Source organism: Cyrtonyx montezumae, unplaced genomic scaffold, assembly GCF_038088225.1.
Source record: "Cyrtonyx montezumae isolate F1298 unplaced genomic scaffold, pur_monq_1.0 scaffold_30, whole genome shotgun sequence".
Lineage (NCBI taxonomy): Eukaryota > Metazoa > Chordata > Aves > Galliformes > Odontophoridae > Cyrtonyx > Cyrtonyx montezumae.
The window spans coordinates 10,819,675-10,963,853 of record NW_027072035.1 but is presented as its reverse complement, the minus strand read 5'-3'; the positions used below and the strand labels follow the sequence as shown (position 1 = coordinate 10,963,853).

General features: G+C 38.5%; 1 protein-coding gene across 1 annotated transcript; it reads left to right on the top strand.

Moving 5' to 3' along the window:
- The first annotated feature begins 49,246 nt into the window (after positions 1–49,246).
- APC (APC regulator of WNT signaling pathway) lies at positions 49,247–143,270 on the top strand. The gene is made up of 16 exons (XM_065744257.1): positions 49,247–49,602; positions 81,694–81,846; positions 100,461–100,545; positions 102,298–102,499; positions 108,347–108,455; positions 111,189–111,302; positions 118,404–118,487; positions 123,848–123,952; positions 126,884–126,982; positions 129,597–129,975; positions 130,967–131,062; positions 131,873–132,012; positions 132,768–132,845; positions 133,927–134,043; positions 135,015–135,229; positions 135,784–143,270. The coding sequence occupies exons 2-16, from the start codon at positions 81,712–81,714 to the stop codon at positions 142,349–142,351; spliced, it is 8,526 nt and encodes a 2,841-aa protein (XP_065600329.1). The 5' UTR covers positions 49,247–49,602; positions 81,694–81,711; the 3' UTR covers positions 142,352–143,270.
- Positions 143,271–144,179: the final 909 nt, after the last annotated feature.

Sequence of the window (144,179 nt, the reverse complement as noted above, 5' to 3'; positions counted from 1 at the left end):
GGGTTATTCTTGTGTCTCTACAAATCAGAATGGACCAATTTGGATTCCTACTCGCTGTGTTCGCCCTTGGCGATGAAAACATGAGTATCTTACATGGATTCCAGCATGATACATTTGGCCTTATCTCAAGGCAGAAAATAGCATCCAACCCTCATAAGGACTGGGATTGTGTGTTTCTTTCTTATTATCTTTTTTTTTTTTTTGCAAATTGTTGTACTTTTTGATAACTTATGTATGCCGTAGTATGTGATGAGAAACAGCTGGATTAGCCACTGAATGGTATCTCAATAATAACACTGATCGTGGTATGGTAAATATGGGTGATTTTTCTGTGTTACCAAAGTAGCCTTTAAAATTAGAATTATTAGGCATTATCTAGGTTCCTGGGTGCTTTTTCTATTTTAGTAGTAAATCGAGTGTGAATTAGATAGGATTTGATGTTACTAATGTTGGAGACTATGGAAATAGCACTTTTAATGTATTTAGAATGCACAGTTATGTTGTTAGCCTATCAATTAGCTCTTTTCTAATTTGTTAAAACAAACCTGAAAAAGAACCTTAGGCAAAGGAATGATCTTGTTTTAGAATGATCACTTCTCCTTCAATTCATTAATCAAAATAGTTCTTCATAACTATTCATCACATGAGATAAAAGCACACTATCTTACTTCAATTTGGCATATGATTCTAACAGAGAAATATTACCCAACAGATATTTAAGTTCACTGATTCCTTTAATTAGCACTTATATTAGTAACCAAAAAGCCTCTGACAGAGGAATGATCTTGGGAAGGAACAAAGTATTCTGATAGCTTTAAGGCAATTTATATTTATGACTGTAAATATTTTTAGATAGAGCTAATCTTGGTAGTTTACTCTGTTTTGCAAGCAGTTGTTCCTTTTGGATTCTGCATCATGCACTGGCCACGCATATGCAGTGTACAAATGGAAAAAACTTTGCAAACTCTGAGAAGAATTAAAGTTGGAGGAAATCTGAGATGGGTGAGAGCAGGGGACGCCTTGCCAGCACTGCCTTTCGCATCCACCACTGGTATGTTCCGTTTCTCTATTCTTTCTGGTGATTTGCCATTTCTCAAGGGTTAATAGCTAATAATGCACTTGTTTAAGGAGTTTCTGCTTCGTGCTTACTCCTATCTGAAAATAGATGTCTGCGTGTGTCTGAGTGTATGTTTACTTAAACTTTAATCCTTTGTGCTACTCTGAATGTGCAGTTTGCTTGCTCCTGTTCTTGAGATGTCCTGTTTCTCAGATCCAGCATATCCTGAAACAGCACCACTCAGTTTTAATCACAGTCACCAAGTTAGGATGTTAGCTAGCAAAGGAAAATTATACCACCAGTGATGCTCTAGCAGGTTTACCCACTGATATTGATTCTATCTGACAGGCAACTTCACAAAGTTGTGCCACCACTGATCTTCCATTATTAACCAAAGGTATGATGGTGAAGATTTTAAGGGCATGTGTTATATGAATCTTAGGGAACATTAGAAAACCATTATATCAAAGTATATAAAATTTAAAAGATTCTTCCTAATCAGTTACTGAGTCACATAGAATGATACCCTCAGGGACTCTTTTTCAGGTTGCAGGAACTTAAGCTGTAGGTAGAATATATGTTTGTTCTTTTGTTAATAAGTTTAATAGTATTTCTTATCATTATGATATGATTGCCTTGTGTCTTTTCTTACATTCAGCGTGTTAACTATTGAAACCTTGACTAAGTTGTGATAACCTAAATGAACCTTTCAATGCTGTTACAAAGTTTTACACAAAATGAAGGAAGCCGTAAATCAGGTGGTTGGAATGCTGTGTACAAGGTGCAGTTATGTTACTAATGCAATGTGTGTTACGATTTTGCAGTAAATTTATACTCGGCATTGTAAAACGCTTACTGTCCAAACTACCTTCTGCTGTTTCGTTAGCGCAAAAAGAAAAAGGGGGAATTGTGGAGAACTGGCTTAGGAAAGGAGGTTGTGTGTGCTTATCTTTGTAGCAGTGTGAACAAAACAGCACGTTTGGATCACTGGATTTTGAGAAGTGGTGCACCATTGACCGGGCAATGGTGTGGGAGTAAGTTTGCGGTGGAACCAGATGGCCCTGGTATGTGTGGGAAAAGAAGAACTAATTGGACACTACTTATTTCGCAAGGACAGAACAAGAACCACTGCTTAACAATTATTCTAAAAATAGCATATGTTCAAGGGGTATAAAAGTATGTAACCTGCACAATAAAGTTGGCTCAGCTGCATAGTCATATTGATGTCTCTCTGAGTCCTTGCATCAGCATCTTAAGATCGTTCCGATGCGGCCATGGTTCATCCTCCTGGGGTCACCGCAACAACAAAGTATTTGAGTTTACAATAGGCACAATAGTTTACAAAAGAGAAAGCTGAAAAGGAAGCAGTTGCTAAGTGTTTCTCACAGTTCAGGAACATGGGGCATGTCATGAGTTTATCAGGCAGTGAGCTTAAAGCAAGGAAAAATAGTATAACATAGTTAAATCAGGGAATAAATGATTGAATTAATGATTCTCAGACAGCAAGTAGTCGGAACAGGAATGGGATTAGAAAATTTCACAGCAGACACATTCAAGGGTAGCCATTAAACACAATGAATAGGATTCAGTCCCAGTTCAGGAAATTCCTCATTCACCAACTTCCAGATGCTCCTTACTTCATAAGTTCATAAGTTCATAAGGTTGGAAAGGACCTATAAGATCATCTAGTCCAACCATCCTCCTATCACTATCTCTACCCAACTACTAAATTAAATCCTTTAGCACCTCATCTAAACGCTTCTTGAACAGCGCTAGGGATGGTGCCTCAACCACCTCCCTAGGCAGGCCATTCCAGTGCCTGACCACTCTTTCAGAAAAGAAATGCTTCCTCAGGTCTAATCTAAATCTTCCCCGGCGTAACTTGTGGCCATTCCCTCTCGTCCTGTCGTTATTTATCAGGGAGAAGAGGCCCACCCCCTCCTCACCACAACCCCCCTTCAGGAAGTGGTAGAGTGCCATAAGGTCTCCTCTGAGCCTCCTCTTCTCCAGACTAAACAATCCCAGCTCCCTCAGCCGCTCCTCATAAGACTTGTGCTCCAGACCCCTCACCAGTTTTGTTGCCCTTCTCTGAACACGCTCCAGGGCCTCAATGTCCTTCTTGTAGTGAGGGGCCCAAAACTGAACACAGTACTCGAGGTGCGGCCGTACCAGAGCTGAGTACAGGGGGATGATCACCTCCCTGCTCCTGCTGGCTACACTATTTCTAATACAGGCCAGGATGCTGTTGGCCTTCTTGGACACCTGGGCACACTGCTGGCTCATGTTGAGCCGAGCATCAACCAACACCCCCAGGTCCTTTTCCTCTCTACATTCTTCAAGCCATTCTGCCCCAAGCCTATAGCATTGCATGTGGTTATTGTGGCCAAAGTGCAGGACCCGGCACTTGGTCTTATTGAACCTCATCCCATTGAGCTCAGCCCAGCTGTTCAGCCTATCCAAATCCCTCTGAAGGGCCTCCCTACCCTCAGGCAGTTTGACACATCCTCCCAACTTGGTGTCATCTGCAAACTTACTGAGGGTACACTCAATTCCCTCGTCTAGGTCATCAATAAAGATATTAAACAAGATGGGCCCCAAAACTGACCCTTGGGGGACACCACTCGTAACAGGACGCCAGCTGGACTTAACTCCATTAACCACTACCCTCTGGGCACAGCCCTCTAGCCAGTTCTCCACCCAGAGAAGAGTGAACCTGTCCACACCACGGGCTGCCAGTTTCCTTAGGAGAATACTGTGGGAGACCGTGTCAAAGGCCTTGCTGAAGTCCAGGTAGACTACATCAACAGCCTTTCCCTCATCTACCTGTCTGGTCACCCAGTCATAGAAGGAGATGAGGTTGGACAAGCACGACCTGCCCTTTGTGAACCCATGCTGGCTGGGTCTGATCCCCTGGTTGCCATGCACGTGTCGTGTGATTTCCCTCAAGATCATCTGTTCCATAACTTTCCCTGGTACCGAGGTCAGGCTGACAGGCCTGTAGTTCCCCGGGTCTTCCTTACGGCCTTTCTTGTAGATGGGAGTCACATCGGCAAGCCTCCAATCTTGTGGGACCTCTCCAGATAACCAGGAACGCTGATAGATGGCAGAAAGTGGCTCGGCAATCACCTCTGCTAGCTCCCTCAGCACCCTTGGGTGGATCCCATCTGGCCCCATGGACTTGTGGCAGTTCAGATGGAGGAATAGATCTCTGACCATCTCTGCTTGGATCACAGGGGGTGCATTATGCACCCCGTCCCGGACTTCCAGGTCAGGGCAAGTACCATGTGGACAACTGTCCTGTCTATTAAAGACAGATGTGAAGAAGGCATTGAGAACCTCAGCCTTTTCCTTATCATCTGTGGTTATATTGCCTGCCTTGTTGAGTAAAGGAGGGAAATTTTCCTTAGTTTTTCTCCTGCTGTTAATATATTTGTAAAAGGGTTTCCTGTTCTCCTTTACAGCAGTAGCCAGCCTAATTTCAAGCTGGGCTTTAGCATTTCTAATTTTCTGCCTGCAGATCTTGGCCAGTTCTCTGTAGTCACCCCAAGTAGCCTGACCCATCTTCCAGAGGACATAGACTCTCTTTTTCTCTCGGAGTCTCAACAAAAGATCCCGGTTCATCCACACTGGTCTTTTGCTCCTCCGGCTTGACTTACAGGACTCCGGGACTGCCTGCTCCTGTGCCTTTAAGATTTCCATCTTGAGGAGCATCCAGGCTTCCTGGACCCCTTTACCCCTCAGGAGCAAGTCCCAAGGGACCCTTGCAACAAGCATCCTGAACAGGTCAAAGTCTGCCCTCCGGAAGTCCAAGGTAATAGTTTTGCTAGTCACCCTCTTGACGTCACCCAGAATAGCAAACTCCACCATTTCATGGTCACTCTGGCCAAGACAATCTCCAACCTTCACATCCCCTACTAGTCCTTCCCTGTTAGTGAAAAGTAGGTCAAGCGAGGCATCTCCCCTGGTAGGCTCTTGCACCAGCTGTGTCAGGAAGCAATCATCCACACATTCTAGAAATCTCATGGACTGCTTTCTCTGTGCAGTATTGTATTTCCAGCATATATCAGGGAAGTTGAAGTCCCCCATGAGAACGAGTGCTGGCCATCGTGCAACATCTACGAGTTGTTTATAGAACACCTCGTCTATTTCTTCATCCTGACTAGGTGGTCTATAACAGACCCCCACCACGATGTCACTCCTAAAGACTATCCCCCTGATCCTTATCCATAGGGACTCTACTTTGTCATTTCCAACCACTAGCTCTTCAACATCAAAACACTCTTTGATATAGAGAGCTATGCCACCACCCTTTCTTCCCTGTCTATCCCTTCTGAAGAGCTTGTAGCCATCAATCCCAGTATTCCAGTCATGGGAGAGGTCCCACCATGTTTCTGTAATAGCCACAAGGTCATAGTTAGCCTGCCTCACAATGGCTTCAAGCTCTTCTTGTTTATTGCCCATGCTGCGTGCATTGGTGTAGATGCACTTCAGCTGAGATATCCGCCTCGCCCCTTTTTCCAGCACAGCCTCCTTAGGCTCTTTACTGGGGAGCCCTGTTTTATCCCCTTCCCCCGTCACAGCTAGTTTAAAGCTCTCTCAATGAGTCCAGCTAGTTCCTGTGCTAGGATTCGTTTCCCCCTTTGGGATAGGTGCGTCCCATCAACAGATAACAGGCCAGGAGCCGAGTAAATTGCCCCATGGTCAAAAAACCCAAAGTGTCTATCTCTACACCAACCTCTCAGCCAGTTTTTCATCACCTGTGTTTTCCTAGCCCATTCTGTGTCCTTCACCGCCCCAGAAGGTATGGAAGCAAACACTACTTGTGCTCCCACCCCTTGAACTAATCGCCCTAATCCCCTGAAATCTCTTTTCATAGTTCGCAGACTTCTCTGAGATATTTCATTGCAGTCTGCCTGAACTACGAGTAACGGGTAGTAGTCGGTGGGGCGTATCAAGTCCGGGAGTCTTCTAGTAATGTCCCTGATCCGAGCCCCAGGGAGACAGCACACTTCCCTGCGGTTTGGATCTGGTCTGCAAATGGGGCCCTCAGTTCCCTTTAGAAGGGAGCCACCCACTACGATCACCTTCCTGTCTTTCTTAGTAGCAGCAGTCTCAATGCACGGAGGTGACTGCCTTGCCATTGGTGACCTCCTGCGGGAATCTTCCTGCACTTCACCCCTTATCACCTCTTCAACTTCCAATGCTGCAAATCTATTGCTTAGGGGTATCTGGGGACACTGGGGAGGCAGAGGGGGAGATCGCCCACGGTACCGAGCAGGGACTCTCTGCCAGCCCTCCCTATCCCTCAGATATCCCCCTTCTGCCCTACGGGGACAAGTCAGGGAGTCCACCACCAACTGTGGGGGATCTCCCTGGTACCTTTCTCTCTGGCAATCTAGGGAGTTACTCCACCAGTCAATCTCCCGCTCACAGTCCCTGATGGCCCTCAGTCTCTCAACCTCCTCCTTCAATTCAACCACCATGTTAAGCAGATCTTCCTCCTGCTCACACCTTGCACAGGAGAACTGCTTAGCACCCTCATCTAGTAGTAGCAGGCTCTGGCACTCCTTGCAACCAGAGACCTGTGTAGCCACGCTTCTAGGCAGACCTTCTGTCTGGGTCGCCACAGCCTTCTTAAGGCAAGCCCTCTGTCTTGTAGAGACCATGGCATAAAAAAATAAAAACAAAGAAATGAAAAAAAAAATTGAGAGTAAATAAATAAATAATAGTTTATAATAATATATATATATATATGAATTGTAATGTGATAATTTGCTGCCCTCCCTGAGCCCTTCAGGGATATACCCCTTCAGCCCTAATCAGCTGAGGGGTGTGGGCGAGGGAGCTGAAACCCTGGCAACGCCTATGCCTCGTTAACACCTACCTCGTTAACACCTGTGCCTCGTTAACGCTTTGTTAACCTCTCGCGAGAACAGCCGTTGGGACTGCCTGCTCTCACTCGGTTCCCGAGAGACTGGAACCTCCCGAAAACCCACCCTGTACCTCAATCAGCCACTGCAGCTCCGGCTGTGCCGACTTCAAAGCCTTCATACTCCACACTGTCAGTATTGCCATATCATTTTCTAAATTGCCCACTAATGGACACAGTCTGAGTTACTGCACGATCTCTATGTTGAGTCAGTTTTGACCACGTCTCTGTAATTCTGTGAAATAAAATCCAGCATAGACTGAGCCCAGGGCTGGAACTGACACAGAATCAGCTACAGTATCAGCAAGGTATAAGCCATTTCAAGCAACAGGAGATTCGTGGCAGCAGCAAGGAGTCTCTTCCTGTATTTCTAGGGCTTTCTGGACCACAGCTTCTGGACTCAGACTGTCAGCCCCACAATAGTACCAGTTTTAAGAATGTTTATACGCTAAGGTAAAACACTGGAAGCTGAAGCCTAGTGTGTAACTGAGACTGTCCAACTGATTTCCCAAAGACATCATGCAGTTATCAGATATGTAGCAGATACCCAGCCAGGATTAAACTCTAAGCAGTATTCCTGTGGTAAAAACTTTGTACCCATTTGCAACTTCCCTGACTCAACCAATGCCTTTGTTTTCATATTCTTGCAACAGTAGCAAGCATTACACTGATTTTGGATGCAACCACACACCCAAACATGCTGTTCTTAGCATTAGGAATCATTTATCACTGGTTAGATAAGCAAATAGAGGAAGTCTTGTCAATGGGTTCAAATTAAAATACAACCGGAAAAAATGAGAATTCTTAGGCAACTAACGTAAGGCTATCCTTGGAGAAGACTCATTTTTAGGAAGAAACAGATACATACATTGAGATTGATTTGACAGACTATTCAGATTAAAAATAAAAGGTCACCATACTTCTTATTAATATATAATCTCTTAAGGTGTTCACAGCAGTAATATCTGCCTTATCAACATCAGTGATATTAAGGTGCTACAGCTTGTGTCATATTTTGTGTTTCTGTCAAATTCATCTGATTAGGAAACAATGTACTTTAATTTTTTAACAATTAAAACTTAAAAATTCTTATGAGCAACATGAGCCAGTAAAAGAAAAGATAAAATGGTCATGATTAGAGAAAGATGAAGTAATACAGAAAGATTAAGTAAATTAATGTATTTAATAAGAGTTAGGGGTTTTTGTTTGTTTGTTTTTAGTGTGTTGGTTTTTTTTTTTTTTCATTAGAATGAGAGAGTACTATAGGTAATCTCTTGTGATAAGAAAAATCACAAGGAATTTCATAAAGAAAAGGTGCTTTGTTGAACATCTGCCAATTCCTTGCTGTTACCTCCTGACCCAGCCTTTTGTACTTTGGATGAATCAGCCAGAGCAACAGCTGATAGAAACAAGAAAGGGAGCTGAAAGAGTGTATTTCACAGGTAATGCAAAAATAGCATTTATTAGCTAATCAGTTACTTCAAAATTAGATTACCAATTATTTCTAAAGTCAGTGTGTTTTCAGTGGATGCCATTTCTCAGCAGAAAACAATGACCTACCAACATCCCAAAATATGCTCACAATTGTAAAATGAAAAGTCATAAGTAAAATGAACAAAACAAAAATATTGTGTTTAGCTTAAAACAAAACATTCTGGTTTATTTTGTTTAGATTTGTTTATATGTTTGTGTGTTTGCTTCTTTTGAAGGGATTGTATAAAAATTAGTTGTTAATAAAAAGATAAAAGGTTGGATTTCAATCAGTTGAGATGAAACTGAATTTTCAAACTGAAATTCCCACAGAATAAATGCTATAGTTTGAAAATAGTCTTTAAGTAAAAGTCTTCAATTTCCGTTGAAAATTTCTACATCAAAAAGGCCTTTGACAACCTGCTTATCTGAGCTTGGAGTGACGTGACTGCAATTAAACTCTAACAACAGAAGAGTATTCTCCATTAGACAAAAATACACTTAGGAGTCATTCCTCCAGTCACTTCTGCTCTCTTTACTTTCTCCTGTGGTATGTTTTGCCACTTGTTTTCCATAGATATAGGAAATATATCTATAAAAACCGTTTAATCATTAGTATTGTGGATGGTCAGCATTCTCCTTTGAGGTATTCTACTGAGGTTTCATGACAGCTTAATGTCAAATCAGGGTACCAGGAAATCTTCTTGCTGGTAGAATAATTATTTCACTGTGACCTAGATCCCTTCTAATACAGTGTTTCATTTAAAAGCCTTTTCATGCTATTACTGATGAATAGATTGTGGGTTTTTTTTTTCTTCTATACCATACAGATTTCTAGGGTAAAATTAATTCAGGTTTTTTTCTCTTTGAGAGAAATATTTCTTTATTCACTTAAACAAAAAAAAAATAAGTTTAGATATACCCTTTCTCTTGTAAGAATCATTTCTCTCCTGTGTTGGATACAAACTCTTTATAAGATGAATTACTCCATCTCTGTCATAATCCATACTGGTGCACATTATTGGATAGCCTTGCAGAGTATCCTTTAATTGAACTTCTAATCTCAGGACAGTCTTATGTGCAGCCTCAAAATTGTATATTTTTCCCCTTCATCCATTCTATAGTTGGATTCCAACTGCACAGAAACAGAGCCAAAGAGTCATTGCATTCTGTACTAAACACAGGTAACTTTTTATTAGCAGAGAGCCTTGACAGCTTAAAAGCCTCAAACTACTCCTAAAATGGCTCCCACCCGTCATTAACAGTACTACAGTAACCTTCTGTTTCTCAAACTGTATCTGTACAAAGAAAAAATATTTCATTTTAGTTGATGGCAGCTTTTCTTAGAGGCAACAAGTCAAGGCAGTAATTCATAAGCAGTTCATATACCTTATCTCCCATGAAGCACTGGTTTGTGGCATTTATACACACAGTTTTAAGGAATCTGCACATCAGTAGCTTTCAGTTGAACCGTTTTTACTATTTAAATCAGTGGTTCATGTGTTTTTTTCATAGGAGAATGTATTCAGTGACACAGCAAGAATTCACAGATTTGCATAATACTGTACAATGCAACCAAATCTTGCAGGGTAGGAAGCTTGTCTCAATATAGGCAGGGCAGCAGTCAGTAATCTACGTATGGGCTGAAAATCTCATATTTCACTTAACTTCAGAAAATGGCCAATAATATGAACTATGAGAATGAGAAGATATGAATGATACTGTAAAAAACAACTGGGTGAAGAATTCCAAATTCCATCCAGTTAGAAAATGTGATACTGAATTTTGCTTTCTGCTTTTACAGACTGCTGCCAAGCTTGCCTTGCTCAAACATACTTGAGGATTGGCCTAAGCACATTTCTTGAAGGTCCTTAGACCACAGCAAAAATCTAATTTACACAAGTTAAAGAAAAAAAGAGCTCTAAAATGAAGCCCCACTTTGACGTGCAATGTCTACTGAAAAAAAAAGGGAAATCGGTAGACTACAGACATGCTTTCTGTCTTTACTTCTCAATTTTCCTTTTAATCTTCTTCCTTATTTCCTTTACTTCTGTTAGCTAAAAGCTAATTGCAGCACATGCTGACCTGACTTTACATTTAAATTTAACATGTAGGAGGTTCAAGAAATTTAAAGCTTCTGCTTTCACAGCAATTATTATTTAAAACTCCAGGTGTTTATTTAGAATGCAGTAGTGGAAAAATGGTATTTGTTTGCAGAGGTTGTTAAAAAAGAGCTTTTCATTAACACTTCAAATTACACAAAATCAAATAAAATTATATTTGTGAAGTAGGCAAATACAGATAAATCTATTGTTGAGGAGTCACAGTAAAAAGTCCTCCTTTGTGCAGGGTTTTAGCTGCAGGATAAACAGTTACCAGCAGTATCTCATCAGAAAGACCTATTTGCTGATCACAAGCTGGAGGGTACTACACTGTTACGTAGCAACTAGTTAGTTTTTTTATGATAAATTAACCCCTTTTTGAGTGTCAAATGCATAACTTCTCCATGGGACTTGCAGCTACATGAATGGCCGAGCAGGAATGTTTCCAACTGCATTCAAACAAAAGCCTTTTATTTTTCCTCCTTTTCCATTTCAAATGGCCTTCACTTGGCTTCTGAAGACACAAAATTATTACACATCTCCCTTCACAGCCAACATTTCCCATAAAAAATGAATCTGTCACACTGCATTGTGTCATGTTGCAAGAAGTCTCAGTCTGAACAAACCACTGCATGACTGTTTCTACACAGCTCAGTGCTGGTTCAGGAGATACGGGTTCCCATGCAAGAAAACCACTGTATGTCATCTATATCATCTACACTTCTGTCTGCATTCACCAGTGAAAATTTTGAATGTTGTGACAAAGTAATGTTGCCATGGGGTATCCTCAACACTGTGTATATGACATACCTTTCAAATTGTTATCAAGAGCAGTCTGAAGTTGTTATTTGTCAGCTATGAGTTCAGCAGAAAAAAAATAGATATACATTTCTGATAATAAAAGGCAAATATTTGGAAAGCCACAAGTGAGTCATGAACATCAGATAGGCCCTAGAAACTAAAAAGCTCCTGACAATTTATTTCTTACTGAAATAAATGAATGCTCATATTGTTTTAAATGAATGCTCATATTGCACCTACTACTCAGATGCCAGTAAGGTAACAGCAAATCCAACATATTAAATCTGTTTCCTAGAACTGAGTTTACAGCAGGGGGAATTTCAAGGACCAGTGCTGATGACAGACATAAAAATGTATTAATCTCTTACTGGAACAAGTTCACAGAAATTAATTGATCTGCGATACATGAAATCAGAATAAGATCCCACAGGACACAAACAGTTGAGGAAGGACAGGAAACACCACCATTTTCAAGGGCTGTACCTAAAGGATTTTTAGTGTATAAACACAGAAGCAACACTCCCTATGGGCAAACAAAAGTCCTGACCTCTGCAACTTTCCTTATGAGAGCATAAATTCATATGAACAAGTTAGTGGATGTTGCAGTTCTGCTCAAAGGAAACTAAATACATGGAATTGTAGAGTGACCAAGATTGGAAAAGACCTACAAGATCAGCCAGTCCAATTGTCCTCCTATCATCACTATTTCCCACTACACCATGTCCCTCAGTACAACATCTAAAAGTTTCTTGAACATCTCCAGGGATGGTGGTTGTACCACCTCCCTACGCAGCCCATTCCAGCACCTGACCACTCTCACAGAGAAGTTTTTCTTAAAATGCAATCCCAATCTCCCTGATGCAACTTGAGGCCACTCCCTCTAGTCCTACTGCTAGTTACATGGCAGAAGAGCCTGACCCCCACTTTACTCACTACAGCCTCCCCAGAAGTAGTTGTGGTGAGCAATAAGGTCTCCCTGAGCCTCCTGTTCTGCAGACTGAACAGTCTCAGCTCCCTCAGTCACTCCTCATAAGACCTGTGCTCCAGACCCCTCACAGCAAAGCTGCCCTTCTCTGAACACGCTCTAGGACCAACTCAGCAGAATCAGTTGCAGGGCATAAAGGGTACTCAGAAAGTGGTGAGCAGCATAAGTAGCATCTCAAAAGGCTGTCAGGCAGATGTTGACAGTTGTGTAAGGGTAAGCAACACTGCAGCATTTCAAAAGTTCAAATCTCTTCCACTATACATAGGGAAAGGCCGGACTGCAGGTGGTACCCTGTTTTCACAGACTCTATCTACACAAGAAACTATGTACAACATAACTTATGTACAACGTAACTTACGTACAACATAATTCCTCTTTATGCCACAATTCTGATTTATCACGGAGCCAGGAGATTTTATTTGCAGCCTTTGTTGTCCTTCACAAAGTCCTTCAGACAGATGAGTCTGGTTCTGCAGGATGAGCATCAAACTGGTTGCAATATTAAGAGCAGGCACCTCAGCAGGAAAATCTGGCATTGCCCCAGAATAGAGGGAACTATCTTATGAAATTGTAAAATACACAGGTAAAAGAAATTATATTAAATGTAAATGAAAACTCAATTAAAAAAAAAAAGGTAATTTGTTGGACAAATCAGTTAGAAGAAAACTACGTGTTAAAAATTGTAACCGCTAACATTTTGCAGAAAAATATTCTGAAGTGCTTAGTGACTAATGAAAAACAGAGATCAGAGGCATTCTGCTTGCATTAAGTGGAGAAGAGAATAACCACTTGAGAATCATTCATCTCTCTCATTTAACTGTGCTTTAATATTTCCAAATCTTCATATATTCACACTTATTGATTTTCTCTTATGACGTCTTTTTAGACAACAATTGGCTCCATTGCCTGAACACTTTGCCAAACAATCATTGCATGGTTTGACAGCTTGACTTTCAAATATATAATCCCTGACCTTATTCAGCTATTCTCTGTGTGTATTTATTAACCTCATTTTAATCTGCTGGAAATGTGCTAGCACAGCATAGTTTCTGGTTACAGCTCGTTACTTGAGTCCTCTTAATGTCATGAAGAAAATCTAATGTGGCTGTCTCTGCAGCCTGAGTCCTCAAACTTTGGGATAATGCAGCAACCTGTGAAGATCAAATATTCCTATAGGCAGAGTTCAAGAAAGATGTGATACGTAATTAAGCTTCATGATTTATTTGTCTGTTTCTTCTAGATCCTACTTGCTTCAGAAGTACGAATGTTTGATTAATGTGGTCTTCCTTTTGATAGCTGAAAATGCAGTGTCCTGGGTGAACAGATGGCAAATTAAATTGAATGATTAGAAGGAAGAAGTTAAAGCACTTTGAACACAGAACAGACAGGCACAGAACGGAAACCACATTTTCATTCCTTAAAGGGGAAGTTTACAATACATCTTACTGACCAAGGGAGGATCCTCTTAAATATTCCATTTCTTCCTCTATGGGTGAATTAGTGGGTAATTAACTCTGAAAGTTCCACTTCTTTCTCAGAGAATCACTACCATCTTAGTGCTAAAAAACAGCACAGCTCTTGTGGGTTTCCAGATGAGGACAGGAAGGCCAGTTGCCTGCAGTACAGCCCTGCAGCCCACCTTGACTACCTTGCAGGTGGAAACTCCTAGGGGCAGGTGGAGAGGTGGAGGACAGGACACCTTTGTCCTCTCAGTAGAAGAGGTGATACCTCTCTTGAGGTCTTCCATGGTAGCTTGACACAGTTCCCCAAGAGGAGGTATGTCCAATCCACAGACTGCATGCAGCCCAGCCCAGCTTTCAATGCAGCCACCCACTGCCCCTCACCATCAAGGTGGCACTGCTGCCACCAAGTGGCCTGGTCCAGCCCTGGGCACGCACCCATTACACACAACAACCAAACCGAGGTGCGCAGTCGTCACCATCTTGGCTGGATCCAGGACATAGGGAACATGTTGGGCAGTGCCAGCTCAAGTGATGGCAAATCATTGTATTCATTGTGATACATGGGCTAAATGCTGTCCTGGGCACAGCAACATAAATAAATAAATAAATAAATAATACACAGCTGTACTTTCTGTTTTGGTAAAGAAAATTGAGAACAGGTATCAAGACTGCTGAAAAATCATGGCTTTTTGTACGTTAGCAATTCAATTTTCAGCTGACATAAATAAATCACCTGGGAATTTTCAATTGCAATCATATATACTTAACTCAAAAGTCTGATGTCTCTCCACCAGATTTCTATATGAGAAAAAAAATATCCCATTTCACCATCACACCTCGTTCATGTCTTCAGTTTTCGGCAGTACACACCTTTGTGAACAACTGTTTTCAAGGATGAAGCATAGGAAGAGGAAAATTTCATCACAAATCTTTGACAAACACCCTATAACCAGTGCAAGAATATGACTGAAAATACAAGATAATTTTAAAACACGCACTACTCTCTATGTCTTTCTGTTACTTGTGGCATGAATATCTGTTTTGAAAGCTGATTATTAGACTATCATATTTCTATTTTATGACATATTGTATCTATCATGCAGTGTGCTACATTTTACTGATGCATCAGGAAGCCTAGCAGCACATGTTTGTGCGTGCCTCATCTGTGCTATCATAGCCAGGCAGAACTACATTTCAATACACTGTGTTTCCTACTGCCAATCCACTTGTGCAGACTTGGTTGTTTCTTTCCTCCTACTAATTTTGCTTACTCAACTCCCATTGCTTAAAATAAAATCTTTCAAAGGGAAGCTTAGACAGTTTTACACACATAAAAAGCAAACAGATATACAGAACATTTTGAAATTCCTCCCTGTACCTTTCTGGGTTAGTCCTAGAACATTAAAGAAAACTATCAAGCATATACAGATGTGTTCATTTTGTTTTTGCACATCTGCTTTTTCAAAGTGGAACTTCAGTGGAGAAGCTGCCAAGATTACAGTTCACATCAAATAAAGCAGGAGTACCACAACACAAGTGGATCTGTAAACAGCTACAACTGCTCAGCTCCAGAGGTTAGCCTGAAAAATAATGGAAGGGTGGGAACATTTTAATATGAAAATTGGTATTCCTACAGTGAGTGCTTGAAAGATCTAGTTTGATCCAGACATCCACCTCCACAACACTTGAAGCGAGATATAATGTATCTGTGATCAAAAGATTACTGTCACCACGTTGTTGCTATCGCAATTTGTGGGTCAAAATACTGCTTATGGTTCTCTACTTAGTTCTCACTGGCTCTCATTGACCAGCCTGCAAGGCAGCTGTCCTCTAAGAAAGAACAATTCCTGGCATACTTGTGGAATTGAGGCTGTCTGAGTATAGTTTTCTTCACAAATCAAATGAGGCCTAGATCCTCACCCAATCTAGCTTCAGTTATGTGAGGCATCTGCATGTGTCCCACCCTTGTTATGACTCTACTCATAGCCTTAGGATAAACAGGTTAGGTAACGTGGCTTGGAGTGCCTGCAAGAAAATGCATCAGTAGTCAGACATCTCAGAATGTGCTGACTTTCAGTGTTTCTGAGCTTTAGAGCTAAAGCTGCTCAGTACGTGTCCCTTTCACCTCTTTCTGAGGTGTGTACTTCATCACTATTCCCTGCACAGAGCTAAAAATAAAGTGTGTTCTTTGGCTTGCTGGATCACAATGTCAGTCATAGAAAGAAGTGGAAATTCATTACTAATGCCTGCTAAAGCTAGATATTGCTCTGGTTTCTCTATTTGTCTGTGACATATAGAGGCTGCATATTCTGCAGATATATAAAATAACTCTGCTTCTTGAAAGCATGCATGTGCTCTAGTTGATCAGACACTGACAGAAGTGAAAACCAGGTCACAATACACATGAAGATTAAAGGAGAATAAAAATGCTTATGAATACATACAGGTTAAAAAGATGGGTGAGCCTTCTGCACTAAATGGAAAAGATGTGAAGAGAGGTAGGCATCTAAAGAAACCATTACAACTATTAAATGTTCAGTTCCACTGGTGCTAGCTTGGGTCTACCATGCAAACAATTAAGCAAGCAGCTGCTTAAGCTATTTTAAAGTTGCTTCACACTTGCTGGAGATTAAGTTCCACGCTTTAGTCTTCACCATTGCTAGGCCCCTCCACAGCCTGAGCTGCTCACATAGCCAGACCACAGCATAATCTGGTGCAGGTCAGGAAAGAGACAGAGGATATCAACTTTTATACAGTAGCCTAATCGCTAAAGCAGCTATCCAAAAGGCAGGAGATTCAGCTATGTTTCCCTCCATAATGCAAGTGAAATCAAAACCATTCTTTTTTTTTTTTTTTTTTTTGACTTGTGGTTTGTAAAAGTTCTGATGCCACCTGCAGGTGAGATTTCCTCCAACACCCATCTCACTTTTCCTGTCCCAGTACGTGGCACATTTTATCTGCGTTGGACATCTCTCACAGAGATGAACGTTCTGAATGATGCAGTAACACCAACCATTTAAGCAAACAAAAAAAATCCTTGCCTTCTCCTTTGGCTGCCTTTGCAACATCAGTGAATTCAATCAGATTATGGAGGTCCAGTTTAGTGTCAAGTGCAGGTGTCACAGGCATAGGAGAAAGGAGCGTGTTCTTCTTTTGGTGTCAACAAGATGCAACATTAGTTATATCCATATCATGTACGTGTATTTTACACTATTGTCTGGTCACCAGGCTGAAGGCAGGGCTGAAAAGTGTAGCGACTTGAGAAAGTCGCCTTCCAAATCTCCTTGCTGGAAGTATTTCATATCATAGCGAGGAATACAAGCCTGGGAAATCAAAATCTTATAAATTCATGATAGAATCAGCTTGCTGATCAAGGCTGTTCAAAGCAAGTCATTGCTGCTCATCGTAGGAAAAATGAGAAACTGAACTGTTTGCCCTTAAAAATCACTTTTTTTCTTTCATGACAGCTTTAATATCCATTTCACTTCTCCACACAGGAACCTAAGCAGTAACAAAAGCATAATATCCTCCTAATGGGAAAAGAAGGTTGTTCATGGCAATGCAGTGATATTTCTGACCTTCTGCCCTGTTTTTACTTTCAAAACAAAAATGTTAATTTAAGCGAATATCCATGTAACTAATCTCTTCTCAGGGGAGCGCTTTTCCCATGTACTTTACATTTAATCTGAATGATTTGTTAAATGATCCCTTTTCCTTAAAAGTCATCATCAGTTTTCACCTTCAAAACCAAAATATTTTGCAAAATGAATGGCCATTTATAAAAATAGACAATGCTACTTCAAAACTGACTGATTTAATATGTAATCTAACAAATGCTTCCTGTGCTTATTTCAATTTTGCAATTAAACTGAAGAAAAGCATTCATTTCATACTGATACTGAACAGATGATAGGACCATATCCACTATATACATGTTTAACTCATCCACTATTGCATTACTTAATTAGGAAAAAGGAAATGAAGAAAAGTTTCCTTCTTCCTGGATGATCAATTAGACTTCTCTATTCTTTTCTCCCTCCACCCCTCACTGCTAAGATTAAAATGAAATTACATGCTTACTTCACATTTCTCATATGGAAATGGGGAGCTCTGTGATAACGGATTGTTGAGCTAAAAAGCAAACTTAAGAATAAAAACTAAATCCATAGTATAATAACTATCTGGTTTAGAGGGCATATTTCAAGAGAAATATTACTAAAATTATTTAAGTACTGATGAGCTGATAGTTAAACAGCAGGAGGGCAGCAGGTCACAGTGAAAAATCTCAGTTATTATTCAATTTTCCTTTCCTGATTATTCAACAGAATGGTTACCTGACCTCATCTAAGTATAAAGTTTATTCTGTTTGTTATACTTTGAACTGAAATCTATGAAGATTAATGAATGAAAGAGCTGATGGTAAAGAAAGTCAATAATTTAAAAGCCTAATTGTTATCTACTGCTTATCTAATCAGGAAAGGTATAATTACTCTTTTTTCATAAGGAAGTATTATGTGTCTAAAGCAACCAGCTGGACATCAGCAACTAGTATTCATAGAAAAAAAATTGAAGATAATGGCAAGAAGTTGCCTGGCAACAGTTCTTTCCCTTTATTTTGAATGGCATTTTAGGGGCAAAGAGCAAGAGAAGAGCTGTAAAGGAAGCCAGATTTGAGGGGCTACCTCTGATCTAGTTTCCCACATTACAGTATCACAGTGAATCTGTTCAGTATGGATATGGGTCCTACACAGGAACATGTCTGCATATAAGATTGCAAATGACTCCACTATCTCTTTGCATCTAAAGCCAAACAAGCCTCATTCAGGTACACCAATAAACTGAGTTTGGTGAGGGAGTGCTATCATTCAACAGATTCCTCTACATTCCAGTAGATTCTGATTGTAAAACAGAGTCGTTTAAAATGAGTATTGCTCAGCTTTAAACTTCTGACTCAGCTTGTCCTGAAAAATCACTATCTATCTTTCTACTGACGTTCTAGTTCATTTTTGTGGGTTTTTTGTTTGTTCTTTTAAGTTTAGTATAGCTTTTTAAGATTAACTCAACATTTATGAAAAGTTCTGAGAAGACGAGCCTGACTGGTTAGCTTCCATATTAAAGTGCCCTACTTAATTTTGTGAGCTTTTTTTAATACCTTAGGAAACAGATTACTGGGGAAAAATGCCAAGTAATTTTTTTCATACTTCTCAGTTCTTGGATGCTGTATGCAAATTGGAAGATTCTGATTCATTTTCCTGTTTTCTCTCTGAGACAAAACAGTAATAACAATAATAACAACAATAACATGAGTCAAAATCAAAGAGATCAATGCTGAGACTGAGAGAACAACATTGATATGAACTATGTCCTTTAGGTTCCATTGGAAGCTTACACTGCATTCAGCACTGGAGCCTTGCAGGACAAGAAAGACACAAGTGGAACTATTGAACCATTCTGTAATTCTATGTCTCCCAGAATGAGAAAGCATTTTAGAATCTGTGCTTTCAAAATAAGGAGCTGATCAAATAAGAGTAGCTATTTATTTATTTAAACTTCAACCTTCAGAACAACAGCCCAACTTCTGTAAGAGACACTGTGTTTTTCAACCTAATTTTTGAACTAAGTAAGAACTAATGGCATGAAAAACTTGTGCAAAAGTATGTTTCTGATTTTGCCCCTCTTTCCTATCTTTCCTATCACAGTGCTGTGTGGAAAAGGCTCAAGTATAGTGTGTGATCAACCACAAATGCAAATACTGTGTAGCAAAGGATTCAGGACAGTAACCTATTGACACAGCCTGAAATCTTTCCTCACTATAACAGTAGATCATTGGTACCTGATTTCTGAGAGCAGCCTTTTAATCAGAGACATATGAATGTACTAGAGTATGGCAAAAGAAGGTGATGACAGTACCTTCTAATGTAATACAAGCACTACAGAGCAATAGCAAGTAATAAAGAAAAATCGTACCAGCCTTACTTGCTGCCTTTATCTTCCTCCAGGTCAAACCATCTCCCCCAGTCATTGAATCAAGACATACGGCACACCTGGTCCTCTCAGACCAAGGAAGGGGATAGATATAATCAACTTTCCATTGCTGTAATGGGTTGTGACTTCTAGCAAGATGGGTTGTTGTTTCCAGCAGAGTTCTGGTCTTATTCACATGCAAGTTTCACATTCCCGACATGTTTTGGACAATATACGGTAACTGTATGGGCAGCCCCCATGCTTTGGACACTGCCCACGTAGTCTTCTGTCCAGCATGTTGTAGTTCCCAATGTAGCCAGTGAGTGATGTCTTCTGCTGATGTATTTTGCAGCCATCTAACTCAAGTGTGTCAGCTTCAACATTGCCTGGCAACTGCAAGGGTTATTGTCCAGAGATGTAGTATGCTCGTACAGTACTGTGCCTAATTACTTTTCATGTATTGACCCATGTAATTTTGCCTCAGATAGGTCAGGCATGGATTGTCCAATCCTGAGTGGCCCACTGTGCTATCCAGAGAGTGAGCCTTCAGCAGAACACCCAACAACTATCTGTGCAAATGTTCAATGCACTGTTGCCCAACTCTTGAGCTATAACCATCCAGATGGTTTTTAGCTCAGCTCATTAGCTACTTCATCCATGCCCCTCTTCAAACCACATTGTTTCAGTCAAGGGGTAGTTATAGGTTCATAGGTACATAAGGTTGGAAAGGACCTACAAGATCATCTAGTCCAATCATCCTCCTATCACCATCCCTACCCACTGAACTACTAAATCAAATCCCTTAGCTCCTCATCTAAACGCTTCTTGAACAGTGCTAGGGATGGTGCCTCAACCACCTCGCTAGGCAGGCCATTCCAGTGCCTGACCACTCTTTCAGAGAAAAAATGTTTCCTCGAATCTAATCTAAATCTTCCCCGGAAGAAATGAAGGTAACTGCTCACAACATACTTGGGTTCCCTCTGCTGGATCCATGTGTGTACCTGGCATCTTCTGGAATAGGATCTTCCCCCTCATGTACAGGACTCTCCTCCAGGCAAGTGGCCATCATTTCCTCTGGTATCTCACTGTGATACATTACTGGGCCGAATATCTTCTGCAATTCTTCCTTTAATGGAAATTGTTACAGGTGGCTTCTCTGATTAAGGTAGGCAACCCAGCACACCACTGTGTTATTAGGCCACCTCTACCTTAAGAATATGGGTTAGATATTTTACCCACCCCTGAGCTGGCAAAGTTGTTTTAAGAATAACCTCTGCAATTTGAGTTATTGGTTCTACCACTTGCAGTGCAGAATAAGTAGCCAATAACTGCTTCTCAACCACGCTCTATCTTTCTTCTGCTCCATGCCAAACCTGTGACCAAAACGCAACTAAAGTTCAAACAGCACACTGATGCTGCCACAACCCTCAGCTGAATCCTTGTTGAGTTACACGCATACCTAGTTCAGCTGGAAGGGCTGGATTGAATAAACCCAGTGCCTGCCTGGGCCTGTTTAACAGCTATTTTTGCCTGCTGGAAGGCCTCTTGTTCCATTCTACCCCAATACCATATCTGGCCTTTTTTTCTTTCAGTCAATACAGAAGTGTTAGCAGTTGTGCTAAGTAGGTTTAAAGGATCACCAGTTTCCTAATACACCCAAAAACTCCCGCAACTGCTTCACTGTCATGAGAGCTTCACTGTCATGGACCTTATCTATGATCATTCTGGGTAAGACCTTGGTCTTACCTGAACAGAAAACACCTAGAAATGTAACTGATAGCACTGGTACTTGTACTTTCCATGGATTTATAGCCTAACCTTTTTCCTGTAAATAGGCAGTTAGTGACATTTCTGCCTTCTCTAATGCCTCCATTAAGCCAGGTGATAACATTAGAGAATTGATGTAGAGGTACATTTTGATGGTAGACACTTTGTTCCAGTTTACCAACTCACATACCATTTAAGGCAGGACTTGAACAGTCCAACTCCTGCCTTCCCATGTGAATGCAAAAGGACCTTGGGATTCCTTCCTGCACTCTACCACTTCCTGAATGGAGGTTGTGGTGAGGAGGGGGTGGGCCTCTTCTCCCTGATAAATAATGACAAGACGAGAGGGAATGGCCACAAGTTGCACCGGGGAAGATTTAGATTAGACCTGAGGAAACATTTTTTTTCTGAAAGAGTGGTCAGGCACTGGAATGGCCTGCCTAGGGAGGTGGTTGAGGCACCATCCCTAGCGCTGTTCAAGAAGCGTTTAGATGAGGTGCTAAGGGATTTGGTTTAGTAGTTGGGTAGGGGTGGTGATAGGAGGATGATTGGACTAGATGATCTTGTAGGTCCTTTCCAACCTTATGAACCTATGAACCTATGAACCTTAGCAATTGGAATGCTGAAAAACGCATCTGCTAGATCCAGAACACAATGATATGTTTCTACTTCTCAATATATCCATGAGAGAGGAAATATTGGGTATAGCTGCATGGATTGGCAGTGTGACTTTAGTTCTCAGTAATCTACTATCATTCACCACATACCAACATACTGGTGTAGTGTGGTTTGTTGCAGGATGAGATCTCTCATTCCTGCTGAAAATTTCATCAGATTCAGTCTTTCAAAAGCATCTTCATAGACTGCCTTTTTCATACTTAACTCACTAATATAGTTTTGTAAGTCTCCCAGCAATGACCACAAACCTGTGTTAAAAGCTATATCATTTTTATTTGTCCATGTTACTTGGCCTGCAGCCATCACCCGTTGTATTAATGAATGATTTTCCTCATTATGTTGTAATGTTGCTGCTAATCTTTGACTGAGCACAAGGTGTGTAGTAATAGATGCCAGTTTTGAAATTTCTGGTTTGTTTACTACAACGCTCTCTGTCCCTTTGTCCCATAACAGGAGCAGCCATGGTGGTACACTTTCACTTGTTTTTGTCTAGACCACTGCACTAGATTCACGAGTTTGGCTGCCATATATGAGCACACCATTATATGTAATGTAGTCTGGATGGGGAGCCACTGGTCAGGAGGCCCCTCCACTGGTCTATCTTGTGTCATTTTTATTTTTTTGTGTATGATATGTCAGATTTCAAAAAGATCCAGGTCAAGTGAAGCCTCAAAATCACATCTTTCAGTTTTCTCACCTGACAAATCTAGGTGGTATAGACTTTCTGGTTTAGGGGCCTTGATAGTTTCTAATGATACATTTCTGACTTTTCTCAGGGGGATGATCAGATTTTTATTTTTTTTTTCCAAGTTTGTATAGCATTCAAGTATTTTGACATGGTCACATAGTAATTGACTGTCCTTTTCCAGAATGTTATTTGATATGTCTAATTGATTAAAAGCCATTACCAGTAGCCATGCTGCAGTGGATACAGCCAGCTGTTCTTTTGTAATTAGCATATCTTCACTGAAGCCAGGAAGGTAGCCTGCTATGCAGGCCAGGGACTCGTAAATACTGTCCCTGTTCCACAAGGGGCCCCATTTTTCAGTCACCATGGCAACCTGATAACATGGAGATCCTAGAAACACTGGGATATACCCTGGCAAGGTTTTTTCTAGAGGAGCATCTTTCTCTCAACCAAACCACCAGATTACATTCTTTAGGAATGCCACTTTTAGGATTTCCTTTTTCAGGAGTGTTAAAATGAGAAACACTTGCAGGAGGTTGACTCCTGTCTGGCTCCTCAGTAATGTATTGCAAAAGAGGGCAATGATGATGCCTTCTAATGGGATACAAGCACTACAGAGCAACAGCAGGTAATAAGGAAAAAAAATTAGCTCACCCCTTCTGACAACCAGTGACAGCACAAGAGAATCACAGACCCCATGCAGAAAGATGCTACTCCCTCAGGTTCCACCCCTTCTGGTCTCTCAGATGCATTGCTTACACCTGTACTCCCTGGGTTAGTTATGCCTTCCCACATGGCGCTGAATCATTGGTTCAGGTCATGACCTGGCAATTCCACTGTAACTGGTAACTTAATCTGGAACGTATTTTGATTAATTTTCTTGAAAAAAATGTAAAATGCAGCACCAGTAAAACTTTTCATACAAGCAATGGGTATAGTAGCTGTTTCTTACTTTGTCTGCTTTAACTGTCATCCTTTCAAGAATGAAATTGAATATATTTGATATAATTTGTTCCTAATGTTATGGTTTTATGATTTTTTGTTGTATTACTGATATTCCACATCATAACATTGTGTGGTGTATTGGGAGTTAAGGAGTTGGTGCTCCAGCTCTGTGGATCATCGATAGTTCTGGGTGTACCTGTCTCAGAAGAGAAGAAGAACTACATTCCCCAGAGGACTGTGCGATGCTTTGCATTTTTACATACTTCCACCCAGAGGGAAAGATAAAAACTGTCTGTGGTCATGGGACTCTCTCTTCCCTTCAGGACCGAGCTCGGCAGTGGGTGTTTGTTGCAGCCATCCGCCTTCAGCAATAGCGTAAGGCCTTCGGTTTATCGGACACTCTCTCTCTCTCTCGTTCATTTTGTTTGATTCATTTGCCTCAATTCCAATTATATTATATTATATTGTGTTATTTTCCTTTCTGATATCTTATTTAGTAAATTAGCTTTCCTCCTCAGATCGTTGCCGCTGTTTTGTTCTTAGGCCCATCTCCCTTCTTTTTCCCTTCTCCCCTTTCCCGGGGTGTCGGCCCGTGGGTCCCCTGCCTCAACTGTCACAGTACCAGGTCAAACTGTCCCGCAAACCGGTGACACCTGATAAATCTACATTGGCTGTATCTTACTGTTATATTATCCAAATGCTTAGAAAGAGTCACAAACAATTTATTCCTATATCTTCCCAAGAATCAGTATCAAGTGAGACTGCTCTGTAGTTCTTCATGTTGTCCCTTTCCATTGTCTTTTCTACAGATAACTATCATAGTTGTCTTTCCTTTGCCCTTCCTTTTCCTTTGAAGATGTCTTGAAAACAATTGCTGATGTTACAGAGTGCTGTCTGGAATGCATGTTGCTTATGCCTATATTCTTTCAAGATTCTTTCTTCCATTCTCACAGCAATTCATTTAATCCCTAGTTAAAACTATGTTTTGTTCAAGCAGGGATCATAAATAAGCTGTAATTGACTTTTTGTGGAGAGAGAAGAAAAAGAGAAAGCTGAACACTTAGTAGTCTTTGCTTCCCCCATTGTTTCCTTTCCTCTTTGTTGCATAAATTATATTTCCCTTAGACACCCATTCATATGAGTTCACATAACTTTTCACATATTTTTCATCCCCAACAGCTCATTGAAACCTGCTTTATGCTTCAGTCTTCTTAATTTACTGTTACACACTCATTCCTTTACATTCACGTGCCAGATTGCTTTTACTAGTTTAGTACATACTTAACACTATAATTCAAGCATATCATCTTTTTAGAAAGTCTATGCCACTTCCATGTTGAAGTACAAGTTTGAACAGTAGAAGCTTATGCATGTTGGTTAACATTGTTCCTATTTGGAGCTGTATAGTCTGTTGTTTTTTTTTTTCAGAACTCACATACTGCCTTGCCCTCAGCAGTGTGTCACCTCTGTGACTCAGCTCTACTTGTGGGATTTCTTACATGATCTTTACCAGTCTAATTCTCTATGCCTCAGTCAGATTAGGAAACACAGCACTTCTAACAGATGGAAATAATAGATTGGGAGTGGCTGATAGCAATCTTCTTCACCAGAACAACTCTTTGTAATCACAGGGTACCTATTCCCCATTTTATATACGAAAACACTCGTCTAGCAAAAATTTATTATCAGTATAAAACAAAGATGTAAATTGATCTGTGATAAATTGATCCTGATGATTAAAAAATGTCCCTAGAAAACTTTTGTTTGTTTTATGTTTTCCTTTCTGTAGAAACTACCATTAAATGCCTAATGTTCTTCATAAACATAACTTGACTATGATTGCAAATAAAAATAGTCATGTTTTCCAAAGTGAAGTTCTGTATCCTGGCAGAAACAAAAATCTATTGAAGTATCATCATCAATACATTTGTTCCTTTTCAGTTGATAAAACAACCAGTGACTTGGCCAGAAACAGCATATTTTTATGTAACAGCTGATTATTTGAACTATGGAAACAATAAATTGTAAAGAGGAAACAGACCTGGGGTACTGGTCGATGTTCACCTAAACACAAGTCAGCAGTGTGCCCACCTGGGCAATGGCATCCTGGCTTGTATCAGAAACAGTGCTGCCAGCAGGAGCAGGGAAGTAATTGTTACCCTGTACTCAGCACTGGTGAGGCTGCACCCTGGTGGACAGGGGAAGGGCAATGGATGTCATCTACCTGGATTTCTGCAAAGTCTTTGACATGGTTCCTCACCGCATCCTTCTCTCTAAATTGGAAAAGTATTGGTTTGAGAGACAGACTGTTCAGTGGATTAAGAACTGGATAGCTGGTCACAGCCAAAGGGTTGTGATCAACAGTTCCATGTCTGAGTGAAAGGCAGTCACAAGTGATGTCCCCCAAGGGTCAGTTGTGGGACCAGTGCTCTTCAACATTTTTACTGATGGCATAGATGATGGAATTGAGTGTACCCTTAGCAGGTTTGCAGACAACACCAAGCTGAGTGATGCAGTTGACAAATCAGAGGGAGAGGAAGCCATCCAGAGGGTCCTGGACACACTGGAGAAGTGAGTCCATGTGAACCTAATGAAACCTAATGAGGTTCAACAAGGCCAAGTGCAAAGGTTGTACTTGGGCCGGGGCAATTCCAGGTATTTATACAGACTGGGGGAAGAACTCCTTAGGAGTAGCCCTGTGGAGAAGGACCTGGGAGGTCTGGTGGACAAGAAGCTGAACATGAGACAGCTCTGTGCACTTGCAGACTGGAGAGCCAAAGATATTCTGGGCTGCATTAAAAATGGACTGGCCACCATGGAGGTGGTTGTCCCCCTCTACTCAGCTCTTGTGAAGCCCCTTATGGAGTCCTGTGTCCAGGCCTGGGGCCCCCGGTAACAGAAAGACACAAAGTTCTTGGAACAGGTCCAGCGAAGGGCCACTAAGATGATCAGAGGGCTGGAGCACCTTTCCTATGAGGGCTTGTTTAGCAGAAGAGAAAGCTCCAAGGAAACCTCACTGTGGCCTTCCAGGACTTGAAGGGAGCATATAAACAGGAGGGGGAATGGTTGTTTACACAGGTTGATAGTGATAGAGGAGAATGGTTTCAAACTAAGATGGAAGATTTAGGGTAATGTTAGGAGGAAGTTTTACACTCAGAGGGTGGTAAGGCACTGGAACAGGTTGCCCAGAGGGGTTGTAGATGCCCCATCCCCAGAGGCATTCAAAGCAAGGCTGGATGTGGCTCTTGGGGGTTGAAACTTGATGATCTTAGAGGTCCAAGTATTGAACACTGCCTGTGCTTGATTCCAGTCACTGATACAGGTGGTGTAAAAAGCAAATGGGTCTCCATTCCAGGGAGCATCACGGCACTTCTGTATCCCTTCTTATACATTGCTGTACCCTTCTAGATTATGAGACCTTCATATAAGCCCGTAATGTCTTGAAGGCTGTCAAAAACTTCATAAATAATATAGTATAAGAAGTATTCAATATACATACATTTAATTAACTCCTGGCTTTCTGTTTAGTTTTCTTGAGAGCCCATAAACATACAGCATACAAATACATAATAAAGGTCATATACACATTTCTCTTTCCTCTTTCCAACAGTTTAAAGCTCCTACAGTCGCACAAAATGTGATGGTCTCCGATAACAGGATAAGAGATTATACTATTCTGTTTCCACTACTGAACAACCATTGTATAAAACTCTCACCTGGAACACTTAGTTTTTTCCTGACAATCCAATATCAACATTTCTTCCACCTAGAAATCATTTTGGCCAAACTTCGGGTGTCATCTCTAGGAGTGAAAAAAGAGTTTATTATACTGAAAGGATCTAAGAGTCTAAGGATCTGCATTTCAGCCCTGCAAAATTTTGGAGTGCAGCAGCATTGCAGCTCGGAGAGTCTTGCTGAGCTACTAAATGCTGCAGACAGAGTAAGCAATCAGGAGCTCTGTAGGATTGAAGCTCATGTGCAACTCTGCTGATTTGCTGAACACTGTAGAATCAGAGAAGCAGAATCAGCAGCCTGTTATTTAACTTGTCATCTCCTTATAATTCATAAAGCTAACCCAGCAGGCCTTGAACTCATCAAAAGTCAGACTTGTGCACTTGAAGCAGACCTTGTAAGATAGATCCTATTTTTTTTCTGAGAGCTGTGAGTTTTCTAATCTAAGATGTTCCTCTGATGGCCAATCTTTGCATAGCAGAACAGTTCCGTTATAAGCTTGACTTTTTGTTCGTGAAAGACATTTGGATCAAATAGTCTTTACAAGAAACATTAAAGATTCATTTGCAATGAAGAAAAAATATTTTCCCTTGACAGAGCTGGAAAGCTCTGAAAAACATGAGTTCTGACACTCCAAGTTTATCTGTCTCTTCATAATACCATAAAAAATATTGCCAAGATCCTCTGTACACATATTTAAACCTTCCTTGGACATGTCTTCTCTCTTAATGACTAGTCAGTCACTATTCAGGCATTTACTGTTCCTACATGGAAAGCTCAACTTCTTCAAACACTTAACTGCATGCTATTTTCTCAAGGATAACCAACCACCCTTAGCACTATATTTTGTTGTTGTTGTTGTTTTGTTTTGTTTTTTGCTTATATTCTGGTAGAATTTTAATCCCTTTTGCTTCTGTATATTAAGTAACTTCCTTTTGGAAACAATTATCATAGTTATCATAAGGTAAATGAATTTTAAAATTTTAAGCCACATGTTTGGTTTTACCTTTGTACATTTAGAACCAAATGCACACTGCTGAAATTCCAGAACAGCCTGGAAGTCAAAGACTACCAAGAGTGGCATATAGATGAAGATTTTAGTCCTCTGAAGAAAGGTGACATGCAGATTTACAAAGTTAAAATTGGTTAAACTTTCTGAACCCATACTACAGCAAATTTCATTAACTTTGAACAGCTGTTCCTTTCATAAAGTTACTTGTTTGTATTGAACATGGTATTATTTCAGCCTCATTTGGAATAATTATATGTATGTCATCTCATAACAGTTTCACCACATGATTGTTATCCACATAGCTTGACAAAGCCAAAGTATTTTGTTAGTATGGGATTTCTAAACAGCAACACATTGCAAAATTGTGCCTGTACTTCCCTCATCTACCTCTAGACTTAAAATATTTCTCTAAACCATAAAATGCTGTACAGGGCTAGTATATAGTGTTTCCAGCTTATCTGGTTTTAGAATCTTCTGACTCATGGAGTTGATGTATGCTGCCCAAGAGCTCCCATGCACTGCTCCTGCTACCCCTCTCCTGGTAAGAGACATTTGGAAAAGTCCTCCTTACTTTCCCAGTTCTCCAGAAAATGTCTTTTTGCTGCCCACTATAGCTGTATACAGGGCTGACCAGGTTCCCAGTTTATCTCTTCATCACCATCTTCTGTCCAGAAAAGCATTTATCTTTAAGACCTGCTGACTATGCTGGATGTCTTGCACCAGGGTGTGCTGGTCAGCTATGGTACCACTAACGAAGCCACTCTGACTCTACATAGCATTGTTTAAAGTGTTGTTGGTTGGAGCTAGCACTTTAAAGAAAGAAAGCACAGTACAGACAGTTTTACATCCCTGTGGATGCTGGAACCCTGAGCTCTGCAACATAGAACAGGCTCCAAAGCACACTCTGTACTTCATGTGGACCCCAACCTTGGACAAGGTGACCTCATTTCAGTCATTTGAGCCAGTGTATGTTTTCCTTAGAAGTCCACAACTATTCATCATTCCTACTGCCAGACAGGAAGGACATTTGCACGATCTCGGTGCTGGCTTTTAGGTAGAGCAGGGGCAGGCCAGCAGTGCCATTGCTGGTGTCAGGCAGAAGCTGCTTGCAGGCTCTGTTGCTGTTGTACCAGCTGAGATTATATCATGGTCAGGGAATAAGCAGAGAATAGCGTAGAGGCTGAATACCAGTGTAGCACAGCCCTGAGCATGGTCCAGTTCCCCTCTACATGCACCGTGATGTACAGTAGGTATTATGGTCAGGATTATATATTATATTTATATCTGGTTACTGTTTTCAAGCCTTCGTGACAAAGCAATGATCACATCTAAAGTTTCCCAGAGCAGGAACTGCTCAGCAGTTTACACAGCTGTTTCATTCTCTCAACATTATTTTTCTATTAGAAAATTAAAGAAAAAGACCATCTTCTTTAAAGCACTAATAATGATCAGTCATACGTTTGATCTGTGCATTACTGAGTAGTTTATTAATCTACTTATTCACAAAGAACATTGTTCATTACATGAACATTTTGTTGCTTCTAGTTGTTCATAGGAAAACAGTAAATATCGTTTCTAATTTCTCCTGTATTAGTCACTTCTCCAGAAGCTTTATCACCAGCCCTTGTACATGATTAGTAATGAAGAATACCAGTCAGCAGATGTTGATTAGATTTAAGAGTAGATGAGTTTCTAGGAATGGAAAGAGAGCCTCAGAGAATGGATGATGATATATGAATACATTTATAAGCTGAAGGCATCAGATCATTTTTTCTGTAAAATTGTTATCACAGACATGACAGTTTTATTGTTTCCTTAGAAGAAGAGGTGTTTGTTGGTTGCAATTTCCAGAGTGACAGCTTGCACATGAAATATGGAGTTTCAAGTGCAGAAGCTTCAAACACAGGGCTTACCTGCAGACTCTTGCTGGTGGTGTGACCTCCATAGGTCAGTTATAGGAGAAGCAAAAAAATACTGGTCTCTGTCTATTCTTCTTCAGATTCTTACAGCAGTACTTGTTACATGTATGACCTATACTCTCATTCCAATTTTTGGTAGGTCATTTAACATCTTTTCTTGATTTCTGGCTACTATTTTACTAAATTTGTGCTATAATGAGAAACAAATAGCACAAACAACATCCATTATTGGATCAGCAACTTTATTTGTGGATTGATGGCAGACAGTTCACTTAGTAAAGTGTTTCAAACTGCCAAAAAACTGTAGCAGAATGAATGTATAGATAGAATAAAAGTGCTGAAAACACTAAACTATATAAGTATCTCATATAATTGACCTTTGTGTTGTTAGACAATAATATACCATGGTATAGACAATTTTGAGAATTCAAAAGCCAGCACCAAAAATACATAAAAATGACTTCAATACACAATATATTTTACCTTTTCTCTATTTCATTTTTCACTTTCAGAGTACACTCAGAAAACAGACTTCAGCAAATTCAGAGAACTCATTTCTGTGAGAATAAATAGTAAACAGGGAAAAAATGGTCCAACAAAGTATCAGTTAAAAGAGATAACACAAAACCAGTAGTGAATTATTCCAACAAGGAAGAGAAATAGAAAGGATACTGTAAGACCGAATGGTTATGTCAGATGCTTGTTAATGCTTTGCAAATCAAAGAGGAGCCACACAAAATAGAAAAGAATGACATATTACTGGGCAAGAGTACCAGGTAATTGTTGAAATAAGTAGGGAAAAACTAGAAATTTGGAGTACTCAATGGTTCTTTTCAGTCTATTATTAAAAGCAAAATTATTCTGACCCATTTTTTTACACAGATACAGATCAGTAACAAGTCATCAGGAACATGTCTTTCAGAACAGGAAAAGTATGCTAATGAACAATATGTGATTTCAAAATCATTTTTTATGTGTAATAATTGAAATCAGCAGGACTTGATGAAGGTTATTATAAGGTGGCAGTTTTCTTGTAACGCTTAAGCCCCCATATCTGTTCACATTTTCTTTCTTGAGAAAAAAAAGAAGTCATTTAAGAAGATTTCCATTTAATATTCTCAAGAGGAAAAAAAATGGTGATTAAGGAATGGTTATGAAATATGTAATATATACAGGAAATATTGTTATTTTAATATGCTCAAAGTAGCCTCACATCTATTTTCCAGGCAGCCTACAGTATTAAAAAGTTTGAACAGTGTTTTAACAAATGCTATCTTGGCAATTCTCTCAAATAACTGCTAAGCTAAGAATTACTTATCCTTTAACATTTTTGTGACTGTTTTCATAGGTTCATAAGGTTGGAAAGGACCTACAAGATCATCTAGTCCAACCATCCTCCTATCACCATCCCTACCCACCGAACTACTAAATCAAATCACTTAGCACCTCATCTAAACGCCTCTTGAACAGCACTAGGAATGGTGCCTCAACCACCTCCCTAGGCAGGCCATTCCAGTGCCTGACCACTCTTTCAGAGAAAAAATCTTTCCTCAGGTCTAATCTAAATCTTCCCCGGTGCAACTTGTGGCCATTCCCTCTCATCCTGTCATTATCTATCAGGGATAAGAGGCCCACCCCCTCCTCACCACAACCCCCCTTCAGGAAGTGGTAGAGTGCCATAAGGTCTCCTCTGAGCCTCCTCTTCTCCAGACTGAACAATCCCAGCTCCCTCAGCCGCTCCTCATAAGACTTGTGCTCCAGACCCCTCACCAGTTTTGTTGCCCTTCTCTGAACACGCTCCAGGGCCTCAATGTCCTTCTTGTAGTGAGGGGCCCAAAACTGAACACAGTACTCGACGTGCGGCCGTACCAGAGCTGAGTACAGGGGGATGATCACCTCCCTGCTCCTGCTGGCTACACTATTTCTAATACAGGCCAGGATGCTGTTGGCCTTCTTGGCCACCTGGGCACACTGCCGGCTCATGTTAAGCCGAGCATCAACCAACACCCCCAGGTCCTTTTCCTCTCTACATTCTTCAAGCCATTCTGCCCCAAGCCTATAGCATTGCATGGGGTTATTGTGGCCAAAGTGCAGGACCCGGCACTTGGTCTTATTGAACCTCATCCCATTGAGCTCAGCCCAGCTATTCAGCCTATCCAAATCCCTCTGAAGGGCCTCCCTACCCTCAGGCAGTTTGACACATCCTCCCAACTTGGTGTCATCTGCAAACTTACTGAGGGTACACTCAATTCCCTCGTCTAGGTCATCAATAAAGATATTAATCAAGATGGGCCCCAAAACTGACCCTTGGGGGACACCACTCATAACAGGACACCAGCTGGACATAACTCCATTAACCACTACCCTCTGGGCACGGCCCTCCAGCCAGTTCTCCACCCAGAGAAGAGTGAACCTGTCCACACCACGGGCTGCCAGTTTCCTCAGGAGAATTCTGTTGGAGACCATGAAGTCCAGGTAGACTACATCAACAGCCTTTCCCTCATCTACCTGTCTGGTCACCCAGTCATAGAAGGAGATGAGGTTGGACAAGCACGACCTGCCCCTGGTGAACCCGTGCTGGCTGGGTCTGATCCCCTGGTTGCCATGCACGTGTTGTGTGATTTCCTTCAAGATCATTTGTTCCATAACTTTCCCTGATACAGAGGTCAGGCTGACAGGCCTGTAGTTCCCCGGGTCTTCCTTACGGCCTTTCTTGTAGATGGGAGTCACATCGGCAAGCCTCCAATCTTGTGGGACCTCTCCAGATAACCAGGAATGCTGATAGATGGCAGAAAGTGGCTCGGCAATCACCTCTGCCAGCTCCCTCAGCACCCTTGGGTGGATCCCATCTGGCCCCATGGACTTGTGGCAGTTCAGATGGAGGAGCAGATCTCTGACCGTCTCTGCTTGGATCACAGGGGGTGCATTATGCACTCCGTCCCGGACTTCCAGGTCAGAACAAGTACCCTGTGGACAACTGCTCTGTCTATTAAAGACAGATGTGAAGAAGGCATTGAGAACCTCAGCCTTTTCTTTATCCTCTGTGGTTACATTCCCTGCCTCATCAAGTAAAGGAGAGAAATTTTCCTTCGTTTTTGTCTTGCTGTTAATATATTTGTAAAAGGGTTTCCTGTTCTCCTTTCAGCAGTAGCCAGTCTAAGTTCAAGCTGGGCTTTAGCATTTCTAACTTTCTGCCTGCAAATCTTGGCCAGTTCTCTGTAGTCACCCCAAGTAGCCTGTCCCATCTTCCAGAGGACATAGACTCTCTTTTTCTCTCGGAGTCTCAACAAAAGTTCCCGGTTCATCCACACTGGTCTTTTTCTCCTCTGGCTCGACTTACGGGACTCCGGGACAGCCTGCTCCTGTGCCTTTAAGATTTCCATCTTGAGGAGCATCCAGGCTTCCTTGACCCCTTTACCCCTCAGGAGCGAGTCCCATGGGAGACTCCTACAAAATATTAGGACTTTTCTCCACTTTTTCTCCTACAAAATCTTCTTTTAGTATTTTAAACCATGTTACCACTCAAAGAGTTTAAGGAAAATGATAGGAAGTTACATTTATAACTATAGGTATTTAAAGTTTAGATTTTTTAAACAGAGCCTGCTATGGATATCCAAAACAAATGCATAAGCATGGGACAAATTCATGGAAGAAAAGCGCTAAGTTAGCTCCAAGGTTCAGGAGGATCTTAAGGTCACAGCAGCACAAGTTTGAAACAGGACAACAGAGAATACACCCCTGTGTATTTAATTCAGACTTAGAAATTTGTGGTTATATATTTGCAGTTTGTATTCATTTTGTTCTCCAGTTGGAAGTAATCAAGTAAAATGAAGAGCACTCTTTTGTAATCTGACACAGGCAAGAAGCAGACATTATACTTAATTATTTTTGAGTCTGTATTCAAACTCAGAGTTTTTTAATACAGAGATAGAGTTTTCTTTTTTTTTTATGTAGACTTAGATCTACAGTTACAGTAAACTTCATAACACTGACAAAATAAAACAAAACAAAAAAAATTAATATAATGATTTCTTGCTCAAATCGCTTAGGTAGAGCAAAGAATTATCTGTCAAAACAGCAACTTATATTAATACCATGTATCTGACATATTTAAAGCATAGTGTGTGGCTGTACAAAGAGAATGTGTCTATAGCACTCTAAAGATTAGAGGCCTATCAATCGGTAGTAGTCTGTGAGGGAAAATACTTCTATCTGAAACAAGCAAGCAAAGAAGAAAAAAAAAACAAAACAGAACACAGCATGGAGTAGAATGAGTGATTAATAGACAGAACTCCAAAACTAAGAGCCTTTAAAACAAAAATTTAAAGCAAATAAAAATCAAAGCCCAATAACAACAGCAAAGAAGAAAATACAAGCAGGTGAAAATTGAAAGATTTGTTTTAAAGATTATGTTTTTTGTGTTGTGGGTTTCTTTGCTTTATTGCTGTTAATCACATCTGTGTAACAGTGAAATGAACGAATTTTGAGATAATCAGCATATAATGTTAGGATGTTGTCTGGAATCCTGGATTCCCTCGAGGGAGTGGAGGTATTGTTTAATTCTACATTCACCACATTATTTCCAGTCAACCCACTTCAGATACCTAGACGTACTCTGTGCCCTTTAGCATTACCCTTATTACATTAACCTCAAACCTGCAATGTGTGCCTTCTTGGTCAAACAGAAAAAAAATCTTTTGTTTATACTAGATATCGCTTATGTATATTCTTCATAGCTCTATGGTTAATACTCTTGCCTTATTCTCCCAGCACTGTTTTATGATGATCACTCATTCAGCATAAACCAGAAACTATCCCACAGAGGTTCAACCCTTCTGGCCTGTCAAACTATTAAGTTGGACACCTAAAGCAAAGCACTGAAAATTTCTCTAACGGGGATATTCACACAAATAACTGAATCTTTGACCAGTGCTCTCACAAAATTGCAAATAAACAACCTTGTGTTTCTTCAGTATTGGTTTGTTGTGTTTTTTTTGTTTTTTGTTTTTTTTTTGCTGTGATCATTCCAGACATCCAAGAATTATGGCTAGGTGTATGCCAGAATCCTTTTGGCTGTTAATGAATAAATTTGGGATTTTTTAAATTTTTTTTTAATTAAAAATATTTCAAATGCCATAAGCTGCAAACAGACTAGCTTCATACCTAATATTCTTCCATTTAGCAGTCATCTTGCCAAAAGACCAACCCAGCTAAAAACTGTGACTAAAATATTGCTTTTAACAAAAAATGTATTAATCTTCAAGACCAAAAAAATTAACACAAATCTTCCTTTCCCACAGTAGCTCAAATAGTAAACAAAACTTGAATGTTTTTTTTCTCAAGATTTCTTTAACTGTACAGCTTTGATTTAAAATCACAGAAATACCTGAGGTTGATTTAAACAAGTGAAAACCAAGTATTAATGACAACAGATTACAAGAAGTTAGATTCTGAAATATATATAAAAGATAATGTTTCTAGCAGGATTTATAAAGATGAATTTCAATATCCCATCAGAAGAAATAGATCTACAATTTCTAGACTATGTAGGGTACTATCACTTCTATTCTGGTCACTCTGAATCTACTTCTATTGAAGAAAAATCTCCCAGATGGATGTAGCTCAAAAGGCATAGATTGAAGTGATGAAGCCCTTGCATTGTTTCCCTTCTTTCACTTGCTGAATGAAATCATTCCCTTCATAAAGCAGCACCGTTAGTCTCTTGCTTTACTTTACTTTTCTCATGTAAAATTACTAAATTCATTTTAATATTTTTGGGAGCTGCAGAATATAAATGGCACAGGGACATACAGTGACTATACCGATGTACAGGGACTGACAGAAAAATGCAAAATAATATAATGCTCCCTTAGTGCCTTTCCCATCCTTGTTTGCTTGCTTCTTTTTAGATACAGACTTTGTGACTTTTGTTTCTTCTTTCCCCCCCATTTTCCCTTTCCTTAATCCATCCTTCCTCCTTTTCATTTACCTAACCTCCCTCTTATTGTTTCTTCTGTTGAAAATAACATTCAAGCCTCTGTTTTTCTTCATCAGTTCCAGTAAGAGGATATACCAAAAGAAATCTGGCTTCCTCTGGGAAATGGCTAATCGCAAGAGTGATTACAAAGAGTGGGAAAAACTGCCTTTTTGTCCTAGCAGTGCATTCATGCTACTCAAACAACAAAAGTTGGCTCTGAAATTGGTTCAGTCCACACCTTGCCACACCATGTGCAAGCATGTGGATATGGGTGGAAGCATTCACTTGGTAGAGTTGTGGTCCTTTTCCTTCACCAGTCCTCTACCTCAGTTCACAGAGGAAGATGGTTGCAGGGGCAGCAACAAACTGAAAGTCCCTTAGACAAGAGGAAGGAAGCATCTGGGCTTTGACACTGATGCCACCTGTTGTGGACACCTATATCACACTGGTACTGATAGAGCCAATAGGGTGACTCTGAACAAGGAGGGTGTGTGAAAAACAGTGGATCTGAATAAACCCATCACTCAGTCATCAAGAGCAGCTGCTTTGGACCCAGCCCAGCCAGATCCAAAGAAACCAACATCCAGGTGCAAGGGGGTTCCAGAGGTTTCCTTTGCCTGAGAAGCCCTGAGACAGCAGAGTGACCCTCCAGCAACAGACAGTTCTGCCAAGAGAGGCTGATGTGGCGTGGGCATTCCCAGGGCAATGGAGGCCATGCCTGTGTCCCTACAAGAAGCCTCAGGGTGAGCAATGACTAGTCACTGCACAGCACACACAGAGTGGGCAAGCAGTGTGGTTGCCACCTGTACACTCACTGTGTGCTGTAACAGCTGCAGCAGTAGCTCACCCAGCAGGACACTGAAGTTTTGCCAGCTTCGGAAGTGAAGGGTACTCATTCAAAGCAGAATGATGATCTCTTCAGCCTGGAGAAGAAAAAGACCGCAGATCTGGCAGGAGTGAATGCACCACCTACCCCAGTCACAACCAGTGCCTTCACTCAGGCAGAGCTTTTAAAGAAAGATGCAGACCATCAAGAGTGGGAAGCATCCAGATCTTTCTCTCAGAGCAGAGGTGAGTGACAAACTTGCCTGTGTAAGATGTAGCCAAGTGGAGGACTTCCTGTGACAGCTGACTGACCTGCAGGAGACAGTCAAATAGCTGCATGCTATCAGTGAGGCAGAGATAGAGTCAGCCATATTCACGCACAGTCTGCATTGAATCTGCAGTCCAGGGCCAAGAAGCCCCCAACTCCCACACTGGTGCATCCAGTTGGAGGGGAAAAAAACAGTAATGAGAAATGGCAAATTGCTACATGGAAAACTAACAAGAGGAAAGAAGCCCACCTCAAAGCCTGAAGTGTTTCTTCACAACCACTTCATGGTTCTCCAGGATGGTAAGTAAAAAAGAAACAGTAACAGGTAAGTCATCTGAACTGAATAAGGCAGCCAGAACCGCTTCCCATGTTGTATGGGAACTGTTCAATCATGTCCTGTACCACTGACCTATCACCTAAGGCGAGCACTGAGTCAGCTGCGAGAGCATAGGTGATGACAGTTCACCTGTGTGACCAGAAGGGGTGGAACTGGACTCCCCCTCTCCTAGACCCCGTTTAAAGGATGACCACCAATGGTGATCTATTATTGGAGATCCCTCCCTTGTGGAGTTTTCCCCTGCAAGCCTCAATACTCAGAGATCTGTGAGCATTTCTCTTTATATTGATTGCCTTTTTTCCATCCCAATAATCTTTCTAATTACACCGTCTATGAAACATGCTGGCTAACAATGCCATTTGGTATTATTCATTTTGTTAACTTCACCTCTTACATGCACGTAGCAACTGCTGCAACTAAGAAAAAGCAACAGGTGATAGTGGTGGGTGATTCTCTTCTGAGGGGTACTGAGGCACTCATTTGTCACCTTGACCTGCTATTTAGATAGTTTTGCTGCTGGACATGACTAACAGGCTGCTGCTGTGTCACATAGGCACCAGTGAATCAGCTGTCAGCAACCTGAAGGATACCAAGAGGGACTACAAGGAACTGGGAGCAGCAGTGAAGAATTCTGGAGCACAAGTTATCTTCTCATCCATTCTCTAGGTTAGGGGAATGAGGAGGGAAAGGACTGACAGAATTAAGAAAATAAATGGTTTGGGGAGTGGTATTGTGAACAGAGCTTTGGCTACTTACGTCATGGAACTAATTTTGAAAAATCTTGTCTTCTGGGGGAGGATGGGGTTCATCCACCAGACAAAGGGAAGACTGTCTTTGGCAGCAAGCTTTTTGATTTAATAAGGAGGGCTTTAAACTAGAGTTGCCAGGGGTAGGGATCCTCAAATTACTGTACTTAGAGGCTGACAATAGTAATGGACGCCCAGGACCTGGTGTAGGATCACAGGCAGGAGAGAATGGGAAAGGTGTTGCCCTCTATGTCAATGACCACCTTGACTCCATGGAGCTCCACCTGGGGGTAGATGAGGAGGTGACAGAGAGCTTGTTGATTAGGGTTAAATGGAAGATGGGGAAGTAGACATTGTAGTGGGGGTCTGCTACAAACCAGCTGATCAGGAAGACCAACCGGATGAGGCCCTCTATAAACAAATATGAGCAGCTTCACATTCACAAAACATGATCTTTGTGAGGGACAAAACATTAGTGCACCAAAAATTGAAGAGGTTCCTGGAATGTGTTAATGATAACTTCCTCTTCCAAGTAGTACAGGAACCCATGAGAGAAGATGCTATGCTAGTCCTTGTCCTCACCAACAAGGAGAGGCTGGTGAGTAATGTGAAGCTCAAGGGCATCCTTGGCTGTAGTGACCACGTAGTGGTGGAGTTCAAAATCCTTAAGGTGTCACAGAGGGTGCACAGCAAGCTTGCTACTCTGGACCTCAGGACAGAAGATTTTAAACTCTTCAGGGAGTTGCTTAGTGGAATGATACAGAAGAAAGCCCAGGAGGGAAAAGGGACTCAAGAAAGTTGGTCAGTACTCAAAGGCCATCTCCTCCAAGTGTAGAAGTAGTGCACCCTGAGAAAAAGAAAGGCAGGCAAGAATGCCAGAAGGCCTCCATGGATCAACAAGGAGCTCCTGGACTTACTTAAGCTCAAAAAGAAATAGGGGTGGAAGCAAGAACAGGTTACCTTCGAAGACTACAGAGAAATTGCCCAAGCAGCCAGGGATCAGGTTAGAAAAGTTATAACCCAGACAGGATTAAATCTAGTCAGGAACATAAAGGTGAACAAGAAGAAATTCTGCAGGTATATCAGTGATAAAAAGAAGATCAGGGAATAAATGGGCCCTTTCCAGAAGGAAACTGGACAAATGGTCATGAGGAATGCAGAAAAAGCTGAGGTGCTCAGTGACTTCTTCATCCTAGCCTTCACCAGCAAGGGCTCTAGCTGCAACATGCAAGCTGCAGAAAGCAATGGTAGGAACTTGGAGAAGGTAGATCTGCCTGCTGTAAGTAAAGATTAGGTTCAAGACTATCTAAAGAAGCTGAAGGTGCGCAAGTACATGGGACCCAAGGAGATCCATCCATGGGTTCTAGGGAACAGGTGGATGAAAGTGCCAAGCCACTATCCATCATATTTGAAAGGTTTGTGGCAATCTGGTAAAGTTCCCACTTCTGGGAAAAGGGGCAACATAAACCCTATTTTCAAAAAGGTTGAAAAAAAAGAAGATCCAGGGAACTACAAGCCTGTTGGTCTCATCCCAGTGCCTGGCAAGATAATGGATCAGATCCTCCTCAAGGCCCTACTAAGGCATTAGGAAATTAAAACCAGGGTGATTGGTGGTAACAGACATGGCTTCAACAAGGGCAAGTCAAGCCTGACAAACATGGATGCCTTTTATGATGGAGATACAGCATCAGTGGATAAAGGAAGAAAAACTGATATCATCTACCTGGACTTGTAGAAAGTGTTTGACACTATCCCTCATGACATCCTCATCACCAAATTGGAGAAAAATGGATTTGATGGATGGACCATTTGCTGGATAAGGAATTAGCTGGATGGTCGCACTCAGTTGTAGTCAACAACTCCAAGTGCAGATCAGTGACAAGTGGGATTGGTGTTGGGGCTGGAGTTATTTAACCTCTTTGTAGGCAACATGACAGTGGGATCGAGTGCAGCCTCAGAAAGTTTGCAGACAACATACTAGAGGGAAGGGGTGCAGAGGAACCTGGACAGGCTTGAGAGGTAGGCTTATGCCAACCTCATGAAGTTCAATATGTCCAACAGCAAGGTCCTGCATCTGCATTGAGCAATCCCAAGCACAGATACAGGTTGGATTGAGAATGGCTTGGCAGCAGCCCTGAGAAGAAGAATTTGGGGCTGTCAACTGAAAGACTCAACATGAGCCAGCAATGTCCACTTGCAGACCAGACAGCTAACTGTATCCTGAGTTTCATCACAAGAAGCGTGATCAGCAGGTCAAAGGAGGAGATTCTGCCCTTCTACATTGCTCTCTTGAGACTCTACCTGGAGTACTGTATCCAGTTCTGGGGCTTGCACTGTAAGAAGGACATTATTGGGGTTCTAGAGGAGGGCCACAAAAATGATCAGAGGGATTGAGCATATTTTCTACAGGGAAGCACTAAGAAAGCTGGGACTCTACAGCCTGGAGAACAAAAAGCTCAAGGGGGACATTATAGAGACCTTCCAGCACCTGAAGGGAGTCTACAGGAAAAAGCTGGAAAGGGACATTTTATAAGGACAGGAAGAGGCAGGATGAGGAGAAATGACTTTGAACACATATAATCTAAACCTACTCTCTTTATTAGGAAGAAATTGTTTACTGTGAGGGTGGTGAGACACAGAAACGGGTTGGTCAGAGTGGCTGACAGTGCCCTTTCCTTGAAAGCATTCCAGGCCAGGCTGGATGGGGTTTTGAGCAACCTGGTCTGGAGAGAAGCATCCCTCTCCCCTATAGAGGGGGTTGGAACTAGATAAGCTTAAAGGACCCTTCCAACCCATACCATTCTTGATTCTGTGATTGAATTATTTTCAAGTGTTCCTTCTTTGGAAGAGTAAGGCTGCAAATAAAGCCAAACCAGAAGACTCCAGTTCGCTTTCACATATTTTTCATTTCTATCTCTTTTGCTAATAAAAGTGCTCAACTCTATTCACTTGACATCACTGAGAGGTGAATAGAATCCTTATGTTTCATTAACACTTAAAATTGTTATTTACAAAGCTTCCAGTATGGAGAATTAATGACAGGTAGTTCAATTCTCTGATGCATGAGGTTGATGTTGGAACCTCTCCCTAAGAGAGGTTCATGTTGGGTATCAGGAAAAATTTCTTCCCTGAAAAAGTGATAATGGACTGGAGCAGACTGTCCAGGGAAGTGGTGGAACCATCATCCCTGAAGGCATTCAAGAAACATACAGATGTGGCACTTAATTACATCTATAAGTAAACTTAGGTACATTTAGGTGGGCATGATGGTAATGGATGGTCTTTTCCAACCTTAATGATTCTATGATTCAAAGGAGAAAGACAAAATAATATTCAACAAAAGGCTCTAAGGAGACAGATGAACACTGTTGAGTGATTAGTTGTACAACCTCTTTTCAATGAGTCTTAATTATCAGAAGACTGCAAAATGGTCACTGTGAGGTTCACTTTCAAAAAGTTTACAAAGAAGATGCAGAAGAGGAACTGCAGAGCAGCCTGACTGCTGATTTGAGTAGTCACTGGAAGATATCCTAAGAAGCGAAATTAACAGGAGAATGGATAAAAGCTGTAAACAAGGGAAAAATCAGACTTCTCTTTACACATTAATCCATTGTTACTTTTCAAATGAATTAGAAACCTGTGTGCACTAGAGAGGTCCTGCTGACTTAGTTTATCTTGACATCTACAGTACCTCTATGGTTGTTGTACCTCCGTCTCAAGAGTTAAACTTGAAGAGGTATCAAACATTTGGTACATCTATATTAGGACTGACTAGCTCAATGAGAACAGTTCATCCTGGAAAGAAATATGCCGCACTATTTCTTCCTTAGCTGAGTTAAAATATTTTGTCTTCAGATTATAAAAATAGCTGGTAACCCTGAAAGCTATGGATGCCTATCATTGCCCTTTGTGAAGACTTTCCCATGTTGATGAATTGAAAAATAGAGCTATCTACTGTCTATCTCTTTTACTTATTCTTCTTTAGGAAACTGCTAAATCAGACGGCTTCTATTGCACAAATTTTATGATGAAAATGTGTCCCATCCCATAAGTGCTGGCGCAATTTTTTGGGTGTGGCCTACTGTAATTTTTTTTTTTTTTTAATTCCCACTGTTACTCTGTTTCTAATGTGCCTGCAAGATCTATCAGAGCAATCACCCTCTCTTGGCTGGGGTTCAGGCCCATATCTTAAGTCAGTGCATCTAAGGACCCGTTTCAGTCCCTGGGCTGGTGCTGAATACCCCACAGTAGGAGCTACCCCCTGCATGTCCCGTTCCCTGCTGTGGGTGGTGGGTGCCTCCCCTGGCAGCAGGCAGCAGCCCACCCAGAGCACCTTAGTGCACTATTGCACCAATGGTATTGCTGCTATGAGAACTGCAGTAGGTTAGAGTTTTCTTTGCGTTTCAAAAATGCAACGATCAAATCAAAGATAAAGCAGATACTCTGCTTCCAAATACTCACCTCCCAGATAAATGTTCACTGTAGATTACTGATTATTATATGAACTTTAGCAAATAAATCATGTAAATGAAGGAAGTTCTACTGCACAGAACCAAGCTTTCACCAAGCTTACAAGGAAACATCCTGATTATTGTGTTGCATATTTTTACTCTCAAAATTAACTACTTGTGTCAATCATGTAGCTATATTCATGGGGTTTTAAGGCAGCTTTCTTTTTTTTTTTTTTTCAGAATATTTCAAGGATATAAAGACCATGATTCTCTTGAAATTTATATGAGAAAATACTAACACCAGTGATAAACTCCTAGGAAGAAGGAATACCTAGAGAAGAGGCTGTCATGAATGTAGCCATTTGATCTGGCTGATATTGGCACATTAGTTTAACAGAGATATATCACTTCTATCTGGTAACTTAGGCTACAGAGATGCAGGATATTCACAGAAAAAAAATCAGACGTCCAAATGTATGTCCTTTACATCAAATCATCTATTTGTTTAAACACTTACATAGCTGCTAAAATTTCTTTTACTTATTTTTTAAACTATTTGCATTAATGCTTTTGCATGATTACATCATATTTTATCATGTACTTATATATGGGATAACATTCATGCCTTTTTATTTAAGAATATAAAAGCTAGACATTTAAATAGGTACCTCTATATTGCACTTATAATCAGTGGAGAGAAACAGTAACTCTAGAGGACAATTTATTTCAAGTATTTAAAATAAGTTAGAAGAAGTTAGAGAGGAGATTGCCAGGTTTTTTTTCTCCTCAGATGAAAAATGATGGGACATGAGAATGCAGTCTCAAGTTGCATCAGGGAAGGTTTAGAATGAATATGAGGAAGAATTTCTTCACTGAGGGAGTACTGAGAGTCAAGTACAGGAATGGGCTACCCAAGGAAATGGTGAAGTTGCCACCACTGTAAGCATTCAAGAGACATGTGGACAAAGCATTAAAGGATATGTCTTAGTGATGCAATTCAGCAGGTCAGGTTGATGGTTGGATGTGACAATCATTAAGATCCTTTCCAACCTAAATGGCTCTATCACTCTATGATTCTACGAACTACTCCAACCAGAGTCTTCAGTGCAACTTCAGATGCCTGAGATGAATGTTACACAGGGCATCCAAAACCATTTCCAATCCAAACAGAACACTGTCTTTCTGCTACACACACTCAAATGTCATGGCAATTAAGGCTTAAAATTGAATTGTTATAGTATGTAATGAAGAATAAACATGATGAAAGGAAATATGAAGATTTCAACATACATTTTCCAGAATGTGACACCATTGTAGGGTAAATAACTCCCAAGGATGGTACTTCACAAAGAAATAGTATAGATGATGGTATATTTTGAGTAGTTCTATATACATAGTATACAAATCATACAAAAGAGAAGATGGCTCATCTTCAGGATGTCAAGGCTTGCAGCAGACTCCATATGGGAAGGATCAACAAGAAGAGAACCATCCCTGGTGGTGGTCAGCCCTTAAATGGGGTTTGGGAGAAGTGGAGCCAGGCTCCACCCCTTCCAATCACACAGGTATATCACCTTCACCTGTGGCCCCATGGCTGACTTGGTGCTTACCTCAGGACACCAATCAGTGGTTTAGACCGTGATTCAGCATTTCCCATACACACCATATGTGATGTTTCATTTCCCTCCTAGAATTTCTAAATTTTTTCCTTTATGAAAACAACATAAATGCAGATATTGTCAGTGTTATTTCATTTTTTCTGGATGACAACCAAGAGGAGAAAAGTTTGAGTACAGTTGCTCCTATATAGTTTTTTCAAGTCATATCTGAAAACAAGAATAATCAGGGAAATATACAAAAAAATTTCCTTTGTTTTAAAAAATCCATAAGAATTTGTTTTCTAACTGTGCTATTTCCATTGGGCTTAGGGCTCATTTTAAATTCATGCTATTATTCCTACTTGCAGCAATAAGCCCCTCCTGTACTTTGAACAATAGAGGAGGATTTTAACGTGGCTATATTTTTTTCTAGTTTTAGAAATAAGCACCTCAGCAGATTTATATGCCTCTATTTTATTAATTTTGTACTAGTATTGACTGTGCAAACTAGTCAACACTACTATTTGTTCTGTGCTGAAATGTCAGGATGCTGATGGCTGCCAGTCTTGAATTTTTGTTAATAATTGCTTTAATAATTAATTTGCTTATAATTGCTTGGGGCACCATGTGTAATTCTTCTATTAATCACATTCAAGATGTGAAGATCAGTCATGGTCCTCATTTCTCTCAAAATTCTGTCATTTTTGCCCTGAACTTTGGTAGCTATGACAGTTTCGTTAAACTAAAACTCTCCTGCAGAGCTTCCTTTGCCTATTATAGTTGCTTCCTCCTCTTATAGTAAAACAAGAGCCATTTCAAAATTTTCTAGGCTTTTAGACTATAGTAGGTCAAGCACATGAACTGAATTTGGTCTTTATTTAGTCTTTTTTTGCCCTTTCTACCTCATCAGGTTCATAATAATTTTAAGTATGCAAACAGCTGGCTTAAAAATGATTCAAAAAGATGATTTATTTCTTTATTAAGGTGAAGATTTAGTGTGCAAGCCCAGACCTCTTTTGCTGTCTGGACAAGCATAACTCTGTGACTCATCTTCTGGAGTAAACTCAAAGCCATTTTTCATAAATATTCAAATACCCTCATCTTTCATATTCTTTACCGCTTCACTTCGAATACAGGAAGCTATCTTCTGCTATCACTTTCCTTTATACTGACAGGATAAAATTAATTCTCTGATACTAAAATATTATTTGGCTTTAAATGGATGCTTCTATTTTTAATCCTGTAATCTTAATATGGGATTTCATTTCTGACACTAGAGTCTAGCCTGTACTTTTTTCCAGCAATTTAAATGTATGAACTTCTGGTCAACCAGAAAAAATACCAGCAGTTCTTAGAACACCTCATTGCTCCAGGTGATGGATCAATATTTAACCAAAAGAATTATATTAATAAATGAATAAAACCCTAAGCTTTGAAGTTCTAAATACACCTTTAGCATTCTGAGGTTACAGAATGTTCAGGTTTATTTTCCTGGAAATCAACTTTTTGTTGTTGTTTGTTTGTTCGTTTTTTATACTTTGGAATCCTAGGCATATAAAACTGAGAGTTTTTGCTTTCCCATTTATGCCATATCTTCCTGAAGATGCCAGCTGAATCCATGGGACAGCAAAATGTGAACTGTGAGAAATTATTCCTTTTCAGAGTGGGAAGTGCATTTTACTTATTGATATAGTTATCATAAAGAACAATTTGTTTTTCATGCATTTATTTCAAATTTGCACCAACAGAACTTTTCATAATAAGCTGTAGAGACAAGCCTGGAAAAGCAAATGTGATTATGTTCCTTCTTTCAAAAAAAATCTGAAGATATGTAGCAACAGAGAGAGTCCTTTACTTAGTGCACAAATTGCCCTTAGAAGAGGCTGTAACATTTCAGAATGCTATTTCCTGCATAATTTCTTGTTAATTCATCAACTTACCTAACTAGCACTGCTGTACTTTTCTGTCTTCACTACGCTTTTAACGTCTTTCTCAGATACTGACTCAGAAAGAGACAATTTGCTGATTTGGGGCAGAAGTTAACCTATGTACATTATAAACAATGCAGTGGAATACTCATCTGATCATTAAATAAAAATGTTCTAAAAGAAGAAAACCACAAGTAATAATAGTCCTTAGAAGAGTGACTGGCTGGTAAGCTGAAAAGATGAGAAAGCAGATTATTTCAAAAGCTATGTTAAGAAACACGTTTTAGTTTGTTATTCTGGTGTTACTATAGTATACAATTCACTTATTTATTTATTTATTTTTTTAAATTTCAGTCCCCAACAGCAAGCACACAGACAAACCCCATGTTTACTTCTAGAAAGGGCAGAGGCTGCAGCACAGGGAGGGATGGGAGGGAAATGCGAGGTCATAGCTAGGGCAAATTCCTGATGATTTCTGACAGCATATGCTTCCTTATGGAACCATTTAGAGCAGTTACAGCCACGTCTCTTAAGAATCATTACTAGTCATTGTTTTTCCACTTCTCTTGCATTTCTTTATCCTGTATTAGGTAGATTAGCTCTGGAGTTTGATACTGTCATTTGTTCTCCCTCTCATGGAGGCAGATGGTGTACAAGGCAAAGTTTATTTCTTTACTACCAATCCAGCAGGTGCTCAGCCACAGGGGCCAGGGTGGAGCTGCAAGTGCAAAAGCACTGCAGCTGGTGCTTGGAATGCTGTCAGTGGATCTGAGCTAATCAGGCTTGTGCTGCTAGGACAGAAACTCCTAGTTGTTCTTTTTTTTTTTTTTTTCCTGGAGGATCAGGAACATCAGCACGCTGATTTCAGCATTTCACAAAAATAATCTCAAGGAGTAGTTCATAGTAAAATACATACTGCCAACTTTTTTACCTGTGGGATCTCAAGGAACCAAGGGATTGCAAAAGACATGTTTCTACTGCTGTTGCCTTATTTTCTTAAACTTTCTTTTCTTCAGCTTCTTTGTGATTTCTTCTTTATGAGTTCTTCAATGGAGGCACTTTAAGAAATATTGAATAAGAAAATAAATAATAAAAGTAACCTCATATCTTTCTTGTGTTTTCAGTATCCTTGAATGAGATGCACTCATTAATTTAATTTCAGTATTAGTTTCAGCATTGTTAGAACTCTCTACCTAACACAAAAACTTAATTTATTGGAAGGCAGCCTCATACATTAGATTCAAAAGTTTAACTATTATTATGAAAAGAAAGGATACTGTGTTATTTACAGAGGGATTCAAAACAGTCTATATTCAGATTATCACATAGCTGAACATTCATTTATTGATTCCAAACTCCTTAGAATATTAACTTATTATGAGTCTCATTCCTCAACTTCTAAGCAATATATCAGGGAAAGTAAAGGGATCAGAAACAAAAAGTTACAGAAACATTTAGCAAGAAATATTGCCTTTCAAAAAGGCATAGGTAGCATAACACATCACATGATTATGGAGAACAAAACATTTAGAGCAGATAATATTAGTTCATCAAGCTAATTTTCATTCTACTGGTCAAGATTACATCAGATCATATTTAGCTATTCACAGTCATGCTTTGTAGGATACAATTTTGTAGCTTTTGAAATGGAAGACAGATAATCAGGACACAGTGGAGACAAACTACTAAAACTGATGCTGAAATTGCAGGAAGTTTTCATTACTAAAGTAAGTAATACAAACAATATTTAAACATAAATCATGCAGGTTCATCTGTTAATCAGAATGTATTAGATTTTGGAATTATCTGATTAATGTTTATAGTGACTTCCAGTTTGACAGTGTGTTTGGCAGACTGTGAAGGAGGAATGTGAGAATGCTTGGCAAGGAAATTGCTTTGATCCTAACGAAACGGCAGAGCTTGTCCAGGCCTAACGAGAACAGAAAGCTATAAAACATTCCAGATCCAATCTAAGCAGGAATGAGGAAGGCTTAAGAAAAAAAAAGTTGAGGACTGCCTTGCAAAGGATGCTCAAACTGTGTAAAAAAAGGTCCCTATAACCTGATGAGATTGCTTCATAACAAGTCTCAGTGAGGAGCTCCGGGATGGCAATGCTAGCGTAAAGATTTCTTTGGGACTGAGGTTGGGGAGGACGGCTCAGAGATTAACTATTCTTTGCTGCCAAGTAGCAGTGCTTATGGCAGTGATCACTGAGCACAACGAGTACATGCTGATAGAGAAGCACGTGCTCCAAGAGGAAACCGCCTCGCTGGCCTTCCAGACTGCCTGCAGGGGAAGGTGATGGCACAGATGCGGGCTAAGGGCACACATATCCCGTTCTACCATCAACTTCTGCACCCCTGCACCCGAGGAAACGGCATGGAGCAGCAGGTGGGCAGGGCAAGGCTCTCCATCAGACGGCGGAGGCACACGGTACGGCCCCGTTCCCGCGCCAGGCCCCGCCCCGCTGATGGCCGCGCCCCCCCGGCAGGTGCGCGCCGTCCGGCGGGGGCGGATGCCCTCCCGCCTCCGCGCATGCGCCTCGCCGCCGCAGCTGGGGTTTCTTCGTCTGAGCCTGCGCGCTCCCTTCTACCCTCGGGCGAGATGGCGGCGAGGAGAGTGGTCCGGGGTAGCGAGTGAGGGGGGCGGCTGGGAGCCGGGGCGGCGGGCGGAGGGCCCCAGCGCGCCCGAGGGGAGACGGCTGTCCTGCGGGGGCTGGGTCCGTGCAGAGCTTGGGAAGGAGGCTGGGGCCGCCCGTAGGTCGCCGCGGGAATGGGGATCTGGGGAGACGGGGCAGGGTCCGGCCCTCGCCGGTGAGGAGGGGAGCAGTCACCGCGCCGCGTATGCGCGCCCTTCGGCCGCCGCTTGAGGCCGCCCCGGGGGTCCGCTTCGTGGGTCCGCGGCGGGACGCGTCGAGGAGCCGCGGCGGCGCTGCCGGGCGGGCGGAGCGAGGCGGACAGGTGAGTATCCTGCCCGCTTCCCCGGGCCGCAGCTCTTCCTACCCTTCTCCCCTAAAGCGCGCGGTCCTGCTCCCCGCTTGCTGTTTGCCTGCGGCGCACGCTCCGGGTGGGGACTGCCTCCTTTAGATGTTGGCCCCCCTCTCCCCTAAGCCTGGTCGTGGGTTGTTGCAGAGCCGTTAGTAGCAGTAGTGTTGTGTGGTGTGACTTTACTTCACGGCGTTGAACTTAAAAATCTGCCCCAAAGTATTCAGAGACTTGGTGACTGAAATGCTGCCAGAATAGGAAGGCAGGGGTAGCAAGGCCCACTGACTGGTTCTGGGAAAGAGCTCATCAGCTCTCTTCCTTTAAAAGGTTTGAAGTCCTTAACCTGCAAAAACCTTTCTGTAGCTGTTAGGTTAGCCTTTCTCATCAAAGAGAAGGCTCCAGGGAGACATAATTGTGGCCTTCCAGTACTTGAGGGAAGCTTACAACCAGGATGAAGACTGGCTTTCTAGATAGGCAGATAGGACAAGAAATTAAGGCTTTAAACTAAAAGGGGGAGTGTTTATTAGATTTTAGGAGGAAATTCTTTAAAGAGTGGTAAAGCACTGGAACAGGTTGCCTAGAGAAGCTGGGGATGCCCCATCCCCAGTGACTTTCAAAGCTAGGTTGGATGAGGCCCTGCGCAGTCTGATCTAGTGAGTGGCAGCCCTGCCCATGGCATGGATGGACTTTGATATCTCTTCCGTCCCAAGCCAGTCTAATATTCAGTCTGCAGGGGCTTTTTCAATTGCTTCCTTTCATACCAAGAAGTTAAGAGACTTGAGGTGAGGGGTAGATATGTACAGGTGTGACTAAACAGTAGTTGTCGAAGTCATTCTAGCTTCTACTGGTGTTTGTAGTTTCAGAAGTGTTTTAATTTAGGGAGAAAATGTCCAGATTTGAGTAAATGATGACTTCACAGTGTAACCACAGAGTAATAGAGGAGCAGAGATGCAGATTTACTCAACTGTGTAATGACTTGTTTGCTGTTGCCCTGCCTCCCTTAATAATTATGAACAATGTGATAGTAGTGGCCTGTAAAACTAGGAAGACAAGCATTTTGTAGAGCTGTCCTGGAAACTCAACTTCTCAAAAACTAAAGCTTTATGAAAGCTGATTTCACATAAATACTTCTTCCAACTACCAAGTGAACAGGGGATTTTTTTTTTTCTGTGCACTAGTGAAAAAGCACTAGTTTGGAAGTGGTTGTAACTTAAGTTTTGGTGAGAGCTGAGTAAGATTAGATCACTAATTGAAAGAAGAGCAGAACTTTTTCTTTTCAGGTGCTGTAATCTTATCTGAAGGAATTTGTATGAATGCCAAATGGTTTTATCCAGTCCTGAACACAGAAAAATCATTACTCATCTTACAGAGAATGTCACAAGATTGAGGAATCATTGAATGTCTTTGACTGGAAAGGACCTTCAAGACTGCCCAGTTTCATTCCCCTGCCTTGGGCAGGGTTGGTGCCCGCTAGATGGTGCTGCCCAGGGCCCCATCCAGCCTGCTCTTGACCACTTGAAGGGATGGGGCATCCATAGCTTCTCTGGTCAGCCTGTGCCAGTGTCTCACCACCCTCTGAGTGAAGATTTTTCTACTAACATCTAATATAAATCTCCCCTTGCCCTATCACTATCAGACTGTGTAAAAAGGCCTACCTATTTATATGATGGCTTTTGTTGCCATTTCTCCCTTCTCATTTATCAGAGGGGTACAGTCTCCTTAGCCTTTATTTTTTTTATTAATGTACCTGTAGAATTCCTTTCTATTTTTCACACCTCTTTCCAGGCTACTCATCCCTGCTTCCACTACTTTTTCTTCTGTTCCCTCATTTGAACAGCAGGTGCTTCCTCAGCCACAACAGTTTCCTGCCTCCCCTGCTCAGTTTCTTATGCTTGGGAGGTGGAGAGCTTTTTTGTGCCCAGAAAGGTGTCCTTAAAGAGTTGCTAGCTCTGCTTTGTTATTTTGTCTCTAAGGACAGCTTCTCAGGGAATCTCATCCAGTAATTCCTTAAACTGATGGAGTTTTACTTTTCTGAAGTTCAGAATCGTGACTTAGCTCTTTGGCAGGCCTGTGTTCCTTGAGATCATGGTTCAGTGTTTCTTGGTATGTGTCTTTTCCTGTATTTATGATGAGGACTGTAGAATAGTTCCACCATGGAGGGGGGAAGAAAAACTTTGCAGTAGTGAGTATTTAGGCTCCTTGAGTGCATTACATTCCAGAAGCAATCATAAATGGATTATTTGGTATAAGTTTTTATACTGAATTGTATAATGAAAGCAACAAGCCAGAATTCTCTAAATTCAATTTCTAATATACTTGATGATTTTATTTCTAAATATGCATAGTAAATGCTATTGAGAACAAAAATGTGCCTTAAGAAATGCAATGAAATACATGCTCAAGTACATTCAGTTTGGATACTCAAGCATCTGTTGCACAAAATGTCAAGTAACTAATGTCACAGTTGCAGTTTCTTAGATTGTTAAACTGCAGTGCCATCATCAATGTGCTGTGTCATAGAGTGCACAAATCTTTAGATACTCAATTTAAATTAGTATTATTGTTAAATTAATTGCTCTTAGCAAGCGTCTATATTTTGTGTTGATGGTACCTCATGGCTGCTTTGAAAAATATATATGTATTTGTGTATATAAATATACTTTCTGTATAGACTGCTAGAACCTTCTTATCTAAATCTTTTGTGTAAAGGAGTTGTCCAGTTATGTTTAAAACTAAATTGAATAGTGAAACTTAATCCTATAATTGAAGAAGAAAGGAAAAAATTGGTTTGATCAATTTTAACTAGACTAAAATTCTTAACTTAGAACAGCCCAAACTAGCTTCATTTACTCTACAGCAGTTAACTTATTTTAAGCAGCTGAGTAATTAGTAAATTGTTCATGTGAGTGTTATATGTGCTTTTAGAAATATGTTATGGTAGGGGATTCTGAAATATCAGGAGTGGCATGTGAAAGCATAGCACTGATTTATGGATCTCATAATTCTGCAAACTAAACTACGGAAGTTATTTTGTGGCATTATACAGTGGAATTCTATTAATTTTGTCTTTACTAACCCTATCTGAAGCTCAATGTGCGGATTGTTTTTTTGTTGTGTTTAGGCCTTACATTCTTTGAACTGTTATCTTGGAGGATAGAAAGCAATGCCTTTTTTTCTTTGTATCTGATTAAGTTTTCATAGTATCCTTTTGTCGTGGTTCTATGATTTTTGGTATTGATATTCCACATCATAACATCATGTAGTGCATTTAGAGTTAAAGAGTTAATGTTCCAGCTCTGTGGATCATCGATAGTTCCAGGTGTACCTGTCTCAGAAGAGAAGAACTCACTCCCCAGAGGACTTTGCGATGCTTTGCGTTCTTACGTGTTTCCGCTCAGAGGGAAAGATAAAAACTGTCTGCGGTCACGGGACGCTCTCTTTCCTTTGGGATGGACTCAGCAGTGGGTGCTTGCTGAGCGTTAGCGTAAGGCCTTCAGTTTATCAGACACTCTCTCTTGCTCAGTTTATTTGATTGATTAGCTTTAATTCCAATTATATTGCATTATATTGTGTTTTGTTTTATATTGTTTTATTTAGTAAATTAGCTTTCCTTCTCAGATCGTTGCTGCTGTTTTGTTTCTAGGCCCTTTTCCCTTTCCCCCTTCCTCTTTCCCAGGTCATGGGTCCGTAGGTCCCCCACACCAATTGTCGCGGAACCGGGCCAAACCAGCCAGTAAACTGTTGACACCTTTTTAGTAACATTTATGATGTTGGCTGAGTAAGCAGTGGGTGAGTGGACTGCAGTTACATAGATAAACAACTTGGTGAGGATAATGTAGACCACTAACCTTTCATATGAGAAGGAAAAAAGTGCATCTTAACGATTATCTTATGAGCTAAGTTTTCATTGATATCTCCACTGTGAGTTTAAACAACATGAAGTTGAATATGCAAGAACTCAGCTTGGAAATTGGAATCCAATGGTTGTAACTAATTTTCAAATAGATACTCTAGTAATTTGCTGTTCAAATTCATATTATTTTCACTATCCACTTCAAGTTGTACTACAGGTGCTCTTAGCTTTGAATCCTGTTTCACGTACTCCCCTTCTAATGATCTAATGTCTAATCCTGTTACAATTTTGATTCTGATTAACTTCAGTTTTGACTACAACTTGTGTTGTTAAGACAGTGATAAAATAGCTTGTGTGCTGTTGTGGAACTTTGCTTGCTGGACAATTGTCATACATTTTTTAGTTAAAAGTCTGCATCTTATTGTTTAAGTTGTAGCTGGAGAATGAAGTTATCAGGCAGGAAATACAGAAATTATAGACCTCTAATGTTTAATGAGGATAGTATTTTTTCAGTTGAAAAAAAATGGTTAGGTTTCATTACCTCCATATGCTACTGTAACAATAGTTCTACTGTTAACTAATAGTTCTACTACTGCCTGTTTGTCATGATCACCAGACTAGTATATAACAGACTTGTGTACCAGAGATTAATAGAGCTCGATGAATATTTTCATTTTTATTTTCTTGTTTAAATATTAGCTAGTAGAAATGAAAATTTTAGAAAAGTGAATGTTCTTTGAGAGTGGAGAGGCTTCTTTTTGCCTTTATATCCATGTGGATTTTCAGAAGGTGAGAAGTAAAATCAAATGAGTATCTTTTGAATTAGTTGTTAGTGCAAGAAGTAGTTTTATTTATGGAAATGGTAATCTAAGTAATGAAAATTTTCGAACATTAGTAGCATTTTGAGGTGTATGAAAAGTACTGTTTTCTTGGATGCACTTGAATCACAAATTGATATAATGTTAATCTGTGGAGAAAGACGCCTTACTTGGGTAGACTTTGTAATCCAGAATAAAAATAATTTAGGCTTGTGTTAAATAAATGTAATGATCTTGTCCATGTTTTACGGGCTAGTTTGACCTAGTTCCATGACAATTGGTGCGGGGGACCCACGGACCCATGACCTGGGAAAGGGAAGGAGGAAAGGGAAAAGGGCCTAGAAACAAAACAGTGGCAATGATCTGAGGAGGAAAGCTAATTTACTAAATAAGATATCAGAAAGCAAAATAACACAATATAATATAATTGGAATTGAAGCTAATAAATCAAATAAAATGAGCAAGAGAGTGTCCGATAAACTGAAGGCCTTACGCTAACGCTGAAGGCGGACGGCAGCGAGCACCCACTGCTGAGTCCATCCCGAAGGAAAGAGAGCGTCCCGTGACCGCAGACAGTTTTTATCTTTCCCTCTGAGTGGAAACACGTAAGAATGCAAAGCATCGCAGAGTCCTCTGGGGAGTGTAGTTCTTCTCTTCTGAGACAGGTATACCTGGAACTATTGATGATCCACAGAGCTGGAGCATTAACTCTTTAACTCTAAATGCACTACATGATGTTATGAAGTGGAATACCAGTACCAAAAATCATAAAACCATGACTGATGTCCCTCTTAATATTGTGAATTCTTCTGTAAGTATGAAGTCTTTATTCTTTATCTGTTGTAGAATCTGCGTCACTCCTGTGACACAGTGAAGCACCACATAATGTTTAGTGAGATTAATTTTCTTCTTGTGAAAGTTGCACTTTTTCTGGAAATTTGATGTAAGTAAAAAGCTTATTTATGCAGTTTATGCTGTGAGTGTTGGTTGCTTTAAATAGATTCTGTGGGGAACTGAGTTTTGGATGAATTTGCCTGTTAATAGGCTGGCCTTTTTGTAGTAACTGCCATGTTGGGAGAACTGGAAGGAAACTAGAACTTCTCATTGTTCTGTAACAAGAGTGCAAAGAAATCATGAAAGGATAAATTGTGTGAAGTTAGCTCTCCTTTTATTAACTGAATAAGGTTTTCAAGATCACATGAGCTTTTTCTCTTCTCTAAAACACTTGCTATGGAGATCCCGTATTGTGGCTGTTCTTCCACTTGAAGGGCTTTGGTTAAACTGTTTGGAGCTGTGCAGTGCTTTTCTTAAACTGTAATGTTATATATGCAAAGCATTTGTTTCTCAAATATATATTGAGAGAAAAATTCCAAGTTAACATATATAGAATTTGAACAGAACCTCATTTGTATTCCTTACATGTACCTATTCTTATCTCAGAGCTTGACATGTAGTTAGAATTTATATATTATTTTATAACTTGGACATACTTTGCAGCTTTTTTTTTGAGTAAGAATTTCATCTTTTTTTAATTTAAATTGAAATTCTTTTGAAAAATGAGAAACATTGCCCCCAAGCTCCTCTGACTTTTGTTAACAGTTTTTGCTAGAGTTTGTATTTATAGGAAAAGCTTCCTGTTTCAGTAGTGGAGTGACTTCTGTCAAATAAAAGACATTTGAAGTCTTGACAGAGTAGGACCTAGAGGTGTCACTATATATACTGAAGTGGATTCCTACTCCATGTTTTCTCTTGTGGCATATATCTTGTATGGGAATATTTTTCTTTACTGCTTTTTGGGAATATGGAAAAGTCTTAGTATGAGTAAACAGGCAAATAGGGTTCAAACATAGTAGTGAGAATCAAATGTGCTGTAATACTGAGTAGTATTCTTATAGCTTTAGTTGAAATTACCCATCAGACTTGTATCTGATTTATGTTTTGTTTGGTGAAAGTACTGTGAACTTGAACACAGATTTTGTACTTAGGTAAATACAGCAGCAAAGTTCGGAGTCCATGTTGCTACTTTGTTATCCTTGCAGAAACATCATTCTGATGTGAACAAAATGTTACCACAACAGAGTTATTACTAGTAGTCTCTCCACATTGCTGGAACCAGAAGGATTGGGTTTGTGTTGTAATTATTTCCTAGAAGTCCAGGGGTATTAAAAAAATAAAAAGGAAATGCAGCACAGCATGAAGTGAGCTGACATTCCAGCCCTGCAATGATGATAAAAAAAAATTTTCAGCTAACAGTTTGTCATAAATGCTTTGTAATGACCTTTGACTTTCTCTATTAGAACAGTTCTCTTTGTAATTCAGCAGCTGTAATAATGGTTTGTTGTAAGTAGCTGGTAGAGCAGCATTGTGGATGTTAAGTTCTTGATGAGCATCTCATCTTGCAGCTGAGCTCTGTCCTCAGAACAGATATGTCAAGTTTGTGCAGTTTGTGATGTTTTTTATGCCAGTTATGCCTGTATATGAAGGAGATTATATGAAAAACTGTTGATGGTTAAGAGCAGTTAGATTGTGATTGAGAGGCTGAGGAGTGTGCTACAGAACAAGCGCACTGAAAAACTGAGGTGAGTATACAACTGCACCTGCATTTCAGTGCTTTTATTTGATGAGTGAGTAAGTTTTAGTTACTACTTCTTTAAAGCATACACCTGAGGACCAAATTTCACAACTTAAGGAGCAGTAGCATGTGCTATTGTATTAGGACTACATAATGAAATAGTTCTTTTTGTGTGTATATAGGTTCTGTGTGAGGGAATAGAATAACCTTTTCACCTCAGTCTTATCTACTGCTTGTTTTGTATATAAACTACTGACAAGATAGATGCAAATTCTAGGATGCTCTGCTGTGTAGTTATGTTCTTGTAACTTTCTTTGGGTATATTCGAGAACATGTGAAGGATATCCTAGGTCATAGATTTATCATGTTGATATTTCCTTAGTGGCATTGGAATACAGTTATGTAAGAGTCCACTATTTTACTTGTTACTGTTATAGTTGCTCCTGTGATCAAGACTTCTAGTAATGTGATATAACAACTTCTATTTGAATGATAATAGAAACAATGAAACATTCAATTATCATTGTTAGTTTAAATATTAAAAATGTTTATGTATCTAAAAATTGGGAATCAGAATTGCCTAATTTATTAAATAGTTAATTTCATTCCTTGCTGTTCTGAAGTATCTGTAAATGTTTTATTAGAAAGCAGAATCATTCATTTTTTTTAAATTCATATGAATTAACTGGATCTTCTTTCAACAAAAGTTATCTCCATTGCTCTGTGTATTTTCTATAGAATGAGATTCTTTAGACTGTGAAACAAATTTACTTTTTGAAGACAAAGCAAAATAGTTTGATTTAAATTTCATATTCTTACTAAGCTGTATTGTATGTGTGTAGTGTCTTATGAAAATATCTGGATTAATCAGATTTAGGACCACCAGCATGAGAAACATGTGGAGTTATTTGAATGGATGCACTTGAGGGCCACAGAGATGGTCAGAGTGCTGGAGCCTGTCTTCTGTGAAGGCTGGCTGAGGGGGCCAGGTTTTTTCAATCTGGAGAAAGGAGGCTGTGGGGAGATGGGGAGACATCATTCTGGAGTTCCAGTATTTAAAGAGAATGCACAAGGAATTTTTTTTTTTTTTACATGGGTAGGTAGTGGTAGAAGGACAAATGGAAGGGAAATAACTTTAAACTGAAGTGTGGGAGATTTAGGGTAAATATCAGGGAAATTTTTTACCCAGAATGTGTTGAGGTGCTGGAACTGGCTGCCTGGAGAAGCAGTGGATGCCCCAGCTCTGGAGATGTTCAAGACCTGGTTGGATGGGATCCTGAGCAGTTTGAGCTAGTGCCTGATGCAGTGGTTGGCAACTCTGTGTATTGCAGAAGGGTTGTAACTCAGTAGTCTCTGTGGTCCTTCCCAACCCAATCTGATTCTGTGATTGTGATGGCATGTCATAATAGCATTGTCCATGTAGGCTTAAGTTCAGATGTGAGTCCTGAAAAAAACTTCCACTCGGCTTCAAGTTGCTGACATCTCAGTGTAATACTGCCAGAGTCCATTTGTTTAATCTGTGCTAGTCAAACTGATTTTTTTTTTTCCGGTAGGTATTTTCAAAACAGATACATCTAGTATCAGGTGCATTTTAGAAAATATAGTTGAAAACATTTTTTTGTGCAATTAAATGCTGAGTTCTAGTTCCAAAACTTTGAAGTATTGTTCTGCTTAATGCTTTGTGAAGGCCTGAGGAAGTGGATGACAGTATACTTGCCTATTCGCTACAAATATATATCCTGTAGATAATTTGATCTTTGTATCATGTTGCAGTTTACGTATTTTAGTGAATATGTTGTCTGTTTCATCTTCTAGCTCAGTGAAGGCATCAGCTAGATACGTGCTTCGTTTTTTCATCAGAAGGAAAAATAAACAGCCATTCCTAAGGAGAAGTGTATATTCTGTGAGTTCTGTTATAGTCTTCTTCCAGCTCAGTGCTTGCTTCAGGGAGGAATTCTCCAACTTGTCTTTACTGTCTGAAATAGAAAATTTCCATTTATGGTGCACAAAGCATGAAGTCAAAGGGCTAAGTAGATGCAGTCATTTGTTACTGTATTAGAAAGTGTACAAGACTGATGTTGTTTTGAACTATAACTTTTTGTTCTTTGTTTTTTAGTGTGAGGGAGAAACAGGTTTAGGTATTCAAATTAGACATTTCACAAAGGAAGCACTGTAAATGCCTTGAATAATGGAGTTTTTGGAGTTAAATGTTTGCATTGTCACTGAAATTTTTTTTGCAGCTTCTTACTGGCTGCTCAGAAAGTTCTGTGTTCACAATCTCTGCTCTTTCTAAGCTGTTTCCCACAGAATTTGCAAACCCAAGGGTTCCTGTAAAGTCATCTTTATTTGTACTAATTATGAGAGATTTAGTTATGAATTTTGGTAAAATTGTTGGCTGTCAGCAAGTGCAATAAATGAGAATCTATACTACAGAAAACAAATACTTTTATTTTAGAACTTACTTTTGGTGTCAGTAGCCTTATTTACAGTTTTGGAGTGAGCATACTTGGTGCCAGTAATTTTGACAGTGTAATTGGTGCCTATCATTGCCACAAAGGCAATATCAGTAGGCAGTGTGGAGGCAAGGCTCTGAGACTGACAGAATGACAGTATTACTTCCATATTGTTGCTTTTAACACAAAACTGAATTGACTTTTTTTAGAGGTTTTCATATTTTCCCCTATTTCAGCAAAATTAAGTGTTGGGATTTTGTTCTCTATTATCCAAACTGTTCAAATACAACTCCTTCATTTTATAGGACTCTTAATTCTAGCCCAGTCAAGTAGAGTGGTGATTCAGACTTCTGTGAAATTAAGATTTCCACAATTGCAAGAACAGAAAACAGGAGTTCCTGTTTTCTTCTAACATTTTTCTACTTTTTGGACTTTGTTAATGTGATTTCTTTGGAAACAGGAGGTCTTAATAGAAATATAAGCTGAAAAAGGACTTTAGCTATTGAACATTATCCTTTGGTTCCAAATATAGCTTATTTCTTCATATGTATTATGTTCTTCAGTTTAAATTCTATGTACTGAGTATGCCTCAGTGCCAAAATAGGATAATGATACAAAATTCAATTGTGTAAATCTCTAAATATTGTTCACCATCAGCTCCAAAAACTTTGAAGATCTGGAACTCAGTTTGGAATCAGTGAAACAGTTCTTGTTTTCACTTGGGTGTCATTCTGATTGCTTCTGGGTCACCAGGAAACACAGTGCGCCTCAGTACCAGCTCATAAATAAATGTGGTTATTATATTGTTGTAGGATATTAGAATATCCTTTAAAATTTACTGTGTACGCAGTAGATCTGTACTTGTATTCAGTTAGACTTTGCTTACCATTGTGTTAATATATGCAAGTGCTATCATGTAGCCAGAATATTATGAGAGTTCTAGTTAGTTAATATAAGACTAATAGGATGTTTGAATTGGCATGGAATTAGGTCTCTGACAAAAGATTTAGATGCCAGTCTAAGTGATGGCTTGTTAATTAAATGTCTAACTGTCTTTGTTAAGACCTTGAGAACTAGACTTGATTCGTAAAGCCTTTTCCAAAAAATGTTTCAAGTGCTAGAAACTGAAAAGAAAGAATTGAATAGAGAGACTTTGTCTTCCTCTAAAACCAGTGGATTTGTGTATTGCTTTATTTGCATGAAAAAGTGCATGACTGTCTTTACTATTCCAAGTCTCTCTTAATTTTACTTGTAAGCAAGATGTCCAGATCTTTTCTTTACTTATGAAATAGGGCCTTCAATGATACAAAGGTAGAGAAGAGTCCATATGGCATTCTAGTGTGGATGCATCAAGGAAGACTTGTAAGTAGTTGACAGTGAAGCATGGTGATAATTTGATATATTATTAAAATTACTTGGGTGTTTTTGAATGTTTTATCTAACATTTTTTTTAAGAGTATTGGAAATATGAAAAGCAGCTTTGCATCTATTTTCCACTGTTATATTCATGCCTTTAATGTCAACTGCTCTGGGAGTAGGTAGCATAAAAACATCCAATTTTGTTCTTTGTTTACTGAAGTTTTTGCTGCTTCAGGCTTCTCTGACTTGTGACTTGCAAGTGTTGGAGTTCTTGCAAAGGCAGACAATTGTCCATGCAGGCATTTGACCTACATCTCTACCACTGGAAGATTTTATTCTGTTCATGTTTGTTATTAATTGTACAATAAACATACATGGATAGTGCTTTTTATCATTCTGGCTTCTGCTCTGTATGTCTCAAGTTATATTATTTTGCAAGAATCTCAGAATTAACCTATGTTAAGCAAGCCTCATGTCCTTGAAGACGTGATTCTCATCTGAAGCAACAACATTGCTTCCAGCTTTTAGACTGTTACTGGGTGTATAAGATGAAAAGTAAAGTTAACCTATGCTATCAGGGAGCTTCCTGAAAACATTTGCACTTTGGGAGGTACAAAGCAAATAAAAGAACATGACAGTATCTGCAAGAGGTAGACTTGGAGGCTTGTGCATTTGTAGCTCACTTGTCTTTTAGCAAACACATACTGGACAGCCTTTCCTGGAAATGCTTAAACGTGATGGTTGTAGTCATGCTTTAGTTTGTGACTGAAGTGTAGGTGTAACCTTCTGTGTAGTGAGTGCATGTCTGGGCACACAACAATTCCAAGCGCATCACTCATCCAGATGACTTTAATCATGTACATGTTTGCTCACATGATGAATGACTATCATGCAGTGAATGCTGTGTTACATTTTTGTGTGCGTGATAAGACATATTTGGTCACAAGAAAAAGTAAAAAATTCAGTGAAATAAAAAAAAAGCAGGAAGTGAGAAAGGCACAATTCATCCATAGTCTTAAGAGCATTTTAGTTTCTGACAGCTTTATTACTGCAGCAGGACTTTCTTCATGTGACAGAAGAGATTTTGTCAATGACTTCAGATCTTTCCTACTGTGTCATCCATGTCAGAACAGATATCTATTGTGTAGATTTCTGTGCTCTGCCCCCTGGAGTAATTAGCTTGAGAAATAACCCCTTTACATTATACTGGAAAGTGCTTAAAATTCTTGGAATCTCAGCACAAAATTTGTCATGGTAATATTTTGAGATTTTTACTTCTGTAAAATAGCATGCCTTGGTTGCTCAAGTTCAATTAGGAACGCTCATTATGAGGTGAATTTAAACTAAAATGATTTGACTTTTAACATTAAAATATAAATTCTAGCTGAGGATTCTATGTTAGTTATCACTCTTTTATAACTCTTCTATGTAAGTCAACTAAATATGCAAGCCATCTTGAGAAAGTTCTAATTATTTTTCGTGGTTTTCCTTGAAACTCAAATGTTGGAGGCTAGTGTTCTAGTTGACTTGCTTGGGGATCTTGGAAGATATCTTAATACAAGATTGAAGTACTGGGTATATATACTGGTAAATATACTCTTTTAGTACACTTAGCACCTACAGAGAACTTATAGTTTTGGTCATTTAAAGCTTTCCCTTTACCTATCTGTAGGGTTTGGCATCTGAAATAGAAAATGTAGCTGTAGTCATTGTCGTGCTTTAACTCCAGCCTGAGACTTAAAAAGAGTTGCAGTGTTACACACTTCAACTGTGTGATAGCATTGTGTGGTTTCAAGATTTCAGTGCATGCAGTTTCATTATCTTGATCGTCTAAACTGTGTAGCTGGTGGTCCTGGGTCCAAGCTGGAGAAAGGAGGCACATCTGTTCTGTAGGTATGTTGCTTCCTGAAAGCCTTATCTCTGCATTCACAGAATTTAACCTGTGGTGAAGCAAGTTCTGGTTGAGGGGGGGAAGGATTTTTAACAAGCAGTCATCCAAAACTTCATACAGTGAGACTTGACTATTATTATTGTAACACATTTGTGTGTACACAATTGCAAGGAATGTGTGTACATATATATATACATTGCAGGGAATTACAATCCTGAGGGGTTAAATCCATTCTGCATTTAAAAGCCCACCAGGTATCTGTGCTGGTCTGTATGACCTCTATTTAGAAGATACAGTCCATGAAAAAGCAGTATTCTTTAAATAATATTCTTTAAATAAATACCTTGTTTCACCTTATGGACTTAAACATGGAACAAAGTATAAGTTCCTACTGAGCTTTTGTGATTTTATTTATTACACAGTTATTAGCAAATTCAATTCCAGATTGTTTAGCTTCTGGCTATGGTATCCCTTTAAACTTGTGACACATTTTTATTAAAATATTAAAATAACATTAAAATATTGAAATATTTTCAATATACAAAACTATTAGTTTGTTGCTCTGTGATTACATTGCACTCTGTGAACCATACAGCTAAGTCCTACTTATCTGTGAGCTCTTTGTTACTTATGTACTAAAACATGGATTTTTTTTTTAGATTTTCAAGGAAAATATATGTACATTTATATCATTTACATCCTTGTAAACAATTTATTTTGTAGTGGGCAGTTTTTAGTTTAATTTTTATGTAGTTGTCATTGAAGAGCCTCTGGGGTTCAAATGCAACAGTTTAAAAGAGTGCAATTAAGAGACTCACAGCTATGATTGGGGAAGATCTTTGTGGTGTTTGTAGACCACAAAGTATTGACACAGTATTTTCTTCTTACAGCAGTCTTTAAGAATTTTTCCCTTTAGTTGCCTGTATGGAAGTTAACAGGTAGAACTTTTTCGTCTCTGCAAACATGGAAAATGATGGTTAGCATTCCTTTTTGTAAAAGGTCTTTGCTTGCAGGATTCCACAAAACTTGACCTTCTCTCCTTTTTCAGTATCCTGGGCATAGCACATGTTGATGGCCTTCAGCTAAATAGATTTTTAACTGATTTATTACTGCTAAAATGTCAGAATGCTTACAAGAAATCAGCTCTTGCATTAAGAACATCTGGTCCAAACCAAACAAAGGAAAGGCTAAAGAAGATGACTCTGAAGGAGAAAGAAAAGTAAATATTCCAACAACATGACCGAACTTCCATTTGTCAGAGTGGTATGAAGTTTGGGATGCTCACAGGTTGCCTATAATGCTCAAATAAATAACCGTGTAGTGTTGTTTTCCTTAGTAGTGACCTCTTGTCAGCCTCAGTATGCTAAGGAACTGAACCTAATTTTCCATTTGCATATGTATTCATCTATTCGACATTTGCAGATCTGAACACTATCTTACAGCTGATGCTAAATGTAAAAAAGTTGCTTTGTCATGTAATTCTGTTATGGTAGCTGTTCTGTATATGTACTCTGTTTCTTCTGCAGGGTCTGACTCTGAATCAGTCTCTGGGCAGCCAGTGACTGTGCAGCCATGGTTAAGAATATAAATCAGTCAAAAGCTGTGCTGCAGCAAAGAACAGAGTATGCCGAGGTGAAGTGTTTGCTTCTAGAAGGTCACTGTAGTGAAGACAAGACAGATCCAGAGTCAGGCACTCTTCACAAAATGAAGGGAAATATAAATTATTGACCTTTCTGTAAGTGTTTAATTTTTTTCTACTTTAGAGCCAGTTAAAGAAGAAAGGAGAAATAAGTGTACCCTGTGGAAGAGATTTTACTGTGGAACCTTTTCTCTAGAGAATCGTAGTGGTACACTAGTCATGGATGCTTTTATGGAAGATATTCTGCACTACAGCTACTCCAAAAGTTGAGTAAATCTTTAGCTTGCTGAGGGTTTGGAATGAGCAGATGGGCACATACATGAATCAGTGAAATAGAATAAACCAAACTCCTATAAACCAGTAAACCTTTCAAACCTTTCCAAATTTTTGCCAGAGTCCAGCCTCTTAGTTGTCTGAATAAGCACCATCAGTTTTGATTTTTCTGCATTTTTCTATGTTGCTGAAACAGCCCTTTGTAAAGGAGTGCTGTATTTGTGTGAATGCTTTGTTTGAAAAATAACGCAGGTCATTAGTTTTGAATAAAGTGAGCATATCTGCAGTGTTTGAGGAAGCAAGAGCTGATGTAGGTATGTATTGAACAGCTGTGTTACTTTTCATCTGAGGTACAGCAGAGTGTTGATCTGACTTACTCCTGGTGTCTTTGAGGTGAGACCCAGGTTATGTAAGAACTCATTTTGATGATATTTTAACAGAAAAAATTCTAGTGAAGAATTGTACTCTAACATCAGTTAGAAGTGAGATCTCGTAAATGTTCTGCTTTGTTACTGTTGAAAGAGCAAAAAAAAAAAAAAAGAGGAAATGCTGGGAAAGTAACATGCATCTTGCTAAGAAAAACCTCAAGGTGTGGCTAGTTCCAGAAGTGCTAATTAGCACAAATAGTGAGCTATTTCACATGCTTAAAAAGAGCTGTGGCAGAAGAAATGCAATACAGGGATACTGTGGTCTTCTTAATTAGAAGATGAGGAAAACTTAGTAAATGGAACACAAGGTCATTGCCAGGTGAGGTTCTGTACCATAGAATCGCTGGGGTTGGAAGGGACCTCAAGAGGTTATGGAGTCCAACCTTGTGCTAAGGCAGGTACCATACAATGTTACAGAGGTAGATGTTCAGACAGGTCTTGAATATTTCTGTAGGAGGAGACTCCACAACCTCTCTGGGCAACCTATTCCAGCACTGTCACCCTCCTTGTAAAGAAATTCTTCCACATATTAGTACAGTACTTCCTGTGTTCATTTTTTCAACCATTACTTCTTGGTAGTGTGTAGTGATAGGACAAGAAGAGCCTAGCTTCATCATTTGCCTCCCACCTGCCTTTACATTTTTCATAAATGTTTATCAGATCCTTTCTCAGGCTGAACAGACCCAAGTTCCTTGTATGGGAGATCCTCTGGGTTCTTTATCATCTTTGTGGACCTCCACTGGAGTCCTTCTAAGAGATCACTGCTTTTTTTATTATTATTTTTAACTGAAGAGCCCAGAGCTGGACATAATGCTTTAAATGTTGCCTCACCAGGGCATAGTAGAGAGGGAGGATCACCTGCTTCAATCATCATATTTTTTAATGCACCTTTTATAAACCTCTTCATTATTAATCTTGTACTGTGTTTAGAGTATCTGAGTAATCACTTTCAGGTACTAGAAGGCTGCTGAGGTCCCCCCCAGAGCCTTCTCTTTTGAGAAGAGCCTCATCTCTCACCCTGTCCTCATAGGGGAGGTACTCCAGCCCTCTGATCATCTTCAGGGCCCTCCTCTGGCCCTGCTCCCACAGCTTCATGTCCTTTGCCAGGGACTGTAGGAAAGGATGCAGTTCTCCAGCTGAGGTCTCATGAGAGTGGAGCAGAGGGGCAGAACTTCCTCCCTTGACCTGCTGGTCACAATTCTCTTGATGCAACCCAGGATGCAGTTGGTCTTCTGGGCTGCAAGCACACATTGTCAGTTCACATTGAATTTTTCATAAACTGACAGCCCTAAATCCTTCCCCTCAGGACTGCTCTCAAGCAGTCTCCACTCAACCTGTTTCTGTGCTTCATCTATAAAGGTTTGCCCGTGATACCTTACTGGTTCTAACTCCTGAACAAAATGAAGCAGTCTTTTGTTTTTCTCCTTGAAACTTCATTTCTTGTAGTTTGCAACGAGAAACCTGCATGAAGATGGAAAAAAATTAGTGATAAGGAGGAAAGTGTGAGTGAGAAATGTTTCCAGAGTACAGTATTTCCAAAGAAATTGAGGAACTGGCAATCAATAGAGAGCATCACCTAGTAATGGATTTAAAGAACAGGTGATAGCTTTCTGTAAATATTACTTATTCAAGAGGTTATTAAGCAGAATACATTTCTCTACTTTTCTCATTCAACTTAGGCTATGTTATATGGTTTTCTAGTTGTCAAATGACCCTGTGCAAGACAGATCTTAATGGAGGACTCTCAGGAACTTGTAGAGTGGCCTTCTGAAAAACAGGAGTGAATTATTAGTACATTAGCATAACAGAATCTTACAAGAAAAACTTACTGTCTGGTTCTCTATATTTAAGTCAGAAATTTTGTGCTTATTTTTGTAGGACCAGTGCACATGTTCTTAATGATGCATTAGGAACAGAGGTATGTTCTCCATTCTTAATGAGAAAGATGGTACTTCAGTTTCTTGCTCCTTATGAAACATTTTTCTTCTGATGGTTTGATATGGGGAGGTAAGGTTTTGAGAAGAAACCTTATGAACAAAGTAAAAAGATCACACTACATCATCAAGAAATAATCTGCTAGAGCATGTTATGAGTATTAGAATTGTGTGTACTTTGAAAATATTCCTGGTTTTAGTCACATGATAAGGACAAGGCTCAGAGGGAACAATGCTCAGTTGTAGTGTGGTAGTGAGAAGTGAAAGCACCTTCACAATTTCCAAGGCAATGAAAAGCAGAGAGCATGTTCTGCTCCAGTGAGGTTTTTTAACTAAAGTTATTATAGTTTATCAAGTCCTGTATTAAAGTGAAATTTGAATATGTTAAACAGATTTAAAGTGTTTTCAGTGTATTTTATGTTAATAAGCTCTGCTTGTACTGCCTTTCTAAAAGTTGCAAACTGAGCTAAGTCAGCATGTAAAACTTCCATAGGTAATGAAGTTCTGAAGATGAAATCTCTTCAATTGGTGACACTACACATTTCACATTTGTGAACAATACCAACCGCAGTGCCTGGCAACAGGTAGAGAGTTTCACCCCTAATTCTGCCAGCTGACTGTGCTCAGAGACTCTGAAATAGTGCTGAGCATGAGATATCAATTGCTTTAAATATATGAAATAGTGGAGAAACTTCTAGGGAAAAGGGTACACTGCAAAGATAGAGGTTTTGAGGACACAGGACTGTTAATGGTAAAAAAAAGACTAAAACCAGAAAAATTCTTGCATTTTCTGTTGTAGTAGTCTTCATTTTTATGAAGCAAGTAAATGTTAGGGAGAATGTTCTTTACGTTTTTAAAAATGTGGGTCTCAATCTGCTGAGAGCTTCTGTTCAGCGTCACTTAGATTTTGGCGACAAGTAAGGGAAGTTTAAAAAAAAAAGTTGACTTTATGGCTTAGCTTATTTTTGGTCTCAAACTGTGTTTATACATAGATGGTGAATTTGAAAATAGTATATAGATTACATCATATATTTTGTGAAGAGATTGCTAGTTGGTCTTCTGGAGCACAACTTCTGCCTGGCTGTTTGAGAATGCTGTTGTGGGTGCAGTCCAGGGGTCAGGTGCAAAATAACATGAACTGCATTTTGAGCTGATATAAATAGTGTGATGATTTTTTGACACTAAAACTTTGTGTCTCTGGGATTAAATGGCTTACACAAAGATTTAATTATTTTTATCACCTTTCAAGTTACATGGAGTAGGTATTGCTTTATCTGTCTTGGGTTTTGTTACTGGTATCTTCAAGAGAATGTGGAAACCAATGTGTTCTTTATGTGTGGTATTTTGATTTGCTTAGATTTAGAAAACAGCTAGACTTTCCCATCTACAATTCTTTCCAGAGCTTTTTTTTTCCTGAGAGCCTAATCCTTCAAAATTAAATGCTTTTTTCTTGGTTTCCATTCTACTAGATGTCAATACTGTTCATTATAATATCAGTTTTGAAATGGAATGGAGTTATGTATCACAATCCTGCTTACTAGTTTCGTTGTGTATTAGTTTTTCAAGTAATTGCAGTACACAGTATGAGGAAGGTTTTTTTATTATTGCTATATACTAAGCTGAATTTCTTTCAGTGTTGGATTTTGCATAGAGGTGAATGCACAGGAGAAAAAGATGCCATCTTCAAATCTTGATCAGAGTAGGATAGACATCACTATGAGGAAGGAAGGAAAAGCTTAGTCTCTACTCAGCTGTCATGTTGGCAGAATGTATTAGAGAATTTGTGCTTCTGCTTAAGCTCCACTTCTTCCATGAATAAATATAGAACTTCAGGCTACTGAGCAGTGAATCTGACGTTTCTCTTCAGCACAGAATTCAGTCAGACATGAGTGACAGAGTACCAGGCTAACCGGCACCAGGACTAACATTTTTTTCACAGACCAAGAACCATAGTTCTTCAGAGTTGCTGAAAATGCAGTGTGGTGTATGTAAATGAATGGAATACAGCCTGTCAATGTCAGTATTTACATTTTGGACTTTAGAAAGAAGTAGTGAAAAATAAGCCTTATTCTCAAGCTTAGTTCTTAGGTTAGCAGTATGCATTTTACTTGAACGCAAAGAGAATTGTTTATTCTCTGGCCTTGTTCTCTGGTGTTTGCATGCTGAAGTTAGTTACAAACTGCAACACGATTGTGTTTCATGAACTTGATTTAAAACCATTACTTGATAAACCTGATTGGTATGTGGTTAAAACTTTGTAACAATGGTAATAAATAAAGATCACCTAAGTTGAAACCCTTGAATGCTGTCCTGTTAGCTTTGTATAAAGTGCTTTATCACCAGTTTAAGGTCAGAATCTCTGTAGTTGGGCATACTGATCAAGTCAGAGGATTTTGTGTGATGCCATGTTGAAGCCAGCAGATGAGATAACGTTGCTCTGGCTCTTCAGCCCTGAAGGTTACCTAGTAAAGAGCATCCTTCCTGAGAGTGAAATATTGTTTTCTATGACTGGAAAAATAAGCCAGGAAAAAACAGCTGAGTGGATGTTATAGTGTTTAAGTACATGGTGCAGTTCATAAGTTCATAAGGTTGGAAAGGACCTACAAGATCATCTAGTCCAACCATCCTCCTATCACTATCCCTACCCAACTACTAAATCAAATCCCTTAGCACCTCATCTAAACGCTTCTTGAACAGCGCTAGGGATGGTGCCTCAACCACCTCCCTAGGCAGGCCATTCCAGTGCCTGACCACTCTTGCAGAGAAAAAATGTTTCCTCAGGTCTAATCTAAATCTTCCCCGGCGCAACTTGTGGCCATTCCCTCTCGTCCTGTCATTATTTATCAGGGAGAAGAGGCCCACCCCCTCCTCACCACAACCCACCTTCAGGAAGTGGTAGAGTGCAATAAGGTCTCCTCCGAGCCTCCTCTTCTCCAGACTAAACAATCCCAGCTCCCTCAGCCGCTCCTCATAAGACTTGTGCTCCAGACCCCTCACCAGTTTTGTTGCCCTTCTCTGAACACGCTCCAGGGCCTCAATGTCCTTCTTGTAGTGAGGGGCCCAAAACTGAACACAGTACTCGAGGTGCGGCCGTACCAGAGCTGAGTAGAGGGGGATAATCACCTCCCTGCTCCTGCTGGCTACACTATTTCTAATACAGGCCAGGATGCTGTTGGCCTTCTTGGACACCTGGGCACACTGCTGGCTCATGTTGAGCCGAGCATCAACCAACACCCCCAGGTCCTTTTCCTCTCTACATTCTTCAAGCCATTCTGCCCCAAGCCTATAGCATTGCATGTGGTTATCGTGGCCAAAGTGCAGGACCCTGCACTTGGTCTTATTGAACCTCATCCCATTGAGCTCAGCCCAGCTATTCAGCCTATCCACATCCCTCTGAAGGGCCTCCCTACCCTCAGGCAGTTTGACACATCCTCCCAACTTGGTGTCATCTGCAAACTTACTGAGGGTACACTCAATCCCCTCGTCTAGGTCATCAATAAAGATATTAAACAAGATGGGCCCCAAAACTGACCCTTGGGGGACACCACTCGTAACAGGACGCCAGCTGGACTTAACTCCATTAACCACTACCCTCTGGGCACGGCCCTCCAGCCAGTTCTCCACCCAGAGAAGAGTGAACCTGTCCACACCACGGGCTGCCAGTTTCCTCAGGAGAATACTGTGGGAGACCGTGTCAAAGGCCTTGCTGAAATCCAGGTAGACTACATCAATAGCCTTTCCCTCATCTACCTGTCTGGTCACCCAGTCATAGAAGGAGATGAGGTTGGACAAGCATGACCTGTCTCTGGTGAACCCGTGCTGGCTGGGTCTGATCCCTTTATTGCCATGCACGTGTTGTGTGATTTCCCTCAAGATCATCTGCTCCATAACTTTCCCTGATACCGAGGTCAGGCTGACAGGCCTGTAGTTCCCCGGGTCTTCCTTACGGCCTTTCTTGTAGATGGGAGTCACATCGGCAAGCCTCCAATCTTGTGGGACCTCTCCAGATAACCAGGAATTCTGATAGATGGCAGAAAGTGGCTCAGCAATCACCTCTGCCAGCTCCCTCAGCACCCTTGGGTGGATCCCATCTGGCCCCATTGACTTGTGGCAAGTTGCTTACAGTCATACAGAAATTCAGTGCTTTAATTTTGCTTGGTCCCAACCATGATGTATCATAATAAAAGCAAAATAAAAACAGTTATGATAAGAATGAAGTTTTCTCAGGCACATGAGCAATGTGTTTTTTGAAGAGCTAGTCTACCCTTATGCTCACTTGCATGTGTAAATAACCCCATAATTTGCATGGACTACCACAGGAAGAAGGGGATTGTTGGTCTCCAGCTAAGAAACAGTTGTGGTTTTCCTCAGGTGGTGTAGCAGGCACTGTTTGTTGATAAGTGGGAGTGCACTGCACATAGATTTACCCTAGGACACGTCTCCTTGAGGATTAAAAAGCTTTTTTGTATTCTTTCCACAAAACTGTCTTTTTACATTAAGCTGCACTTCTTAATGAGCATCCTTCTACAATTACCTGTTACCTGTGTAATGTTTTTGGAGCGAAGGGCTGAAAACCTGAGCTGTGGCACAGTTACTGCTGAGCTTGGTCTTCTGCATCACTACTCCCTTATGTGCTTCTCCTGCAAGGGAGATCAGCCCTGGAACGAAGTTCTAACATTTTGTAAGTCAATTTGTTTGTTTTTCCTAGCATCCATCACCGATCTGGTTCTTGTAGTCATTTGGTACAACTGAAGTGTGTGTAGTCATTTGGTACAACACTTATTTGGTGTGCTGTTAAATTACCGTGTACCAGAAGAGCACATGAAGGCGGCATTCTATGGAGCCGTGCAGAAATCCGAGACAGCCTTATACGCTGTGTGTGCGGTGCCTCTCCCTTCGTACGAGCCGTGTGCCCGTGCGTTGGCTCCGGCAGCGGTACGAGTGGGGGCACTATACACGAGCAGAGCGGTAGGCTGTGCTGGGAGGAGGGCCAGCGGTTGCTTCCCCGCGGAGTGCCTGCGGCGAGCGGCGCTTCTGCAGCGGGGCGCGGCGCTCACAAAAGCGGGGCTGGGCCTTCGGCGGGAAGGTGCCCTTGCCGGGGATCCGCAGAGGCCGCGCTGTCCGCCGGCGGCCCGGCGCGCGGGCCCTGTTGGCTGCGTTGGGCGGCGGTCGGGGCGGGGGCGCAGCTGCTCCCCGCGGGTACGGCTGGGGGCGGGCGCATCCTCGGAGCGCTCACCGCCATTGGCCACGCTGCCGCGCCGGGCAGCACGTGACCGGCGGGGCCGGAGCGGCCGCGGCGCTGGCGCAGCAGCTGGGCTCAGGCGGAGCGGCGGCGGGGATGGAGGCGCGGCGGCCGCGGCCATGGGGTAAGCGGCGGGCGGCGATGATGGGCGGCTCCTGGCCGTGACAAGGCGGCGGGCGGGGAGGAGAAAGCGGCTTTTGTGGCGAGAAAAACAGGGCAGGGAGCGAGGGCCAGTGCCGCAGGAAAGGGGGACGGGCGGCATCCGAGAGCCGGGCCGGCCCCGCCACCGGCACAAAGCGCTCCGCCGCGAGGCCTCGGGGTGCGCGGAACCGGGCACGGGGCTTCCGCCGGGGCGCGGCGGTCGCGGCCCCGCTTTGTCGGTGCTGAGCGGAGGCGCCGCGGGGAGCCGGGCGGCGGGAGGCTGAGCCGCGGGGAGCCAGGAACCGCTGAGTTCTTGCACGTTGGTTTAACATCACAAAGAGATGCTCGGGTCCGAGATTTAACCCTAATGCCGAGGGAAATCTTAATAAATAATGTATGAAGCAGTGGGTCCTTTCTTTCTCTTTGTCAGAGGTGCAGCTTTTATTCCGGTAATTAGGTCACTGCCGGCAGAACGCTCCTTCTGCAAAAACGCGTGATGGTTCCTAGAGGATGTGTATGCGGCCAAATTATTTTATTGTATTTATTGTCGTAATGAAGAGCGAACATCCTTTCTCTTGACCTACACGTATGACTCCTGGCTTTGGGCTGAAAGGAGCATCCTTCATTTGACAGAATGTTCTTCAAGGGATCAGCGCAGCCCATTTTGACTCACTTGATCCAGATAGTCATACACTGACAGATGCCTTTTTAAGGCGTAGCAGAAAACATACAGCTTAGCTTGTGTAGGTCTATTGTCATTATATTGCTGTACTTAAATGAAAATTACCGCATGGATCGATCTCAGTTTTCAGATACTCTTCCTGCACGTGAATTTTAATTTTTTGAAAGTGCTCCTTAGCATTACTCCTAGTATGATTGTTTAGTCCTATTCCTATTATTTAGTTCTTTTTTTTTCTCTTATTGCTAATGCAGTTAGAAGATTTCCACATGGTTTATCAGAATTACAGCTCCTTGAAAACACATATAAGCATGCACATTGAAAGTAGTTTTCTGCAACCAGGCTCTTCTGTATGTTTAAGGTGACTCCAAGTAACTTGGTTTTGCAGCATTCTTAGTCCAGTTAAATGAAGCACTGAAAAAGGTTTGGTGGTGACAAATCTCAATTTTTCCTTATGAAAATACCCTCTTAAGCCATTACTTACCTAGACCACAATCTAATTTTATACTTGCAGTTCTTCTGCCTGTCAGCAAGGTATGGGTTGTGTTACATTTTAATATGCTAGTTGATAAATATACGAGTTGAAGTACATGGAGGTTAAGAGGTGAATTGGTGATGTTCTTCCTGTAACATCTCCAAAACCAGGACCTGAGTGCTGCCCGACTGCACAGACCAGAAGTCATTTTAGCAGCATAAATGCATAGGTGCTTTCACCACTTACTTTTTTTCTGGAAAGAAGATGACAGAAGCATGGTCACAATTATGACCCCTATTATGGTGATGCTTCTCCACTTAACATCTTTAAACCATAAAAATAAAAAAAAAGAAACTGTGTGTATTCTTTTGTGTAAGTGAAGTATTTCCTGTGAATAGTCACACTCTTAAAAATGGCAGCTTGAACAGAGGTATTATATTTTGAATGATTCATGACTGCAGACTTCCCTCAGCATCATCCCTCCATTCTTCTAGTGATATTTCCCAAAACCATTGCGCAGAATACTGTGTTACATCTTCTGATATACATATTCTCATAGCGTGCAGTGTGTGTTGGAAATGCCCATATCTTTGCTCTACAAATTCTTATGTTAGATTTCTATTTTACCTTAATTGGTAAAACATTTGTGTTGATGAAATGTAATTACTTTATTCATCAGTGTAGTGAAGTCTTATTTAAAACGATGTATAGTGATAACGCTGTCAAAGTAAATTAGTGCCATTGAAGACCTCTGGAAGTTTCCACTGATAGTTTTTTCCAAAATTCGCACAGGATCTGTGTGAACACATAATAATATGTTTCCTGAAAGACAAGTGGTCTTCTGTTCCCTGCAAGCGCTCAGTTGAACCCTGAAGATTACCCTGGTAGATTACCCAATGTGATGAAAAGTTTCTGTATTTCCTTAATTTAAAATAATACTTTTTTTTTTCTTTTTAAATTAAAACAGTTTTGTTTTTTATTAATGATTTGTGTTTTAAAGTAAGACAATAAAGGCTTTTTTCAGACTTCTTAATGGCTTAAACTTTCTGAATTTAATCTTTAAAGGATGATGAGAAATAAAAACTAAGCTGGATCAGGTCATTTGCAGTGAGAGCATACACTATTAGCTATGAATAGCAAAAATGGTCATGCTGAAGAATGAGTGTACAGGATTGTGAATCATCCCTAGTCCAGCACAAGTTATGATTCAAATGATGTCTGGACTGCTTTGTGTTCAACATAGTATTTAAATGCAAATCATGTTTCGTATTTTGTCGTATTCTGAATGCAGCATGACTAACCAACTAAGGAACTTCCCAGCTCAGAATTCTAAAGGCAGAAGTGGGGTTGTTTTGTTTTGTTTTGTTTTTTGTCTTGAGAATGTAATGAAAGCTGAACTTGGCTGTTCACAGCCTGTATGAGTATGAGTGGATTTCCTGACAGGAGGTGTTTTTCAACTGGAAGATTCAGACTAGATATTAGAAAGATTTTTTTTACTGTGAGAGTGGTGAGACACTGGAACAGGTTGTCCAGAGAGGTTGTGGATGCCCCCTTCCTGGAAGCAGTCAAGGCCAGGCTGGATGGGGCTTTGAGCAACCTGATCTAGAGGGAGGTGTCTGTGTCTATAACAGGGAGCTGGAACTAGGTGATCTTAAAGGTCCCTTCCAATCCAAGCCATTCTATGATTCTCTTTGATTGATTGATTGATTGATTGATTGTAGTTTTTGCTAAAATCCTAAAAGTGAAGTCATTCCTATTTAACACACATTCAACAAGTATGACAGCCATGAAACCTCACCTATAACAAATGAAGGCTAGTCCTGATTTCAAAGTAAACCACCATGTTCATTCTTCTTGTCATGGCCTTTCGAAGAATGCAAAGAATGTGGACCACTGCTTATTTTGGCACCTTTGTCAGCCAGGCTGCATTTTGGTTGGAGGAGCAGATGATGCTTCTGCTTGCAGTGATTCATAAATACAGGCCAAGAGTATGAGCTGTAAAGAATGTCATTGCTGGAACAAAATATACAGCATTCTGTGCTACTTGCGTTTAAAGGTGCTGCAGGTCCAATGCTGTGATTGATGAAGTTCCTATAATCTTTGAAAATGTGATAGACTGTAGAATTTGCAATGTACTTAACCACGGTATTGAACTTGAGGAGCGTTGTCCAAAGAATGTAACAGTGGATGGAAAACTCTTGTCAAAATTACAAATTCATTCAGAGAAGAACAAGAACAGAAGAAAAGATCCCACAAAAAACACCCTTTACCTTATTCCCTGGTCAAATGAATTTAAGCTCAGGTATACTGACACTTACATGCTTTGTTCCACTGTCCACAAAGATGAACTTCATGCAGAAGTGGATGGAAGAACTGAGAAGAAAATCTCCTCAGTGCAGGTGAGGGAAGGTTGAGCATGGCTTCTTTTTAATGAGATTAATTCTTTCACACGCTGTATTAGGATATCTGAGAGTGGCTTTTCAGCTAGCTCTTCTTTCTTCCGTATGGCCAAAAAAAAACCCAGTAATTCAGTGCGCCTAATCTAGAGATTATTATTTGTTGTCACTTTTCTATTTTAATTATTACAAATTTATTAGAAGGAGTCATGTTACATTACTTGCAGATCATTTTTTGATATCATAATCCTTGCTTCTGAAGCAAGCTTTTGAACAACTAAGGAACAGTTTTCCGTGATAACTGATTTCTGTTCCTTCTTGCATCTTCTCTGATGGCCTAAGCATGCGAATGAGAAATGAAAGATAACATGAACAGAAGGTGAAAGATCTGGTGTTCTAAACATGGGCTGTTCTAGTTCTGCAGTGAGTAGTTTCTTAATTCTGGCTAACCACACCCATAGCCTTAAAGTGTTGTCAGTTTCCATGTTACATTTGCCAGTGCACATAACCAAAGTGAGGAAGAAAATACTGCATTAACTTCTGCTACTGACTAGAAGTTTTAAGGTTTGTTCTTCAGTGCAGGTAGAGATCCAGGAACCCAAACATGTTAGTCATAAACACCATTTTTATTAAGTACAGGTCTTTAGCAAGAACGAATAATACACATTATCCAATGTCATGCTGGAGAAAATAAGAATACAGTTTTTGTGTGTGTGAAAGAATCAAGATAATGGGCTTTCATGACCTGAGGCTGATGGAGTTTTATTCAGTGAGTACAAAAGAGGAATATTGATGCCTGTGTAAGGTAAGCGTTTTTAAAGTAGCAGGCCTGGAAGTCTTGCCACAAACAGAACTACGTAAGATGGCCTCTGGCCTACTGATACTTAACTGTCATAAATCCTTAAACACAGCACCTAGAGTACTGATAACGTGCCAGAGCTAAACAAGGATGAGCAGAAAGGTATCTGTGCATAAGCCATATTGGAAAATTACTAAAGGATTTAGACAACAGAGAAATTTAATTATTGGAAATCAACATATCATTTTGATATGTTTCTAGAAAGAATGGCCAAAAACCCCTCACTTTATTCTCAAGGATATTAATAAAGTTAACTAAAAAAATGGTAAACTTAAGGCTGAGATTAGTAAGAGGGAGAGCTGGTTTACTGTAGAACAGCTGTGCTGGGTTTATGCTCCTGTCTGTCAGCCTTACCTTTCTTTTTTCTGGAAGAGTCATATAACAGCTGCTGAATCATTGTGGTTAATGACCCTGCATGTTAAGTTAACCGACACCTATTTTAGATAACCTTGGTAGTCAAGCAGTAATCTGCAGTGGTTTAGCAGCTGCTACATGAGCAGCTGAGCCCTTCTGTTTCTTGGGTGGGAAGCTTGTGGAGATGGGAAGGGCAGACAGCTGGGGGTAGGCACTGTTACAGACATGTCAGCATTAGTGCTAATCTCTTCCAAGTCTTAAGAACTAGACTTGGCACTTCAAAAAATCTGTTTTGAAATGCATTTTAAGCTAACCTATTTGGAAATATCTCAAACATGCTTAAATCCCACTATGCTGTGGTGTGTTCTTTGTTTGTTTTTTGTTTGTTTTTTTTTTTTTCTTCAGAATTCAGTGTAATATGCTGGTGAAAAAACAATTCCCTATTAATCATCTGGGGATAAATGACAAAAGACAATGTTAGATAATAATATAAACAAGGTACTGGGCTCAGGATAGTTGAGTTATATTTGTGTATATAGAAAGAGGTCAGAGTTGATTATCTTTTCTAGCATTACTAAATTATAATTTAGATAATTTATGAACTGTAGATACCATGATTACAATTCTTATATTGAGACAATAAACTACGTTGTGAAAATTCTGCAATTTTAGAGTACAGGAGCACATCTCTTTACCAACAGAGGTGGTAGTAGAATGTTAATTATATTGGGTTATTGGAGATTTGAACATCAGATTTACTCCTTTCAATGAAGTTCATAATCCAAAATGAGCTGGAGCCCTAGCTGACATCTGTGTTGTTCGCACCGACCTTATTAAAGAAAGTATTTTCACTTTTTTCACTGATTTTGTTGTCAGATTTAGCTATACAACTTACCTGCTAAGAAACTCAGTATATGTGTGTGTGTTTATGTATCTATGTCAGCCTCATGCAGTTACAGTATATGTGAAATAATAATTAAATTCATTTCTTTTAGTACTGAAACAAATAGGTTATACTAAGAAATGCTGTCTAGCCTTATGTACAGACAGCAGTAGTTTTCTGTCTACACTGTTGCAAGAGCACATGGTAGGGTTTTATGTTTCAGATTATTCTTCAGCCTCTTCTGAGGGCTAAGACAAGTTGTTCTGCAGAGGTTACGTTGTAAAATTGTATGCACTGGTAATAGTTAAAACTTTTGTGAATGTAAAAACAGTAATAGGAGTCTGAAATTTTTTTGTAGAAAATTAATGTTTCACAGATTGCTGAGCTTAGGGTTCTTAAGTAGAACCTCCAGGGCTTTTGAGCATATGTGCTTACTGATTTCAAAGAAAAAAAATTGCTCTGATCAGCTAAAAAAAATAATAGTTTTTCAGAAGATACTGGATGTTTTGCCTGGTTGGGATTTGAGTAAAAAAAAACAAACAAACAAACAAAAAAAACACATGTAAATTCCTGATTCCTGGGCACTTGTTACTTTTGTAGGCTTTTTTTTAATGTGGAAGAATGCATATCTTAAATCTTAACAGTACATATGTATTTAGGCTTCCTGTTAATTTTTGTCACAGTATGTGAAAGTGTTATGTCTAACTTGATGTTCTTGGGTTCTACTCATACAGACTGCTCATTCAGTACAGTATGAATTTCTTTGCCATAATTTTATTTACTTTGATAGGAGATGAAGAAGGAACCTCTTAATGCTGAGAATATGGGTAAGGGAACAAAGGAACTAGATTAATGTGCTTCATATGTCAAAGGAGTTATATCTTAAAGTTGCTGTCTAAAGAAGGGGGTTGTCTCAGGTCTTCAATTTAAATATTTACCTCTCTGCTAAAAAGAAACGGTTTTGGTACAAAAGGAAGCTTGACTCTGAAGCATGATATTGAATTTCCCAAAGGTGTGTTGATTTCAGCATGTAATATGTTCTCCTTTGGGCTGAGTAAAGTGGGAAATAAGCATTAGAGCACAGAATTCTTCCTTCTTCATTCCACTCCCTGATGTAATGGCTTCATACTTTGAACAGAGAGTCACTTATTCTTGATTCAGCTGATTCAGGCCCCAAGCGTCTTGAATATTTTTGTCTATGTGTAGGTTGGTGCAAGTTCAGGCTGATGGGCCAAGTCTAAATTATTCTGTGATTTTCTTAGCACTGATGATGTGGTCTTTGCTGTGTAAGATGGGTTGTGTGGCTGCAAACCCTGTCATACTGAGGAGGACTCAGTGCTTCCAGATGACAAAGTTTCAGCTTGCAGTGTCAGATCTAGTTATCTGTTCACGAATGACCTTACAGATTGTACATTACTTCGTCTCACCCTCTTCATACTGCTCCATATTTAAGCTGATTATTTCCTTTCAATTCCTAGAGCTGTTCAGTTGCTGTCTTTGGAGTTCATGCCTTCATTCATCTTTCTTCACATTCTTCTTTTCATTTACGTATCTTGTTAATGTGGGTAATTATCTTAACTTGAGGGTGTTTGAGAGAAAATTCTTCCATGAGTAGAGAAGTTGAAAGAACCAAGTATTTTTTATCATTACTTGTACTTTCATACTAATAATGTATTAATATAATAAAAGATAATTACTCTAATTAGAATGAACATCTATGCCAAAGACGTGGGACACTGCAGCTTCTGTCAATTAGATGTAAATGAATAAACATAGTAAACTCGAGTACCAAATTAAAAAAAAAACTAGATTCTATCACTATGGTGGACTTGGCAGTTAAGTGGATGGTTGGTATTGATTTTAAGGGTCCAACGTAATCAGTTCAACCTAAATGATTCTGTATTGCAGTGCAATACCTGTTTGGATCTGGTAGAACTGTAAATATTTTTAAGTTGTCTACCTTTCTTTGTGTTTGTGCTGAATTACTTGTGTATGTTCTGAAAAGAGGTTAAACTTCAGATGATTTTATTACTAAGAATGTAAACTAGTACTTGCATGCACTAAGTGGATTGGAAGCAGTCTGGAGTTTTTTGTTTTTGTTGACACTGCTTACCATTTAAGTGAAACTGTCTTGTAGTGAAAGTATAGAATTTGTGGATTAAATTTAATGTTTCAGATTGCCTTCATTGCCTTGAATGTGACATCTCCAGCAAAGCATGACCAAATAATGAAAAATAAATGTATTATGAATTCTTTTTTTTGGTTGCTTTGTAACGTCACAGAAATCACAGTTCAATAAATGGTAGGCCTTTTCCTTGGCCTCTCTGTAATGATAGCAGATGTTTAGGTCATGACTTTATTGAAAAATAAATAAACAAGCAACTGCTAGTGTTATTTTTTTTCTGACTTCAGTAATATATATTGTTCCTCCTGTTTCATTGAGTTTACATTCAAAAAATTAAACATAATAATCAGAAGTTATACTGGGGAACTAAATCAAATCTCCTAGCATAATTTTACGTACCTTTTCGTTGACTTGATAATTCAATTAAGATTCATCTGGGAGAGCAAATTTGATTACATAAAGGAGTTACACAAGCAGCAAGGTCAAAGGCTTAATGAGAGTATACACAGAAAATGTTCTCTTGTTAGTGCACTTCTCAAGATGGCTTGCTAGCTCTATTGGCAAGATGTTGCTGAGGTGTAGGAACATTGCTATGCAGTAGTTTTCAGTTGTTTCATCTTTCCACAGTGTTATGAAAAGGAAGCATGTCCAGTGAAGTTTCTGTTATTTTCCTCTTCTGAGTTGCAGGTCCTATTCTTAAGATATTCTTACTATGATATTGGAAGGATAACTTGTACTTATATGAATTCCTTTATTCTGTGTGAATGACTTATGAATAAGAAATCAAAAATTTCAACTGTAAAGAGCTTCAGAAGTTTTTATCTATATTTTATTTGTTTGTTAGACAAAGTTGTTGGGTTTTTTTCTTTTTTTTTTTTAGTTTTTTATTTGAAAAGCATTACTGAAAATGTAAGACCTGTTATTGCAGTCACTTAAAGCAGGATTTTTTTTGTTTTATGGCCTGTGTACTGTGCCTTTCCTACACTTGTAATTTGTGTTTATAATACAACATGTCTTAAGAATAATCCTTCATCTGTTTATTTTGCAGTGAAGAACGACTGCATCTTGTGTTAGAACTGCATGAATATTTGCTTTATTCCTTATGCCTTGGAGTTGTGTTTTTGTGTTTTGGTTTTTTTTGGTGTTTTTTTTTTTTTTTAGTAAAAGACTTGATTACAGCTGCATTTATTCTTTTTTTCTGTTAAAATTCTTTATTATTTAAATCTACATTAATGTGTGCTATTCTGAGAAATTTGGGGCATCTGTGGCTTTCATTTCATAAAAACTCTAGGCAGTCAGCATCTTGTAGCATCTTATCTCATTGCTTGTTAACTATGCACAGATATCTAAATGTGGTTTATTATCTCTATAGTTTCTCATTGTTAGAATTGAAGCACTAGTAGTAAAGATGGTATTGTATGTACGATGCTGTGATTTTCCTTCACGTAGTCTGCCTTTCCCTGATACCTAGTGCAGTCATTAGTGAACTTCTTTCATATACTTAATCATGTGTATCAAACAGAAGGCCGCTGGAAAAAGCCTTTGAACTGGCAGCAGTAGTTTGGTTTTATGCATTTAAAGTAAATGTTCAGAAAGTTTGGTGGTAAATAGGAATTAGGTAGTTTTATGGTTAAGTAAGTCTTTTGTTGTTTTCTGAAAATGTTCACATTTACTATTTTCTCTTACTTCTTAGGTCTGAGGGTAGCCCAGAATGGCTGCAGCTTCTTATGATCAGTTGTTAAAGCAAGTTGAGGCATTAAAGATGGAGAACTCCAACCTTCGACAAGAGCTAGAGGACAACTCAAATCATCTAACAAAACTGGAAACTGAGGCATCTAACATGAAGGTATTGCAAGTTCTCTATGCATCATTTATTGCTGCCTATTGTATTTGATTGTGTTTCAGTGGACCAGTCATTACACAAGTTCTCTATGCTTCTAGAGTCCTACAAAAATTATTTTATAAGCTGTATAGTGGAAAACTGAATCAATCAAGATTTCATTGGTAAAATTTACTGGGTTTTTTTGTTTGTTTTTTGTTTTTAATTTGGAAATTAAAATATTTCAAAGCTGTTTTTTGAAACACGTTCCAGTTTTCATAGCTTCTTTTCTGGTTCGTCATGATAAGCAGTAACATTTTAGCATTGCTGTACTTCCCAGCATGAAGAAATGGGGGAGACTGGAGATTTCTATTATTTTAATGTAAATTTAATGTCTTATTTTTTTCTTACAATTACAATACTTACCACCCCAAAAAAGAAAATTTCATTTTAATGTAGTACCACAAGTCTCCAGACTCTCCCAAGGCCTAAATTCATACTTAATAATTTCACTCTGATCTGCCCATTTAAGGACTGTGTGTAAGCTTTCAAAGCCACCTAGCCAAGGGGAAATGCTAGATCAGATGGAATAAATACAGATTTTATTCAGTTGAGAGATAAGTAAATAATTGCATCTGTGTGATAAGGGCACTTAACAAGGCAGAATTTCACAAGCATTCTAGGTCTGCATTACTACACTGTTCTTCCTGATCTTATAAATCCTAATTCTTTTTGGTAGCAGTCAGAACTGATACATAAGCTAATATTGTTGAAATGTTTGGTTATATGTTGGTCAATCTGAAAGTAATTCCTCCTGCTTATTTCCATGGAAACTACAACAGCTACAAAAAGCACAGCAACACTTTTTGATGCAGTGGGTGGCACTTTTTCCACAAGGAAAAATTCAGTGACACACCTTTGCTTCATGTGCACATCTGCCTCTCTGCTGCCATTTTTAACACAGCAGCAAAGTGTAATGGAATATTTTTTGGAAAGGTTCAACCTCTACTGCCCTACCACCAACGTTATAAAATAGTAGGCAATACTTGCAGAGTGGCCCTCATACTACTATATAATGTAGGCTTGCTGTGAATATTAAACAATATTTGTATGTCTGTGTCCTTCTTGTCCCATATTAATATCAGATATTTCTTGTTACTTTGTAGCTGATCCTTATTTTATTAAAAATAACTTGAGTAATATAACAAAAGGAGATGAACAACTTCTAGCATGTAGGTTGACCTATATATTCACATATTTGGTTCTGAATCACTATCGCTAGGTATAACCTTATTTAAAATAAGTACTTTTTATTTCAGTTTTGTATAATCCTTGCATGGACATGTAGTCCTTATTGCACTCTACCACTTCCTGAAGGGGGGCTGTGGTGAGGAGGAGGTCGGCCTCTTCTCCCTGATAACTAATGACGGGATGAGAGGGAATGGCCACAAGTTGCGCCGGGGAAGATTTAGATTAGACCTGAGGAAACATTTTTTCTCTGAAAGAGTGGTCAGGCACTGGAATGGCCTGCCTAGGGAGGTGGTTGAGGCACCATCCCTAGCGCTGTTCAAGAAGCGTTTAGATGAGATGCTAAGGGATTTGATTTAGTAGTTCAGTGGGTAGGGATGGTGATAGGAGGGTGGTTGGACTGGATGATCTTGTAGGTCCTTTCCAACCTTATGAATCTAAAATCCAAATGGCTGTGCTACTTTAACTGAAATAACAGTCCTTCACACGTAAACTACTTGAAACTGTTTGGCATTAACAACTGAGAAAAACTTTTTTTTTTGTTCACTTAATTATGTATCTGAAAGCTGTATTTGTTATATTGCCTTTGTTAAGATAATATAGCAAATCAGTCAGTCAGTTACTTTCTCTGCATGTCACTGCTGTCTGAAATAAGGGAGTGAAGAAAGAGTTTGGAAAAGGGGAATACTTTTTTTTTTTCCTTTTGTTTGGATAGTTAAATTCCCACTGACCCAGAGAGACTGTCTGTGTCGGCTTGTTTCTAGGACATTTATTTGGGATTTGGAACAGTTTAATGCCTTTACTACAAATGTGGCAGACCAGCAAACTGAACATGGTTATATTGCTCTCTACAGAAATGTGTTTATAGTTATATTCCAAGTAGATACGTTGTTTTTTGTTGTTTTTTTTTTTTTTTTTGTCTTTGAATGCCATCATGGATATAAGGAATTTATCCTGGACACCCTTCAAGTATTAAACTTGGATTGTTTCTTTAAATTTCAGAGAGAGATGGAGATCGTTTAGACTAATCGGATTCTTTTTTTCCATGCTCTATTAGAAAATCCTGGTCAGTTCTGTTTGTCATGAGTTCTTGCTCCTGGGCCTGAAGCAATTTCTTTCTTTAGTTTATTTTAAATGTATTTGAAAAGAGTAGAAAACTCGCCTTAACTTTTGTTGAATTTGAAGAATGTTATGGGATTCGTCTTGGGCACTGGAGCCTGTAGGTGAAGAAGTTTGAGAGTAATTGCAGGATTTTGTTCAGTCAGGAGATAATTTGTGTTCTGAAAAAGAATATGGTTGCTTTGTTCTACTGAAAGAAACTGCTTGCTTCATGATTTGTACGGTTCCAGTGCCGTGATGAGGAATAATTAAAAGTAATTAGAAGTAATAAGGAAGTGTAGATTGAAAGTCCCTTGGCTAACATATAATTAGTTAAAACTTCGAATACTTGGAAACACAAGTCCTTTGAGATAGTGTATAGATACTACAGACCCCTATCAGCCTCTCCTGCCAAGTGCAGTTCCAGATATTAAATGAAGAAGGGAAGTGGTAATGAATTAGAGGAGGTGTACCTTTGTGACATTATTTAGAACAGTGTTGTTATTCTTACACCATTTCATTTTGATTTGGTAGGATTATCTCATAGTGACTATTTGGGCACTTAATAGCTTTGCTTACGTCAGCTATTCTGCCTTATATTCTTTAATCAGTCATGGACGGCAGTAAATGAGAAGGGCATTTTGAAGACCATATTGAATAATTTTAAAGAAGTTGATTCTGTAAAGTAGTAGTGTTAAAATTTTGAGCAAGTATGCCTCATTTTTGTTATCTCCTTTTCCAGAAATGCAGATAACCATACTGGAATTAAAAGCTTAACATGAGCTCATCTTGCAGATGCATTTATTGTAAACTACTACTGACCTAAATAGGATCAGTGTTTGAATGCTTCATTTTTTAAAGCTACATTTCATAATTAAATGGGAAAATTGTCTTTTTGTTGGCCGGAGAAGGATGTGAGGGGTAAGGAAAGATGAAGATGTTATCAAGGATGCCAAAGCTACTAATAAAACAGAATGTGCTTTGTTTTTTAATTTGTGTTGTCTTAGAGATTAACTGTTCAAACAAAAGAAATCCCTCAGAGTGTTACGACTAGCTTGGGAAATTTGGTTGTTACTGTTGGCTTACTCTCAGATGAGAACTGCAGCAGTTCTGTACGATAAAACATTCTCTCTAAATAAATAAATACTCTTTTTGGTGGCCTATTAAATAGTTGTTGCCCTATAAATGCAGAACAGTTTGAATGTGTAAATGCAGTTGTTAAGCATAACTACATATAGCATGCTACGGACTAATTTAGGAACAAATGGGCTAGCGAGTTTGTTTCGGAAAAGGCACTCCATTGTTCTACTACATCTTGCCCATATATGTAAAGCCTTCTGTCAAAAAATGATCTCCATTTTTAAGATGTGGTGATGGACTGTCCTGACTGATTCATATGAAGAGCAAGTATATTTCAGTTGTTACATGTTTTTCGTGTAACACCTAATACATGTCACTATTGTTCCATTTATAGAATCTGTGTGTAAATAGTTATATTCCTTTTAACTTCAGGTATTCAGAAACAAGCAGAAAGTAAACCTCACATCACACTTGATTATCACATGCTCTCCCTCTGCTTGGATTTTACAGTAAAATGGGTACTGTGTGTTGCCTTGAGTTAGAAGACCAGCTTCAGCATTTGCACAGCTGTGTGGGCATAATGTTATCCCTTTCATCTTTTTATAATACAACTAAATACAATATAATACAACGGCCACAAGTCCATGGGACCAGATGGGATCCATCCAAGGGTGCTGAGGGAGCTGGCAGAGGTGATTGCCAAGCCACTTTCTGCCATCTATCAGCCTTCTTGGTTATCTGGAGAGGTCTCACAAGATTGGAGGCTTGCCGATGTGACTCCCATCTACAAGAAAGGCCGTAAGGAAGACCCGGGGAACTACAAACGTGTCAGCCTGACCTCGGTATCAGGGAAAGTTATGGAGCAGATGATCTTGAGGGAGAACACACGACACGTGCATAGCATCCAGGGGATCAGACCCAGCCAGCACGGGTTCACCAGAGGCAGGTCGTGCTTGTCCAACCTCATCCCCTTCTATGACTGGGTGACCAGACAGGTAGATGAGGGAAAGGCTGTTGATGTAGTCTACCTGGACTTCAGCAAGGCCTTCGATACGGTCTCCCACAGTATTCTCCTGAGGAAACTGGCAGCCCGTGGTGTGGACAGGTTCACTCTTCTCTGGGTGGAGAACTGGCTGGAGGGCCGTGCCCAGAGGGTAGTGGTTAATGGATTTAAGTCCAGCTGGCGTCCTGTTACGAGTGGTGTTCCCCAAGGGTCAGTTTTGGGGCCCATCTTGTTTAATATCTATATTGATGACCTAGACAAGGGAATTGAGTGTACCCTCAGTAAGTTTGCAGATGACACCAAGTTGGGAGGATGTGTCAAACTGCCTGAGGGTAGGGAGGCCCTTCAGAGGGATTTGGATAGGCTGAACAGCTGGGCTGAGCTCAATGGGATGAGGTTCAATATGACCAAGTGCAGGGTCCTGCACTTTGGCCACAATAACCACATGCAATGCTATAGGCTTGGGGCAGAATGGCTTGAAGAATGTAGAGAGGAAAAGGACGTGGGGGTGTTGGTTGATGCTTGGCTTAACATGAGCTGGCAGTGTCCCCAGGTGGCCAAGAAGGCCAACGGCATCCTGGCCTGTATTAGAAATAGTGTAGCCAGCAGGAGCAGGGAGGTGATCATCCCCCTCTACTCAGCTCTGAGTTGTACTACTTGAGTACTGTGTTCAGTTTTGGACCCCTCACTACAAGGACATTGAGGCCCTGGAGCGTGTTCAGAGAAGGGCAACAAAACTGGTGAGGGGTCTGGAGCACAAGTCTTATCAGGAGCGGCTGAGGGAGCTGGGATTGTTTAGTCTGGAGAAGAGGCGGCTCAGAGGAGACCTTATTGCACTCTACCACTTCCTGAAGGGGGGCTGTGGTGAGGAGGGGGTGGGCCTCTTCTCCCTGATAAATAATGACAGGACGAGAGGGAATGGCCACAAGTTGCGCCGGGGGAAGATTTAGATTAGAGGAAAGATTTTTTCTCTGAAAGAGTGGTCAGGCACTGGAATGGCCTGCCTAGGGAGGTGGTTGAGGCACCATCCCTAGCGCTGTTCAAGAAGCGTTTAGATGAGGTGCTAAGGGATTTGATTTAGTAGTTGGGTAGGGATGGTGATAGGAGGGTGGTTGGACTAGATGATCTTGTAGGTCCTTTCCAACCTAATGAACCTGTAATGTTATATTCTGCTTATTGTTTTCTAGCTCATTGAATATCCTTAGTATAGTATCCATGTGTGTCAGCATAAAATAGGTTGAATGTTATTCAAGCTGGTATGGATATTGTGATTTATTTAATTTGAGAAGTGTTCTAATTGAGCGTACACCATAAAGAAAGAAAGCAGTGCTTACACTTTCAGTCTCAGAAAAACGTGAGCTGCTTGTTCATGGCTTGGCATTTGTTCACATATTTATTTATTTTTAATAAACAAAGATTTCACACATCTTAGTTTTCTGTGGATTTTCTTGTTGCTTTTGTTTATTTACAGAATTCACATTTAAAAGATAAAGTAGTAGAGAACTGTGGCCCCAAAGAATGGTTTATTTTTGACATAAAATCTAGATTTTAAGCCAATAAAATATAATGTCCCAGGTTTATTGTAAGATCTTGTGAATACTTGGATAAACTAATTCACAAATTAGCTGAATAAATAGTAAAAGGTATGCTGGACAGGATGGAATGGTATGTCTTTTTTCTTCATGTCATGCTGGATTTGCAAGGATATGGTAAAGCTTACTTCTTAACAGAATGGAATGTGATTTTATAATTAAACACAATTAATTTGCCTGTTTTCTCTGTAAAATACAATTTGCTATAGTACCTTTGTATAGACTATTTTAAGGAATAAACAGTTCTTAGGAGAAACAGGAAACTTAACAATCAAGATGGCAACTTAAGAGAAGTTACAGTAGCTTAATTGTTCTGTGGAAAAGAGGGAATCTTAAAATTGTACTGCTACCAACTTGGAGCTTATTAGCATAGATTATTGTTTATAAAAACACATGATGGGTGTTTAGAGCATTTCAGTAGCAAACTTTCTTGCAGCATTTCATCATGCCGTTACACTTTCTAGATGTGAATTCTTCGTTAGCAGTGCACATGAGCAGGATTTTGGCATCTGTTTGCCTTAAGAGTTTAAACAGTGAACACTGACCTTTTACAATGCAGTATACCAGTTACTGAATGATATTCTTTTTTAAAAAGCTCACACTTGGAGAGATGTGAAGTTGTAGATATTACTGTCTCCCTTTATTCCTCTTGCACGCATTTTAAATTTTGCTTTAAATGAGTGCTCAGAGAGAATTTAAGAACACATGATTGCTCCACCCCTTCCAATCACACAGGTATATCACCTTCACCTGTGGCCCCATGGCTGACTCCGTGCTCATCTCAGGTGACCAATCGGTGGTTCAGGCCATGATTCAGCAGTTCCCATACAGTGTTGAAGAGTGGAGATACAAAAGAAAAGTATTCAGTACACAGAAGACAAAAACACATTTTGGGGTGCATTAAAAAGCACATGGCCAACAGGTCAAGGGAGGTGATCCTTCCCCTCTACTCTACCCTGGTGGGGCCTCACATGGAGTACTGTGTCCAGTTCTGGGCTCCCCACTACAAAAAATTATACATTTGCAGATGACACCAAGTTGGGAGGATGTGTCAAACTGCCTGAGGGTAGGGAGGCCCTTCAGAGGGATTTGGATAGGCTGAACAGCTGGGTTCTCAGGTATCAGGTAGCTCAATGGGATGAGGTTCAATAAGACCAAGTGCCGGGTCCTGCACTTTGGCCATAATAACCCCATGCAATGCTATAGGCTTGGGGCAGAATGGCTTGGTGGTGGTGACTGTTTTGATAAGTATAGATTTGTATCTGGGAATTTACTCCCATCAAAAAGCATTGCTGTGCTCTTTGTATCTGTTGAAGTTTCCATGGAAATAAAATAGGCAGAATTATGTTTGGAGCTATCTTCACATAACATGGTGAGGCTGTAGTTGCTTAATAAACTAAAAATCATGTGATGTGGCAATGTCTGTGCTGTAATTGTACATATGGAGCTTAGCAGTAGTTCTCTGTTATATGAAGAACATCTCAGGGATCCTGTTTCAGAATTGTCAGTAGCAGTAACTTTATTACAAAGTTATGAAACAGAAGTAATGAAGCACTGGCACAGGCTGCCCAGGGGGGTTGTGGAATCTCCTTCTCTGGAGATATTCAAGACCCACCTGGACGCCTACCTGTGTGACCTGGTGTAGGGAACCTGCTTTGGCAGGGGGGTTGGACTCGACGATCTCTAGAGGTCCCTTCCAACCCCTGTGATTCTTTGAAATGGCAGAAAAAACTGATACTCGCCCAAGTGTTCTGAAACTATTTGAGTATGAAATTTTTGACCTGTCGACTGTGAGATTGTTCCTGTTCAACCCTCTATTCTTCAGCATTTGGGAAGATTGAGGTATGACCCCTTTGGCTTTAGAACAGAGTGGATTGTAACCTAAGAAATAGGAGAAATAATTTTTCAGAGCAGTGATGAGATCAAGATGCTTAAAACCATAGTCATCCAAATGGTTTCTCATCTGGCAACAGTCTTCATCAGTTTCTCAGCCAGTCATTTCTTGTTTGTTCACGAATTGTAACGTTTCTTTATGGTGTGTTCCCTTGAAGCAGCTCATCAATGTGTATTTTCTTAGACAAATTTGCTTTCCTATATTATCTGCACTATGCCAACTTTATTGCTTGAGAGTTGGGTACCTATAGCCCCTGGAATTATTTCCCAGCTTATTTTAACATATGTCTGTATATGTCTTCCTTTCTTTGTTACCCATTAAACATAAGGATAATGACACAGTTTCAAACTGTAGAAACTGAAGATAGTTATCTTTTTCTTAAGTTTTGCTGTGATGTTGCTTACCAAATTTGTGTGTATATAACCTTCCCTAAAGATCTCTTACTTATTTAGTTCTTCTCATTATAACAACCGTTTGTGCTTGCAATGATCAGGATTTATATTATGTGTATAAAATTGCCTTGGGGCAAGATAGGCAGTGGCAGTTTTTTTATCACTTTTTCGGAAAACATCCTCAGAAAACAGTTAATGTAAAGTCCCACAAGACTGATGCTTGTAATGACCATGTTGTTAGAAAACAAGTAGACTACTGTTGGGCAAAGATTTAATATTGCTTTGTTAAATTGTGGCTTACAGACCTGAATTCTATAAAGGTTTCATTGAGTTGACAGTATTGCCACTAATGAGTTTGCTTGGATTTCTAAGATGAGTTTAGTAATGTCCCTTCACCAGAGGAGAACCGAAACTGATTTAGAAAGGTCTGTCACTAACAGCTGAGTTAAAGATGGAAAATAATGAGGAGAACAAATGGTTGATTTTTCCTTTTTTTTTTTCTAAAAGGTAATCAGTAGTGACATAGTGAGATGTCTGCTGTGACCTGTTTTGTTCATCTAATTTGTAACTTATTTTTGAAAACTGGAGATGTAGTCATTTAACAATGACTTTAAGTATAGTTAAAAATGAAGGAGTAGGAAAAGCATCAGAAGTGGTACTGAGTGAAGAAATATGTGTGAGATAAAATTAAATTCATTTGAATTTATGAATTCATAATATATGAATTAAATTCATGCTGGAAGAATTGTTTGGGAGTTAGTACCACCATATTAATTTTCAAGCTGTTAACGGCTGAAAGCTGAAAGAGGGATATACAAATTGAATGAATTATATATATAAATATATATATATAATATATATATATTTTATATATATATATAATATAGAATATAGAATATATATATATATATATTGAAGGGGGAAAAAGGAAGGACGTGACAGTAACCTCGGAGTCATGGCTCAAGAAGGGGGCCTAAGTGACTGTCACAGGGAGTAGAAGAGGTCTTCCAGGTCAGTAATGGGAGGAGTCTTTTCTCAGAGCACGTAGCAACGTACAGCATGTGCTCCATTCACATCTGCCTTGCAAGAATACCTTAGGAAGAGGGAGAGTTTTACTGAGACTAAAAATAACTGATGGGTCTTTTGAAGTCCCTTTCTTATTTTCATTTAAATGAAGGTAATAAGGTTTGCTTATTATCTTGATTTACAGTTTAACTTCAGGTTTTTGTTTGAAAAATTTTCATTCCTATTTGGGAGCTCAGTAGAAAGTGTTAATCAGAAGTTCTAAGCAGGTCAGTGCAAAGTTCTGAACATCTTGATAGTAGCACAATCCCTAGGGGATTATTTCATGGAAAAGGTTTATGTTTGATTGTGTGTGTGCGTGTGAAAAATTGCACTTTTAACATTATGGTAGTTGGAACAAAAATGTATAGTAACTTAACTGTAAGTTCTGTATGAGGTGACACTAGGATAAACTTGTCATGATAAAAATTGGTAAGTGTGGTGGTTTGTTTCCTTTTTTTTTTTTTTTCCAAGATGATCCAGTGGCTTTGTTAAAATTTCCAAAGCAGTTACAAATTACTGTGGTCATATTGTGAGGTGGATAACTATACTCCTGTGAGACAGTTGAAATATTGCCATCTTGTAGAATAGCTTTTTTATTTTTTTCTGTTGTCCTGATTCTGCCTTGTATGTTTATGTCTTAGAGCTTTCTAGAGAAGGATTCTTTTTTACCTTGGATACAGATGAGAGAAAAAAAACCCTTATTTTTCACTTGCTACTAACAGCAGTTAGACATAAATTTTCCCTCCTTCATTAGCCTGTGTGTCCCCAGCTAATGAGAATCTTCTAGCATGCTCTCTTCATTTGTTCATTGCCATGCAAAATAGTGTCCCTCAAAAAGCAGTGCCTGCATTGAATCTGTCTTCATCTTGGCATTGTTTCCATGCATCTTCCAGCCAGCTCTTAATAAATCAACTTCATTTTGCCAGTTAGTTTTTTCAGCATTTTGGCTGATGTGGTGAAAGTTAAAGCTTTTTGTACATTGTAATTTTGTCTATTAGGAGTTGTTTGTGTGGTACTGTGTCCTCTATTGACTTAACAGAGTAATTCTTCTCCTGACTTAAAACTGTGGTTTGAAACATCTTCCATCTAGCACATGGAAGGCTTTGTTTGGATTTCTTTGATAATTCACTGATTTTTCTTGTGGCTCAGCAGAAACAAATCACTGCAGGCAATAAAGAAAAATATAGAAGAAACTTAAAAGTTTTGCAGAGTGGCTTAAGTAGTGAACAAGAGCAGCTCATGTAGTAATTGTCTTGCTTTTGAAAAGGAATTGTTGGGAGACAAATAATCAAAAGCATAGACTGAAGGAATGGTGCAAACAGTTTGACTCTCCAGTCTTCTCTTTGCTTGTAACATGGACAAATTTTGATAGTGAAACAAAATATAAAAGCATAGTAATCTATAAAAGTTTATTTTTACTTTTTATAATGAAAAAATATCACACAGAAAAAGGTGTAAGACTTACTTGAGTTTGTGCTCAAAAAGACCCTGCCAAAGTTGTCATTCTTAATGCTGAAAGTAAGGAGGAGAATACACTGTTCTGTCAAATAAAGTGTTTTCTAATTCACCTCCGCAAATGAATTTTTTAAATGCAGATTTTCAATTGTACAGTGATGTTGAGAGTCAGGGATTTGTCTTGAAAGTTGCTTTTTGACAGAAATGCACTCTTCAGGAAAAAAAAATCATACTTTTAGCAAAAATGTTTTATTAAAAAATAGGTTTTTAACCTCCCGTATTAATAACAGAGTTGCGCTACGTCCTCTTCTGTCAGCTGAATTTCCTAGCTGTCAGACTTCATCTCCTTGATAAGCCATAGTCTCTCTGAGTGGAAAGCATGCATCATTGAAAAAATCACAAACACCACAGGCAATGAATTGAGTATACTGGGATATAATTTAATACAAATTCGGAGATACAGCTCTTGGTTGGCACTGTGGCATCCAAAACAGAGCTCAAAACCCAATTAATATTTGGTACAATATAGCAAAGTATTTTAATTCGACAGTAATTGATATTTTGCATTCACTGTAAATGAATTATTTTTTGTATTCTAAAATAATACACTATTTTAAAACTCACTGCAAGTTGGCAGACTGTAGCAGTGCAGTTTTTCATATATGAGCATTTCATTTCATACGTATTTAACAAGGGAGAGATTGTGAAGTAGAATAGTAGCATGGGATCGTACTGTTTAATAGTCATGTTCTCTTCAAGATAGTTGACCCTGTGTGTATTTGCACATAATGAGAGGTATGTATATGCTTTTACTATAAGCAAAAACCTTTTTTTAGCTTCATACTTATCCCATTCTATGCAACAGGATGAACAGAAAGCAATGACTTGTTCTGTGACTGGCGATCCTGGCTTTCCACTTCTTGCCTCAAGTCTGCATTATTAAAAACATAATAAATGTTGATTCATAATAAATATATTCTATTATTGTTCATATTAAATAAAAGTATTAATGCATACTTGCTTTATTTAACTGTCTATAGGAACAGTTTGTGGTAATAGTACACTTATCTATGAAGATGAAGTAAGCTGTGAATAGACTCACTTTGACTGTTCATACAGAGAATTAATTCTTAGGTGCAGGTCAGCAAAGTAGTAGTTGCTGTATTTTTACCTCCTATAATCTTACATTGACACTGAATTTGATAACGTCTCTTTTGAGAGTACATTTCTAAAGATTTTCATTCCCTGTTGTGGAGATACTATTGTAACTGCTAAAAGTAGGGAGAAAAGCCCTGGATTCAGCAGTAATATTCCTTGCCTGAATTAATACTTGTGGAATAGGTGCTAAATTCGGAGGTTCTGTACCTCGTGCTGTATTAATTTATACCTTATTTTCTTTTGTTCATATTGTTTTCCACTTACTTTTGTTATCCCAAGGATCCATGCTCTTCTTAGGAGTGAAGAGTCAGGATCAGTCTTAGAGCAATTAAAGGAAACTGTCACATCAGAATTATGATGTATGGAGGAAAAATAATGTACAGTTCATTTGATACAAGAGCGATACTGAAATATATAGAAACGTCTTCTAAAAATATCAATAAATTTGAAAATATTGATTACCAAGTAGTGATCATTTGGTAAATTCTAATGTCAGAGGAAGAAACTCCCTTAAACTGTACAGGATTTTACAAATGGAATCAAATAACAATGTTTAATTCTTTTTTCAGTGATTGAGTGTGTCATGCAGTTATAAATTTGCAAATAACTTTTTTTGTGTTCATGCAAACTGAAAAGGCACAGAAACCACTGAAAATGATACAAGAATCACTTAGTATCTTATGAAATGAAAACCTTTAAAATATCAGTTTATTCAGGCAGCAGTGGTATTCTCTTGAGTTAGATTTGTCATTCTTAGTTTGTTGTTATTTTTTTGATTAAGCGTAGCATTTGCAATTTGAATAATTCTTCCAGAATGCAGATTGGTTGGTGTCATGGTTTTATGATTTTTTTGTCATCCGTATTCCACACTGTAACATCAAGCAGTGAATTGGGAGTTAAAGTTAATGCTCCAGTTCCATGGATCATCATAGTTCCCGGTATACCTGTCTCAGCAGAGAAGAGCTAGGTAGCCCAGAGGATTTTGCATTACTTTGCGTTCTCCCGTTTCCTGTTCACAGGGAAGGATAAAAAGTGTTGACAAATCACAAGATCGCTTTCCCTTTTCCCTTTCTGCTCGACCCAGCAGTGTGTGCGGCCTAGCTATCTTGCCTTAGTGTTACTGTACAGCCTTCAGTATTTTGGACACTCTCATTTTATTTATTAGCTTTAATTCCAATTATATTTATTATATTGTGTTATTTTGCTTTCCAATATCTTATTTAGTAAATCAGCTTTCCTCCTCAGATCATTGCCACTGTTTTGTTTTTAGACCCATCACCCTTTACCTTTTCCTCTTTCACAGGGTGTGTGGATCTGTGGGTCCTCCACCCCGTTTGTCACAGAGCTGGGCCAAACCAGTCTGTAAACCATTGACAGTTAGAAAACCGAAAAAAAGGTTTTTTTTTTCAATTTCAGTGAAATTTAGCCGGTGGTATTTTATAGTTACTAATGTTACCTCAGTAACATCAGTTCTTTCTGAGCACAGAATAAGATACGTTAGTTGATCTGACAGCAGACTTGCTCTAAAATCTTGACAGTCTTCGTTGTGTAGTTACAGCATCTGACAGCTCTTGAGCATGGTGGCATCATGTAAATGATTTTCTTTTAGAAAGTGACATTATTTGAAATGAAAATGTACAACATCATTTCACATTACAAATGCTTTCTTCTTTCTAAAAGGTTGAAAGTTGAGGTTGTTTCACCTCAGTCAGCAGTACTGTCATTGTTGTGATCATTTGGGTTTGGTTATAGGGTTAAGTAACCAGAGCGATTGCCTGACACTTCATCCAATCAGAAAGGCTTTCACCAGGCTTGATTAAGGAACAGTGTAAATGGGCAGATTGTTCAGGACTAAAAGGTCTTATCATATTACTCACTCAGATGATAGGTTTAGCTATGAAGGGTCACGTTGGACCTTGAATAAATGAGTGGAAAACAATATTCTGATTCTTCCCCCGCTGTTGTAACATCTAGTGTTTTTGTTGAATTTGCGTGATGGTTTTGCTTTCACTATGTAATCTCTTTTTCTGACCTTTTATAACAGTAATTGAAACTGTGCAATACTGGATTGAACACCAAAAGTCATTTTCAGTTTAAAGTCCAATTGTAGGGAAAGTTTTTGGTACAGAATATTAAAAATGTAAGTATAATGAGTGTCAGAAATACTCTCGTTTAAAAACACTGATGATTTGGTTAAAAACAATATTATTTAGTAATTCACTGTGTTCTATTCCTATCCTGTCTGGGACTGAGACAGATGTTCAGTTACTCTCTGAAATCATAAATACTGCTCATGTTTTTGCAGTTATACCTGTTTTTGCCCTCAAGTGTTAGTAATATAGTTGTAGCCATGGTAAAAATAGTGCTTACTTTTGGAAGGTCTAATAAATTCCAAAACATCTTATTTGCGTAGTCTTCCAGCTGATATTGATCTGTGCATGTCTCTGGCCTACTTCTCACGTTTCCATACATGAAGGTCACACTGAAATTAATGCCTTCATTTTACTTCCATGGAAACTACAGAAGATACAAAGAGTACAATATCACTTCTTCTTATAGTAAATTCTCAACTACAACACACAGTTTTTCAAATAGTCACCAACATTATCTGTGCATTTTCACCAACAGTGAATAAAATAATAAATAATAAGATAGGAGGCATTACATTTGGGGGAGCTCTTGTACACAAGATTTTTTTCATGATTTTCAGTCGTTTGGACATTCACTGAATACATAAAACCATAAGAAAAGTGAATATGAGTAATAAAACTTATTCTGTTTAAAAGGAATGGGGAAGGGATGAAAGAAAGTGAGACCAAAGCTGTTTGATTTGACTGAATTGTCATAAATGCTCCTCTTTGTGCCAAAGAGAAGTGTATATAATCAGAACAGGTTTGTACAGATACTGTCTTTTAAGATATTTCCAAATGCAGACATTAATATGGTTCTCCAGAATTAACTACGCTGTTAAAATTTAACTCGTAGGAATTTGAAATCTGGGATTATTAGCACTGCTTCTCTGTGTTTCCTTTCTTTATTAGTAGTTTGAGTTCATTCACAGCCCTTAAGCAATTTTATTTGCTTTGCTACCTACCTGGGTGCTTGTACAGTTATGGAACTTCTCATTAATTTTCAAATTACCTGTTGACCCATCTGATCTTTTTTATTTAATTAGCTGTGAATTAGTTGTAAACTGAAGACTGTATTAATAGAGCAGCACCATCCCCCCTCTCTCACCCTCACAAAATTTTGTTTTTTCACAGATTCTGGACTTGGAAGACAGAAACCTTTTTTAGGTGATGGTGAGTCTGAAGGACTTACTGAAGGAAATTCTTCAGTATGAATAGGTTTTATTTAAGTCACCATTGTAATAATTCAACTTCCAGTTTTTTAGAAGAACAGAAAAATATTTTTCCCACCATCTTTATAGGTACACTTAGGTTTGCGTGATTGTTCTATTAAGAAATCACTGTTAAGTATAGAACTTGTTTAGAATAATGGATAATGATGTAAACTAAACTCTTACTGATGTATGATTAACTAAATAAAGACCTAATTTAACTTCAGTTAACGTGTTTCAAGCTTATGCATAGAAAAGGTTTTGCACTATACAACAGGCATTGTATTGAGAAGAATGCAGGATTATTGTTTATGAAAAAGGAGTATTTCAAAACAAAGTATTAATCTTAGAAAAAATAGAACTGCAGAGGAAAGTAATGTGTTGAATCCTGCAATTTTAATAATAAATAAATAAAAACTTGCATGATTGAAATCATAGGTAAATTGCCACATTTCCTCCAAATGAGTTATTACAGACATCTTACTCATTTCTTTATTCAAATAAAATTGCAAATTCCCCAGTTCGACATTTTAGCATACTGCCTTGTTTTTCAGCAGTGCCTTGCTGAGGGGGCTGCATCTCCCTTTGTAGCCTTTCTCTGTTTTGTCAGTTTAGATTTTAAAGTATGTTGTGAATGAATTTGAAATTGACATAGAGTCGCAGTCTTGTAGCAGTATTCATAATTCAGCAGTGATAGTGTAGAAAAGAGATGATGGAACACTTCACCTATTAATTAGAAAAAAATTGCATGAGATGTTAAAAAAAATTAAATTAAAGAATTATGTGAAAATTAAAACCTAAACTAATGAATGTCAGCAGAAAAAAACCGAGTAAGATGATCCAGTATGCTGATTTTAACTGTTGCCAGTACCAGATGTGCAGGCAGAGCTGTCCTTGGCCACCCAAGGTTACACCATGCAGTCACATAATCTAGAGGATGAGGTGATTGGTCTGGCTTCCACTTAGCTCTTCATACTGGTTCTTGAAGCAGGAATGCTTACTGCATAGAAAAGCATCATGAACATAGGACCTCTGAAATAGTGGAATCATGAAGAACTGAGAAAGGTTTCTAAGAAGGGAGCGGGAGAAAATGTTGGATGTTTGTGTTGTGGGTTTGTGGGTTGTTGGGTTTTTTTTTTCTGTTTGTTGTTGTTGTTTTGATTTTTTTTTTTTGCTCGTGGCTTTTTTTGCCCTGCAGAAGGTGCTGTTCTCAGAGAAAAAGGGATCATTCATAATTTCTAAATTTATCTTATTGACGAGCCCTTCAGAAGGCTGAACTCCTGAGATCATTTCACATACCTACATTGTCCTTTTAGGCTTTTGAACTAAGTCTGCTGTCTGCAGATGTTATCTATCCTTGTGTCAGATCATGTAGGAACCCTTATTTGAAATACACTGTATTACTTGTTTGTCTGACTTTGATGGCAGGGCAGATGTTACAATAGAGATAAATGAGCCTCGTGGCTAATGAGGATGCTCTTAAAAGACAAGCAGAGTGGAGATTATTTTCAAGAGCAGTAATGTTATCATACTAGATGTAATCTTGAAGGGTGTGCCTGTATTAACATCTAGTGCACTGTAGATGGATTACATTGAGGACTCAGTGAGCATGCTATATATGTGTCAAGAGCTTTTATTTTTAGATTAGTTGCAGTTTGGTCCCATGGAGTGGGTGCCCATTAGCAGTCCTTGAGTTTAACTGCTGGCTTAGTTTGTTCTGAAAGAAAGTTAGTTTTACTGAAACCATTCTACATTGTTAACCAAAGTGTAGTGAGTGGGGGCAGCAGGGAGGCTGGCTTCAAATTGATCTGAACAAAAGAACTGATATGAGCATGCACCTTGACTAAGGAAGTTGGGCAGATGTGTACACTGGGAAATTTGTCCTCAGTTCACCTCCAGAATTACTTCTAAAAGGACATAGTTCATGCATATGTACTTAAGTATTCCTCTGCCTACAGTACTGGTATGCAGTTAGGTAATGGTTGTTCATAAGATTGAGTATCTGTGTAACATTTGCTCTTTGGGCTAGTACTTGGAGATGATATTCCCAGACCCACTTACAGTATGTGACTCAAAATCCTTTTACTTCCTTCTTTTTTTAATGAAGAACAACAGTTTGTATGGAAAAGCATGGTATTATGCCTGTTTAAAATAGAGTCTCCTGACTTCTTGTAGAAGCTCTTTTTTTTTTTTAATGAGTAAAAGGTAGCTTCTGTGTAAATTGCAGGAATTGTTAATATTGGTGATAAGGTAAAACAGTGATGTGGAGATTTTTAAACCTATTTAAAATTCATTTATTTTCAGATACAAGCAGAAAAAATACAATTCTAGGTGTAAAATCTAGAGTGTGAAAAGTAAGCAGTACCTTTCAATTATTCAGAATTTTTATTTCCTGACTATTGCTGCATCTAAAAGTATTTTCTGTGCCATAATACAGGGGAAAGAAAGTAATTTCAGTATGGGCTTTTGGCTTTACCACCAGTCTTTACTATTTATTTTTGCTATCTATATATCCATCATTGTGGTATGGAACAGTCATTCACTAGATTGCATTTGATTTTCTACCTGAATTTAGGCCACTGAGCATTAGGGACCCAGGGGCTTACAAAACCCTTTTAGTGCAGTAACCATTTACTCAGAAGCTTTTTGTGCATTAGAAGTATGTTCTTTCAGCTGTATAATTCTACCTATGTAGTTTCAGTAACATACAAGAGTGTTTCTGTCTTCAGTGCTTCAGCTGCATGGAGTCCTAAAGATTAAACCAGATAAAACAACACCGTGAGGGAAATTTAATTCTTTTCTTCTTAGATCTGGTGATGGTTGTACTGGTGGTAGTTTTTAACAATATTAATAAGAACAGTGATGACTGTCCCTGCTGGTTTATGCTGTTGTCCTTTTACTTCTACTGATACCTTAAAGGATTAAAAAATGAGTATTCAAAATACTGTTGTAACTTTTAGTTGGGTACCTAAATTTTATTTTTACAGGACTAACTTCAGGTACACAGGGTAAGAAATTTCACTAATTTCTCTGTGTTCTTACTTTTTCATCTGTAAATTTGAGATAAATGGTATTCACATTGAGAAAGACTTTTAAATTAGCTGATAGATACACTACCACACAAACTGTTCTTTATATTGTGGCATAGTTTGTGGAAATACTGCAGATTTTATTTGACAGAATTATATTCACTGCTCACATGAAATAAAGTTTATACCAGTGCCTCAATAGCTGTTGCAGAAGTGTACACTTGAGGGCGGGTAATGTGTATTTACTTCGTGTTTTATTGCTCTAAGGATCTCTTAATTTCTTGCAGGAGGTGCTGAAACAGCTACAAGGAAGTATTGAAGATGAGGCAATGGCATCATCTGGACAAATTGACTTACTGGAACGACTTAAAGGTAAATATAAAATTATGTTTCAAGTAGGTTCATTTGTTTCTTGTTTTTTTTTCTTTCTTTCTTCAAGATAGAATTTTCTAACTTAGTTCCATCTTCTTTCAAGTGCTGACTTTGATGGTTGAACAGGCTGTCACTAATATTTTTTGCTAAGCATTTTAAAGACATTTTTGCAAAAAGAACGTGTTTCTGAGTTGTTTTTGTGCTTTTGCTACTGTTACCATAGGACTTATAGAATCATAGAATGGTTTGGGATGGAAGGGACCCTTAAGATCATCTAGTTCCAGCCTGGCTTTGAACTCCTCCAGCAAGGAGGCATCCACAAGCTCTCTGAGAAACCTGTTCCAGTATCTCACCACTCTCACAGTAAAGAATTTCTTTCTAATATCTGATGTAAATCTACCTTGTTTCAGTTTATAGAGGCATTTCTACCTTCTAAAAAGTCCCTCCACAACTTTTATGTGGGCAACCTTCAGGTACTGTGAGGCCTTTATGATGTCCTCCCAGAGCATCCAGGCTGAAAAGCCCCAGCTGTCTTAAGTCTTTCCCCATGGGGGAGGTACTTCAGTCTTCTTATCATCTTTGTGGCCTTCCTCTGGGCCTGCTCTAACAACTAAGTGTCTTTCTTATGTTTAGAGCCCCAGAACTGGACACAGTACTCCAGGTGGGGTCTCAAGAGAGCAACCTAGAGGGGCAGAATCTCCTCCTTTGACCTGCCGATCACACTTCTTGTGATGAAACCCAGGATACAGTTAGCCTTCTGGTCTGCAAGTGGACATTGCTGGCTCATGTTGAGTCTTTCAGTTGACAGCCCCAGATTCTTCTTCTCAGGGCTGCTGCCAAGCCATTCTCAATCCGACCTGTGTCTGTGCTTGAGACTGCCCAGTCCACGTGCAGGTCATTGCACTTGGCCTTGCTGAACTTCATGAGGTTGGTAAGGACTCAGCTCTCAAGCCTGTCCAGTGTCTCTTCCCTTTTGTACATCTAGTACCTCTATAGTTTGTCTGCCAATTGTCCGGTGTCTCTTCCCTTTTGTACATCTAGTACCTCTTACATATGAATTGACTGGATAAAGCTTCCACTTCATTCAGTTCTTTAGAAAAAAGTAAGAAATAGTTTAAATTAAGGACAGATTGATTCATGGATTTTCTGAACTTGCTTGCATGCTCTCTCCTCCCTGTGTCACGTTACTGGAATTGTATCTGTCATGCTGAAAGCTGATCCTCTCTTCCCTTTAGTGTGTGATAGAGTGTGCACCATCCCATATAATACTTTAAGAGCAAGTCCAAATCAGTAACTTTCTGTGTATACTCATTAGCCTTACCACTGAACCAGAAATATCGTAGAGAAAGTCTACATTTAAGGGGCCGTGAGGTGAACATACTTGTCATCATCTACTTGACAGTGGGGCATCTGCAGGATCCCTGAGGAAGAGTCTTAATGAAGTGGGGTACAAGAGCAATTCATATGACATTTTTGCAAAACTCTACCCATTTCTTAATTCCTCTGGGAAAGATGTAGGCAAACTGATGTGGGATCACTGTTTCTAACTGGCAGGACTGTAGTTTTGCCATCTGCTCAGGGGCTAATCTAAGAGTAGAGTCAAGGCCGGATTTGTTTGCCTTGTTCTTTTGTAGTTCTCTCTGCAAAATGTTCAGAACGCTTCTGTCATAGAAACAAGGATTTATAAATGAAAGATGTTTCAAATGTGCTGCTGAATTTCATCTCTGAAAATGTTTGCTTTTTGTTACCCAGAACTGAACTTGGAGAGTACCAGCTTTCCTGGAGTGAAGTTAAGGCCAAAGGTGTCTGTACGCTCATATGGGAGCCGGGAAGGGTCTGTGTCAAGCCGTTCAGGAGAGTGCAGTCCTGTTCCCATGGGATCATTTCCAAGAAGAGGATTTATGAATGGAAGCAGAGAAAGCACTGGTTATTTAGAAGAGCTAGAAAAAGAGAGGTAATTTTTTTTTGTCCGTTCATCCAGTATATACTGACTTTTAATTTCAGTAGGAAAAGTTTAGTGGCACAGTTAATATTCAATATTCTGCATAAGATTTTTGTTCATAAAGGTATATTTATCGTAACAGGTAAGGAAACCAGGAGTTTGCATTGTATTTAGATGCACAAAAAGAAGTCTTGAAACACATGAAACACATACTACTGCTTCTTTCATGTTGTAGTTACTGTTTGTTGGCTGAAGGTTAATTTATGTTGATCAAAAGGTGGTTAGCATTTTAAAAAGGTTGAGGGATCATGGCATCTCATACTGTTTTATATCTGTTCACCATTATTGATAAGTTCTGAAACTGATGATGTAATGGTGCGGTTTCTTTCTGTTTTCAAATCATTACAGTAACCATGTTTGGTTGATTAATTATTTTCTGTTAGTAGAGATTTACTTACAGATTCTTGTCTCTTAACAAAGTTGACAGTTAAACACATTTATTCTTATTCAGTCTTCCGGATTTCATTCCCATATGATATATTGCATGTTGGCAAAACTGTTGAATTTCTTTTCTTGGAATGAAGAATTAAACACTTAATAAGAAGAGCAGCACAGGCATAATGCAGAATTGTAGCAAGTTCTTAATCACTTATGAAGGAAATATAAGAGGTAGGCAGCTGTTTCCATTAAAGGCATCTTTATACCCTAAAATGAATCTGTCTGAAATTCCAGATGTTTTTAGAGGCATACCTATAAGATAGAGTTTTCTAAAGATTTGGTCATTGCAAACTGCTTAATTGGTAGGATGTAATTCTGTGGTGCTGCAAAGAAATCAGCAGTGCTGTATTTTGATGCTTAGTAGTTTTAATCATTTGGAATTGTAATATAAAAATTTGTTGTGAAGTAAATTGTTCATGGGGCAGTAGCTTAGCACTCCTGCTTTAAATGGCCTTTCCGGGTGTTGAGGAAAGCTTTTACTGTCAAGATCTGAAAGAAGTGCATTTGTACTTCAAATACTATTGTTAGATCCCTTTCTGTTGCTGAAATGAAAGTAACTTCCTGTGGATCCCTAGTGATTCTTCTCTAGGAGAACTTCTGTTTATCTCAGATTTTACTCACTGGTCATGTTTGTTTCCTCTCCAAATTGCAGACCCCTGAGAAGCTGTATAGAAAAATGTAGGAATCTAGGAATCTCTTCCCACTTGCTTTACCTGAGTCTTAAAGAATCTAATGTATCTGCCATTTGAACTCATGGCTGTTCCCTTTAAGTTTTTCCATTCATGCTGTCTTTCATCCTAGTCCCTAGAGTATTGGTAATAGAGCCCTCCATGTGTCATATTTCACAAGGACAGGATGCTTCGATTTCTTACCCAAAGGAAGAACCTGACAGTAGATCATGATCCACCATAACAAAATATTGTACATATTTGTGTTATTTCCAGTGCTGTATATGGTACTGAAATTGTTAAAGCGTAGTTGAGGCTTTCAGTTACAATTCAAGTCTTTGAACTCAAGGTCATTCACAGAAGGGGCCATTAATTAGAGCAACTGGAGTTCAGGTTGGTTGCTACAGTTTGTCTGGTTTATGATGTAGTCTTTTCCCAAAATTGTAGATTCTAAGCTGATAGTTCTTTGGGATTTTTTTCAGCAGTAAAAACCAGAGTGATGTGGTCTTTTTTTTTTTTTTTTTTCCCCAAATAATCCTTGAAAAAATTGAGGGAAACAGTTATTTTAATCTCAGTTAAATTCAGACAATATACTGTCGCAACTGGGATTAGTGCTGCTGGGAAGATGATCTTCTGTAGGGGCATGACCAGATAACATCTGGCTCCATTTATTACTGAAGTATTAATCAATACTGCCCAGTTATTTATAGTGTTTTGTAGGACATACAGAAATGCTAAAGGCATTAATCTGGGCCCTGGGTAGTCAGAAGAATCTGAATTTAGAGAGTATAGGATTGTGCATCTAAAAGTAGTATGAGTTCTGAATGGAATTAACCACTGGTTTTTCCATGCTTTGTATGTGCACTGTTAAGTTTTGGTGTTTATAGCCATATATTTAATTCAACATAGATTATTTGCTAGTAGGTCTTTTTTTTTTTCTTCTGCATTTAAACAGGTTCTAAGAGCTTATGGAACTTCTAATATTTTTATGTCTGTGAACAGTTTAAAAAAGAAAACTACTGTTTTTTGGAAACCTGCAGCATAAGAACATTTTCATTCAGTATTTTAATACACTGTAAAAATGCATATTTCTTGTGGGCAGTAGTGTTTAGGCAGTTTGAGTTGGAAGGGATCATTAAAAGTCGTCAAGTCAAATTCCTCTGCAGTGAACAGAGGCATCTATAGCAAGAACAGATTGCTTGAAGCCTAGTCCAAAATGTTTTAGGTTACCAATTTAGAATACACTGCTTAATAATTATCTTGTGCTTTCTCTCTGGCTATTTCCAGGTGTATTTGATCAGACACTGTCTCAGCAAAATTTTTCAGAGTATGCTGCAGATTCTGCGGATTACTTTTTATAAACTACAAGTTACTTTATGTTCTAGTTAACCTTTTATTGTTTAGATAATCTCATCTTTGTCAGCTCTGTGACATAATACTAGAGATAATTGTCCTGTACTGATATTTTATGAAAATGTTTGTATTCCTTGATTATTCCTCCTGTTTTATTCCAGTTTGTTGTGGTTTTTTTTTCTTAATGTTATTTTTAAGCATTTTCTCTAGTCTCATAAGTTCTACTCTTAACTCTTTATGCTAACTGTATGACTTTACTATGTCTTTGCAGCATCTTTTAGAAGTGTTTGGTTTTCAAGATTTTGTTGTTGTATCACCTACCAACACAAGTGAAAGTATTAATTATGTAATGTAAGAAGCATAGGACATATTTTGTTGCTCTTATCCCTCAAGACTTGCAATAACATTGATATAACCATCCAGAAAAGATCTCCAAAAGAAGGAACAAGTTTTCTGTGATCCTCTTGACTCAGCTTCCTTTATTTTTTGTCAATTCAGAAAAAACATATTACAAAAGTGTTTCTAAATACTTCCCAATTAAAATTAAAACTTAGAAAATTAGAAGCTTTTTGTTAACTCAAAAACACTATAATGTTTCAAAAGTTCACTACATTTGCATTGTTGCATTTGCACTGTTTCTAACAGAATATGACAGACAAAATATTCCCTGATATCATGATAATGCTGATAAAAGCAATTTTAGGGTGCACAAAGATATGATAACTCTGCTGGGCTTTTCTGTGAGTTCTTTTCCATTATCTGTAATCATAGAATCTTAGAATCACAATCTTGGAAAAGACCTACAAGATCATCCAGTCTAACCATCCACCCATCATCAATAGTTCTCACTAAACCATGTCCCTCAATATAACACTGAACCTTGAACACCTCCAGGGTCGGTGACTCCACCACCTCCCTGGGCAGCCCAATCCAGCCCTCCAACCACTCTTCCCTAACATCCAGTCTGAATCTCCACTGGTGCAACTTGAAGCCATTCCCTCTAGTCCTATCACTGGTTACACAAGAGAAGAGGCCAACCCCCATCTCACCACAACTTCAGATAGCTATAGAGATCAATGAGGTCTCCCCTGAGCCTTCTCTTCCCAGACTGAACAATACCAGGTTCTTCAGCCGCTCCTCATAAGTCCTGAGCTCCAGACCCCTTGCCAGCTTCATTGCCCTTCTCTGGATATGCTGCAGGGCGTCACTGTCTTTCTTGCAGTTAGGGTCCCGAAACTGAACACAGTATTTGAGGTGCAGCCTCACTAGGGCTGAGCACAGGGGGACAATTAATTCCCTCCTCTTGCTGGCAACACTATTACTGATACAACAGCTCTTCTACTTTTAACTCTTTCCTGACCTCATGAAATTTCAGAAGGTTGCAAGTGGTTGATGTAACCTTTGATTACGTGCGTGGAGCAACTCATCAAACACATATTCAGAGACATACTGCTTTTTTTAGGGGAAATTGAAGTTCAGTCTATACTCTTTCAGACCCTGGACTGAGACCTTAAAGATGTTACTAAAACCTAAACTCTCCTGGAGCAATAAAAGCAAAATTCCAAATAAAGCATTGCACAGAAGCAAAAATTGAGCTATTGAATTGAAATAGTTGCCCCCAGGTCTTACATTGGTTTTTATAGAGTACTGATGGTTCCTAAGTTCATTTCTTGCTTCTAGCATCCATTATGCGTGTCAGAACAGATTGAATGACAGTATCTCACTCATGAACTGAATACCCTGCATTTTGAAGGAGAAACTTAATCAATGTTCACTTAGCTGAAAGTAATCCCTCCTATTTCTACAAACAGGTCTTCGAATCCAGGGGCAAAATTTGTCAATTTGTGAGGCTTTGTGTGATCTTGACACAGCAACAAGAGAGAATAATCTGATTAGCAGTGTTAAAAAACACATTTAGAAATAAAAATACTTCTAATAAGAATTGCATTAATTATACTTGCGCAGAATTGGTTTACCGAATAGGACACAACTAATGCTTGGACGCCCAACAGTATATTTCCACCAAGGTGCACAAAGATCAGGCATGCGGGCCCTGTGTGTTAGAGAATGGGCAGTGGAAGGCTCCCTCACAGCCTTTCTCAAAGCATAATCTATTCACATTACATTGTCTGTTTAAAGGACTTGAGGGATTCCTTAGGGAACATCCTTGCTTTGGGTATGGAATATTAAGTTACCAAAAATAGTTTTAAACACTTTTCAAGAAAATAAGTCAAACAGATTCTTCAAAATATGTACTGTTAAATTCTTTTTACTGCATGTTCTTTCATGAGGAGACTTGATTATCATCCTCCAAAGTTGCTTGGGATGCATTAATGAAGTAATTTGGGGAAAACTTTATTGTGTACACTCTTTGTTCCTTAAAAACTTAGAGTAATTATCCATAACTTTATTTGTGTGTCTTGTAAAGGTTCATATGGCTCTTGCGTAGATCACAAACTGAGACTAAAGACAGGCAGATGTAAAAGTTAAGGGAGGGGATTTAGTGCTTGCTAGTAATACGGAATAATACAGAGTAATACTGAAAATCTTATATATTTTGAAAAGTGATATGAGAATAAATAACATATAACAATGTTGGTAACTTTTGGAACTGTATTGATGTAGTTTATGAAGGATTAGTAAAACGGTGAAACTTCAAATACGTTTTGTTTTGGTATTCCATATGTAGTCAACTTTTTATTTTTCTCCTCTGCTATTCAGGTCTACGGTATGCTTATAATATCCATTTGAAATGTGTTAAATGGCTACAGATTTAGCCTATCTGTAACATTCGGTAGAAAATACTCTCATGTATTTTTAACAATCACAGAAACTCCATATTGCATGCTTTATGTGTTTTGTTTTTTGTTTTTATGGGTGACAGAGTTAATGAGCTATTAGAAAGGATGTAAAGGTAACCATATTTAGTAGCATGATATTGAGAAGTATTCACTCTTAAAATTTACAGTCCTTTTTTAAATAGCAGCTGTAGTTTGGTGCATTGTACAAAAGCCTATTGTTTAAAAGAAGCAGGGGACCAGTAACTGTGCTTAACTTTTGCTAAATGCTGCTGAACTGTAGATTTCGAAGTGGTAGTAGAAGAAATATCATTGTTTTCCTGTAACTGTGGGCCTGATACACAAGAAATTAAAACGACCTGCTCAGTACAGCATAGCAGTTGTTTCCTTGTCCCAGCTGAACACTTCTTAAACTTCTTGTTAGTACTTTCTCCCTCAAACCTTGTTTTTTAACCTATTGTATTGGTATCAGTGCTCATTTCTGCATTAATATTTGTTGATGAGGCCTTAACAATGAGGAATTTCTTGCTTGTTTTCAATAGATCTCTTTTACTTGCGGAACTTGAGAAGGAAGAGAAAGAAAAGGACTGGTATTATGCCCAGCTTCAGAACCTTACTAAAAGGATTGACAGTCTTCCCCTTACTGAAAATGTAAGTAACTGTAGTATGCTACAGTCTTTGATTAGCTGTTTTGTATATCTTATGAACTTGGTGATTTTCTCTACTACCATTTTCATTTAAAATATTATAAATTAGTATGTAAAGCTAACTTGGTCTGAACAATGTTTTCATAAGTAGTTTTGCATTTTAAAATTCATTCCTGTCACTATGAATGCCAACAGTGGAGAGGAACACCAAGAAGTTATTTTGACAAATAAATTACATCACTAAGCTGTATTGCCCAGAGGTCTTCTTTTCTATCATTTTTTGTTATTTAATGGAGTCTTTTAATTTTGAAAGCAGTATTAGCCTAAGAGACAATTTTATATAAGAACTCTTCTTTCAAAATAGCAAGTAAGGTGGTGTTATGGTGTGTGTAAATACAATTGCTGCAGCCTTTTAGAATCTCCAAATAATTTATAGTGCCATCTTGTATGATGAAGATCTCAGATATGAATGAATTTTGATTCATATAAATGATAATAAATAATATTTAGTAAATAAATAAGATAATAAGAGTAATCTGATAATAAGAGTAATAAAGATACCTGATCTTCAAGATCATACTTATTTTCTGATTGTTAGAAACCAGAAACCTGGATATATTTGCAGTGCATTCATTTGCACATAAAGTTTTTATCAGCTGTCTTTATAGAGTCAAATCTAATTAAGTGTTAATCCCACTTCCTGAAAATTGAAGTAGAATATGTAAGTGTTTCAGTAACTGGAGTGAAGCAGCTGGACATCGACATACATAACATTGAGTCATGGGCAATTTAATCAGGAAAACAGAAGAAGGAGAAAGCCTGAAAAAGACCTTTAGGCAACGCAGTCTTTTCCAAAAGGACTGTCAATTGTATCTATGTCACAGTTAATGTGTTGTGGCTTTTAAGATTTAAGTCTCTTCATTTCAAGAGATAATCAGTTAAGTCATTTACTTTTACTAGAACATCTTTCTTAGTATCTGCATTAAATCTGCTTTGTTGTAATTTATGCTCATTACTACATGTCCATCAACAGTGGGTGGAATTGTGAATGTGCCTACAATGGGCAGACCCTATACTTTTTAGTATCTTTTAGTATCATTTTTCGTATTTGTAGATGTTTGTCTGTTCTGACTCTCAGTGAACCTTGATGAAGCCTTCAGTGAGAACTGTTCTTGGGGACCAATACGTAAGATGAATAATCGTCCAAAGCAGTGTAGTATAGACGTCTAGGAGCAGTGTAAAGGTGCAGCAGTCCTAATTCAATTTTCTAAGAACAATTAAAGCCTTAAACTTGTAAAAAATTTTATAATGCTTTTAGACTTTTGCTTCACTTAGCTTGTATCTTTGTCTAAATGCTTTGAAATGCACAAACTTCTCATTTCTGTGCAGCTGCTATAACAGCTTTGACTATGCTTCAATCATTACCTTTCTTTCCATATATCAGTAGCTGAAAGCTTCCTTCTGACATTCTTTTAAGCTCCTTTCCCAAAATAGAAATGGTTTATAAATTCTACTTTCATAAGATTTTTGCAAATCATTGGTGGAAAAAAGTTAGAAGCATACAATTGATTGGATTTTTCCTTTTTCCTCACCGAGAGTATTTTTAGATCAAAGAAACATTTCTGTTTTCTGTCAGCGATTATCGATAACACAGTGCTGTGGTTTTGTGGAAACTTCTGCCTTCCAGTTTTGTTCGTTTCATTCACGCAGTCATTGTTTTTCATTTGTGCCCTGTTCTAGTACCTTTCTGTTATAGAGGAGTCTCCACGTACTAAGTGCAGATGTACTGCTTGCTCATCACTGCTCCTTTTTGAAAGAACTTGTTTTATCCTCTCATCTCATCGTGATCTCGTGTCTTCTCATGCTTAAAAAGTAGCTGTAGAGAAGATAGAGGTACTCTTCACAAGGATGTGTGGTAACAGAACAAGAGGGCACAAGTTATTCAGGGGAAATTTTATGTGAATATAAGAAAAAAGAAATCCTTATTGTGTGGACAGTTGAATACTGGAATAGGTTGCTTATAGAAACAGGAAAATCTGTCTTGCTGGAAGTGTTAAAAACGTGGCTTGACTTAGGCTTGGTTACCTTACTCTAAGACCCTGCTTTTGACAGAAAATGGGACCAGGTGATCTACAGCAGTTCCTGACACCTTCTTTTCTGTTTTTGTCATCTTTAAAATTAGCACTTAATTTGATTTTCTTGCTATTTTTCTTGTTTTAAATTTTCTCTTGTTTTAAATTTACATTAAAATCATAAACTAGTTGGAGTGCCTTTGTTTAAACTACGTTGTTGTTACAAATTGAACATTCATGTTTTTTTTCACTGGATAATGAAAAATAGGGTAGACAATAGGAGTAACAATAAGTTCATACTATCACAACAACAGTTTTGTACTTCTGGATATTTTTATAAATACTGATTCTCCTGGAATGCGTAGCAGTTTCGTTGGCATGCTGATTTACATTAGTAACCAAATATTCCAGGCTTGTAACCAGTGATTATGTCTCAATTTTTACAGATATTTAGTTGTTTGACAAAACTTGCAGGTAGCTTGATGTTTGAAACAGTTTTGCTTATCTTTTTAATAGTGTAGTCATGTTATAGGAATCTACTCTTAGTATTCTGTTTATTTATGAATTTTATTGTGGAAAAGCAGTTGTTCTGCTTCTGTTCAAAGGCGTTCATCACTCGCATAAATTTGCTATACTAAAACACCTTCTCTGTAATTCGTTTTCAGTTCTCCTTGCAAACAGATATGACCAGAAGGCAGCTGGAGTATGAGGCAAGGCAGATCAGAGCTGCAATGGAAGAACAACTGGGAACTTGTCAGGATATGGAGAAGCGAGCACAGGTAGAGTTTTTAGGAGAAAGAACAGATTTTTCCATGTTTTTATTACATTATTGATAGTTGTATCTTTATATAATGTGTAAACACAGTGATAGCTTATAGCATGTGTGACCTTTTGGCTTGCCTGGGCTGCATTGAGAAAGACAAATTGGGCTGCATATAAAATATATAGTATAGTTAACGCATATAAGTAACAAAACTTCTTTATTTTTAATACATTTTTATTAAGACATTAAAAAAGAGTGCCACAGAAACCTGAAACTAGTGGGGTCTTTGATCTTGGTTTTGTAAAGCTGGTGATCAAAGTCTGGTATGATGGAAGTGGTTGCAATTCTTAGTGAGTTCTCAAGGTGCCTTCGAGTAACTTCTTTAAATTGAGAATAAAATCCAGTGAGGATTTTATAGATTTTCTTAACCAGAGACCATATGTCAATTCACATATGTACCTTTAAGTTGTTTGCTTTTACCAAGAGTTGTTTTGCATTCGTAATGAATACATGCACAATTCTGTAAGCAAGTCATGTTACCAAATTTAGAAGTATAACTCAAAATGTAACTGTGAAACCTTTAAGTAGAATAATCAGTTACTTGCTGGTTATAAAAACTAATCTCCCATGGCTGCTTATTTGAGCTATTTATTACTGCTTGTTTCCATAATGTTAAATAACAAGTAGGTTATAATCTGTTTTTATGTATTTGAAGAGCAAATCTTTTCAGTGAAAACAGTCTGTTAGGTACTATCTTCTCCAGGTTTACATGAGCAGAAATTATGCTACATGTAAAACATTTCTAACTATCTCTGTTTGTAGTTACAGTTTAAAGCATGTTTTCTAAAATGAGTTAGACTTCCCAGAAAAATTATGTGGCTTTAATTTTTTACAGAATACATATCCTGTAAAAGAATATAAATCTAACTCTTGTCAGGTATACACCTAATGTTAATATGGATGTACTCAAGACAAAGCCAAGTTCGTTCTTCCCTTTTTTAGTCTGCTTGGATAATAACCAACTGTGATCTGGAAGTTGTATGGCTGTACTATCAATGTTTAGCAGCTACAGTAATGTCCTACATGTATACAGCTCTTCAACTTCTGTCAATTGCTTATGAGTGAAGGCAGAACAGGCTCAGCCTGTGTACGTCTGGTTAGCTCTGTTGTATAAGGTAGCAGTGTGGCATCAAACTTCTGAGTTTTGTTACTAATGGGCTAATGTAGAATAAAGTAAAGTAAGCTAAATGGATACAGTATGCTATTGCCCAGGTTATTTATTATAATTGAAATTGTTAGAAGAAATTATTTGACTGTAGTTTTCTCACTCTAAAAGTAAGTTTTCCCTTAGGCAGCTACTTCCCTACTCATTCTTTTTGAATTCTGGGAGAGAAAAAATCCTATCGAGAACGTTGAAATATGTTTTCTGAGTTAATGTTTACCTGTGGGTTTGTCACAGATGTTTTGTTCTTTATGTAAAACGCCTATTTACTTAAAGAAAATATGGTATCTACTCAAATAGGAAGTAACTATATCCACAACTTCCTCTTGTGGGCTTTGACTCATAATTCCTTTAGGTTTCACTGTACCAAGGATAGATGCCAAAACTGTTTAGAGCTACATTGGTATCCAAATATGTAAAAGCAAATTCTGTATTATTTCACTGTGGTGTTCAAATGTGCCATGAACTTGCTGGTTTTTCAACATTCTTATTGCTCTGTATATTCTCCTTTCATAAATGTAAAAGGAGATGTAAATGTAAAAGGAGAACTGGCTTCAGTGAACGAAGAGAAGGCTGAGGTGCCGAATGAATTCTTTGCCTCAGTCTTCACTGGTGACCAGGATTCTAGTATTTCTCATGTCCCTGAGCCCTGCATCCCTAAACCTCTAGGTGGGGACTGAGACAGTAAATTCCCCCTCCCCCCTCACTGAAAGGGCGGAACAAGTCTGAGACCACCTCATGAGACTGAATGTGTACAAGTCTATGGGGTCAGATGGCATGCATCCCAGGGTTCTGAAGGAGCTGGCTGAGGTGGCTGCTGAGCTACTCTCGATCATATTTGAAAAGTTGTGGCTGTCAGGTGAGGTCCCAGATGACTGAAGGAAGGGTCACATCACTCTCATTTACAAGAAAAAGAGCAAGGAGAACCCGGTGAACTAAAGGCCAGTGAGACTTACCTCTACCTGGGAAGATCATGGGGCAGATCCTCCTTGACGACCTGTTTCATCACAAGAGGAATGAGCTTGTGATCCTAGACAGCCAGCACGACTTTACCAGGGGAAGGACATGCTTAACCAATCTTGTGGCCTTTTATGATAGACTGACAGCATTGGTGGTCAAGGGGAAGGTGGCTGATGTCATTTACCTGGACTTGAGCAAGGCCTTTGACATGGTCTCTCACCACATCCTTATCTCCAAATTGGAGGGATGTGGATTTGATGGGTGGACCACTCAATGGATAAGAAATTGGTTGAAAGGCTGAGACAGAGGGTGCTGCTTGTGGTTCTCTGTCCAGGTGGAGGCCAGTAACGAGCAGTGTCCGCTAGGGGTCTGTCTTAGGACCAGTGCTCTTTGACATATTTATCAGTGACATCAGCGATGGAATTGAGTGCACCCTCAGCAAGTTTGCTGATGACACCAAGCTGAGTGGTGCGGTTGAAACAGTGGAAGGAAGGGATGCCATTCAGAGGGACCTCAACAGACTTGAAAGGTGGACCCATATGAACCTGATGAGGTTCAACACAGCGAAGTGCAAGGCTTTGCACTTGGGCTGGAGGAATCCCAGGCATCTATACAGACTGGAAGGAGCAGTCCTGAGAGCTGCCCTGCAGAAAAGGACTTGGGGGTCCTGATGAATGAAAAACTGAACATGAGCCAGCAGTGTGCTCGTGCAGCTTGAAAAGCAAATGGTATTCTGGGCTCCATCAGGAGAGGGGTGGCCAGCAGGGACACAGAGGTGATTGTCCCTCTCTACTGTGCTCTTGTGAGGCTCCATCTGGAGTACTATGTCCAGGTCAGGAGCCCCAAGTACAAGAAAGACAGAGCTGTTGGAGAGGGTCCAGAGAAGAACCGCAAAGATGATCAGGGAGCTGGAGCACCTTCACAAAGACAGGTTGAGGGAGCTGGGCTTGTTCAGCCTGGAGATGAGAAGGCTGTGAGGTGACCTAATTGCAGCCTTTCAGTACCTAAGGGAGTCTATAAACAGGAGAGGAGTAAACTCTTTGAAAGGGTAGATAACAGCTGGACAAGGGGAAAGGGTTATAAGTTGAGGAAGAGAAGATTTAGGTTGGATGTCAGGGGGAAGTTCTGTATGATGAGTGGTGAGGTGCTGGAACAAGGCTGCCTAGAGAGGTTGTGGATGCCCTGTCCCTAGAGGTGTTCAAGGCCAGGTTGGATGGGGCCCTGGGCAGTCTGGTCTAGTATTACATGGCGAGGTTGGTGGCTCTGCCTTTGGTCAAGGGGGTTGGAGATTCATGATCCTTGAGGTCCCATCCAACCTGGGCCATTCTGTGATTCTTTCTGACATAGCTGCTTGTTATACAGCATATAGTGCAAAGTCCGAGTTGAAGGATGGAAACAGCTGAAATGTAGAAAGATTGGCACTGCAGACAACTGTGCATTAAGAGGCCCAGAGATTTATTCTGTGCAAGAGCTTGTAGCCTTCCATTGCCAATTCATGTACTAGCCACTTTTCTCAGAGGACCATAAAAATGTAATCTTCTCCCCCTCTCAACTGTCACTAATTCCTCTGAACGACTTCCTGAAACAAGTCAGCTCACAGCAACCATTGTACCCCTTTTGAGGATTGCGTATGACCACATGGCCAGTGGTTACACAAAAAGGTGCAACAGAGGACTTTATTTAATTTAGCTGGTTTAACTGTTTACACTAATTCTTACCTGATGTTTATAACTTTACATGGTATTTCTCATTTGAGAGAAGAAAAAAGATTTTTTTAAGTTTTTAAATTTGATCTTTAAGTGTTCAGATATTGTAATGCATATACTTAATTGTATATAGTTGCCAGAATGAAAGAGATCTCAAGTTTTTCAGTTTAGAATTCCTTAAAATCTCACAAAAAATATAATTTTGATAAGAATTTATCCCCAAAATCTTTATTTAAGAAAACAAAAAAAAAAAAGCAGACAGTTAAGGATAGAAGAAAATGTTTACCCAAAAGTACTGCACAGATGAATATGTCAACACTGCTAATGTCAATCAAGTCATTTATAATTATGTCTATTATTTATATTGTAGTCCTATTTGGAAAAAAGAACTCCTTTGTAAAAGCAAACTGTTCTTTTAAAAGAAAGTACTGGTTCTTATTTTTATTTTTCAGAAAATGAAGGCATGTTTTTACTAAGTGCTACTGGAGTACATTTCACTGGAGTAAATTACTCCTAAGTAATTTGTATCTTAAGTTGCTTTATCAAAAAATATTTTTATGAGTGATAAGTAAGTATTTCAGAATCCATGCGAATATGTTATAAGCGATAAGTGATATTACTTATTTAGCTACTAAAATTTCAACCATTTTCTGAATGCATTCAGATACTTGAAAGTTAATTCCTAGACATGCAGATGTCTTAATAATCAAGTGGTATTGTTAACCAGAAAATATATGAATGTGACAGTGCATCAACACATTGCAGAGTAAATAATGATTATTCTCAAAGTTTAGAACCCTCTTTTAAACTTTAATATTAGCTTGTTTGACTTATTACTCTGAGGTCTCTTGTAAGTTACACAATAAAATGAATGTTCTTCTGAGTTTTTGTCCTTCCCTTTACCATATTCATCAAATTAATACCCAGTATGCTGCTACTAATAGCACATCCTGAGATGCTCCAATATGTTATGTTTAGATAGGAAAAAGTATAATTGGTCTTCCTTAAGTGATATACTGACTTCAGGCTTGTTTTCAGTTTCATTGCTGAACAAATTACATTAGGTTCATACAGTTTTGTTTGCTTCTGGTTGTGCTTTGACTGTGTACCTCTGGTTTCATGTGTTGGACTTTAGATTATGAAGGCAAGAGATGCTTTCTTTTTTGTGCTTGTTCAGTGTTTGGTACAAAGCATGTTTCTGATTGATGGAACTTCTCAAGTCCCCTGTAAAGTCCACTTAGTAGAAGAGTTGTCTAATGCTTAAATTTTTCAAGAGAAATTTGGGACCTGTTCTGAGAAGTTTGTTAGTGGTACTTGACAAATTATGCAATCTTGAGTATTTTTCATCTGCCAAAAAATATTTCTCCATTTTTAGATGTGCATTTATACATATTCTTATTCCTTTGATGTCCTTTATGCACTTAATTGAAATAGAAGGAAACTCCAAAGTCATTCTTAAGGACAGAGAAGTATTTTGTCCTAATATTATAGACTGACTTGGGTTGGGACCTTAAAAATAGCCAATTTCAGTTTCACTGCCATGGACATGGTTGTACCCCACCATATCAGTCTGATCAGCTCCAACTGAGTCTGGCTTTGAACAACTTCAGAGACGAGGCATCCACAGCTTCTTGGGGCAGCCTGTGCCAGAGCCTCAAGGCCCTCTCAGTAAAAAACTTCGCCCTGCCTTCTAATACAGATCTCCACTCCTATAGTTTAAAATCTTTCCTCTTTGTCCTATCGCTATCACATTGAGTAAGAAGTCTGTTTCCCTCCTGTTTGTGTGCTCCCTGTAAGTACTGGAAGACCACAGTGATGTCTCCCTGAAGCCTTTCCTTCTACAGGCTGAACAAGACCAGCCCCATTAGCCTGTCTTCACAGGTGTGGTGTTCCAACTCTCTGATGCTCTTTTTGGCCTCTTGCGGACTCACTTCAGCAGCTCTACATGATTCTTCCAAAATACAGGCGTATGACATATTGTCATATATGCCTCACCAATGTACAGTTATTTCCAGTAATAAATTTATATCATTCTAATACTTAAGAATTTCCTCATGCAGGAGCTAAGGAAAGTGAATAATCTGTTTGCTTTATGTGCTGCTTTCAAATTTTTTACTTTGCTGTTCATAGCTGTGCATCTCTACTAAGTGTTGATGTTCATGATGTTTTTCCCACAGCTTATTGTGATGTATGTTTCAGGAATTCATTCAATTTTAGGCTTTGTCTCTTAAGATTTTGAGATTACATTGTGTTTCTACTCCCATGTGTGTCTTTTGGTATAGTACCTTTTTAAAAAGTTCATCTTATTTTCATTTTCAGGTTGTAAAGATGTTAAATAAGGTTGGTTATAATGTTCAGTTTCCACTGGATGCACAAAATTTATTTATTTATTTATTTATTTTAGTATAGCACTGAAAATGTTTTTCAGGTACAACAATCAGGCTTTGTTAATCTGTCCATCAGAGAAAAATATATTATTGAATCAATTCAGTGTTCTGTTCATATTCTGATGTTACTGGGCTAATTATTTTCTGCCCACTTTTGGAGTCAGTGACTGCATATTATCAAGCTCACACAATTATCTACCTCTTTCTTTATTCACTTGCTGTTTCAGATAGTCATAACTCATCCTGTGCTTCACAATACAGCTTGTATATCCATCCTGTAAAGTTTGGTTTTTCAACATTCCATTTATGAACCACAGAATGATTGCATTGAGAAATGAGTAGCGATACAGCTTCCTCTAAAAAAAAAAAGTCAGATTGATTCAGGAATGTCTGTGTAAACCCAGACAAACCAAAGAAGCACGTAGCTTTTTCTTTACACTTCCTTCGTAAATTATTTGAGATTTGTAGGAGCAGAAAACATTCAGAGGCTGTTCACATAAAGAAAGCTCCCAAATCATCTTAATAACTGAATGTAACAGAAGCCATTTTATATTTTGAAGATGCTTGGTCATCATAAATTCTCTCAAATTTCTGTATGGAGAGTAGAGTGAAATCATTTGCTAAAAAAAGTACTAGCATTATTAGAGAACTAACTGTCCACTGTATTTTCAATGTTTGCAATCATGCCTGTGTTTTCTTGTGAAGAACACTTGAATTGCAACCTGAATTAAGTAGTTCTGTTTGTATAAGCTGTTGTACTTAGCTGTATTTGCAGTGAAATTTTCATATTGTTGTTATATGGAATAAGTAAAAGGTGTTTTGAATAAAACCATTCATTTCAGGTGAGGGTGACACGAATTCAACAGATAGAGAAGGATATTCTTCGTATACGGCAGCTCCTGCAGTCTCAAGCAGCAGAAGCAGAGGTTAGTGAATCTTCTTTTGTTTCTGATACGTACTTATTAAAAAAAATTCATTTGAATAAGCTGGTGGATAGGATTATTTGCAGAAGCTGGTAATGTCAGAGTTATTGAACTAGTCAATTTACGAACTTAATTACTTGTTCTCTTAACAGTGAACTGAAATTACTCTTCATGCTATTATTGATTGTGAATCACTAACGATAAGCCAGTTAAAAGTTCTACCAGTTAAAAGACAAAAGTGCAGTGTGTTATAATGGCTGAGCCTTTGTTTCATTAAGTAATTAAAACAATCAGTTGTACATGTCTTTCTGAAGAGGAATTTTTGATAAACAATTTCATGACTTGCTTATCTCTTGAGAAAGATAAAAAAAGTGCTAAGAATGATTACAGCTTTTGCCTGGTTTCTTAGAAGCCTTGCATATTTTTAGCATTTTAAGTACTGGGTTCTATATAAAGAAGTAAAAAATAATGTTTCTTGTGAACAACAAAGGCAATAGTAGTAGCCATTAGCAAAAAAAAAAAAACAAAACAAAACCCTGCATTTGTAGTGAAAATTCACTAGAAAAAATGGAATTGAACTGGTAAAATAGTTACAATTTTTATGTAGCACCTAAATATTTTGTGGTTTATTTTCTCCCAAAATAAAAACTGAAAATTTGGAACAACATTTGAATTATTAAGGGTTGTATCTTTTTTCCATTTGTAATGATAATGGTTTTATAATTGTAGAGTTTAAGGGAAAATCTGGAGTTGTATGTGAAGCTATAGTTGTGTGTGTAATTAAGTGTCTGGTCTTTTGACACATTAGCCATTGCAGTTGTTTATGCATATTGATGAGAGACCCTCACAGCCTTCTCTTCTCCCTGACTGTATCCTGTGGGATTCTTCCAAGCAGACACCTGAAAAGGTTACAGTCTGCTTTCCTGCAACATTAGCTGTTGTTCAGTTTTTTGCCTTTCTCTGTCCTTTTTGGATTCTGAATTCTACCATCTCTCAGTCACCACAGCCAAGGCTTTCATGTCCCCAGCCAGTTCTTCCTTCTTTGTAAATAACAGCTTCAGCAGATCATCTTTCCTTGTTGCCTCTGTGATTGCCTGTGTGAAGAAATTGTCAGCAGAGCACTCAACAAATCTCTTAAGATTGTTTTGCTCTACATTATAGTGCTTCATATGCAGCAGATATCAGAATGTATAAAGTTCTCTGGGAGGCCCAGGTCCTGTGCAAGTTATGATTAGTGTAGTTGTTTGGAAAACATCTCATCTGTTTCTTCTTCCTGGTCAGATCTATACCATTTATCCATTACATCAGCATCCAGCTACTCTTCATCCATAAGCTGTTGACTGACCTTACCTATATCTCCATGCATTCCAGCTATTCTCCTTGGCTTCCCAGGTTGTGCTTGCTAGGTTTTTATTCCCCACTCACAGCCTTACAGTCATGTGAGTTATCCCACTACTTCACTGTAAATCCAGGGAGGCACAGAGACTTTTACTCCTGCTTTTGTCCCCCTTGCAGCATGCAGTAGCATAGAGGCATTTCAGAGAGGCAGCCACACAGGAAGAAGCTAATGGTCCTCAAATTGCAAAGTCTATATAACTAAAAAGTGTAAGCATGAGATCTTTATTTTACTACTGTACTGAGCCTAATATAATGATACCCAGTTTGAATGTTTTGCTTCTGTTCATAAAGATCTAATAACAAGAATAAATAACTGTATCTGCTGATATAGTTGGCCTCTGTGCCTGTGCAAATAATTACATAAAATCAATAATATATAAAAAAGATCATATGCAGTAGTATTAAAAGTTTTACAAAATATATCAGCAAAGAAAAATATAGTGCATTTTGAAGTTTTTGCAAATTACTAATTCCTGCAAATGCTATTTGACATAGTTGAAGGAATCCATTTGCAAGTACCTTCCAGTTTCATGAGAATTCTCATATATCAACAAGATATTTGGTGAGATCTTCATAGAATACCTGATGGACAGGTATTCTGTGAAGGGTTTAACACAATACATCTTTTTTCTGACTCAACTGCAGCAAAACTGTTTCAGTCTTACGGCTTCTTGTTCCTGTTTGTTGCTTCCTTCTCTTTGTCTTACGTTCATACACCTGTATAATTTTTGTATTTACTGTGAAGACATAGCATAACAAACATTTCTGCTATCTAGAAAATTATAGTCTGCCTTTAGTTTTCAATGTTCAGAAAAAACTAGTTATTGAATAGTCTGAAGAAAATTCTTAAAAGTATACAAAAGACCTAAGTCCTAGTAAGTACACAGGAGACTCTAACAACAAGTCACAATTACAAGTTATTTAAGCAAAATTTTCTAATTGGTTGTTTTAGAAAAAATGATCAAGTCCTACTATACTGGCAAATGTCTCGAAATACAGAGATTTTTCTTTCTTCTACCAGTACATACTGCAGAATCATTTGACAAGTGATAGTTGTTGACTTCAGAAATGTTCAGACCATAGTGACAAGATCTAGAGATCACCTCAATCTTGGTATAATAAGCACGTGCAGTGTTTAACCATTTTTCTACTACAAAAGCAAACAAGCATACTTTATAACTTCAAAACTTACCATTACTTTTTTAGTGTGATATCTGAATGGCTGTAAGCCCAAAAATTCAGAATAAGCTGTGTTTAACACAGTGGACCCTTGCACTGTTCATTCTCTAACTGTTGTATAATTCTCCACCACATTTAGAGGTTACAGTATCTGCTCTTGTATACATTCATTGATTCTTGATATGATTGACTTAAATATTTTGATCCACTTTTCATCTACCTTCATTGTTAAAAGCTAATGCACAGACACAGGATACTTGCAGTGGTTATACTATCCTTGCTGTACTATCTGCATACTATACTATATTACATTTTATATGTATGGTAATAACATATACTATATATATTATATGTTATGCAATGGTATTATGGTTGTACTGTTCTATTTATACCAAAACCAAGTCTGTCAGAGATTAATATTATTTGACTCAAAGTAATGCTATGTCTATACAAAAATTTAATCATCCATGTGTATATGTGTGCATACACTTTTTATATATTTATGTAATATAGTACTTTACTAATCACATTAATTTGATATATATTTATATGAAGGAATCGTTTCTCAGTAAATACTAGCTATCTGCTACCTATGTTACTATTAACTGCATTAGGCCATTCTTCTGTAGCTAGGGTAAAAAATCTTTGATGTGAACTCATAGTTGATGTTCAGGGCCCATGGATGAATCACGTAACATGTAACACGGGTGTGCATCTTTGTACATGTTCTGAGTGCACACTGCATTTAAAAAGTGATCAACCGTGCTTCGAACCATCATGAATGAACTTAAAGTTGCAAATGAAATTGGATGTTATATTGATGACTTTTTATACTGGCATATTTTTGAGATTTTTTAGGGGGAATGAGATGCCACCTCCTAAATAGTTTGTGTGTGGTAAAGTATGTATGTAAGTGAGAAGACAGAAACACTGAGGGGAGTTCTGTTTTAAGTTTAAAAGAATGAAATGTCTCCCTGTTTGTGCTCCAGATGCATCAAAGCTTTTCAGTAAATACCATCAGCACTCAAAGAAAATGTGCCCCTAATTTGAGGCTATTGTCGGAAGAATAATAACTATCCCCTAGGGTAACTCAGTGCCTTGCTAATGAACACTTCTGATTTTGACTTCTGTGTACATTGAATACTGCATTGTTCATGAGATTGAAAATTATTGTAATCTAATGACTGGAAAATTCTATCCTTGCTTCTAGAGGAGGCTTAGAAACAGATTTTATGTCAAACTCACCATTACACTTCACTCAAGACTGAAAATACTATGAGGGAAGTAGTCATCATATTCTGTATTTGCCACGTTTTTCAACAAGGCCTGATCTTGACTGAGTTCCTACTCTTCTATCAGGAGCAAAATGTCTTTAGTCATTGCATGTACATAAATAGTAATGAAATTTCATACATACTGGCAAAGACGTTGAATTTTTAAATGAAAAATTTGGTTAAAACAGCAGGAATGTTGTCTCCAGAAGTATTTTCTGTGCTTTCCCATAAAGGCTACTCATTTTCTATAAATAAATATACAATTTAAGAAAAATATTATCACAATTTATTCTCAGTTTTCTCATGTTACTCCTTTGTGTTTTTTGACAAATGTTCTTCATTTAGTTAATTGGATATATATTTCATTTTTTAATGTTGGTTTGAAATTATTATTAAACATGTATTTAGTTAATTACTGTTTTCTGAAACTGTTCAGTGTTAAATATTTTCTGGATTTGATACAGTAATGTCTATGTGAACAAATAAATAAACTCTGGTGACACTGTGTGTTTGATCACCACACACCTAAAGAAACTAACATTTTTTAGATGACTAAAAAAGTTTCACTGGGTGCCCATTGAAGTAAAGTATGTTTCTGCTAAAAATTAAAGAGAAGTTTCCATAAATCAAGGCAGACTGCAGTTATCATAGGTTATACTGCTCAAAAACATTTTAGGACCCTGTGGTGACTGAATTTAATATAGCAAATGTAGTGGAACAAATAAAAGGGGCATGTATGTGGTAGTAGCCTCTGAGTCTAAAAAAGGTGGTTTGACATCAAAACTAACTTTATAAAAATAATTTTGTTCTTGAGGTAAGGCAATACCTTTTCAACACCAGACTTCAGTGAGGGCAGGCTTATGTGTTGCTATGAAAAGCTGGAACGTGTCAAGCATACTAGTGGGTGATGCTGGATATTTCACTTACTTAACAAAGCTCAATTACTCTATCTGATTTTTAAAGGAACTATAATTAAGGGCCTGATTTTGGTGTTGATTTGCTGATATATCTTGGTGGGAGGTTTATATAAACTTTATTGGTATCAAGCTAGTTACTCCTGCAGTGTTTGTTGTTAAAATTTAGGTTGACTTATTTCTGTTTGCAAAAAAAAAAAGTTTGTCTTACAGTGTAATCCTAATTTAACCATGCTAGCTGTAGTCTCCAGCATGGATCACGTGACAGTGCAGGGAAGACAGTTGTTTGCTCCAATTCTGTTACATTTCTGATAGCGACACGAGCACACTGGCAGAAAATGGTGTTTCTGTGTCTCACAGCAAATCCTTTGTCTTGCAGGACTGTAATCCTCATAGGACAAGCTTTACTTTTATCTCGCAGTTTTTCTAAGGCAGTCAATCTCAGCTGTTAACTATTGAAACAAAGTGCCATGAAATACAAAATGCTGTTTTGTGGCTTTGTGAAGATGCAGCGTTGTTGATTCACAGTCTAGAGAGCATTGAATGATTGTATCTCATTTCTCTATATATATAATTTCATAAACTGTTACATTGACAGAGAGCACCTCAAGGCAAGCATGATGCAGGTTCCCATGATACAGAGAGGCAGAGCGAAGGTCAAGGAGCACCAGAAATCAGTATGTCAACTAGCAGTACTGGTCAGGTAAATTGATTGTTCTGTTTATGTTGTATTCTGTAAATGCAGATATACCTGACAGTGTTTGCATGCCTGCACATTTTGAAAAAGATTTTTGAGCTTCTTCATTGCATCTAGAACTGCGTAATTTATTGTGTTTAGTAGAAAGAAATGTTTTTTATAAGATAGAATATATGTATTTGATAATGCAGGAAATGGCTTTCTTTGGTTTAAATAATTAAGTAGCCTAATACAAAGAAAAAATATTACAGAAGTGTCTACAAAGAATGCTACTTTATTGTAGCTGACCTGTAACATGAGCAGTATGATTTAATTATGAGAAATGGCTCCATTTTTACATTAGAAGTGATCATTATAGCATCAGTGATTTTAAATAGAAGAATCAAATGGCAGGCTTATCATTAGTGTTTCCTTAATAGCATTTTAGATAAAGCTTTGAAACAGTAGTATCCATGAATAATCTGAAAGTGTGCTAAAGTTGTTTAAATGCTTTTCAATAGTCAGTCATTGCTGTTCCTTTTATTAGTGAAATTCATTTCAAGAATTATTTTAAGTGTTATTTTAAATTCTTCTTGTATTTTTAAAAGAAATATCAAAATGTATGGCTTCCTTCTGTTGATAAAACTATTTATTTACTGTGCACTAATGTTCATTCATTTCATAATCTCCAAATGTAGGTGAGACATACCCGATAGTAATTTGGATTTTCAGACTTTGCCCTTGAAGTTTAATAGTTGAATTCATATGCAAAATATTTTTACTACTTAAGAGAAATAGAATTACTTAAATCCATCTGGAAGTATTGTGTAGAAGATTTACCAGAAAGAATATAAATTACACTTTGGCTAGAATATTTCATGTGATTAAACATTAAGCACAGGTAATAATTTTGCCTTTGAAATATATTTGATAACCATTTAGAATTAAGTTGTGTCAGCCATCTCTGAGTAATTGCTTTGGGCTTTGAGTCTCACTCTTAGGACAATGTTATTGTTTGGGGAAAAGAAATAGTTCAGCACAACTTTCAGATTGAAAACAATGTATTTAAATAATTGATGCACTGTGGCTGCATCATCAGTCTTTATTGAGTGAATCAGGAGTTGTTTTGGAGAAAATTCTTGACAGGGAAGGAAGGAAAAATGGATTGTCATCTGGCAGACTCTCAAGTGGAGAATTCATTCTTCATTTGAGGTCCTATGTTTGTGATTTTTGCAATTTTCAAATTTGCTTCATAAAAATGTTGAAAATGTATATCCTTTCTTTCTGGAGGGTGATAGATCTCTGAATATTCTAAGAGACATCTGGGGATTATTTACTTCCAGTACAAGTCCAGAGAGAGGAGGCTTAATGGATTGTGCGTAATGTTTATTTCTGATAAACCCGCTCAGTATGCTTTGCTTTGCTGAGCAGTCACAGTTAAGCAGAACACCAGAAATTTAAACCAAATTATTTGGGCCTACTTATTTTTGTAGTCATTTAATCAATGTTACTTTAAATACTGCCAATTGAAGCTGGGATTTTTCAGGATTCAATCATGTCATTTTCTGTACCATCTTTCAGCACAATGTCTTGACACTGAAGTTAAATTTTTCCTTTCCTTTGTTTTGCAAGCTTTATGAAGGAATATAGCTAGGTTCCCTACTTCATGAAGGAAATGTCCCACAGAGCAGAGAAAATGCCTTGTACTTTTTCTGTTGATCAAGTCATGTTAAAACAAACTGGTTTAAAATTGTTATTTTGTGCATGACTTTGCAGATATCACTGAAATGGTTCACTAATGTGTATGAATTTTTAATACTTGTGAAGCTTCTGTGATTCCTTCACAGTCAGTGTTTAAAAACGGAATATGAAGTAATTTTTCAACTTCCGGAATGTATTTTTTTATTTGGGCTCTAATATTGAAAGAGCAAACATGATTGCAAATAAATATTTATCAACATCTGTTTTGATCATGGTGGGTAACATATTCACTTAGGTAAGGATTACACATGAAGACGCTCCTCCTATATAGAGAAAAGCAGCAAATAAAGAGAGATACGGGTTTTGGTCAACACAGCACTGAGAAGACTTAGATCTTGTAAGGCATTCTTCTCAGTTGCAAGATGAGATGAATTTCAGCAGTACTGAAGTGAAATAAATAGAACAATATTCTTTTAAAGTGTTGGCAACTCAAATGTATATTTTAGTTTCCCAAACTGAATGAGGAGGAAGTGACATCAGGAAGCTTCATAAATAGGAAGAAGAGACAAAGAAAATTCAACAACAAAGACAAAAAATAAAGAAGTGAGTAGATGGCAGCAGTGAAAAACAAAAAATGTAAATACACGAAATAGATTTAAAAGAGGACAAATATACTAATAGTACGTCTTGCTACAATAGGTAGGGACATGCTATTCATGATCATTTTTAGGGAAAATATATCATCATTTTATAGTTCTTTTTTAAAAATAGAACAGTTTAATCCATTAATGATTTTATTTTGATACAGGCAAATTTAAGTATGGTTATTCCTTGTCTGGGTGAATCTCTTAACTTGTCAGTTCTTGCTTATCTGATTTTTATAGAGACGTATATGCAGTCTTATGCAATATATAATCTGACATAGAAGTAGAATTATCCTTTTTTCTCTCCTTAAAATCTTAATTGAGCTTGTTGCAAAATCCTCCTTTTTCTCAATGAAAACAGATTATAAATTAATTTCATTGGAAAATGAAACTCCATTGAGAGAGGATTTTGGGAGAAGCTGTAATAAAATCCACCTTAACAGTGACATCTAAGTACTGTTGGCAGGGAGGACCTGACTTAACCAAAATATGTTGAGAATTCTTAACCATAAATATGATTTCGTGGTCTAGTGCCGAAACAGAATTAGACAATAGTTGTTTTTTCAGTTAATCTTCAGTTAGTATTGCACTGAATTTTTGTTTGTATTTGTAGGGTTCTGCTGCTCGAATGGACCACGAGGCAGCCAGTGTTATGAGCTCTAGTAATAACTACTCTGTACCTCGCAGACTGACAAGTCATCTGGGTACCAAGGTAACCGAAGATTACAAACCACAGGTCGCTAATGCTACATTTCTACTAATAAAATAACCTCATTGTTTCTGGCAGTAGTACTAATATTAGCAGAGTAATCTATTCACCTGTAGTAATTTTATGGAGATATAATTGAACAGTATTTTCCAACTTCGATATGTATGCACAGAATTTTTTTTGTTGACTTCACTTGTTGACAATTAAAAGTTACTACAGTAACAAAGAACCAATTGCTAGAAGTTCCTAGAGTATTTAAAAGCTCCATGATATTGATCTGTACTCTGATGAAAACTTACAAAATCAGTTCTTGAAATCCTTTTCCAGAGACCAAATTCACGAAGCATATGCAATTGCTAAGGAATTAAACAGACCAAAAATTCTAAACAGTTATGTAAGACATTCACAGTGGTGTCTGTCTGGAACAGAATGTGTTTGAAAGTATATGTACAGCATGAAAAAAAGATGGCAAAAAGCACAAATTTCTTACAAACAAGTTCATGGAACACTGGAGTTTGTGTTGTAGTATTTGTATATTGTGCAATAGTATTGGCGGGTTACTGATCCCTGTCTTCCATGACTCATTTGTCTTGACGGCATATTGATTACTTTGGGTCTTAAATATGTTGCTCTAATGTTGGAATTTCTGTCTTGCACTGTATGCATGCCACAAACGGATGTGACGTCGGTTAGTCTGTTAATAAGTTTTCATTGCAATCTATAGAATTTCCTGAAGCTGCAGGCAGATGGAGAATCCTGAATGCATGGAGAGTTTGAAAAAATAAATGCAAAGATGCAGATTGAACTTAGTGATCTGTAGAATAAGAAAAGCTTAGTTCTGATACATGAGAAGGTGTTGTGTTTAGAATGTGATTCTAAACAGAGTAGTGCATTTATAAATGCAGAAAGATTTCTTTATCTGAAGTGAGTGTATACAGGGAAGGAGAGAAAAATATTTCATAGTTTTTCCGATCCTTTCTTTGCCACAGCTTGGAGATCAGACTTTGATGGCTTCTTCAGCTTTATTATCTGACAGAAAAATTATCTTTCAGATCTAAATTACTGTGGATTAAAGCTAACACTTGAAATACCTGTCAAAAGGCATACATAAAGCAGTTAAATTCACTGTATTTTATGAATCCAAGCAGTTTGTTTTAATACTATGTATGAATTTTTCCAGACCAAGAATTTCCAAACCAGAACGCTAGGTTGTTATAAGATAGCTTTCAAGACTATTTCAGTTGATTTGTATGAGATCATACAGTTTCACAGACATCAAGACTTCCATTGTTCCATCAGTCCTACGGTATTTCAAGAGATGCACATTAGCAGATTGCTGCTTTGTCTACTCACTGCCCTGTGGTTTTTGTATAGCTAGGTATTTGTACATTTGAATCTTTTGGGAAGAAACAAAATCATTAATTAGACTACTAAGTAGTACAAAAATCTGACTTCTTGTAGAAAACTTGGTTTAGTAGTCCAAAGTGTCATTTCTTAGTTAATACAGTCTAAAGAAATGCCCACTGCTATCCAAATTCACTTTGATAGTTTTTGGTTTTTTTTTTTTACAACTTTACATTGTGCTGTGATTTTGAACATTGCTGTTTGTCTTGGCTTTAGGAGTTTGTATAGAATTCAAGAGTTCTAGATAGTATCTCTACCATCTTCTACACTATAGTATTCTACTAACAGCTTACTGAAGGAACCAAATGCTATTCTTAGTGTAAATCTACTGATGAAGAAAACAGAATGGGAAAGACAAATCAATCTGTTCACTGACCACAGATAGATAAAGGAATCCCTGAAGAATCATATTTTTTAATGTAAAAGTTTGTTGGTTTAAATTTAAATGTGTTTTGCTGAGCTTATAAGGCTTTGTTTAATTCTACAAATGCTTGGTACTTAGATGATATATAGTAAATGAGCATTTATTTCCTTCTCTGATTTTACCCCTGTAAACTTGAAGGAAGTTTTAATTTAATTCTCTAGTTTCGTTTTTACTGTGTTTTTACTGTGTTTTTAATATTATATGCAAGTCCATATGCAAGTCACTCATTGTAACAAAAAATGGTTGGTTAATTTGAAACAGTTTAAGTGAAAACTCCAGGGTATTTTACTACAATATAAAGTAGAAATTCATGTAATTACTCTTACCCTGTCTTGATACTTTTTTTAATGCCACATAACATTTTTTCACTGAAGAGCATTTCTGCATGAAACTGCAATTCATACAGAACTTGCTTCTTTGAGACAGAGTGAATTTTGAATGTATTTTGTATTTTCAAAGTAAAATATTTTCATTATTGTTTATTTAATCATTTTGCACAATGGAAAGTTAGAAGTCTTCACCAGAAGTCTTGCAGACCAATACAGCTGCCTACAGTTACCACCAAATTATTCTAGCTCTTTAACCATGAAGTGAGATTTGTTAAGGTTATTTATGGTGAAGTAGTAATAGTACTTAATTATTTCTAAATAGCATGGGCTCTTGCACCATGAAATTAATTGTTTGTTTGGGGTTGTTTTCCTCATGTGTACCGTTCAGATTTCACTTAAACTTAATTCTAATATGTAGTTTTAAAATATAACTCTATTTTTAAAATCATTTGACCTGCAGGTGGAAATGGTGTACTCATTGTTATCAATGCTTGGTACTCATGATAAAGATGACATGTCAAGAACATTGCTAGCAATGTCTAGCTCCCAAGACAGCTGCATAGCCATGCGTCAGTCTGGATGTCTTCCTCTCCTCATCCAGCTTTTACATGGCAACGATAAAGACTCTGTCTTGTTAGGGAACTCTCGTGGTAGTAAGGAGGCCCGTGCCAGAGCCAGCGCAGCGCTGCATAACATCATTCACTCCCAGCCTGATGATAAGCGAGGCAGACGGGAAATCCGCGTGCTCCATCTTCTGGAGCAGATCCGTGCTTACTGTGAAACATGCTGGGAATGGCAGGAGGCACACGAACAAGGCATGGACCAAGACAAAAACCCAAGTACGTTCTTCAAGCTTTATACATTTTGAAAAGCAATGGGTTTACAAAAAATACAATCTACTTTAACTTCTTGGTAAATGTATGTATATTTCTTAAATGTTTAGGTAGCAGCATATAGTATGTGCAGCTGCGTGTATAGACATACTATTTAAGTGGAGGTAGCATTAGGAAGTATCATCTGTTACAGATATGCAACTCCTTAAACTTGTTCTTTAAATCATAAGACTTTCAGATGCATTCTAAGTAATAAGTCCAGTGTTTTATACCAATAATCTTTGAATTAACAGTAAATTTCTGCTGTTATTTTACATTTCAATGCATAATGCATTATATCTAAATAAATAAATAATCTCAAATTGTTCCCCATTCGGATGTATTCAGGACATGTTTCATGTAGGAAATGGATAAAGAGCACAATTTAAAAAAAAATTAAGTCTAGGCAGTATTATATGAATTATCATGTTTAATGTTGTATGTGAGAACTGTTTCAGTATTAAAACACCACAGTAGTAGCAGTTTTCTCAGGACTTAATGCTCAAAGAAACAGCTTCATTTTAGGTGCTGAATTATTTAATTCCACTCAAATACTTAACCTTACTGATGTATTTTCAGTAAGTTCTTTATTTTTCAAAACTAGTTAAGGTTTTTGGTTTATGTTTTTGTGGGGTTTTTTTTTTGTTTTGTTTTGGTTTTTTTATTCGGAGTTATGTAATGCATACGTTGATTCTCCCTAACTTATTTTTCAGTACCAAGTATATTTCTAGTACAGGTATATCATCTTGGTTGTATGTGGATTTATTCAGGCATCTGTGTATGCACATTTGTTAGCTATATTCTTAAGTGATAGTCTATTTGTGGATTAGTAGGAAGAAACAAAATCCAAACAAAATTGGAATTGATTTCTCTAAGATTTGATTCTCTTCGAAAATCTTACAATTTAGACAAAGTTGTACACCTACAAAATACTAACTGCTGCCTATTTCTGGATCAGTGCCTGCACCAGTTGATCATCAAATCTGTCCAGCAGTGTGTGTTTTAATGAAACTTTCATTTGATGAAGAACACAGGCATGCTATGAATGAGCTTGGTAAGACCAAATGTATTTATCTGACTTCATTGAAAAGGTTGCTAGAAATGCTGATGTTCATTGCTTGTAAAGATTACTTCAAAGAATACGTGGCTTTGTTCTGCCACTGGTTCAAGAAAATCATCAGTTGATTTGTGACTTCAGAGTGATTAATGCAGGTTACATTTAACTAGTCCATCACCCTGTGATCGGGTTATGTTTCAACTTACTTTTTCATTTGGCATGAGCTCTGGATTTTGGAAGAGTATTATTGTCATTGAAGTTCTTGTGTCTTTTAGAAGCAAAATGGAAAGTCACCTTCTGAAGTATCGATGTTATGAGTAGCTTCCTGTTCAGCAGCCTGAATTTTTTTTTAGCCTTGCTCAGTCAATTTCATGCATGCAGTTTTCCTTTTCCACATTCTCTAAAAATATTCTGTGTACTTTTTCCTCAGAAAATAACATTCAGTAATAACGATTAATTGATAATTGTCAGATTTGCTGTATTATCATTTATGTTACTGGTGTGATTTCATCAGTTGCGACTTTAGCTGAAATTAAAGCATAAGTATTTTCATAACTATTTTTCTTCTTCATAAATACTTCTCTGCCCATTTCCACCCGCTTAAATCTCAGTATCATGTTACCAAACCTTTCAGTTGGTACTAAACATAGAATTTGAAACCCAGAGTCATTTATTTAGAAGTTCATTTTATTTCCAGATCCTTCTGTTTTTCAGATGTATAAGATGATAATATATCAGGATATATATTGATATCAGGATTGCAATTTGTTGTTTTTTTTTTGTTTGTTTGTTTATTTGGCTTCTAAGGAGGTTTGCAAGCCATTGCTGAACTGCTGCAAGTGGACTGTGAAATGTATGGACTTACAAATGACCATTATAGTGTTACATTGAGGAGGTATGCAGGAATGGCTCTGACAAATTTGACTTTTGGAGACGTAGCAAACAAGGTGAGAATCAAATACAAAGTAATTTCAGTTGATAGCTGTGTTTGAATTGAAGCTGGCTTACAGGTGAATAAATCTTTTTGATAGGATATTGGATTTAGGCTCAAGGGAGAGACTTAAACAAAAACAACACCTACCATTTTGCTTCATACACCCTTCCATGTCAGACAGCACTTTGTCAGACTGCCCCTCTGCTGCCACCTGGCACACATCAGCAACATGTAACAGAGTACTGGAGGGAAGGTTCAACTTCAGCACTACCATCTGCCTCTGACATCCAGGCCAACATAATAAAAAAGGAGCTATTGCATCTGGAGTAGCCCTCATACATTTGCTGCTCAGCTGACAAGTAGCACCATTCTGACACACAATTCATTTTTTAAGAATTTTTAATTGTACTTTGTTGCAGACAACTTCTAATGTAAGCCTTACAGTTTTTCGCTTAATAATACATGCATTAAAAGCTGTTCTTCTGATGTAAAGATTTCTAAACCGGTACCATTCTGGATCTGGTCCTAGACCTATTGTAAAAACTATAAAATTTATCACAATTCTACCACTTTGGGTTTTCAAGAATAGAAACTGAATTTGATTTCAGTAGTTGTGGACCAAGTATTTATTATTGGAGACAAACATTACTAAACTTTTTTGAACTTCAGAGATGATCAGCTTAAAATATCAAAGTATTGTGCATCAGTAAGCCACCTAATCTGTCATTTAAAACTACTTTTTTTCTATTCTCTTCTGATTCCTATCAGGCTACATTATGTTCGATGAAGGGCTGCATGAGAGCTCTTGTAGCCCAACTGAAATCTGAAAGTGAAGACTTACAGCAGGTAACAATGCAATTAGATATTTCTTGTCTATTTCACCTATTTTGCAGCACTTCAATTTCATTACAGTGTACTGAAAGACGGTACTTTTCATTTCTTTTCTTAGTATTTACTTTCCTTCTACATATTTTACCTTGCTGTCACTTCTTTTTGTACTTGAATTCTGTCTTTCCCATGAAATTACAAGGTTGCTGTCCACAGCCTTCTCTCTCTCTCTCTCTCTCTCTCTCTTTTTTTTTTATTAGATTCTGTCTTGAAATATGCTGCATTCATCCTAGCCTGTTTTTTCTTTTGTGATTGTTTTTCTTGTGTTGTCTTGTCTGCATTAACAAACTTGACTTAATCTTAACTTAACCTGATCTGTTGATGGAAGTTCCGTTTTCAAGACAAGTTTAAGCAACCCCAGATTCTCTATTTTAGTTTACTAATGACAGTGCTAATAAACAGAGGGTTATTGCAATAACCCACCTGGTTTCTCCTACAATAGCAGAAAGTAAATAATAGCAGAATAATAGTAGAAGAAGCTCTGCTTCAAAAGAGAATGTACATTTGACTTCACAGGGATGTTCAGTATGTACATATATGTTCTCCACAGCAACACCTAGAGAAACTTAAGTATAAGCAAGGTGGTGTGACACCTGAGTGTCTCTTCCAGTGGCTCCTGCTTTATAGAAAAAAATATCCTGAAATGAAGTCCTAGGATGATCTAGGGATTTGAGAACACAGACATAGCCCATTTGTATGAAGCTAGTTTTAAATTAAATATTAAATCAATATACTATTGTAAACAATTATTATGATAAAATCAAAGGAACACTATATAATCATCACTAAAGCGTGTCCCTTAGTGCTACTTCCACACATCTCTTAAGTACCTGTCAGGACAGGGACTCCACCACTGCCCTGTAAAGCCCATTGAAAAGCTTGACCACCCCGCCTGTGAAGAAATTCTTCCTAATGTCCAGTCTAAACCTCCCCTGATACAACTTGAGACCATTATATATGCTTTTGTATATATATCTATACAATATGCATATATTTGTGTAAATATATATAGTTGTTTTTTTTCTTTCATATTCTGCAGGTCATTGCAAGTGTGTTGAGGAATTTGTCCTGGCGTGCAGATGTAAACAGTAAAAAGACACTACGAGAAGTTGGGAGTGTAAAAGCACTGATGGAATGTGCTTTAGAAGTTAAGAAGGTATCGTGTATAAGTGCCTATGAGATAACATTTTTTGAGACATTACATTTAATTTACACAAAACAAATGTATTGTGGTCTTTTTTGACATAAGCTGTATGTCAAATGTTCAGGGTGTTTTAGGTGACTTCAGAATTAAAGTTACTTAAAGTTATGTTAGAATTGGTAAATAGGTCTGCTTTGAGTTCATAAAATCATGATATTACCTCAGTACTAATAGTATTTCTGTAATTTTATTTTTGAGGGTTGACAGCTTTTGCTTTTCAGCTTCCTTGTGTCTTATAGCTTTGCAATTTAATAAAACCTCTTCTGACTTCAGTGGTAACTTCCACTTCTGTCATTTTCTAGATAAATTCTTGGTATACAGACAAGATAATATTCTACCCCAGAGTCCTCTGCCAGCTAATCTTCAAACTAGTTTTACCATTATGGCAGCTAGCAAGGATTGTGGCTGATACTTGAAAAAATTTCTTGCAAGCAATCTATTGCTGAGGGAAAGAGGGAAGCAAACAGAAGTTTGCCTGCTTTGCTGTATGCCTTGGTTGATAAACTCATTAGCCCAGAAAGCAAAAACTGGAACATACCTAACTCATTTGTGAGGAGAGGCATCTATAGGAAAACAGAAAGCAAAATATCAGGCATTAGCATACAAGTGAAATTTCATCCAAACAAAAATCAAATTGTACTGATACCGAAAAACAAATTCTAAAACAAATTCCATGGTCAGTGAATCTTGTTTCTTTACAAATGTGTGTTAGAATTAACAAGACTTTAAAAAACATTAAAAAATCTGTGGGCTATAGTCCTGCAGGTTGAGTAGGAATTACTAGTTCAGTTTAGTCTTTGTCCATCTTTGGATCAGTGGGAATTAGATCTGTGACAAACTCCTGCCAGCTAACTTTAATACTTCTTAGGGCTTTAAATCAGTAGTTGAAAAACTTTTCTAATCATGTCACTTTGTTATTTTCCTAGGAATCAACTTTAAAAAGTGTCTTGAGTGCCTTATGGAATTTGTCAGCACACTGTACTGAGAACAAAGCTGATATATGTGCTGTTGATGGTGCTCTTGCATTCCTAGTTGGTACACTGACATACCGGAGCCAAACAAACACTCTTGCCATCATAGAAAGTGGAGGAGGAATATTAAGAAATGTTTCTAGCTTAATTGCTACTAATGAGGACCACAGGTGGGTATACTTATTCTGAAAAATTGTAGTGATACCAAAAACATGGTTAAAAGATAGCTTGTATGCTGAGTCTTAATATGAATGCATCTGTAGTAATATAAAATACAGTAGTTTGTAACAAATCGGCAGGTATTCCTCTTAGCAGAAATATGCAAACAGATCAATATCTGCTGCTTGTAAATGATGAATAGTGCTAGGGTCTTCTCATGGAAAGAAAAGATTCCTAAGTCACTAGGAATTCTTTCTCATGGAAACTATGAATTCTTTCTCGTGGAAAGAAAAGATTCCTAAGTCACCTAAGCAATGTGAATGGAAAAATATATTAGAGAGAGAGGGTAGGGTGATAAAACACAATTTGTGTTCATAGTAGCATCTGATGAGCATTTAGATGGGTTCCATAGCAATCGAGGAAATGTAAGATAAATTTGCACTGAGTAGTTGTAATTGTCCTTTTAAAGGACTAACCTGCTTGTAGTGTGGTATGTTTTTATTTTGTCTCTGATTTGTTGGAAATGTCACTTAAAGATTTTTTGTTTTCAATTACTCAATACCAGGCAAATCTTGAGAGAGAACAGTTGCTTACAAACCTTGTTACAACACTTGAAGTCACACAGTCTGACAATAGTCAGTAACGCCTGTGGGACCCTGTGGAATCTTTCTGCACGAAATGCAAAGGATCAGGAGGCACTATGGGACATGGGAGCAGTCAGCATGCTGAAAAATCTTATTCACTCAAAACACAAAATGATAGCAATGGGCAGTGCTGCAGCTTTAAGAAATCTCATGGCAAACAGGCCAGCAAAGTATAAGGATGCTAACATTATGTCTCCAGGATCAAGCTTACCATCTCTTCATGTTAGAAAACAAAAGGCACTGGAAGCAGAATTAGATGCACAACATTTATCAGAGACTTTTGACAATATTGATAATTTAAGCCCAAAAGCATCTCACCGTAATAAGCAGAGACATAAGCAGAATATGTACAGTGAGTATGTTTTGGACTCTAATCGACATGATGATGGAGGATGCAGAACAGAGAGTTTTAATACTGGTAACATGACTGTACTTTCTCCATATTTAAATTCTACAGTATTGCCAGGCTCCTCTTCTTCCAGTAGAGGAAACATAGAAAACTGTCTATCTGAGAAAGACAGAAGTCTTGATAGAGATCGAGCAGTAGGTGTAAATACCTATCATCCAGCTACAGAGAACAGTGGGAATTCCTCTAAGAGAATAGGAATGCAGATTCCTACAGCTGCAGCTCAAATTGCCAAGGTTATGGAAGAAGTGACAAGCATGCATATTCCACAAGAAGACAGAAATTCCGGTTCCGCTTCTGAAATGCACTGTTTGACAGAGGACAGAAATACCACAAGGAGAACAGCTACTGCCCTTACTCACTCAAATACATACTTTCCTAAATCTGAGAATTCAAGCAGGCCATGTCCTGTGCCTTACACAAAAGTGGAATACAAGAGAGCATCAAATGACAGTTTAAATAGCGTCAGCAGCAGTGATGGCTATGGTAAAAGAGGCCAGATGAAGCCTTCCATTGAATCTTACTCTGAGGATGATGAAAGTAAATTCTGTAGTTATGGTCAATATCCAGCTGACTTGGCACATAAGATACATAGTGCAAATCACATGGATGACAATGATGGAGAACTAGACACTCCTATTAACTATAGTCTTAAATATTCAGATGAACAGTTAAACTCTGGAAGGCAGAGTCCTTCTCAGAATGAAAGATGGGCAAGGCCTAAGCATGTAATAGATGATGAAATGAAACAAAATGACCAAAGGCAGTCAAGGAGCCAAAGTGCAACATACCCTGTCTACACTGAAAGTGGAGATGATAAGCACATTAAATATCAATCACCTTTTGGACAGCAAGATTGTGTTTCAACATTTAGATCAAGAGGATCCAATGGTTCAGATCAGAACAGAGTAGGGTCAACTCTTGGAATTAATCAGAAAGTGAATCAGTCCTTGTGCCAGGTAGATGATTATGATGATGATAAGCCAACCAACTATAGTGAACGTTATTCTGAGGAGGAGCAGCATGAAGAGGAAGACAGACCAACCAATTACAGCATAAAGTACAACGAAGAGGAACATCATGTTGACCAACCCATTGATTATAGTTTAAAGTATTCAACAGAAGTTCCTCCCTCTTCTCAGAAGCCCTCTTTTACTTTTTCGAAGACTTCTTCAGTACAGAGCACTAAAACTGACCACATTTCCTCAAGCAGTGGGAACACACCAGCCCCTTCAGCTGGATCAAAGAGGCAGAATCAGCTTCACCCAAGTTCTGCGCAGAGCAGAGCAGGTCATGCTCAGAAGACCACCTCCTGTAAGACTCCTTCTATTAATCAGGAAACTATACAGACGTACTGTGTGGAAGATACACCGATATGTTTTTCAAGGTGTAGCTCCTTGTCATCTTTGTCATCAGCTGAAGATGAAATAGGACGTGATCAATCCACACGTGTGACTGATACTAATAATACACTACAGATAGCAGAACTGAAAGAAACCAGTGGGGCCCTATCTGCAGAAGCTTCGGGAAGTGAAATCACGTCAACATCACAACATATCAGAACAAAATCCAGCAGGCTTCCAACTTCCAGTTTATCACCTTCTGATTCCTCCAGACATAAAACTGTTGAATTTTCTTCAGGTGCCAAGTCTCCCTCAAAGAGTGGTGCGCAGACTCCCAAAAGCCCACCAGAGCATTATGTACAGGAAACTCCTCTCATGTTCAGCAGATGTACTTCTGTAAGTTCCCTGGATAGTTTTGAAAGCCGTTCAATTGCTAGTTCAGTTCAAAGTGAGCCTTGCAGTGGAATGGTGAGTGGTATTATAAGTCCGAGTGATCTTCCAGACAGCCCAGGACAAACAATGCCTCCAAGCAGAAGTAAAACACCACCCCCTGCTCAAGGAGTTCAAGTGAAAAGAGATGTACCTAAAGGTAAAGTACCTAGTACAGAAAAGAGAGAGCCTGGTCCTAGACAAGCAGCTGTAAATGCAGCTGTTCAGAGAGTTCAGGTACTGCCAGATGCTGATACACTATTACATTTTGCCACAGAAAGTACGCCTGATGGGTTTTCTTGCTCTTCTAGCCTGAGTGCTCTGAGTCTTGATGAGCCATTTATACAGAAAGATGTAGAGTTAAGAATAATGCCTCCTGTACATGAAAATGAGCATGGAAATGAGGCAGAATCGGAACAGTCAGATGATACAAAGGATAACCAAGAGAATAAAGCAGAGAAGCCTTCTGAAGCAGAAAAAGACATTCTGGATGATTCTGATGATGATGATATTGAAATATTAGAGGAATGTATTATTTCTGCAATGCCAACAAAATCTTCACGTAAAGCCAAAAAGCCTTCTCAAGCATCTGCTCCAAAAATACCTCCTCCTGTAGCTAGAAAGCCAAGCCAGCTGCCAGTTTACAAACTTCTGCCTTCCCAAAGCCGACTGCAATCCCAGAAGCATGTGAGTTTTACACCAGGAGATGATATGCCACGAGTATATTGTGTTGAGGGTACACCAATAAATTTTTCAACAGCTACATCTCTGAGTGATCTCACAATAGAATCACCACCAAATGAGTTGGCCAATGTAGACAGTGGGGGTACAGGGGCAGAGTCAGGGGAATTTGAAAAGAGGGACACTATTCCTACAGAAGGTAGAAGTATGGATGACTCTCAGAGAGCAAAGAGCATAACTATGACTGGACCAGGACTGGGTGATGACAAAACAGAAGAGGGTGATATTCTAGCTGAGTGCATTAACTCAGCTATGCCAAAAGGAAAAAGTCACAAACCTTTTAGAGTGAAGAAAATAATGGATCAAATTCAGCAAGCATCTACATCTCTAAATAACAAAAATCAATCAGAAGGTGAGAAAAAGAAGCCAACATCACCAGTAAAGCCTGTTCCCCAAAATAATGAATACAGAGCACGTGTAAGAAAAAGCACAGATTCTAAAAGCCAAATTAATAATGAAAGAAGCTATCCAGAGAACAGAGATGCAAAGAAACAGAATCTTAAAAATAATTCTAGGGATTTTAATGAAAAACTTCCAAATAACGAAGAGCGTGTAAGAGGAAGCTTTACATTTGATTCCCCTCATCATTACACACCCATTGAGGGAACTCCATATTGTTTTTCACGCAATGATTCCTTAAGTTCTTTGGATTTCGATGATGATGATGTTGACCTTTCAAGGGAGAAGGCAGAACTAAGAAAAGGAAAAGAAGTAAAGGAAATAGAAACTAAAGACTGCCCTAACACAGAACAGTCTTCAAGTCAGCAACCAAATAACAGGACACAAGTTTGCCAGAAACACCCAACAGGCAGAAGCCAGTCTAAAACTTTCGGTCAGCCAAATAAAGATATTCCAGACAGAGGGGCAGCTACAGATGAGAAGACGCAGAATTTTGCTATTGAAAACACACCTGTTTGTTTTTCTCGCAATTCATCTCTTAGTTCCCTTAGTGATATTGATCAAGAAAACAATAACAACAAAGAAGGAGAACCAGTAAAGCGAACTGAGGCTCCTGATTCACAGGTAGAATCAAACAGACCACAGACTTCTGGTTATGCACCCAAATCATTTCATGTTGAAGATACACCAGTGTGTTTCTCTAGAAACAGCTCTCTGAGTTCTCTCAGCATCGACTCAGAAGATGATCTTTTGCAGGAGTGCATTAGTTCTGCCATGCCTAAAAAGAAAAAACCATCAAGAATAAAGAGTGAAAGTGAAAAAAGTAATTCCAGAAATATAGGTGGTGTATTGGCAGAAGATTTAACACTGGATTTGAGAGAGATACAAAGGCCAGATTCAGAGCATGGTTTCTCACCTGATTCAGAGAACTTTGATTGGAAAGCTATACAAGAAGGTGCAAATTCTATAGTTAGTAGCCTGCATCAAGCTGCTGCTGCAGCATCACTGTCTAGACAAGCTTCATCAGACTCTGATTCTATCCTTTCATTAAAATCTGGAATTTCTCTGGGATCACCATTCCATCTTACCCCAGACCAAGAAGAGAAGCCATTTACTAGTAATAAAGGTCCACGAATTCTTAAGCCAGGAGAGAAGAGTACACTGGAATCTAAAAAAGTAGAATCTGAAAGTAAGGGAATCAAAGGAGGAAAAAAAGTATATAAAAGTATAATTACAGGAAAAGCTCGCTCCAATTCAGAAGTTTCGAGCCAGTTAAAGCAACCACAGCAAACAAGTGTGCCTTCAATTTCACGTGGTAGGACAATGATTCATATTCCAGGAGTTCGAAATAGTTCTTCAAGTACTAGTCCTGTTTCCAAAAAAGGCCCCCCATTCAAAAACACAAATTCCAAGAGTCCCAGTGAGGGTCAAGGTTCAGCTAGTTCGCCAAGAGGAGTAAAGTCATCAGCAAAACCTGAGCCAGCTCCTGTAACTAGGCAACTGTCAGGGTTGAACCATGGTGGATCAAGTAAAGGACCTTCTAGATCAGGATCTAGAGACTCCACTCCTTCTAGACCTCAACAGCAGCCATTGAGCAGGCCTCTGCAGTCTCCAAGCCGAAATTCAATTTCTCCAGGAAGAAATGGTGTAAGTCCTCCCAACAAACTGTCTCAGTTGCCAAGAACATCATCTCCTAGTACAGCTTCAACTAAATCTTCAAGTTCAGGTAGGATGTCATATACATCACCAGGCAGGCAGATGAGCCAGCAAAACCTTACCAAGCAAACTGCCTTACCTAAGAATACCAGTAACATTCCACGAAGTGAGTCTGCTTCCAAAGGATTAAACCAAATTCTCAGTAGTGGTGCATCAAATAAAAAGACTGACCTATCCAGAATGTCATCAGCAAAATCTAGCGGAAGTGAATCTGACAGATCTGAGAGGCCTGTTCTTGTTCGCCAGTCAACTTTTATTAAAGAAGCTCCGAGTCCTACTCTAAGACGTAAATTGGAAGAGTCTGCTTCATTTGAATCTCTTTCTCCTTCCAGACCAGATTCTCCCACAAGGTCCCAACTGCAGACCCCAGTTTTAAGTCCCTCACTTCCTGATAAGACCTTATCTTCTCATTCAACTGCCCAAACTAGTGGTTGGAGAAAATTACCCCCTAATCTGAGCCCTTCTGTAGAATATGATGGGAGGCCAGCAAAACGTCATGATATAGCGCGTTCTCATTCTGAGAGTCCATCTAGATTGCCAATCAACAGATCAGGAACATGGAAACGTGAACATAGTAAGCATTCCTCATCACTCCCTCGTGTAAGCACTTGGAGAAGAACTGGAAGTTCTTCCTCAATTCTATCAGCTTCTTCAGAATCCAGTGAAAAGGCAAAAAGTGAAGATGAGAAGCAGCATGGAAATTCGCTTTCTGGACACAAGCAAAGTAAAGAAAGCCAAGCACCAGCAAAAGGTACTTGGAGAAAAATAAAAGAAAACGAAATCCCCCAAATAATGAATGATCCTCAGCATCCTTCCTCGAGTGCCACAGGTAGCTCTGATTCCAAAACTCTAATCTATCAGATGGCACCAGCTGTCTCTAAGACTGAGGATGTTTGGGTGAGGATTGAGGACTGCCCAATTAACAATCCTCGATCTGGAAAGTCCCCAACTGGAAACACTCCTCCTGTTATTGACAGTGTTTCAGAGAAGGGGGTTGTGAATGGCAAAGATTCTAAAGAGATTCAAGAAAAACAAAATCCAGGGAATGGAAGTGTTCCTGTTCGTACCAGTGGTTTAGAAAATCGTCTGAACTCTTTCTTTCAGATAGACAGTCCAGACAAGAAAGGCACTGAAACAAAACCTCTGCAGACCAATCCTGTTCCTGCACCAGAAAACAGTGAAAGTACTCTGAGCGAGCGTACACCGTTCAGTTCCAGTAGTTCAAGCAAGCATAGCTCTCCGATTGGTGCTGTTGCAGCAAGAGTAACTCCTTTCAACTACAATCCAAGCCGTAGGAAGAGTAGTGTGGACAGTAGTTCTGCTCGACCATCACAGATCCCAACACCGCTAAATAACAGCACAAAGAAACGTGACTCAAAGTCTGAAAATACAGACTCCAGTGGAACTCAGAGTCCTAAACGTCATTCTGGCTCTTATCTGGTGACTTCTGTTTAAATACATCTAAAAACAAACCTGATGTATTAAATACAGCAGCTACTTAGAAGTTTTATTTCAAATGAAACTTCAAATGATGGGGATTGATTTTTTTGTTTGTTTGTTTGTTTTTGTAAATAGGTTTGATTCTTGTTAGAGAGTCCTTGTTCTGGAAGCCATATTTGATAGTATACTTTGTCTTCACTGGTAATATTTTGGAGGAAAATGTGATTGACAGTTTGAAATAAAATTGCTAATGCAAGTATATTTGTACAGTATGTTTAACATTGTATTTAATTAGCATCCCATCCCATAATCCTTTAAATATTGCTTGTCTTGAAATCATTGAACATTGCATATAGAGATGATAGAGTCATACTGCTTTATCAATCGTTTCTAGACTACAGACTGACTAAACTACATCAGGGAAGAATTGGTATTATTTATGCAAAAAATATATACTCAGTTTAATATTTGTGAGTCCATCTAACCCAGTAATTAATCATGTGGCTGTGAAATTCACAGTAATATGGTTTCTGCTGAACAAGCATTCCCAGCCTGCTTTTCTGCATGAATGGAACTGATGGTTATTTTCTGAAGTAATGATAACAGTTGTGGTCACATAATGTGCATAGATAGTTATGGTGTAACAATTTACACTTTCTTTATGACCTGGGGAAAAGAAAAAAAAATAATAAAAAAGAAAAAAATAGAAAAAAAGAAAACTGTGTAACTGTAAAACTTTCAGCAAAATTATTTCACCTGAAATAGATTTCATCTTCAAGTAGGTAGACTTTTATTTTTACTTTTATTTGTTATGCTGTAACTTGTATATTCTGGTATTTGAGGTGAGATGGCTGCTCTTTATTAATGAGACATGGGTGATGTCTCAACAGAGACTAAAATGAACGTTTCAGAATAAATTATTACTATATGTAAATCGTGTGTGTTACTTTTACATTACATAAGAATACAGTATTTTACTTTGAGATGTCACCTTTTAATGCATATAATGCACTAACACTTGTGGCCTGATTCAGGAGAATCTTGCACCCTCAATATTCATTCTTAATGACTGAAAATGGCTGTTGTAGGATGCTTGTAACAGTTCCAAGATCAAGCCTTAGGTCTTCTGTAATATAACTGTAATTGAGACAGTTTCACCCATCTCAGGTGTATAACAAGGCTAAAGGCAAGGTATTTCAAGAAGTCAAGTGGGATAACTGCTTTCATCACTGCAAACTGAAAGAATATTACGTGTATAAAATGATATTTATAAATTGAAACTTTTTTTTTTAATTGGGGATATAATGTGGAATGTGAAGTAGTGACTACTGTGATATGAAATTTTAATTCTATTTGAAATCATCATGCAATTTTTTTTTTAATTATAAAGGGAAAAATACCACAAGAGACTCATCACAAAATGTTTGTTGTAGTAGAGGAGTGATTCTGTATGCAGACCAGAACCTTTGTTGCCTCCAGGCTTTTTGATGCAAATATGGTTTGTACTAGAAAAATGCTGAAAAGACAGATTAGTGCTTTAAATATATACGTAGCTTAAATCTAAGATTCGATTTGAAGTAGAAATGTGAGCTGATATTAACTATTCTGTGCATGATTGTACAAACCGCAAAATGGCATCAGTTGTGTTCTGTGTCAGCTGGACTGTTTTTAAGTTAGCATTCTAAGTAGCTGGTCTTCAGGATTCAAGATGCCCTAATTTTAAGTAGCCCTGAAATAATTTGCCTTTATGATAGGTTTAACACTGTCACATTGTATTGCATCTGTGGCTCTTGTGCTTCATCTGCTACTAAGATTAATCAATTTTACCTTAAATTCCACAGAA

Coding starts and splice junctions, on each gene's coding strand:
- APC (XM_065744257.1), top strand. CDS start 81,712: ATGGCTGCAGCTTCTTATGATCAGTTGTTAAAGCAAGTTGAGGCATTA. Junction 81,847..100,460: donor CTGAGGCATCTAACATGAAG/GTATTGCAAGTT, acceptor AATTTCTTGCAG/GAGGTGCTGAAACAGCTACA. Junction 100,546..102,297: donor CTTACTGGAACGACTTAAAG/GTAAATATAAAA, acceptor TTTGTTACCCAG/AACTGAACTTGGAGAGTACC.